The sequence below is a fragment of the Schistocerca gregaria genome, chromosome 1 (genome assembly GCF_023897955.1).
Source record: "Schistocerca gregaria isolate iqSchGreg1 chromosome 1, iqSchGreg1.2, whole genome shotgun sequence".
Taxonomy (NCBI): Eukaryota; Metazoa; Arthropoda; class Insecta; order Orthoptera; family Acrididae; genus Schistocerca; species Schistocerca gregaria.
Genome location: NC_064920.1, coordinates 793,943,136 through 794,087,314, shown reverse-complemented (window position 1 = coordinate 794,087,314; position 144,179 = coordinate 793,943,136). Strand labels below are relative to the sequence as shown.

General features: G+C 42.5%; 1 protein-coding gene across 2 annotated transcripts; it reads right to left on the bottom strand.

Moving 5' to 3' along the window:
• Nucleotides 1-42,725: 42,725 nt before the first annotated feature.
• On the bottom strand, nucleotides 42,726-104,218 carry LOC126269938 (fibulin-1-like). Of its 2 annotated transcripts, none has more exons than XM_049974030.1 (3): nucleotides 104,070-104,218; nucleotides 72,233-72,471; nucleotides 42,726-45,736 (listed from the first exon to the last, which is right to left on the bottom strand). In XM_049974030.1, exons 1-3 carry the CDS (start codon nucleotides 104,158-104,160, stop codon nucleotides 44,801-44,803), a joined length of 1,266 nt encoding a protein of 421 aa, XP_049829987.1. In that variant the 5' UTR covers nucleotides 104,161-104,218; the 3' UTR covers nucleotides 42,726-44,800. The 2 variants fall into 2 exon arrangements, with proteins under 2 accessions (XP_049829987.1, XP_049829988.1); XM_049974031.1 differs by having other exon boundaries at nucleotides 72,257-72,471; nucleotides 104,070-104,213.
• Nucleotides 104,219-144,179: the final 39,961 nt, after the last annotated feature.

The following is a 144,179-nucleotide window of genomic DNA, read 5'->3' as shown; positions in this document are numbered from 1 at the left end:
GTTAACACGTAGAAAATTCAAGTGAACCCACAGAGAAACCAAGTCATCATCTGTTGTCGCAACACTCAATATTTGCATCGTTCAAATTTCCATTTCTCCCTCTACAACCAACACATCGCTCTGACTAACACACTGAAGCATTTAGGACTAACCCAAGTTACAAAATTCACATAGAATGCATACCTACTTACCATTCAACAAAAAACGAGAAACCGACTAAAACCACTAGCAGACTGCGCCCGATGTCTACATCCTTCTACCATTATCCTCACCCACTAATACCTCGTACACCCCGTTCTCATCTACTTCAAAGCTGTCTGGGTCTCTGTCTCGCCTAAATTCTACACTTGAAATCCTTCAAAAACATCCATCCCGCCTCGTTTTCTCCATTCGCCTACCTTCTGCAAGTAGCATCCTACACCAGCTCATTCACTTCCCACACCCTCTTCTCGTTCTAGATCACTTACGGATCCAATACATTAATTCCGTACCCCGTCTCTGTATCCAGTGTCACACCCAGTAACCACCAATCCAGGTATCCTACTGCCCCACTACATTCATATTCCATCTTCTATGTATCTTCACGTCTCATCCATCTCTGTCAACAGAGTTTCAACCAACTCCATCTACCCAACGATGAAATCATCGGTACCTAGGTACACCCTCTTTCCAAAAACTGCCACAACACTCCAGCTCACTCCATTCTTTTATTTTTCTCCCTGCTTCTCCCTCTTTCTACCTTCATCGACCTTGCTGAGTTTCAGCCACTACTTGCCATTTCACAAGCTCCATAGTCACACTCAACATTCCACCTCCATCATCACCATATTCATTTTCATGCTGTACCCCTCACCATTACACTATAGCATTCACATTATCAACAGTGATCGTACTTTCATTTAGTATGAAATCATCTATAAAGTTTTGAAAAATCATCATAATTGGGCATACATGTGTTTTTTAATAGCTCGTGTATTGTCATTTGTTGTTATGAAAACCTGCTAAATATTGTCTACCAATATTTTTCTAAAAGTCGTCATATTTGTCACCTTTTTATGTGTTTTGCAACATATTTCCAACTTGTGTCACTTTGTGGCTGAAAATGTTTTTTATGTGCTGCTATCCGACCACTTCGTGGACAATACAAATAGAAACAAAAAAAAATTGATGACTGTGCAATACATATTTACACATGGAACACCGCTCTTTTTTTTGTATGATGGACGAAGATAACTCACCCACATTTGTTGTAATTGACTACTTTTTTTAACTAAACACAAGATGCAGTGTAGTTGTATGGTTTTATGTTGTAACTTTCTTTTCGTTAAAGGCATGTTGTTATGTTTTTAGGTGCACTTGCAAAGGGCCACACCGATAACTGGTGTTGTTGTTGTTGTCTTCAGTCCTGAGACTGGTTTGATGCAGCTCTCTATGCTACTCTATCCTGTGCAAGCTGCTTCATCTCCCAGTACCTACTGCAACCTACATCCCTTTGAATCTGCTTAGTGTACTCATCTCTCGGTCTCCCTCTACGATTTTTACCCTCCACGCTGCTCTCCAACGCTAAATTTGTGATCCCTTAATGCCTCAAAACATGTCCTACCAACCGATCCCTTCTTCTAGTCAAGTTGTGCCACAAACTTCTCTTCTCCCCAATCCTATTCAATACAGGTACCTCCTCATTAGTTACGTAATCTATCCACCTTATCTTCAGTATTCTTCTGTAGCACCACATTTCGAAAGCTTCTATTCTCTTCTTGTCCAAACTAGTAATCGTCCATGTTTCACTTCCATACATGGCTACACTCCAAACAAATACTTTCAGAAACGACTTCCTGATACATAAATCTATATTCGATGTTAACAAATTTCTCTTCTTCAGAAACGCTTTCCTTGCCATAACTGGTAGTGTTGCATAAATTACACTTTTAAAATACAACTCGCTAGACACATCTCTCCCCTCAAACTTTTCGAGGCTGTGGTGCCCACATAGAAGGAAAATAAAATTCTGTTAAATCTGGAAAACATAAAAGAGTGAAGATATTACCTGCTTTCGCCGGAAATTTATTTTAAAATAACTAGGACATTTGCATTGTAGATACGAAACTGACTTCAACTGTTTCATCAAAGCTGAAGAACCATGTGTACGGAAACATTCTAAAAGTAAACTGTGGCTCATGCGCAATCCTAAGCCCAACACAAATCACAAAACAGCGCAAATTCTGCCCACCTTCACAACACAACAGATCACACAAAACAACAAATAAAATTGTTCTTCCGCTACAAAAAAAGTAAAAATAAATTAGAATGACTTCTTAGCTCTGAATATTTTTTTATTTCTTTGTCTCGTAGTGTGCTCGTACTGCTGTTAGATAAAATAGCTGACACCCAACAACAAAAAACAGTACTTTGGGTTAGGCGCACAACGAAAAAAATGAGTAACTTAAGACTCTTCATTTGCATATAAAGTGGTACATGTCGCTAACAATAACGGTTGTCATCTTATTAAACAATACGTGTTAGATAAATTTCGTTACATTATATCTGAGATATTTTTCTCTGAAAATTGGAGTTCCGTCGCTCCCTATATGTTTATATGGTAGTTACATCTAGTGGTAGAATCATGGAATGACTATGATGCCCTCAAGCCGCCATCAGAGCCAGCAACACAGATTGCTATTCTTCTGGCAAACAAAAATTTCGTAGTGGAGGGAAAGGGTGAAAACAAATGGGTAATTACTTTTTTTGGCAGGCACTGAACACATCGTGAAAGGTCATAAGAAGGGAAGAAAGATGGTACTGTGTATCACCAGCACTCGAAAAATAAATATTAAATTTTTGTACATAGCTGGAGCAGCAACCATGGGATGAAATCTTCTTACATATATAGTAAACATCCAGTCAGTTGCAAAATAGAAGGTTTATTAAAACCTCTTTACCATGGTGTCGACGTTTATAAAAGCTTCTCTTCGGAAGAAAATACTGAGAATTTGATTACATACTGTGGCATTCAAAAGCGATTCCTGAATGAGAAACGTATTGTGTGATCTTTCCTTATATACAAAATGTAGATGGCACTGCTCTTACCTATTCCCCCGGTTGCGCTGAAATGCAAACCATTTGCGTATGGAATTTGACGTTTGTTTCTTGCTGCCTTCCTGGCACTCAAAGTATCGAATTACAGCTAAGACTATTAACAATTTCTGTGAAGTACAGCACTTTTGTTCATTTATAATATTGGAGTAATGTGTTAGCGTCATCCACAAAAGGGCGGGGCGTGTGACCGAACGGTTCTAGGCGCTTAAGTCTGGCACCGCGGGACCGCTTCGGTCGCAGGTTCGAATCCTGCCTCGGGCATGGCTGTGTGTGATGTCCTTTGGTTAGTTAGGTTTGAGTAGTTCTAAGTTCTAGGGGGCTTATGACCTCAGATGTTAAGTCCCATAGTGCTCAGAGCCATCTGAACCATTTTTTAACCATCCACAAAAGGCGTTAGTTATCTACGCAAAATTTGAGTTGGCCAACTAATAGTTTCAATAAAGGTAAACGATTTATCAGGGGCAGGACAAATCTCAAATTGACCGCTGATGCTTCAGTGACATTGAAGAAATGTAGAACTACTTAGACATTATTTTCACTTCGTCTATTGAGTGGAAGCGCCAGTTAACTGGAAGAAAATGCTGACAACTAAGGGGAACAGCCCAGTGGTATCTGCTTACAATTTTAGAAGTAAATTTTGAGCGTCGGTCGTGTCTCACAAAAATATCTAGAGACATGAAGTGGGACGTCCACATAAAATGTGTAGCAGGCAAAGAGAAATGGAAGACTTAGACTTTTTGTAGGGCCCTAATAAAGTTTGCTACATCTATAAAGCCATCCGTACGGTGTTGCCAATTACAAAATACGAAGGACGTCAGAGAATGAATAAATTCAGAGATGCACTGTTAGAATTTATAGGATCAATACAGCCAAATACAAGTGTGTAACAGAATTGCTGAAGTGACTTGAAAGAAATTCTACGTTGTTGACTGGAAAAAATTCTAAATTTGTGGTAAGGTCTTATGGGACCAAACTGCTGAAGTCATCGGTCCCTAAATGTACACACTACTTAATCTAACTGAAACTAACTTACGCTATGGACAACACACACACCCATGCCCGAGTGAGGATTCGAACCTGCGACGGGGAGACCCACACGGACCGTGACAAGGCGCCCAAGACCGCGTGGCTACCCCGCGCGGTCATTGTTGACCCAAAACGGTAGTGAGTAAATTATGAGAAGCTGACTGCCTAACAGTTCTGGATCGTTTATGTCGCTGCAATAAAATAGAGATATAAGTGCGAGGGGACGACGATGACGTCATCGTTGGTAACATATTTCTGTCGCAAAATAGGATACATATGACCTGGCGGCGATTACCCAGGATAAGGTTATCACAAGAGGCAAATCTGAGCTTCGAGTCGCATCTTGGACTGTTAGATTCTTTTACCAGGTACATAATGTACATATTTTCTGTTTAGTTTCATGTCGTAAGTTCTACCACGCATCGCTCTTTTACATTAGGATTTCATTTCCTATAAACTTTTTCTTATACACAAGAGAGGTCTACTCCTAGTCTTCCATCGACTCTCCCTCCCCATCATCCCCATCATCCAGCAAACCCATACTACTGCCATAGCGTTTCTAAATGTCAGCCCATAAAAAATGAAGCCTTCGCATTCAGGGTTGTTCTGCATTAGCAGCAAAATCAAAAGGCGGTCTTTCACAGCTGCACAGCATCGCTGCTACGAGAAATTATTTAGCGAAAAATAGTCATTCCTTATCAGCGGATAACCAACGAATGCAATTCTAAAGAAGACAACGGAAATCCTCTTCTTGTCTCAAGTAAAATTCCAACTAATCAATTTGTATAGCACCTGGCGTACGGTTTTTGGAAATAAAATACTGGTACGCTAACGTTACGCTCGCTAAGCATTCCACGTAGGTATACAGAATCCTTTGGATATTTCCAACGCTACACACAATATGAAACCTCATAAATGTCGTCCAACCGTGAGTTCTATACGTTAGCATCGAGTTACAACACCTTTCACACTAAACCTCATAGAAGACCGGCAGCTACACGTAAACAAGAGAGCATATGCGGGAACAAAAGCGTCGCAAAAAAATAGTAATTCGCTTCAGAGGAACTTAGCGAGACCCTTTATTGCAAGCAGGAAATTTTTTTATTGGTGTTCCCAGTGTCATAACACGAGAGGAAAATTGTGAGGGGAATCTCTTTCGGTTTGAGGCAATATTTTTTTCCTGTTTCTTACGCTTCTCCGTGAATAACATCACTGGTTCTTTTATTTGCTTCTATTTCGTTTTGCATGCAGTTATACCAGTTTCGATCAGGTAAAAAGAAGCGACTCTGGCACGTGTATCTGCGGAAAGGCAAGCAACGGACCATCCAACTGTAAATTTTTGCTTCGGTCTTTGTCAAAAGAATTGTTTTAAACCTGTACCGCCAATTCTCCTTTACCTATGGCTTGCACCATAAGCTATTTCCAAGAACGGGAGAACGCTACTCTCAATGATAACGTCACTGAGTTGCTCTGAGTTCGAAAAAGTAGGGCAAATATACTGGCGTACTAAATCTGTGAGTAAGAGTGTAACGTGTACTTGCCTTTCTCATCTGGTATAGAATTATCATGAAAGGCAGTAGTCTTGTTTGCATCCATCTATTCGATGAAGTAATAATTTTGTGAAAATTAGGAAAAGTCTTTCGGCACTAGTTATCATTTATACTTCACAGCTACATGAAGTGTACTTTATAATTTTCAGAAAGACGATTTGACACAATTACGCCCATAATGCAAACAAAAACTCATATTTAAAGTATTGTGTTTTCCTTTTCTTTTTATTTCATTTAAAAAAGGATGAGACCATTAGAAAAATTTCTCGTTTCTGTGGGCAGCTGCATCTTTATCCATTTCTAATATTTTGGTAACATGTCAGTGTCAGGGGAAAATCCAGAAAAGATGCTAGTTATGCAACGCTGGAATTTGTTTGGGCATTTCACTGAGATCAGGCACAGTCCTCAACTGAATATTTCCACATAAAGAAACAAAGGTCGGAAGTGGTAGGAAACGAAATATCACGAACGCCAGCTCTTGATTGAGCAATACTTGCGTCTCAGGTGTTTGCAAAAACGTTTTTGTTTCATAACAAACAAATGGTCTCCACAATGACGTCTTATAATGAGAAGAAATAACACGCAATTGCCTGCTAGCTGTCTAAGGAGGCATTTCTCATTGTAGGACATACAAGAAGGATCTCGAAGAGACAGTAGAAAATTTTATGCGCATGTTTAATGCAATAAAAATCTGAATGTTGACAAACGACCATTAATTACTCGTGTCATACGATACTCTGACATTATTATCCCAAATATTTCAGACACCTTCAATAAATTTTCTTCTCCGCTGAGCTTTATGACACACATTACCACGTTTTTGTTTTGATGTTACTTTATCAGAGCCTCGTCTAGATAACTGCTCGATTTGCGTAGCCGAACTGACAGTAAAAGAAGAAACGTTGAAGTTTTTGGCTTCAAGTAAATTGGAAACTTTCCAGTGATTCATTGTACTATGTAGCCTATAACTTTTGAAAGCTAAATCAAAATTTAGTACATACCGCTGTTGCACCGTGCATGCATACCAGTACTGCAGAAAAGAGCGCTGCGTCGAGTTCCATTGCACACTTCTCGTACTGAATACAAATTAAACTTTTAAGCATTTTCCTAAGTTGGCAATGAAATGAAGACCGTCAGTGTAATGCAACTATCGTATTTGGACAGACAGCGAATTATCGACCAGAAATAGACGTCCTGCATTTCACATTTTGCAGTACTAATTAACCGCAGCTCAGTTCAAAATGGTGTTACTCTCATACTCCGATATACAAGTTAACATGTAGCAGCATATATTCGATTCAGATATTAGTGTTAGCAGGGAATATTTATTTCTACCTTGAACTGCCGTTTGTAACAAAAATTTCATGTATTTTTCTCCGGTTTTCAAAAATATGTCTGTCCGGTCAATCAAACAAAGAATTCTAATGCCTCTATGCAGTGGATTTACTATCTCTGATCTTGTGAAATAGAGTTGTTATGTGAAGTGTAAAAATTATAAATTAGTTCACTTCTGCGCAAAATGAGGTTAACTGTCACGAAAACAGAAATATAGCGCTGATAGTGGCTGTTTGTATCCGATTCCTTAAGTAACATTCCGAGGAGGAGTATGAGATTTCAATAAATCAGACTAGAAGGAATGACATTCCGTAATTCTTACCAAGAACAGTGTCAAAAGGAAAAACAAACTGTCTGGATCTGTATGATGTTAGATAGTTATTCGATGTTATGAAATTTATTCGGAATTGCGGGGAATGTTAACTGATAGGGTGTACGTGAAGTTGGTAAAATATGAAACCTTAGAGTTTTCTTCTATAGACTGTTTTCAGTTTAGAGATATATGAATATCGTTAATTATCATACAGTGGACAACGTATGATAATGATTTTTTCAGTGGTATGTTAATACAGTGTCAGAGGGAGGTACAGAGACTAGTCAGGACGTTATTTCGTACTCTGTGACAACAGTGTATGAATACACACACTTTATTTGAAAGGTACATAGGAGTGAAAATTATGTATAGATAAGATTGCTAACAATGACATCAAAGTTTGTGAATCTCCAAGATAGCGGAACTATTATTTTACCTAGGAAGCAATATCATAAAAAAAAGAAACAAGAAATACTTTTTAAATCGACTCCTTTAAAAATAGACCTTTCCTGTTGTGGAGTATTTTCGTGGGTCTGCATCTCTATATCTGGAGCACAGTGTTAAACTATGGTGGAATGTGTATCACGGTAACTGAAGAAAAAGAATATGGAAGAAGTTGAAAAGTGTTGCATATAAGGCGATAAGGAGTACGGTATAGATAGATTATTAAAGTGAAGGTTTCCGACTGGATACTGCTTTAATATGCCTGTAATTTAATACAAAGAACTGAATGCGATTCAAAACCGAGACGTATTTCTACGTCCCTACAGAGTAAAACAGGAAACTGAGATATTTCTAGTTTGTAGCAATATTTTTGCATGGTGAGGAAATTCAACTAATTTTTACACTGTATCCAGCTCCACAATCCGATCACAGAACGCCGTTCGAATAGATGCAATTTGCGCAGGTTGTGGTGAACACAGTCCTCTGGCCGTTTTGCAATTGCTCAACGGGGAATTCCAACAACGTAATTACTAAATTGTAGAAGTGTATTCTGCTGAACTTTTAAAAGTGATACTGTTTTCATAAGCCATTTACATATTGCATTAAACAGAAAAATAAGTTATCCAGATCCAGTAAAAGCGTGTTTATTTTACATCAGATTACGTGAGTGCAGAACCACGAAAATTCTCCATGAATTCATTATCACAAATGTAATTGTTGTTGTTGTCATCTTCAGTCAGACGGCTGGTTTGATTCTATAGTGAAGATACATCAGCACCAAATAAAAGGTGCGGCAAGGCAACTTGCTGACGTGAAAGATCAATAAAACACATTATTCGTATTTATCACTGTAATTATCTTTTTGTGTTTAAACATAATGGAAAATTTAAAATTACATTTTTTGAAAACTACTTCAGACAGATTTTCTGAAGATCTGATGTTCTCTTTGAGTCACTCGAGCTTATCGATGGGTGTTGCATGGTGTATTTTCTCCTTCAAGAGTACAATAGTCATTGGATGATGTGTGTAAGTAATGGATGTTACAAGTAATGTTACGAGTGTCAGAGGGTGAACTGTGAGGACTATGGTGCGGTTCAGTCTTACACCTGAAGGCGTCAGTGAAACAGCGGTATCTGTAATAACATTTTACTAGCGTGACTGCTATAACGAATGCAGTCCCCTCCGGCTCTCGGGAAACAGACAGGGCTGCTCACACAGGCGTCGCCGTGGAGTGCCAGGCACAGTACCCCGGCAGCTTTTGTATCTTGTGGCGGGTCAGGCGCACTGTACGACAGCGAGACGCTGTGCTGCACAGTGATGCACACCCAGGTGGCCCGCTGATGCGCCCCTGTGGATATGATGTGCCTCAGACCTGAACATACACCATCTTCCGGATGGTGGTTGTCGTGATGGCGGAAGCCCATGGCTCTGTCACCACACTTCGTGTACAGCCAGAAAAGCAGTACGCTTTCAGCGTGTAAGGTGGCACTCAGGTGTCCACACAGCCAGCGGAAGGTGGCAGCTTTCAATCAGTCGGTTTGGCCCTTCACCAAAGAAAGACCCAGCATGTTCGGGTCTTCTATCAGTCACGGCTGTGACCCGTCGGTAGTGGTAACATGGAGTGATGAACCACAGCCGGTAGGTTTTTGAGCGGAACATCACGGTTCTCCAGTAGAGTTAACCTGTAACTAGCGAGACTATCATTCCATGCAGGTCGGTGATGGAGGCAGAATGACCAGCAGTTGAGGACGAGATGTCTGAAACAAGACTATTGAAAGCCAGATATCACATCATTGTACCACGTTAGCAGGCTATTTACCCTCGTTTAGATGTGTCTCAGGTACAGACGGTCTCCCCTTCCTGTACCAGAACACCTTGGAATGGTGGAGCTCCTACATTGCATGTTGTAAGTCCGTACTGGGTACCGTCATACTGCACTATACGACTCTCTCCTTGGTATTTTAGTTCTTCTCGCTGCCGGGTAATGAGTTTGCCCTGCTTTTGCAGTACTGGCACGCTTTACGTGCTCTGAATTATGAATATGACGCGTGGTCTCAGTCGGACTTGGTTCTTTTGCCTTCTTTGTCGAGCAATAGCTTCGAAAATTCAGTAAGGCACACAGGAACAAGGTTTCTACGTAACAAGTATAGACAATGGATTGTAGATACATTTTACGGGACATCGTCCACCTAGATCGGGCGTCGAGGGGGAACGTGTCCCACAAAACACGGACTGTAGTTCGCGGTGAGAGTGACGGGGCTCCATCTTGACGAAACCCCTGTTCCCCAACCACAATTTTTTCAAGGTCCTGCAAAAGGAATGCTCTAAATCATGCCGATCATCACTCGGAATGCATTTGCTGCACTCGTGTTTTCTCCAAAGATGTAGGAACCAATACTTCCTATATTCGACAGTGCACACGTAAGTTTTGTTTGTTTCGAATGAAGGGTCTTTCATGAATTTCTCTGAGATTCCTAGCACTCCAGTGGCACATTCAATATCCATTCACGCACTCACACGGAGGAAAGTGTGCCTTGTTACAAAAGAAGATCAGCAGGTTATGAGGCAACTTTCCACGCAACACTTCCCAAGAATTTTGCCTAATGTTAAAATCACGTTCACTAAGTTCTTGCACTATAGTCAGGCAGCTGACAAAGAAACATCCCGACCCAATGTTTCGAATGAGAGCGTCCAGACTCTCGGCTTGCCGTGCCACAATTCACTGCTTCCTGCTCAAATCAGCAAGTTTCGTTGTCGCACTAGTGAAACAGCCATGAAGTAAATATTCTTGTATTTTTCACACTGTTGACGAACTTCATACGTTACGACTCTTCTGTCTGCGCTTGAATAAAACTTTGAGGTTACTGCCCACGAGGAATCGCGCTTTCGTTATAAACAGGACGCATGATGGACCCTTTGGGAATTATCTCAACAGAATTCATTGATATTGACGAAATAATCCAACTGAACGGACCCCCCATTGAGTCCGTAAGATACGTGCCTTAATAAAAGTCAACCCTTACGACTGTATACAGTTTCCTAAGTACCGTTAACAACACGTGTGAGAGACAAAAGAATTCATTTGAATGGAAATGCTCGTATACGTGTAACAATACATTTAATGTCAGTTTGCATGAATCCAAGTTCAAGATAAATAAAACTTGTAATTTATTAGGTATGGATTCTGTCACAGGTGCAAATAAGAATATTATTATTGACTAGTCTGGAACATTTTCGTTCATTCTCAAACTATTGACTTTATTAGAAGTTACAATGTTTTCTTCAAAACATGAAGTGCAATATTTTCAAATATGTTAAGTGTACAGATTACCACAGTGTAATAAATCTTTTACCAAATACTTGCATTTGTAATGTTTCACTGTACATAATACATTTGTTTCTACATCAAATCAATGTAACAAATGTTACTCGACTGTATTAGTATTGTCTTGAAGTATTATATTGATCTGATGCAAAAAAAATGTATTACATACAGTGAAACATTGCTAATGCTAATGTGTAATATAAGATTTATTGCGATGTTGTAAGCTGTGAAAACAAAACGTTTGAAAATATTGTACTTTGTGTTCTGTTATTAACGTTGTAACTTATCATTGACAATGAACGAAAATGTTCGGGTCTATTCACTGATGGATATCTCAATTAATAAATTACAAATATATTGAGTTGTTCATCCTGACACCAACCCAGTGTTAAGTTTAAGTAAATAACTGGAACTGTTTCACATTAGACGAGAGGTGAGATATTAGTTGCATAAATAACATGTTTTATCTAATGATGTAGATCAGCGAGCTCTGTCAATGGCAGTAAATGCTGTCCCAAGTTTCGCATATGACATTTATAAGCCGGCAAGTGATTGTCATGTATAAATGACCTATTTAGCCCTAAATTTGTTGTTAGGTACTGTCAAACTTGAATAAGCGATGGGTTTGTTGGTCACATGCATTCCAATTTTCGTCCCTGAAGCATGATCAGTGGCTTAATCTTATAATATACTGTCAACGGTTCTCTGTGGTTATTTCACAGTATATTTCACACATTGATTAAATTTATTGGTTTTGAAACATTTCATTAACCAATGAGTAAGTTTCAATCGATATTCACAATTTTTCTGTGATTCTTGTAATTACATTGTTTTCATTACCATACTGAAGGAACAGAGTATTTCTGGTACGTGTTTGTATTTCTCTTCAAACGAGTATCTGATGAAGCTGTTTGAATGTCTAAATAACCAGTAACACAGACGTGTAGAATTTTTAGTAAGGTGTGTTTTTAAGGTAGCCTGATAAAATACAAGTTCCCATCAACCGAAGTTTCCATCCATAGGGATAATAAAATGGCTTCTAAGACACCAAATCGATGGCAGTAAGACTCGCAAATCGTAAGACGGAAAAAAATAAGGGGCTTTTACTTACAGGGTGAAGCTGTTTCATATCTGACCACTGAGGTTTCCTGAGCGTCTGCTTGAGTGACCAGGTTTTTAATACTGCATCCACAATACGGAATTTTACTCAGAACTGCATCTCGTTTCTTGTCTTGATAAACCCACCTGTTTTGTGGTTGGAGAACTACAACTTTACTAGTCCAGATGCATAAATTTCAACCACGTCTCTCTTTGGTAATTTCTTTAACCAGCACACTATTAATTTTGGTGTCTTCTGAAGTAAAATATCTAACGTTAGCACTTAATGCCTTTTACACAGACTTCCAAGAGCTATTTAATGGATGATAATTCTGAATCTGAAAGAGAAAAGACTCCTACTTCATTTGCTTTTTTTTCTTCCATGTATACGGTCTTGTTTTTATGACTGATTTGTAATCTCTCCAGCAGACTTTGTAAAACATTTCTCCTCACCTCTAATGGTATCTTGTGTTTCATAAATAAATCTGACTGTGGCTGCAACAATCATTTCCCTTAGCAAACCAATTTTTCTAGCATCCACCTAGTGTTGTATAGACCTACTTCTTAGTTAGCATGTAGGTATCCCCCCTACATAAATGCCACTACTGTTCTTTCCTCCTAACTTTACAACAGTAATATATATGAAGACTATTTTCTGTGCAAATGTTGCAATATTTTCCAGGCTTGCAAAAGAATATCTTAATAGCCAGTTTCTAACACATGCGTTCATTAAAATACAATTCACAGCTTGCGGTTAGAGGTTTCAGAGGCCTGTTTGGTATTTACTGAAAACATGGTTGGTATATTTGCTACCCTAGCAAACTACAGGCGATATTTGCAGCCTTCAGATGGGTGGTATTCAGCTTGGTGTATTCGTTCAAATTCAAGTGCTCTCACAAATTAAAGGTAAGGCAATCGCATTACATCGCTGTGTCTTTTTTTACAAAGAAAATCCTTATTCTTCAATATATGATATGATATATGAACAACCCACCACCTTAAACAATTAGTGGGTCCTAATTGATACAATGCAATTATTATTACTGCAGCTTATTCTACAAACGTTAGTTCTTTTACTCACACTATGGGCACTACTGTTATGTCTTAAGTTCTATGTTAGCCTATTACTGCTTATGCTAATCTACTTTACCTGCAGCGTTACAGGTATGCCAGCATTTGTATAAACCTACGTTGTTGACCGTGTTCATTGAGATAATCCCGGTGGTTGATTGCTGCAGTACTATACTAGTGCTGCTGTCCTAGCTTATCCTACATCTAACCTAATATTTAATCTAGTGTCAAATCCGGTGAGTGAATCGGTAAGAAAGGCGCACCCTCCCCCTAATGCCAGATGTGGCGAATTCCAGCCGTGAAGCGGTTGGCCAAGTCCACGCCTCGGCCGATGGGGACAAGTGCACTGAGCCAGGTCGGTATCAATGTGAGATCTTAATTGTTGTTCCTTAGGAATTCCTTCATAACTTTGTGTGAAATTTTGTTTCCCATTTTATTCACGATTGAGAAGTGGTCCTCATGCCTGAGCGGGTGATACGTGTCATGGTTGGGTAACTGTTGATGTAATTGTGCAGCTACGTCGTCGAAGAGGTGGCACTCATACAGAACATGTTCTGGGGTGCCTGGTGCTGCCCCATAGCCACACGCTGGTGTAGCCCGTTTCCCGAACCGGCATAGGTATGCCAGGTAGGGTCCATGTCCCGTAAGAAAGTGCAGCAGTCCTCTTGAAGGCTTAAAATGTTTTAATTGCAATCGCTCCCTGATGCTGGGCAGTAATTCGTGTGTTCTACAACCGGTTTCTTCATTGTCGCACTGTTCTTACCAAAGCTCATCCCCCCTACGTCTGATTTCTAGTTTTTTCCTCACGTGAATCCTCATTAGTTCGATTACTTTGTCCCTGTTTCCCTTTTTGACCCAGTACCACGCCGCTTGTTCTCTAATCTTTATACCGAGCGGACAGAGCCCCATTTGTACTGTTAGCGCTCCCCCCGGAGTTGTTCTGTATGCCCCTACTGATCTCAGGAGCATATTTCGCTGCACTCTCCTTACAGCCATGGCAGGCATGACCCTCGTGAGCCTGTGGAACCAGACTCCTGACCCGTATCCTACAATTGATGTCAAGATACTGTTGTGGTATAGTTTTATTAGTTCTGGTGGCAGGTGGAATCATTTATGTCCGATCGCTATCAGATTGCTGAGTGTTTCTCAAGATCTTTCTATTACTGTGTAAATGTGTATAATTCCACCTCTGATAGACGACTACTCCCAAGTATAGTGCCTCATGGCGTCGAAGAACTGGTGAACTGTCTATTCTTACAGTCGGATTTCTAGCTAGTTGTCCCTTCAGTAGTAAGTATGTGGACTTGCTTGGTGAGATCTACATTTTGGCTGTGTGGCATCATGTACTAAAGATTGATATGACCCTCTCAATTTTTGGTTCTAGTCTTCTCGGCTACAACCACCAACCAGCAGGAGGAGATCGTCTGTGTAGGCTATGCCCTCTAGCACATCATCGCTGTTCTGCAGGTTGTTAAAGAGGGGTTCCATGTTAATACCCCAGAAGAGTGGCCCTTGGACAGATCCCTGTGGACATCCCTTGGTAATCTTTTTACTTATTCTCTCGCTAGAGGACGATAGCCAGACCTCCCTATTCTCATAATAGCTCCTAAGACACCCATATAGCGAGCCTGGGCACTCCCTCTCTCGCAAGCGGGAGAAGAGCGATGGCCACCACATGTTGTCAAAGGCGCCACTGATATCCACCATGATGCTTGCCACGTATTTGTGTGGGGTTGAGGCACAGGCCTCCGCAGCCAGAGCGATGGCGTCAGACGCCGATCTCCCGGATCGGAAACCGAACTGTCTGTCACTCATCCCACACAGTACTTGGTGTGCTGCCAGTCTGTCTGCTAGCAACCTCTCAGAAAGTTTCCCCAGTATGTCTAATAAACAGATGAGCCTGTAAGATTAGGCTTTTTTATGATCTTTGTCTGGGCCCTTCTTAATTATCACTATGGTAGCCTTTTTCCACATTTGGAGGAATTTCCCGAGCCTCAAGCACTCGTTGTATAGCTTTGTGAGAGGTGCCACCAGCTAGGGGGGGCAGAATTTGTACAACCTCTGCAGTGATGCTGTCTGGGCGAGGAGCATTGCCCATTTTAATGGCATTTATCTGAGCAGCTACTTCTTATATGGAGAAGGGATATACCATATTGTTATTCCTGTATTCCTCTTGATCTTGTCTCATGATCTGTTGTTGTGCCTCAGAGTCATCATTCTCGCTATCTTCAGGCAGCAGGACCTGGAGGAGGACCTCAGCAGTTTCCTGCCAGGTTTTCGTCATCCTGTATTGATCCCCGACGGTAGACAACACTTTGGGTGACCTGATCTTCTCCGATACTAACTTCTACGGGATGTCCCATGGGTCTGTAGCTAGTTGAGTTTCCACGTACTTCTCCCAGCTTACTGCCCTAAGCTTCTGTTGGAATTGCTCCTCCGTCACTCTGCATCTTTGCGACCACCGTTGCTTTTCCTCCCACACGACACTCCGCTGATAGTACCTCCTCGACCTCCTTACAGACTGGTGCATCTGTCCTAGTTCGGTTGACCTTGGTGACGGAGAGGCTGCTACGGCTCTCCTTGTGGTTGGTACGGCAGCTTTCCCCGCCCTAACAACTGCATTCACCAGTTCCTTAGCGTATCCTTCTACATTCTCGCCACCTTCTGATAATGTCAGTATTTCAAACTCCCTCAACAGGCGGTCCCAGTCAGCCCTAATGTAGTTTAACTGTGTCTCCCATCCCATGTCCCAGCGGCACTCCTCGTCTCCCAATGACAATGTGATAACATTGTGATTATTGGTTGTTACTTGATCCCAGACCATCCAATTTGTCACTCTGATGACGAGACTGGGCGTGACCGGAGTAACATCGATGTTCGTGCCTTCGCCCCCACGCCTTGCAAAGGTGGGGGGTTCCTTGTTTGTTGGCGACTATTAGCTCTAACGCAACGATGGTCTCCTCGGCTTTTTCTCCCCGATCATCACGGGTGCCGCTGTACCATAGCAGGGACTTCGCATTTATGTCTGCTGTGATGAAGCATCTGTAAAGTTTGGAAGGTAGGAGACGACATACTGCAGAAGTAAAGCTGTGAGGGCGGGACTGAGTCGTGCTTCGGTAGCTCAGGTGGTAGAGTGCTTGCCTGCGAAAGGCAAAGGTTCCGAGTTCGAGTCTCGGTCGGGCACACAGTTTTAATCTGCCAGGAAGTTTAATATATACAAAGGTTTGTCACTAATAAAACGTTTATAGCCAAAAAGTACGTTGCGTTCATTTCCATGTCATGTATGTAGCGCCCAAAGATGATTGTCACGTCATCAAAATCGCAATATACAATAAAATTCACAGTAGAAAATGTGTTTACATTAGGATGACATGATCAATGAATTGCTGAACCATCTTAGCCGATGTTTAAGGTACCACTTTGTGGACGATACACTCAAAATAATTTTCTTTTTATTTTAGTACGAAAGTGATTTTCGAAATTTTTCCACTGTGTTATAACAGAAACTGTCTTTGTTTTGTGCTGTGGAAGGAAACTTTACAGGTACTGAGTGTTATTCTACTTCCTTTATTTCAAAATCGAACAGTGAGCTACCACACATATACCAGTAAGATAACAGAAAATGTAGATAGCCTTTTTTTTCTATTCATCTGAAAGGATGAATATTTATCACCTTCTGTTATTCGTGCGCCATGTGTATGAAACAATGCGTTTAGAGCTGTTAATGTTTTTCCCTATAATAGCAAAAAATAATAACACAACATTTCTACCACTCTGTTTTTTGTTACAGGTTTCAACTATAGTGACAAACTGTACTGTTCATAAACTATTGTTGTGTCTTTTCCCGTCTATGACACGAACTTTTCCATTCTAGAAGACGAAAAATAATATCGAATTGTTTGTATTATTACAATTACTATGAAAGCACATCTTCAGACTGTATTCTTTTTTCATTCGCGTTTGCATAATACGTGTAACGACTGAGTCAATAAAACTCGAATTACACTATTCGGCAGAGGGCAGTAGTTAACATCTTCGTATTTAAACGATTCATAGCCACAATTCACTTGATTAGGTCTTCGATGACTGTCAGTGCTAATGTAAAATATTTCAGTTCATAGATATAAGCTTCTGAATGTGCGGAAACTGATGCACTCGATGCAGAGACAAATTTTCTTTGGCGTTCTCCTTCTCTGAATTCACGTTTGTTTCCACGGTAGTATGTGGCCATGGCCACCATGATGGACACTAGTGAGGTACGGGGGACTGTGTTGTTCCCATTCCATGTGGCGGTCCCCACTGTATAAACAGACCGCAGTCGTCCGCAGATGTTTACGCCGGCAGAAATACGACCCCTCCTGCGGCAGTTTATCACTGGAGGCTCCTTCCACGCCAGTGAGCAACACAAAGACACTGGCCGCCAGGTTCTCTGACAGTCCAGAGTTTACCTACGTCCAGCTCTGTTCACGATCATTTTGCAAATAGTAACAGGGAAACACTAATGAAAAATGTGCTTAATCATTTCCAAAATATTTCCAAATCGGATAATTAGGAGAGATTATATCAACATTCACAAGAAATAAATCCTGACACAGCAGAGTCTTGCACATCATAACCAGTACAACATGTAGAAATTTTTTCAAGATTTTAATGCCAGCTTTATAGATGTAATAAGTGGTGGTATATACACCCATAAAATTAGGATGGTGCATAAGTTAGTGTAGATGATATCAACATTAATGGAAAATAAATCCTGGCAAAACACAGAGTCACTCGTAATAAGCAGTATGATGTAGAGAATTTTTTTAATGTTTTAATGCCAACTTTTATGTTTTGCTTGTTGGTAGTGCGGTTCCTATGGTTTATTCATTATTTTTTATTTGTAGTTCACTGTTGCTATATGAGTTTACGTATTGTTATTTTTTCATTTGGAACTGCGGATGCTAGAAAATAGACTGCCAAGTGAAGAAATCGTAACATCTGCGACGTATTCTTCTGTCTGAGTGCGCCGGCCGGTGTGGACGAGCGGTTCTAGGCGCTTCAGTCTGGAACCGCGCGACCGCTACCGTCGCAGGTTCGACCCCTACCTCGGGCATGGATGTGTGTGATGCCCTTAGGTTAGTTAGGTTTAAGTAGTTCTAAGTTGTAGGGGACTGATGACCTGAGATGTTAAGTCCCATAGTGCTCAGAGCCACTTGAACCATTTGAGTGCAGTAGAAGTAGAAGAATGACAGCAGCGGAGACAGCCAGAAACATTTGCGCTGGATACGAGGATAATGTCATTGGACAAAGTACGACAAGAAAAAAGTTTTCTCGTTTCAACGCAGATAGTCTCGGCATTAATGACTCTACGTTCAGGAAGACTTTCGTGGATTCATGAAGATCTTTTAAAAGCATTAATCCACAGCGATTCATGTCAGTGCAGCCGAGAACTGGCAGATGTGAAGGACTGTGATCATTCCACCATCGTGAGACATTTGTATGGAACGGGGAACGTTCAAATCTGGTGGATGTGTACCGCATGCACTAAGCCTAAGTAACAAAAATCAGCTGTTGGCCATAAGTGAATCTGTGCTTCTTCGCCATGGAGTTACGTGTCGACAATGGTGACGATAAATGGTGTCTTGTGCCGACATAAGGAAAAGAAAGGAATGGTTGAGCCCAAACTAAGCAGCAACTCCTCGTACAAAGACCTGCGCGCATCCGTAAGTGATAATGTCACACATATGGTGAGAGACAACGTCCGGTGTATTACGAACAGTTTGCCTGATATGAAACCATCGCTGCTGACATTTCTGTCAAAAATTGAGACGTCTTGCAGACGCAATCCAAGAACAACTGCCAGAAACACCCTAAGAAAAGATGTTACTCAACGAAAACTATCGCTCGCATTCTGCTAGACTGACAAAAAAACTATGCAGGAGTTGCTTGGCAACACTCGCAGAATCGAAAAGTTATCCAGCGTTTACAGGCTATTGTAAATTGTAAAAGAGAATTTACGCTATGTGATAAAAAGTATCCAGAGATCCCCAAAAACGTAAGTTTTTCATACTAGGTGCACCGAGCGGGTTAGCCGTGCGCTCTAGGGCGCCTTGCCACTGTTCGCGTGGTTACCCAAGTCGGAGGTTCGAGTCCTCCCTCGGGCATTGGTGTGTGTGTGTTGTCCTTGGCGTAAGTTAGTTTCACTTAGATTAAGTAGTGTGTAAGCCTAGGTGCCGATGACCTGAGCAGTTTGGTCCCACAGGAACTCACCACAAATTTCCAAATTTCTATATTAGGTGCATTGTGCTGCAACCTACTGCCAGGTACCCCATATCAGCGACCTCAGTAATCATTAGACTTCCTGAGAGAGCAGAATGGGGCGCTCTGCAACACTTCGAACTTGGTCAGATGATTGGGTGTCACCTGGGTCATACGTCTGTACGCCAGATTTCCACACTCCTAAACATCCCTAAATCCACTGTTCCCGGTATTACAATTAAGTGGAAACGCGAAGGAACACGTAGGTACAACACAAAAGCGTACACGCCGACCTCGCCTGTTGCCTGACAGAGACCGCCGACAGTTGAACAGGATCTTAATGTGTAATAGGCAGATTTCTATCCAGAACAAACACAGGAATACGAAACTGCATCAGGATCCATTGTAAGTACTATGACAGTTAAATGGTTCAAATGGCTCTGAGCACTATGGGACTTAACATCATCTGAGGTCATCAGTCCCCTAGAACTTAGAACTACTTAAACCTAACTAACCTAAGGACATCACACACATCCATGCCCGAGGTAGGATTCGAACCTGCGACCGTAATGTTCGCGCGTTGCCAGACTGTAGCGCCTAGAACCGCTTGCTCGGCCACCTCGGCCAGCACTATGACAGTTAGACGGGAGGTGAGGAAACGTGGATTTCATGGTCGAGCGGCTGCTCATAAGCCACATCACACCGGTAAATGCCAAACAACGCCTTGCTTGGTGTAAGGAGTTTAAACCTTTGACGACTGAACAGTGGAAAACATTGTGTGGAGTGCCGAATCACGCTACACAATGTGACGATCCGATGGCAGAGTGTGGGTATGGCGAATGCCCTGTAAACGTTTTCTGCCAGCGTGTGTAGTGCCAACACTGAAATTCGGAGGCGGTGGTATTATGGTGTGATCGCGTTTTTCATGGAGGGGGCTTGCACCATTTGTTGTTTTGCGTGCCACTGTCACAGCACAGACCCACATTGATGTTTTAAGCACCTTCTTGGTTCCCACCGTTGAGAGCAATTAGGGGATAGCGATTGCATCTTAAATATGACCGAGTTCCTATTCATAATGCACAGCCTGTAGCAGAGTGGTTACACGACAGTAACATTCCTCCAAAGGACGGGCCTGATCTAACCCTATAGAACACCTGTAGGATGTTTTGGAACGCCGAATTCGTGCCAGGCTTCACCGACCGACGTTGATACTTCTCGTCAGTGCAACACTCCGTGAAGAATGAGCTGCCATTTCCCAAGAAACCTTCCAGCACCTGATTAAACTTATGCCTCAGGGAGTGGAAGCTGTCATTAAGGCCAAGGGTGAGCCAGCCCAAACTGAATTACAGCATTACCCATGGAGGGCGCCATGAACTTGTAAATCATTTTCAGCCAGGTGTCTGGGTACTTTTGATTACATAGTATTCAGCTGATGACTAAAGTATCTGCTATGTTTATTATTGTAAACTCTACGTACTTATGCACCAACCTAATATATTAATTTAATATTATTTCTTTCGGTAATCAGCTTCTCTTAGTGAGAAACATGCTTGTATAGTTAGCTTCTCTTTAAGTGAGAATATCTTTGACATCAGTTCGGAGAACTATCCAATGGTCAATTTTCTGAAGCTATTTGATTCTGCTTTAGAGAGCTCATTATGTTGCCATCGACTCTGCTCTGCACTTGGTAAATATAGACTATTAAAATTAAGTTTGGGTTAAATGGTTCTTTTGTTGAAGCTTGTTGCAACAACATCACAACCAATATTCTGCGGTCTAGAGTGTTTATTTATCTTGTAAAACACTTCCCGACAAGCAAGGTCACCATTAGCCTAACGATAGCCTTCACAAACGTTAAGAAAGGTACATATTCCACTGGAAAGAAATCACGTATGAATAATACTGGTTTAATAATCACATTGTAAAAAGCTATTTGAGAATGGAATCTTAATGTATCACACCGCATTAAAACTACTAACTTTTTCGAAGTATACCACCTCCTCGTGTGATTTATGATGAGTGTATTTGCAATTGTGGATTTAAATTTATATCAGAACTTAAAGTTTTATTTCCCTAATGTTGTTGTTGTTGTTGTTGTGGTCTTCAGTCCTGAGACTGGTTTGATGCAGCTCTCCATGCTACCCTATCCTGTGCAAGTTTCTTCATCTCCCAGTACATACTGCAACTTACATCCTTCTGAATCTGCTTAGTGTATTCATCTCTTGGTGTCCTTCTACGATTTTTACCCTCCACGCTGCCATCCAATACTAAATTTGTGATCCCTTGATGCCTCAGAACATGTCCTACCAACCGGTCCCTTCTTCTCGTCAAGTTGTGCCACAAACTCCTCTTCTCCCCAATTCTATTCAATACCTCCTCATTAGTTATGTGATCTACCCATCTAATCTTCAGAATTCTTCTGTAGCACCACATTTCGAAAGCTTCTGTTCTCTTCCTGTTTAAACTATTTATTGTCCATGTTTCACTTCCATACATGGCTACTCTCCATACAAATACTTTCAGAAACGACTTCCTGACACTTAAATCTATACTCGATGTTAACAAATTTCTCTTCTTCAGAAACGCTTTCCTTGTCATTGCCAGTCTACATTTTACATCTTCTCTACTTCAACCACCATCAGTTATTTCCCTAATATGTTATAACAAATACATAAATCGCTGATTTGTACAAATATAGTTATCCGTAACTGCGGAGAATATATGCATGGCAATAATTAGCAGAGAATTTATGTTTGAGATTATCAAAAATTAATTAACCATTGACACATATTAATTAATAATTATTCAGACATATCGTCTTAAGTTTAATTGTTGACTACATAAACAGAGTAGGTTCGGAGAATGCATGAATGAAATACGAATACACCACACTTACGTTAGATTTCTTTAACCCCATAGTTTAGTGACACAGAAAAAAAACCCGAATATGATACTCTTATAATACTTAACAGTTTAAAACTCTGTTGTTGTAAAAAGAGTGTTCATTCTATATATGATGTCAGAGTCATTAGTTAAATAGGAAAAAAAAATGGTACATTGGCAGACTGGCAGTCTTGCGCGTCAGTGCACTTAGTAAGTAGGCTGTTTAGGTTTTCTTATTGGTAACGCCACGTAGCGCTCTGTATGAAAATCACTGGCTGTGCTGTGTGCAGTCTGTGGCTGGGTGGCATTGTTGTAATACTCGCCATTGTAGTGTTGGGCGGCTGGATGTTAACAGCGCGTAGCGTTGCGCAGTTGGAGGTGAGCCGCCAGCAGTGTTGGACGTGGGGAGAGAGATGGCGGAGTTTTGAAATTTGTAAGAATTTATGTCATGAACTGCTATATATATATATTATGACTATTAAGGTAAATACATTGTTTGTTCTCTATTAAAATCTTTCATTTGCTAACTGTGCCTATCAGTAGTTAGTGACTTCCGTAGTTTGAATCTTTTATTTAGCTGGCAGTAGTGGTGCTCGCTGTATTGCAGTAGTTCGAGTAACGAAGATTTTTGGTGAGGTAAGTGATTTGTGAAAGGTATAGGTTAATGTTAGTCATGGCCATTCCTTTGTAGGGATTTTTGAAAGTCAGATTGCGTTGCGCTAAAAATATTGTGTGTCAGTTTAAGCACAGTAATGCACAATTTTTCAAAGGGGACGTTTCAACTTCATTACTAGACAGGTGGCAGTGGAGTTGGTATGGTGACACGCGGCTCTCCAAGAAGCAGTCGTTTTGTGAGTAAGAGCCAGTCACTTCCTGCATGCTGTCTTCTCGCCAACCAGAAGCGTTCTAGACACAATTTCACCAGCTGCTTATGATTAATCGCTTTATTTACGTTCTTGATCCAAGGACTAAAAAAATAGATGCCAAGGCTATATTAGAAAAACGTGTGACACTTGTTACAAGTATGCAAGAAGGGTAAGATATTTGATCGGTGCTAACGATAAAAAACTCGAAAACCAATCTCTAAGCAGCATTTGAACTTTTAACGAAACATGAAGCTAATTTAGGTAACAGACTTCATATGAAAGTTGAGACCACTCCACGCGCTAAAGAGAAGACAAATTAAAGCAGTCAGAGGCACAGCGTAATAAATTTGAACTCTGCCAAAATTTATAACTCAGTGTTTCCTGGGATCCAAATCGTTTTCCTTAACGAGTGCCTTGGAGTAGATATACCAATAAACAGGAAATGCCACATAACAGTTCCGACAGATTATATAAAATTATGCCTCAGTTTCAATTTCAGTTGTAAAACTACCGTAGGTTACCGTAAAGTATCGCAAGTAAGACCAAATTAAGGTAGTTTTCCTGGCAGCCTTATTCAGTTAATATAGCAACTGCGTTATCTATGTTAGGTGTGTTGTATACTTATCGGCAGATTACCTCATTTCGATTGCTTTGTTACATGTGATCAGTGTCTTACGAGACTCCCCTAGAAACCAGAAGCGGCGAATAATCTCGTAACTGATTGAGGATATATAAATGGCTACATAACATACGGCACATTTTAATTCTATACAGTTATCCTCCTGTCAGTTGCTTAAAAAGGAACAGTATTTATAGCAAGTCTTAATGTTAAATTCAGATTTATTCCAAAATTGTTGGCTTTAACGTGCCACAGAGTGATATTGTACTAAAAATAAACGAAAAAGAATAAAGATTTAAGATATAGCGTTCCAAAAACGCAATTACTTCTAAAAGACGTAAAATCAAGAACAAACGCAAAACAAAAATTTATTAGACACTGCTTCAGTATTTCATTGAGTTTACATAAAATACGATTCTGTTATTCTTAAATAACATTCACTGTTATGAATAACAACAGGAAACTCTTGCCTTTGATCAGGATCTAGAACGTTCTAGTGAGTACAAAATGACAAAAATAATTGTATATATTTCATACATTTGTACATAAGAACTGTACTTGCATCAACAGCAACTGATTTGATTACATAAAATCGCACAAAAACTAGTCTTTATCGGTTACAAAATGCAATATATTTCTTGAAAGAATATGAAACACTCAATGGACTAACACTGAAACATTGGCGGTTCTAATTGTATGCAAAACAAACAAATCAACAAATAAAAAAGAAAGAGAAGTCGTCATTCCCTACAGTTTACTGCGTCATTCATATAGTGTGACAAAACTACTGAACCGTGTTTTGGCAGAGTGCACCTCTGGTTTCTTTTGGACAAGAAAAAAATCATTTCTCTTCAGCGTAATTAATCGGTTAAGCTCGATTTTTAACTTTTGTATTTCGTTTCGCGTAATTCGTTCCTCGTACTTATTTTTTACTTCTTTTCTTTTCTGTCACCAAATTCAATATCACATGTGTTATCCAACAATTTCTATTGGATCTTGTCACTTAGATTAATTAATACTCTGCTGCCATCAATATTTCATCATCCAGAACAATCCTCTTTTCTTCTACTGTGTTCCTTTGCCCCGTTTCATTCAATTCGTGTGTACAAGGAAGTGTAGGGATAAAATAATGAAGGAAAGCGAAGTTTGACCAGGTAGACCTGAAGTACTGGCGGAAATGGGCCGTCGAGTATTGCGGATGGTCGTCGTAAAACATCTCATGAAATTAGGGGGCGGAATCACTCGTGAGTTCGAAGTGCAACCAGCAGTCCAGGTAGCATGTAGGAGGTGCAACGAATGAGGAGCAATTGTCGAGCAGCTTCCTATAAGCCACACATCTCTGCAGACACTGTTAAATGACGCTGGAGGAGGTATTAATGGAGACACCACTGGTCAGAGGATGACCGGAAACCAATGATTTCGAGTGATGAGTCATGCTATAATCTGTGACAGTCTGATGGAAGGGTTTGTCGTTGTCTTATATTTGGACAACGTTACCTGCGATCATGTCAGTGGCAACAGTGAAGTGCAGAGGAAGTGGTGTTTTTCGTGGATAGGGTGTGGTCCCACTTTGCGATTAAGAAAACTTTCAATACAGAAGGATGTGAATATATCTTACAGCTTTGTGTACTGCGTACTTAGCGTAATGGTCCAGAGACCGTCTGATCACGATAAGTTCCGTGTCATGAAGCAGCACCTGCGAGGCAATCGTTTGTAGACAAACATTCCTGAAGCAGAATGCCCTGCCCGCAGGCTGAAACTGAAGCCATTGAAACACCTTCGGGACGAGTCAGTATGTCGACTTCAGACTCCAAGAGTCCGACCTAGCCCCTTGTCAGGTTTCCGCTCTTGAGGAAGAATGCAATGCCGTTCCCATACAGACATTCGGACAACGCACAGAGAATGCCCCAATCGGAGTTGAAGCCCATAAAGTTCTGGAGAGGACACACTCCATATTGATGTTGACTAACATGTGTCGGGATAATTTTGATTAGACAATGTACGTAAATATGGCTTCAGGACAGTCCTGATTCTACAGTAATCATGAGTAATACTAACGAAATGTAGTTCACATTTTCATGAAACTATATACACATCACTCGTCGCTAGCCGTTACTCAGTAGTATGGAGCCTTGACGAGGGTTGGCTAGAGACTGACAATTCTCAATTTTTCACAAACACAACTTTTATTGATGTATTGTGTTGTATGTATTGTATGTTAACCGGGAACCTATAAACGACAGATAGGCTCCGTCCCCGCCGCAGTCGCAGTGGTCCGCAACCCCACGACGACTACCGCAGTCCACTCCACCCCTCCGCCGCCCCACACCGAACCCAGTGTTATTGTGCGGTTCGTCCCCCGGTGGACCCTCCAGGGAACGTCTCACACCAGACGAGTGAAACCCCTATATTTGCGGGGTAGAGTAATGGTGGTGTACTTGGAGAACTTCTTTGTGCAGCAATCGCCGACATAGTGTAACTGAGGAGGAATAAGTGGAACCAGCCCGCATTCGCCGAGGCAGATGGAAAACCGCCTAAAACCCATCCACATACTGGCCGGTTCACCAGACCTCGACAGAAATCCGCCGGGCGGATTCGTGCCGGGACCAGGAGCGCCTTCCCGCCCGGAGAGCGTGCGTTAGACCGCGGGATTTTATTGATGTAAGTTCACAAGGATGATGACTGGACAACAAACCCAAGGTAACAATAACGACGCCAGTAAAAGTCTACTAATCGAGGCAAACAAAAGTTCACTTGTAATTTTCCACAAAGCTTCGTGGCAACACACTAGTAACAGTCCAATACAGAACCGAAGACGTAATCTTCAACGGTCGCAGTACACGAGGTCGGCATCCTGCGTGAACTGAACTTCAGGGGTGGTTCTAGCCCCTAAATACCTGTCTCTAGCCAATCAGGTTTTGGCGTAGTGATACTTTCTGCAGACCTTGGCTCGAACTCCCCCTGCAGAAAGTAGTGCTCGTAATGTCTGTTTCCGTTGTTTGTATGTAAATAGCCAGTGTTTACCATGGTGCTTTTGGTACGCCTCGGGTATAGACAACCTCGTGCTCTGTGGTGTAATATGGGTTGCCAGCCCTCAGGGGTTACCTTGGCTCCGGTATAACAGTAAGTATAAGAGACAGTGACGCTAAAACGGAGAGCTCCGTGAACTGTCGTAGGTGTTTAGTCCACACGAAACAACAGTCATAGAAAATAGCTTATTTAGACCTTACCATGCATAGTAACTTCTGACGAAACAACTACGTTAGACGACCAGTCGGAAACAGATACCAGTCTGAAATTAACTGCAAATATGTTTGCCAAACATAACATATTCGGTTACGTAACTCTCGCCTGGTCCGTTCTTGATATTTGTCCCTTAGCCTTAAATACTACCAAACAGGATTAACTGAAGGAGCAGAGAAGGTTCAAAGACTAGTTACTGTATCTAGGCTGCAACAAAAGTACTTTCTCCAAGTGGAAACCTGAGGTATACATTTGTGAATGTTCAACCTTTTCAACATGCACCAGTACTGCCAACTGTTGGGCATCATCATGAAAATATCAGCAAGTCTGTGTAGCAGTGACCAAGAGCTCGTGACCGCCAAAATCCACAGATGTGATAGGTTCGCTATATTCCATAGTGTAATTGATTATTGTTACTTTGCATCGAAATTATTGAATGGTCATTTTACTATTTATAACAACAGAGAATATTTCGTTATTTGTTATTTTAGTCAACAAAATGAAGCCAAGTGTACAAAGTATGTTTTGGAAACGTGTACATTTTTTGGTATAAATCTTGCATTTAAAATAGTTTTAAAAAATCACCTGAGAGCATTACCACGTAAAAAACTGTCATTCCTCCAGAAAAAAATTATTATCTGAAAGGGTTAAGCAAAGCACAACAGTCATGATTAGGAATTGAGGCGAATATTACAGTGAGCACCACATGCCGCGCTGAAGTGTTGAGAGTGTACTGAGTACGATCGTGGATAGGATGGGAAGACTGTAGATGTAGAAGAACACTGTAACAGATCCACACTATGACCAGTTCCGCTACGAGAGAAAACTACAGCAACTAACAAAAAAATACAAGAACGCTGAGTCAGATAATGGTGCCTTTAATACTCTGGACTTAAGGGGTGACAGTTGTTAAACTACATGAAGAAAAACGTAAATTAGTTACGAACTACGGTGTTCACACACTTTTTTCAACATTTAAACGTCACTAGGTATATTCGGATTTAGTTTATGATATGTCCGATATGCCTGCCATCATTGGCGACTTATTCTGCACGACCCGCCGAAGTGTCGAAACATGGACGCTGTCGATGACCTCCTGCATGGCTGTCTTCAGCTCAGCAATGGTTTTGGGGTTATTGCTATACATCTTGTTAATAGCACAGCCCCACGAAAAGGAGTCGCATGTGTTCATATATGGAGAATATGGTGGCCAATCGAGGCACATGCCAGTGGCCTCTGGGTAACCCAGAGACAGGATGTGCTCCTCCAGGACATCTAACACTCTCCTACTTCTGCGTGGTCGAGGGCCCCCTGGCATGAACCAAATCTGGTCGAATTTAGGGTCAATGGGCAATGCAGATGAAATCATCTTGCAAAACCTTCACGTACCGTTCGATAGTCATCAAGCCATCAAGGAATATCGCACCGATTATTCCGTGACTGGACATTGCACACCACACAGTCACCCGTTGAGTGTGAAGAGACTTCTAGACCTCAAAACGCGGATTTTCCGTCCCCCAAATGCGCCAGTTTTGCTTATTGACGATCCCATCCAACCATAGCTGCTAAACCATTCCACACATGAGCACACGAATTCCCATCATGCCCCGCGGCCAACCGTGTAATTAGAACGTCCTGATGCAAAGCGTTCAGTAGTTATGACGATTTTATTTCATATAGCCCAATAATTGTCAGCCTGTATGTTATGATGGATCGAAATTCGGAATCCACACCCAATCATGCAGACCCTGGTATTCACGTTTTACATGAATCATTATAAATGCAATAGAAAGAAATTTGTATGAACGGATCGTGACTCATTTCCTTTTACAGCCTCCTTGCTCTGGTTTGTTGGGTCTAGGCTAAGCCTGTTTCCGTTTCACTACATTATTCTCGATCTGACGTCCGCTCTTCTCCCCATATATTTATAATAAAGGGCTTCCTTTGGGAGCCTAGCCCCCGAAACACTTCTTTTAATTGTTCGGCGCACCTTTCCTGTTCTAGATTTCACACGGTGCCTTTATGTAGATGTCTGAAGTTGGTAACATCAGAGCTAAAGTTCTCTTGTTGTTTAGTAGAAGGCAGATGGTAAGTTAAAATATCTGTTGTAACCCATTACATATCTGGGGAATGTCAGTTCTGATGTTTCCAGTTGCCGACGATATGTCTTCCTTGGGCTCTTCACAAGGAGACAGAGACTGCATTACCCTATGAAATATAATTTATGTCTCTTTTTACACTTTCCGTTTGAGGATTCTAACAACTGCCAACAAATATTTCGTTAGCAGTTTCTTTTATTTTTTTTAAGCGCTACTGCTCTCCGTAGTTATGTTGCAGGCCATGTACTGGAAATGAGGCACTTCCATAGTTAGCCAGCGACACATTTCTGTAACCTCTCTGGATTGTTTCTTGTAGGACCTATTACGTTGGTTGGACCTATTAGGTTAGTTGTTGAAATCCTAAATTTATATACAAAGCTTAAGGGACGTAGATTATATAGTGGTTTTTGCTGTTTTTCTTCACGTTCTTGAAAAAATGCTTGAACCCCGTCAAAGCGTAAGATCTTCAGATACTGTTGATTCCCTATTTTGATTTCGAAAGCAGCACTGTCGTCTAAGAAAATGGTTCAAATGGCTCTGAGCACTATGGGACTTAACATCTGAGGTCATAAGTCCCCTAGAACGTAGAACTACTTAACCATAACTAACCTAAGGACATCACACACACCCGTGCCCGAGGCAGGATTCGAAACTGCGACAGTAGTGGTCGCGCGGTTCCAGACTGAAGCGCCGAGAACCGCTCAATCACAGTGGCCGGCCCACTGTCGTATTTCCATGTTCTTGTCAAGGAATCTATGTAAATATTAAACGGCAGTGGAGACATTCTGCACCTTGTTTCACTACTTAGTTTATATTTTGGTCTGACATTAGCGCTCTAAGGTGTCTATGAGGGTTCCAATATCGGTATAAAGACTCCGAATCACATGAACGATTTTCCTTGAACAACCACTTTTCACATTAACTCCCATAACTTCTGCCTGTCATCACGATCAAACGGTCTTTCGAAATCCATGAATGTAGGATGCGATGTCAGATTTCATCCCCTTATTGTCTTAACCACGTTTCTTGTTGTAAAAATATTACGAACATAGAGACGCCCTTATCGAGAACTACTTGTTCTTCAGTCAAAATATCTTCAGAGATATTTCAGACACTTTCATTTATGATCTTCCCTTAGACGTTGTAAGCTAAGTTAAAAATACTAATTACTTCTGTAATTGTTAAAAATGCTTCTTTTCCCGATTTTGATTGAGCTAATGTAATAAAGGTTCAATGCGGCACCACATTGATAATATACCTATATGATGGATGGCTCTTAGTTTCACGGTAAAAAACTGATGATTTCGAGTGAACAGAAGCTATAAAAAGATCATGTACGGAAGACCGATGATGAATTTGGCAGTAATCTATGCTACTATAGAGAATTATAGCGCGTGTGCATTTTCACCAAAATAATTGATTCTCACCTAGAAAATTAATGTGGACATATGACGTAAATACTGAGCACATGCTTGAGATGATGCAGGTAAGTGCTCCAGATCAAAGTTTCCGGTATTGAGACCACATATTCAAAAAACAATTAGGATCCCAAAGAATGAATGAAACAGATTTCGGCTGAATAGAGTTGCATACTGATTCCTGTTCCTACCCGCGGAAAAACGTACAACAGTAATTTCCTATCCATTCAGCCTGTTACCTTCCGTTCACAGTAGCAGAACGATGTGCTATTGTCAAAGCTCATTTGTATTCTGGAAAGGGGAAACCCCACCAGGTCTCTTTTAGCCAAATGGCTCGCGCTTTAAAATCATTTCTATATTGGGGGCGTTGATCAATCAATAGGAAAGCTGAGAAGCATCTGAAATTAGTTAGACTGAGCCATATTTTCTTATCACTTCAACGTTACTCGATAACGAGATATGGCTACAGTACCCACTGACGCTGGAAAACTTATCATAACTAAACATAACAAGTACGGCAGTTCAGTAGAGCCATTCGGGTCGTCATTATCCTGAAACAAAGAGGGTTGCGGTTAATTGTAGAAAATTTAATACGTCATTAACTGTAGGGCAGTTATAAGAGTCGAGGGACATGAAAGGGAAACAGTGGTTGGGAAGGGAGTGAGACAGATTTCTGGTCTTTACCCCATGTTATTCAATCTTTATATTGAGCAAGCAGTGAAGGAAACAAAAGAAAAATTCGGAGTAGGAATTAAAATCCATGGAGGAGTAATAAAAACTTTGAGGTTTGCCGATGACATTGTAGTTCTGTCAGAGACAGCAGAGGACTTAGAAGAGCAGCTGAACGGAATGGATAGTGTCTTGAAAGGAGAATATGAGATGAACATCAACAAAAGCAAAACGAGGATAATGGAATGTAGTCGAATTAAGTCGGGTAATGCTGAGGGAATTAGATTAGTAAATGAGACTCTTAAAGTAGTAAAGGAATTTTTGCTATTTGGTGAGCGAAATAACTGATGATGGTCGACGTAGATATAAAAATGTAGACTGGCAATGGCAAGGAAAGCGTTTCTGAAGAAGAGAAATTTGCTAACATCGAATATAGATTTAAGTGTCAGGAAGTCATTTCTGAAAGTATCTGTATGGAGTGTAGACATTTATGGAAGTGAAACATGTACAGCAAATAGTTTAGACAGGAAGAGAACAGAAGCTTTCGAAATGTGGTGCTACAGAAGAATGCTGAAGATTAGATGGGTAGACCACATAACTAATGAGGAGGTATTGAATAGCATTGGGGAGAAGAGGAGTTTGTGGCACAACTTGACGAGAAGAAGGGACCGGTTGGTAGGACATGTTCTGAGGCATCAAGGGAACACAAATTTAGCATTGGATGGCAGCGTGGAGGGTAAAAATCGTAGAGGGAGACCAAGAGATGAATACACTAAGCAGATTCAAAAGGATGTAGGTTGCAGTAGGTACTGGGAGATGAAGAAGCTTGCACAGGATAGAGTAGGATGGAGAGCTGCATCAAACCAGTATCAGGGCTGAAGACCACAAAAACAACAATTGTAATGTTCGTCGTCAAAACTTACTAGGCTTATTTGCTGTTTCCTGATATCTTTAATGACAATGGTGATACAATGCCTTGAGCAGCACTGTAGTGCATTTATTTCCAGGAGCTCAGTCCGAGGAAATATTCTTTGATATACGTATTTCTTATAGCACTTTGAATAGGCGGTCAAACGGTTCTGGTAACAGGACACATCTCATACCGTGAGATCTAGTATCCAACAGCGCTTTAATGTCTTGTTCCAGTTTATTTTCGAATTGTCTTTCGTTTTTGCCAAGGTACAGCTACCTTGAAACGTCAAAGCAGTCACATTAATACTATCAATCTTGTATACTGTAGCTGTTTACAAAGTACCACACTAGTAAGTAAAGTCGAGATGAATGAATGGCTTAGGGACATAAGGGAAACAGCCTCAATTCGACCTAAGTTACAGTGCATGCGCCGCGCGAGATTTTGGTGGAAACTACCCTTGATTATCAAAAACCTGTCGTTATTGCATTTAAAAAATGTGAAGTTTACCTCGAAACATTTTAAAATGTAACTTATAAAATTAACAATTAAATAGCTGTATTTGTTCGGCCTTTTTTACTAGACTCGAGTCTACTTGTAATCGCCGGCCGCGGTGGTCTAGCGGTTCAGGCGCTCAGTCCGGAACCGCGCGACTGCTACGGTCGCAGGTTCGAATCCTGCCTCGGGCATGGGTGTGTGTGATGTCCTTAGGTTAGTTAGGTTTAATTATTTCTAAGTTCTAGGGGACTGATGACCACAGATGTTAAGTCCCATAGTGCTCAGAGCCATTTTAGTTTTAATCTTTAAGCTTAGATCGAATTGTAAACATAACTAGTTTTTCATAAAAATTATAAAATCTCTTTTTCTTTAAATTCCCTTACTGGAAAGTATAAGTTCATAATGTTAACGAAATAGCCCTCTAAACCGTTGGCGTAAGAGAGCGGGAGGATATTTGAAACCTCCAGGGCCGTGCATGAGCTGTAGCTTAGGTGCTACTGTAGGCCAGTTTGAATTTCTTTTGGTACCTTGATAGACCACACATATCTATAGCAAATTTTTCACTCAACGTCTCCTACGCTACTGTGGTACGTTGTAAGTAGTTGCATTTACACGCCATATGTCTTTGTTTTTGTTGTTCTTTCTGTATATCAATGTACTGTATCATGAATAGAATCAGATTTGACTACTTCACGGTTAAATTATCATTTACCTTTGATTTATTATTGTTTTCTGTTAATCCCTTTACAACGACAAGTAAAAAGATACTTACCTATTTCTTTCAAAAAAAGAGAATTATGGATCTAAATTTATCACTGTAAAATAGCAAAAAAATTAGCAACCTAGGGCCGGAAACTTCCACAGCGGTCGTCAGCCGTTTTTGTGTGTGTGTGTGTGTGTGTGAGAGAGAGAGAGAGAGAGAGAGAGAGAGAGAGAGACAGACAGAGAGAGAGAGACAGACAGAGAGTGTGGAAAGATGGACGAGCAGAGGAGGGAAAGACCATAATATTCGTTCCAGTGCGTGGGTTTGTCACTTAGAACATGTATGTCTTATGTTAACTAATATGTGAGAAACCTCGGGGAATGGACAGAGGACTTAAAAAGAAGCAAAACATTCGTGTATATAGATTTGGTATTTTTTTCTTAATTGGAGACACCTTTTTGTTGTTAAATGCTTGCATCGTTTCTGTCTTTTTGTTTTTATATTTCAAGGTGCATCAGCAGGTTCTTTTTCTTTTCTTTTCAACTGTTGTATTCTGATGGATAAATGAAATACTCAGAATAGCTTTCATTAGCTCTAACACAAGCTGCTACTCGACATATCACGGATTTTCATACCTCCTCCCATATTCCAGGTGTCTGCTCCATCTGCTGAAAACCTTCTTGAACACGCTGGCGGAGAACGTCAACATCAGCAGTAGGTTTTGTATACAGTACGTTCTTTCAGTGTCCCCCAAAATAAACTGTCAATGAGCTGAGATCAGTAGAATGAGCAGTCCAAGATGAGGCTGCCCCATGACCTGTCCATTTATTTGTGAAACGCTGATATAAATTCGTTCTTGCTTGTAGAACACAATGAGGTGGTGTCCTGTCGTACATAAACCACTTATTCTGGCGTAAGTGTAGTGGAACACCTTTCAGCAAAACATTTAAATATTTATTTAAAAATTCACTTTATGATGCTCTAGTATGTGTTCCATGGTAAACAAAAGGTCCAATAATTTTGTCAGCATTTATGTCAACCCATACATTAACGCGAAATTGTTGTTATGGACTGTTTTCACAACTGTAGAAAGATTCTCATCCATCCATATATGAATGTTATGAAAATTAGTTAATTCAGTATCATCATAAAGGGATGAAATGCTGGATGGTAGCTTAGCATGTAAGAGGATTTAAAAGTAAGACTGTAGTATTGTGTGTGATACATGGAAGTAACTCTTACTGGGGTAAACAGATTAAAGATGAATTCTTGGGAAGTTTCCACTTTACCCACTGACTAGTGGGGCCACTTTTCCCGATCGGAAGCCATGTCGGCGTCAATGGTTCAGAATAAAACTATCAAAACGAAAGTTAAAATGTGTTGTTTAAACACTAATACTGAAAGAAAGTATTACTCTATGTTTAAGTGAGGCAACAAGAATAATATAAATCCCAGAATGAGGTCGTCACTCTGCAGAGGAGTGTGCTCTGATATGAAACTTCCTGGCCGATTAAAACGGTGTGCAGGACCGAGACTCGAACTCGGGACCTTTGCCTATTGCTGGAAAATGCTCTACCAACTGAGCTACACAAGCACGACTCACGCCCCGTCCTCACAGCTTTACTTCTGCCAGTATCTCGTATCCTACATTCCAAACTTTAAAGAAACTCTCCTGCGAACCTTGCAGAACTAGCACTCCTGAAAGCAAGGATATTGCTTAGCCACAGCCTGGAGGATGTTTCCAGAATGAGATTTTCACTCTGCAGCGGAGTATGCGGAGGTTCGCAGGAGAGCTGTAAAGTTTGGAAGGTAGGAGACGAGGTAATAGCAGAAGTAAAGCAATGAGGACGAGACGTGAGTCGTGCTTGGGTAGCACAGTTGGTAGAGCACTTGCCCGCGAAAGGCAAAGATCCCGAGTTCGAGTCTCGGTCCTATACACACTTTTAATCGCCCAGGAGGTTTCATAATATAGATTGTTTACATCAGACGACCGAAAATTATTAAATCTTTTATTGAAAAACAACGGAACAAGATTCTTCTATGCTCACTGACAACAATGACTGTGTATGTTACAACTAGTTTGACCACTTCTCGGCAGGCAGCAGCACTGTTCTGGGCAAAAAATATGCAGTGGCCACTTTCCCATCCTGGCCACTTTATCCCACTTTTCCCTATGTGCATAACAGCGATGAATGTTTCCTGTTTCCTCAGTATAATCTCGTTCCTCACTTTTTGATTAGACATGGTCGTATTAGAGTATGATCTCCGCAGAGGGAGGTCAAAAGCAGGTAGACGGATGAAATGGAAACTGAGGAAGTATAAAAAAGTTGTCAGGAAAGAAGGTTATGGAGGACCCTTGTTAAAGGAAGCCATTCGTGAATAATTATCTCGACATGCAGCGTTTTATATCGTATGTATATCGCTTTTATCTAGTAGGGGAGAGTCCACCTAGGAACACATGAAGTTTCCTGATCGATGTTTCAGTCGAGTGAGCAGTTTTAGTATCACATGAACGAATAAGGAATAGAGACCAACATAAGTAGTTTGCGGCATTTTCTATTATTTTGTTTTTGTGGGACATGAGGCTGTGTGTGTGGAGCATTTGTAAACATATTGAACACTCTTCAGTGCTGTATGCTGTATTAAAACTATTTGGAAGATTTTAGGTGTGTTTTTAGGCCTAAATATAAGTTGTGGATAGTTAACCTTACTTCTATGGTCGTGTTCCATCTTGTACCTTGGAACAGAAGGTAGTTTGTCATGTTTGCAAAAGCCTCGAGTTTCTTTAATCTTTTAACTGTTTTAACTGCCTTGAAAATTTGCATTAGTTTCCAAAACTTTCTATTTCAAAATGTATTATATTTGTACATTTTTTGATATTAATCCTACTTAATTTTGATGTCACTGATTGTTGATGTGTTGTAAAATAATAATGTAAAAAATATTAATTACAGTATTGAAAACGTTTTCTGTTGCCAAGCTTTTCAATATCAAAACAATGTCGTACCTAGGAATATTTTTTCACGCTTAGAAAAACCTTACTTTTCCAGATTGATTCTTGTAATTTCAAAAGAAGACTGCATCACGTAAAAAGTGTATTCCATCATTTTAAAATGGAATAGCAAAACGTATTTAACTTCTTTTACAGGGCTGACTGGAGGTGAAAATCTGAAAAGTGTTCCAAGTTACAACTCTCTTTTCTAATATAATAATTGAAGTAATTCTACAAACTTCACATGTATATAACCGAGATACTTAAATACAAGTACTATGGTAATTTGACTTAACACTGTAATGTCACGTAAAGCAAACCCTCTAGGGACGTGACCTCTGAGCTGCTTACGAATTAGACCAGTAATGTTCTATTGCGACAAATTGTGAGGATGCTTTTAAAATCACTAAAGAGTTTAATGTAGGAAACAGTCCAAATTACGTTTTATTAAGCGTTGTAATATCCACGCCTACATTTTACTCAGAATAATTTTCACGGCAGAATTGTGTGTGGAATTTGATCGAACGTTATCGTGTTATCAGTCAAAAGGACTTCATCGACACTAATAAATAATAATAAATAATCATTATTTGTGTAATAATTTAATTTTCTGTGTCAGTAATATCTCAGACAATGTTCACGGAAAATAGACAATGCAAATCATCTTTGTTATCTGTGAAAATTGTAGATCAAAGACACTTCTTCTTCGAAACATTGAACTGACTGTACCCGACTGATGTAACACTGAGGTCTGTAAGAAACTGTAATGGGTTGTTAGTTAACATTTGCAAAATAGCGTTACTTTGGATGTGAAATGATTTTTATTTATTTCAAAGTCTAATCCGTAGTAATTCTCATCCTATATAATGTTAATTTTTCCGTTCAGCTACTAAGGAGCGCAGTCATTAGCGTTAGTGGTTTACAGCGAAGTTTATTAGTAAATGGTAGAAAAGTAATAAGCAATTTTCACTGAGAATATGTTCAAACGTTAATACATAATGAGGCTAAAGCAAAATGATTTAATATGTATTATTTGTTTGTGGTAAAATAGGATCTGAAGTGACAGTGGATAAGTGATTGTTTCAGCTCAGCCGCCATCTTAGTAAAATATTGCAGCAGCAGTTTTGAATAGAAATTTTAACAGACACAAATGTTGTTGATTATGAATAACTACTATAATAATTGTGGATTAGTGGCCCAGAACCTACTTTGGAAAGACAGATTCAACTTAGATTGATTCTTTACAGTGCAGATGGCACGTTACGTTGTATAAATTCTTATCTGCTGATGTATGAAACCTGATTATTTCGCACTACTTGCATGGAATATTTTAACAGGAAAAATACGTCAGTGTTGTGTGCGTGTAGTATTCTGGGACCAACTATTCATTTTGCTAAAGAGAAGTGCTTCCACCTCATATAACAGAAGTATTAAATTTGATAAACGATCTGCAACAAAATGCAGAGAAGATGGCTACACAAATCTCAGGTGGAGATTTCTTTAGCAAAGTGGCGATTATTAACCGGGAAGAGCAATGTTGAGATCAAACGACTTGTTACGTTGATAATAGGTAACTGGTTTCATTGGTGATCTTGCTAAAATAGCACAACACATAATCAAGCCACGAATACCCCAGCACGCCACAGCGTTATGCTTGATTTCGACGGAATTAGGTCATCCGCTAATGAGTATTTATTGAATGTAATGCACGACTGATCGAAATAATATTGAAAGCTTTAAACGGCGATCTATACTTACGTGGCACGTTCATTCTCAGTAGTTATAAACAGAGGCTGTTTGGAATCTGTAAATGTCTGTTCCACAAAACTAATCAATGGAATACATCTATGACAAACAGTATCAGCTTCATTAGGTAGCAGGACTTGTCTTTCCTTTTAAAATAACCTTGTGACTTTGTTATATGACTTAATCACCAGTTTTGCTACTGTGTGCTACGAGTTGCGGATAATTTAGGGCATAGCGCATCCTTATTCCCTAACTGCTACAGCCCCTATTTCTGTGTGATATTTATTGCTGCATCACAGAGAGTATTTCCTCAGGAATACTACGGTTGTATTTGGTCAATCGACGCTTCACTCTCCTGTCTTGGATTAATCACACCAATAAAAATAGAAGTTTTTGAGATTAATCAAGACAAAACCGTGTCAAACCCAAACTGGCAGATGGACAAAACTCACACGTATATGCTCCATAGATCGCACTGAAGTTCATGAATAAGTGTTATCTCCAGAAATGTCAAAAGTTAATGCCCAATGATCCATCATCATTTGTGCGTACTTCACTGAGTACAAACACCATGTGAAATGATAGGATTGATAAGATTACAGATTTAATCTCACTAAGGTGGTTCACCAGCAAAAAGAGTTTCCAACGAAAACCAAAGACCCATGTCACATTCCCTGTGTAACGTGTAGTTCGGATACTAGTTTTTGTTATAACAACAAAACGCTACTGTGCCTTTACGCTACGAAGTACAAACAGAGCCATACACATACCATGTTTGAGATGGGAGGCATCGTGTAATAAACCTAAAACAATAATTTATACACGAATCGTAAACATACAGGGCATTAAACAGAAAATATCGTGCCGAGAAACAGCTCAGACGTATTTCATACGATGTACCGTTTTTCAGTGTCACTTAAAAGTCAGGAAGTACTTTGGTTTCACATACAGGAGCACACGGCATATTACACCATCGAAACACCCACACAACATGTATGCGATAAATGCAACTTTCTTAATTCGGTAGTTTGGTATGTTAGAAGAAACAGTCGACGTGCACGTAGTTTCCTGTGGTATGAATTCCGCCGTCTCTCTTGTGCGACAAGTGCCGGACATAGGGGCAGATGTCGCTGTTAACTCGTGGACAGCAGTCAGTACTCCTGTCCAATTCCCTAGATTCTCCTGCTCGGCGGATTTGCTCTTTTACGAACTCAAATAACATTAAAATTGCAAAGAATTAGTTTCACATCAAAACAAGCTACTAGTTGTTAATTTTATCTGATGATTATATTTTCTTAAAAACCATTAATACAGTTCTTGAATCTATACAAAGTTGCTCCATATGTTGATCAATAAATTGTTAATTTATTACTGTTTCCCTTTTTCCAATTTTATTGTATCAAAACTGTGACGCGATGTTTGACTCCACCATTCACCTCTTTCTGCCGTGTGCCACTCTTTTCATCTACATTATCTGCTGCAGGCAATATACACACAATAATAGACTTTACTTACTATACACTGTGTCTAGCTATATATATGTTCCCGGTACATTCCTTCGAGTGTCAGTTTAACAATTCTTGGGTACTTCATCACATTTGTGTGTCTAAGTTGTCTGTTCTTTGAGACACCCCTTTTGAAATACCTCAGGTTCCATCAACTTTCGTATAATATTAGTTACTTAAGAAACTTATTATATTTCGTTAAAGATACCCTCTCTTGCCAGTTCCAGTGTTCCACTTACGAATTTAACCTCAAACACATTTATTTGTGATCTTAATGCCACCTTCAACTTCAGAAATTCGACTACTAGAAACGTATACTTTATCTGTATAATAATGTCTCACAGATAATATTGTTGAAGATAGTTTTCTTCGTCAGTTACAGAGTACAACTAATAACTGTACCTCCGAAAACTACTGATTAACAACGTTAAAGACAAGCTTCTGAAATTCGACCTCTAGAAGGTATTCTGCCCATTGTTTAATCCTGATAGGGCATATCATTTTACATGTTACAAACGAAAGTAGTCTTGTAACTGACGCCATCCCTTGATTCTGTTACAGCAGACTTTGGGCCTATTTTTATGCTTTTATTATTGTTACTACTATTCAACTTATCTTTCAATATACTGAGAGTTATCGTTTTTTACTCAAGAACCGGCCAAAACATCATTTGTATTATGATATTATAATGAAACAGTATTATTGTTCTTGTACATAGTGTGTTATTGAGATCTAACATACTTATTTCGTGAAATGTGTAAGTTTTAATTACGTTGATAAATACACAGTTAAATTATTGTTGTAGGCGTAAAATGCAAAAACCAACAATTTACAGTGTTTGAGCACATTATTCACTTAAAATTCTTCATTGTTTCAAAAGGTAGCAAAATATGCGTATGAAAGAAGGAAGCCATTAGGCTTGTAGGTCCCACTTTTTGCTCTTATCGTTACCGTTCTGGAACCCTTTTTCTACAAGAGAGACTACGATGTAGGCATTCGCGAGAGGCAGTTTTGAGATAGGAATAACGGGTGGCCTTGTCGCATTCCGTTTTGGTGACACAGTTCACACGGAATAAAACTTGGCCGCAGGTAGTCTGAGCAAGGCACTAATAATTGCACACCAGTCAGCGAACAGTCGCGTTTCATAGTGTGTTGCGCAAAATTTCACTCTTTCTGCTAACGTTTGCACAAAATATTGAAGGAAGACATTTATTAATATTTCTGTATGAAAAGGTTGCCTCTGGTAATTATTAGCCATGACTTCTATTGTCAGTTTGTAACGGTTACGTAGTTTTGCTTCAAGTACGTTCAGTCTGTTCAGCCTTGGTGGTGCCATTGTCCTAATGTTTTAAGCAGACACATGAAGAATTTTCAGAAAGGATTTTTGCCACTACATTGTCAACTGCTCTACAATTAATGAGCCAAGCTACAATTTCTTTTTATTGTCATTACTGTAAAATAGAGCCAGATAATTCCAATCGTTCTGTGATCAAGTGTTTTGTTCCATATATTGTCATTTTTAACTACAGAGTATTGCTTTTTGATTTCAGAGTCTACATCAATGTTCTTAAATCTTAGTTTCAAATGTAACGGCGATAGTTGTAATGGCAGATGCAGTTGCTGAAGAGTTTCTATACGTTAGAAGTCGTAATGTTACGTAGTTTTGATGGGTCGATTTGCTACATCATTTGAGTAAATCTGATTAGCATAAATAGAACTTCAAATTAAATGACAAGTATTACCTTTAACTGAATTGTGGAAAATCTGAAAATTCAGAAAGAGAGTCAATAAATATCTTGTCACTTCAGTTCTGGTTCTCAACTGTAAGTTTTAACTTTATTAAATATAGCTTGAATAACTGTTCCAAACTGAACACACTTAACGTTCAAAATTCGTTACTTCAGAATGTGGCGACCGTATCTAGTGAACAGAAGCATTAAATTTCAGGAGAAATTTCTACGAGTGAGGTAGTCAAAGCTCCTGTCTCAGTTGTGAACCGAAATAAAGATGAGTAGCTAAGTTTGTCGAATACTATGTTGCTAAATGCTATGCCCCAATCGTTTGTCAACTAAACTATTCAAAAGAAATTCGGTAGCCAAACTAACACGCGGTCAAGATTAGTTACAGAGTACAGTGGTTGTTGAGTTAAGTGTTCAAAGCGCAAATTTTGTAGTTATGTGGGCTCGCATTTACGGTTTTAGATGATACTACAGACAGACGATGTCGTAGCAAGGTCATGCTGCTTCACAGACGCGATTTTACTCTCGAAAAAACCAACGTAAGTGGGACACTACATCTGAGAATGGGAAAGTAGGCTAAAGACTTGTTATAATATCTAATATACATGCCCAAGTTTCAAAAAAAGATAAGGAATTCAGCTATGTGTCGAAAATCCAATCTGTAGTTTATTACAGTTCTAGATTTCAGCTATTGAATAGAAATCCTCAGCGCTTTTAAATTGAGTCATATAGACTCGTCATGCTTGGGCAATACATGTTATTATACGACTTAAAGACGTACGAATTCTGAGGCAGTTGTTTACAAAGCAGTACAAGCAGCCATAGCTTAGAGCTTAAGGTTCGTGCACAAGTTGTTTCTCTGAGAACCTCCAATATCTGTTGAGCTGTTGTAATATGTGTTTCACTCTTTCAGACGTTAACAACACATACCTGCATTAATCCTCTTTGTAAATAATCCATCATTAGTTGCCACATTTCGTCATTACATATATAAGTACTTACAGGTTCATACATAAATTCGCATTATAAATTCAGGTATAAACGTAAGAATGTTTTTGCTGTTGATCTGCGGAGGGTTTTTTAAAAACAGCTTTCTTGTTATTTCCAAACAATGATACGTTGGTTGTATTATCTATTAAGCAGTATAACATTTCAGAAATTGTGTAGCTCATTAACTTGTCATTTAGTTTGTAATTAATTTGTAAGTACATATACAGAAAATATCTGAAATTAAATGTTTTCTTAATTATAAAAGAAACCAGAGGAAAAGCACCAGACCTCATCAAAATAAAATAAAAATGGATTTACTTTCTTTTAAAATACTTTATTTATGTTTCAAGTACTTGTATACACCATCACTTCATTACATTTGAAGTCTAGCACAGGTGAGAGAGGATTACAAATAAGAGCTGAATAAAATGGTAAGTTCATTACGTCAGCCAGAAAAATTTCTTAATCCACACAAATATTATCTATAATGGGCGTCTCTGAGTGGTAAGGGTAGTTGTGAGTTTGATGATGTAACACCTGCCAGAAGAAATAATTGTGGTTGGTGACAAACGGAAGTGACACTAGAAAAGTGACATCATACTGATATGGGGCGACTAGATAGTTCCCTGGAAGGATATCTTTCTCATTTCTGAAGATGTCCTGAAAACATTACTTCAAAGCTAATCAAGTTTCATATATTTTTATGAAGACTGCACGTATCCACCCTTAAAATACTTCATACGTTTTTTAGCAACTGTTTATCTCAGTCGAATTAGCTCCTCAAAATTCCACTCAAGTCATATCTGCAATACACATTAAAGCTGAATATACATCGTATTTTTTCCATTTCTTCTAATCTTTCAGATTAAATGAATTTTGGTAAAAAATTAATGCTCCACCTACAGAATGAACTTTAACAACTGCATTAAGAGAGACGTCGAGTTTCGTGTGTCGTAGCTCGTTTACGAAAACAATATAAGGACTTGTAAGTGCATATTCATGTTCCTGATAATTTAATAAGTTACAAAATCATGTTTTCATCACCGACCTGTTACTTTCTGATAGATTACTACAAATTACGTGAATTAAGCTTCGATAGCTTAGTGAAAAAAAAAACGGACAAAGCCCGTTCGCAAAAGGCTTCAGTTTAACTAGTCGACGTCGAGGTCGTTAGAGGCAGAACACTGGAGAGTAAGAAAATTTCCCTGAACTTAAACAATTATTCTAGCACTCATCATGATAAACTTTAATCTTTGTGGTCCAGATAGAAATTTGAAATGAACAACAACTGCTGAATACAATTCAATTTCTTTGCCACATCGTTTAGTATCATTCAGTGGAATTAAATCATCGACAACATATTTCACTTAACGTCAGTCCACGACTCTTCAAGAAAGTGACCAGAAACGCACGTTCCATCAATCTCTGAGAGTGGACTACCAGAGGAGATTAAATAGTTTTGAAGGCCAAATGACGTAGTGAATAACGCAAGAGAAGCAGGCTCTTACTTTCCCTGGTATTTCAGCGAACCCTATTATAACAAATCTGCAAAGGTGGTAGACGATGCCTGGATCCATGATAAAAATGACTTGAATTTACTTGGGACTGCCAAATTTGGGATGTTGCTGATTGACAAGGACAGCATTCTACGACATCTCATATTAATCTCTGTGACAATTTCTGTAGCAAAACATTTTGTGAGCTATGATCTGGGAAATTTTTGCGTGTAATTTTCTGATCCATACGAAAATACTTCACAGATTTGGCCAAGAAACCATCCTAAAAGATTACTAGTGAAGCCTGACAATGTCAGGGAGGCGACGGCGGTCTTAATGTGGTTTATTAAATAATTTGATTTTTACGTAAAAACAAGTTTCATTGCCTAGGCCGCAATTTTTCTGCTACAATTAAAGTACGATAACTAGTTTTGGTTGCTGTCTGCAACGTGAAAAGCATTGGAAATTGGAAAGATTCGTTAGCTGTGTTCATGCAATAACCTGCATTCATAAACACCAAGAGAATAGTAGTACATAGTTTAAAAACAACCTGGCTTGCTCACGGTGATGTTTTTAAGCTACGTACTGTTATTGCCTTGGTATTTACGAATTAATGTGATGCTTGTTTTTCACGTGTGGAACGATCTGAAGATGGTTGCAGAAATAACAAAGAACCGACTAGCTATTTCTGTGTCTCTAATTAACTTTACAACGACGAGGTGTCAAACCTTAACCATCCTTCTTTCCCAAATTCCCTCGATCTTTTCCCTGCCTAACCCCCTCCATATTCACATTCTCTTCACGAATTCTCCGCAACGCATCCATCGAAAGGGGTGGGAAGTATAGTACCGCGTTACATCATCTCCAGCTCATTTTATATTAAAAATATTAACTGGCCGACACACGGAAGGTGCCTCTACGGCAGCCTACTGCCCCTGTGACTTGGGTCTAGTGCCAGGAGGGGGAACGTCCACGTTGCGGACGTCTATGCACGTGGCGATGTTGCGCCTATCGATGACGAAGCCCTCCGGACAGCCGCACATGAAGCCGTTCGCGACGTTGACGCACAGGTGCGTGCACGGCGCGTACCTCCTGCCGTTCTTGTCACGCGCGCACTCGTCGTGGTCGTCGCACGACTTCTGGTCGTCCATGAGGAAGTAGCCCTTCCTGCACTTGCATTTGTAGCTACCGATCGTGTTCACGCACTTGTGAGAGCACTCAGACATGTTTCGCCGACATTCGTCGATATCTTCGCACGACTTCTTATCCGGCATCAGAGAGAAGCCTTCTTGGCATCTGCAGCTAAAGCTGCCATCTGTGTTCTCACATTCCTGGGCGCATCCAGACATGTTTCGGCCACACTCGTCTATATCCTGGCATGACTTCTGATCGTCCTGTAGGAAATAGCCCGGTCTGCATTTGCAGCTGTAACTGCCAATTGTGTTTTCACACTCGTGAGCGCACCCTGAAATATTTTCACTGCATTCGTCTATGTCTAACCACATGTCCCTATAAACGTCAAAATAAAACCCTTTCAGATATCCGCCCCCACATGTGCTAGATTCGTTGAAGGAAGTATTATTACCTATCGACTCAATTACACCACTACGACTTGTACCATTTCTCCATATAGAAGAGACAACCTCTTCAATACTCTTACAAGTTATATCTGAATAACAATTTACCGGCTTCGAAAGCATTGCTAAACAGTTCTGGATTTGATCCTTCATAGCAAACTGAAAACTCATTCCAGATACACAAACTCTCGGATCCGCCCACATCTGATGTTGTTTGGATCTTGTATCTTCTTGGAATTGTTTAATATTTTCAATGTTGACAGCTGCTTGGTCACCATACAGCACCTGCAAAAGGGAACCTTCATTTAGACACATAGCATACATACTGAGTCGCTGCATAAAAAATGGTTCAAATGGCTTTGAGCACTGTGGGACTTAATTTCTGATCATCAGTCCCCTAGAAATAAGAACTACTTAAGCCTAACTAACCTAAGGACATCACACACATCAATGCCCGTGGCAGGATTCGAACCTGCGACCGTAGGGGTAGCGCGGTTCCAGACTGTAGCGCCTAGAGCCGCTCGGCCACTCCAGCCGGCAGTTGCTGCATAAATTGGTAGCATTTTTCCATAACGTTAATAAAAGTAGCAGATACATGTAACAGATACTTTAGTCATCAATTATATTCTTCTTCACTGTTAGCAATAGTCTGTCAACGTTGTAATAATTTTTCGATTCCGCGACTGTAGAAATTACGATGTTTTGAAGCGAACAACTCGTCGAGCCATGTTCGGAGCGCATTTTCATCTTAGAAGGAAGTTCCTTGAGGTTGAATAAATAGAGAGCGGACAAGGTAAACATCTGAGGGCACATGATCATATGAATTAGGTGAGTGCGGAATGTTGGCAACCCAACTACTGTGCAATGTTGCTTGTCAGTCTAACACAGCGCCGGTGTGTCTCATCGAGAAGTAGCATCGCTCCACATAGTCTTGCTGGTCGTTGTTCTTGACCTACGTCTGTGAGACGCCTCAGTTATTGACATAAAATGTCAGGAATTATGGTTACACCTCGGGGAAGCAATTCGTAATACACCACACCGTCACTGGTCCACCAGGTGCGTGCACTATCTCTAGTGGATTTGCACAGGTCTTTGTACGGAGAACTATTACTTTGTCTGGCTTCAAGTACTCCTTTCTTCTGCTTACTTCTCGTCACCAGTAACAATAGAGAATAGAAATGACCAATGTTGTTCACGAGCAATCAGAGATGCGCACGGGGCCACCAGCTGATTTTGGTGATTTTGGCTCAGAACATGCGGTACGTACACACTCAGTTTTTGAACCTTTCCCACGTTATCAAACGTCGTGCGGTGGTGAGATGATCGAAGTCCATCACATCTGCCAGTTCTCGAATACGTTGACATATTGTGGATTAATGCGTTTAAGCGATCTTCATCAAACCTCAGGGCCTTCCTGCACGTGGAGCATCACTGACGTCAAAACGGTCTCACTTGAAACGAGGAAATCATTTTCTTGCCGTGCTCGGTCCAATGTCACTATCATCATATATGGCGCAAATCTTCCTGGCTCCCGCCGATTGAACTCAGACAGGAGAATAAGTTAGAAATTTTCCGATTTCCCCATTGGGCACTACATTTTCTAGCGTCCACATCTCCACTAACTCCAAGTGACAAATGATAATACGTAAAACCAGATAGAGTGAACAACAAATAAAAAAATGACAATTTATAAAACTTATACATCTACTTAGTAATTACGCTGTTACAGAAATCAGCGGTTGTAGTTTCACTAATGTTATCAACGGTTAATTTGATTCCTATCCATCCATTTTTCTTTAATCTGCAGCAAAGTAGTTTCAGTTTGATGTCAAACTTCCTGACATGGTTGTTCATTGCTACAGTTGCATAATTTACCATATGACTTTTGTCATTCGTTAATTGGAGTACGCAGTTGATACTTGCAGCCTGAAGTTTCTTGATTTACAGAAAAAGTTCGATATTAGCAAGCCAGTAACAACCATTGAGCTTCTGTAATCTTCTTTAAACCAAAATCACGATAGTCCGTCAGCCTATGAAGCAGCAGTTGTGATGAATTGTGACCAGTTAACTGTTGCTTGATGTTATCATTTCACAGGAAAACTGGGTTTCGTATAGTGTGAGTGACGAATTATAAGATATTTTTTGTAGCTATAAGAGATAATTTACATAATTAATGTGAGGCTTTTCTGTCATAGAGAGGAAAGGTACCGTATTTTGCTCTATACTCACCAACCACAAACACGGCAGCTGCACAGGAGATACCTCTTCAAAAATATAACATAGCAATGTTGCGATGTGAACCAGTCTGGCGAGGTGGGGAAACAATTGACACAGCAGTACTTAATCGGAAGATGGTGGAAGCCTTTCCACACCGGTGGCCACCGAATGTATAGTAAGTGTAGAAAAAACATGGTAAAACCCTAGCAAGCGCATCTCAGAAGTGTAGAAGTACCTTTCCATTTTACACTAAAATCACTTCTGTTAGTATCCTAACTCTGTCACTACAGAGTTGTGACTCACCATCTAGAATGCTGTCCATGGACCGTAGTTCGGCTCTGATTAGGGCAGCCTGCCCTGAAACCACAGTAACTGGAGCCACCACAACATCGGGCCAGCACTTTCTCTGCAAAGCAGCAGACCGGCCATCAACACGGGGAAGTAGGTCACTGCCATTAAGTCATCTGCCAGTCACGTGCTGGACAGTGCAGAGTGTGAGAGACGTGTGACAGCACACGTGGTCTCATCTAGATGAGACCACCTCAATCGACACTGACAGAAGCAGTTGTTTCACGAACCACTGTCTGCTGACACAGGAAGCCACTGGATGCCTCAGCCACAGTGATCAATGGGGAGAGCTGAAATAAAGCTATTTTGAATTTTAGGCTGGTTGACTGGCGCTGAACCGTGTCCCCCTGCACTCTAAATCCACCAGCTATTACAGCTGATATCAGAGAACTGGCGTCGCCTTTTCAGTGCAATGTCTGAACATACGGTAAGTCAAGAAATCTAATAATTGTTGTCAAAATATCTTAAAAAACGTAACTCCGCCCCAACAGGCCATGAAGGATAAACGGTACCGACCGGCCGCCCTGTCGTCCTCAGTTCACATGCGTCACCGGATGCGGATGTGGAGTGCATGTGGTCAGCACACCGCTCTCCCACCCGTATGTCAGTTTACGAGCCTGGAGCCGCTAACTCTCAATCAAGTAGCTCCTCAGTTTACCTCACAAGAGGCCGCGTGCACCCCGCTTGCCAACAGCGCTCGGCAGACCGGATGGTCACCCAACTAAGTTCTATCATTGCTCGACAGCGCTTCAATTCTGTACTCTGACGGGATGCTATCGGCTATTACGCGTCATATATACACAGTGTAATTTGGAAGATAATTCGGCACCGTCTACAGAGTCAGTGTCAGTAAATGTTTCATTAGTAGGCATTACAGGCATATGGATAGACAGTTCTGAGAATCAAAATGGCTCATAATTAGATATAAGTTAACGTATTTTCTTTTGTTAGTCTTGTGATTGTTGATGTTTGAAAATGAGTATCGAGAAGAGCAAGGTTTTGAGAGAGTCAGAGACACAAAGAGTATCACAACCAGAGTCAGTGCGTATATTGTCAAAAAAGGTAGCATAATTAGCAGCTGTTAACAGGCAGTTACGTCGCCTAGTAGAAGCACAGTCACTACAGCGATATATACATTTCTCAGCCACAAGTATAGTTGCTCCTTTCTCTGGTACGATAACAGCGGATGTGCTACTGTTTGTAGACATTTTTAGAAACTAGGCAGAGATGGAAGGATGGTCTGATAAGGAATTTTCAAAGGTAGCAAAATTAAGATTCACTGGGAAAGCAAAAGCTTATATGAGTAAGAAATATCTCGAGTGGTCTAGAACATTTGAAGAATTTAAAAAGGTGTTAGTTCAAAGGTACACAAATCAGAACAGCGCCAGATATTCTGAGGAACAGTTGGACATGGTATGAAAGGGATGTGGCAGACTTCTATCGTGAATGAAGTAATTTTACAGGAGAGTGATCAGAAGGCGCTTGAAACATTTTAAAGTTGGTCGCCTTCGGAAATGTCTGGGAGACTACAAACAGGATTCCGAATGATTTGTACACAGCTGCTAGAGCGACAGTAGAATGAGAGGAAATTGATCTGTCAACCAGGTTGCGAGTTATACGGACTGTGTTTTCGGCTAGACGTTACAGACGTGTATAGTTGGGGCATGTGCAAAAGCAACATAGCCAGCCAAAGGACAGTGGGAGTAGAGGCAGAGGTCAACATAATACAGAATAATGATAATGGTAGTATGGGGATGAAGCAAGCGTTAAATGCCAAAGCAAACCTGAGGTCCAACTACAGGTATTCACAGTAAAATTAGATGCTACGAAGTTGTATGCAGAGGTGGATTGTGCAGTCAGAGGAATAGTGAGGAAGAAGAACTGCACGAGACTGTCGGGCACAGGAGCACATTTGTCAGTTACCTGTGAAAATCGGGTGTTGTCGAACTTAAAAAACTGAGCCCATCACAATATACGAGTAAATTGCGTAGAATGGGGAATAGCAACTTCACATCGTTGGAATCGGTGGACATAGATTTTTAACTGGTTACAGGTCAGTTCAGACGATATGTAGAGATTATGCCACATGAGAGAGACGGCTATGACTTGATTCCGTTGTGGGATATCTTGCATCAGCATTGTGGCAAAATCAACCTCAGGCGACAATGGTGGAGCTTGACAGCAAAATTCTTCAGCTGGGCGAAACTGCTGCCAGTGTAGTTATGTCACAAGGAGCCTATCAAAATGACACAACGTTTAAGCTGGGAACATTCACACTAAGAGTCGATTCACACAGATGGGTACCTAAGGGTACCGGTAATTCGCTTTGGGTTAATCTTAAGTCGACTTTACTAGTAGGGGTGATGTGTGTGTGGAAGTAAATATAGTATTGGATCAGGCAGATGTCTTAGTGAAAAAAAGCACTGTATGCCAACAAGAGGTAAATGGTTGATAATTGGTACCTGTGTTTGTGGATAATTACATCACCGAGGATTTATGGTTAATGAAGGAATTGTTCGTCACTAACATGAATATCTGGGAGAATGAGGAATGGGTTACGTGGGGTGTCATCTATGGACAGTTGCCATTGAAACTTCATTACAAGGAAAATTGCAGCGCCTAAACGGGAGTGATAAGCAACATTGGAATTTAAAAAGGTGTTAGTTTTTTTCCAAAAATACCATTGCCAGCAATGCATATTATGCAGCACCAAATATCAATGGGAATAAGTCACCGGTTTACCACAAGCCACACAAAACACTTGCAGCCAATTCTGGAGCAACTCTTCTATCAGCAGCTGAAAAGGATGGGATTATTGAGGAATGTAATAGCCCATTGGGGACCAGAATTTTCGTCGCGTCCATTATAATACAGGTTTCGCTGAGACTATCGACACTTGCATACTAAGACTATAATGGATAACTACCCTTTGCCAGTCATTATAGAAACTGTAGACAATTAGACCACTGCAAGTATTTTTCGACAATAGACTTAAGAAATGGCTCTATAGGACTGACGAAAGGCAACAATTTCTTCACCATGGCAACATTATCAATTGATAAAGATATATACAGGACTGAAAAACGCACCTGCAACGTTTCAGAGGTTGTTTGATGGAGTTATCAGAAAGCTGAAGCTATGTCAATGCATGATGTATCTTGATGATATAATCGTCTTTGCGAGTGATACAGAGTAGCACATACAGCGCCTAAGGGAAGTATTCCTGTGATTGAAGGCGTCAATTTTCAGAACTGAGCAGTATAATTTTGTATTAGAAGAGGTGGCATACCTTGGTCACTCAAGTAGTAGGGATGGATCTTGGACAGACTCAAGGTTAGTTGAAGCCTTGTATGAATATTCTATACTTGAATTGGTGAGTCACAAAAGGATTTGTGGATATTACTGGACTGCTGACACAATTTCTGAAGAAAGTTTCAAAATTTGTTTTGTCAGGCGATTGTCAGAGTACTTTTGAGAAACCGAAAGAAGCTCTAACGTTAAGTCACATCTTAGTGTTTCCAAATTTCAATAAGTAATTCATTCTGTCATATAATGTGTCCAGCTATGTTCTTGTTATGTGTTATCCTAAGAAGTTGAGGGCACAGACTATCCAGTGGCCTATGCATCAAGTTAAAGAACTTAGGAGGGAAGAATTACTCCATAACTGAAAAGTAAATATTGAGCTTTATTTATGGAATCACCTACTTCAAGTGTTATCTCTAACGGAAAAATTTTCAAGTGATAGCAGATAAAGTAGCATTTGAATGGCTGATAGTGTTGAAGGATTCATCTAGTAGGTTGACACAGTGGGCTGTATGATTGGTCAGTTTTATTTTTAGGTTATAGACGAACCTGGAAAAAAAACATAGAAATGCAGATGGATTAAGTAGGAAAGTAGTGGCGTTACAAATAGGTGGTAATGAGCTTAAGGAATGGCAGACAGCACAGAAGATGGATAGTGAATTTGATTTTGAGGTCATTCAAAAACCTAGTAAAAATATGGGAACACAGATGGATTGATTAGGAAAGTAGAGACAACACAATGCGTTTAACGAATTGAAGATAGCACAGAAGATGACAAATGTAAGCAATTGTAGTTTTGCGAACCGGATGGTTCGCCGTGCAAAGAAAACATGCTGTAACCGTGAGAGTTGGTGCCATAAAAACTGAGAGACAGAGTATCAAGGGAGAGACATGACCATGTGTTAGCAAATCATGGCATTGTAGGTCTACACAAACGGAGATTAATGGAGAGGTACAGATGGAGGTATATAAAGGTGGATGTAGACCAAAATGTACAGAATTGCATACTGTGTGCACTGAGAGCTAATATGTGTCGCACAAAAGAGCAGTTGCCGAGATTGCCTGAAGCATTAGCCCCACTGCAATTGCTTAGGATTGATGTCTTAGGTCGTCCCAACTAAACACCTGCAGAGAGTAGATATGTGCTCACGATTGAAGATCATTTTCCTAGATGCATGGAAATTGTTACAATGATCGATCACCAGGCACCGACATTGACGCAAGCGCGAGTAATCAATTGGATACTGAAGCTCAGAGTACCTGAGATGATAGCAGTGAATGTGGGAACCAACTTTTTGTTAGATTTCCTCAATGAATCTTGCAAGGTATTGTAGATGACAGAATCGGAAACGAGACCTCTATATCCTGAAGCTAATGGATGACCGGAAAGAACTAAAAAATTTAGGGGAGATGCTAGAACACTATGTGGATGTACACCATACCAACTGGGAAGCTATTTAAGATATGTGGTCTCACTGTACAATTCGAAACAGCACACGAACACAATATTGCCATTCTATCAGCTAGTATATATGTAGAGGATCGAAAGATGAGAGTGATTTACTTAAAGGTAGGAGTTTTGCCGTAATTAAGTTAGTTAACATGTGGAGAATATTGGGAGCCTGGAATCGTATGTATGATAAATTCGGTTGTGCAGTTCAGTGTTACGATACCGTGGCGTAGAGCCGAGTTCAGCGACAAGAAGGAGAACGCTGTGACAAGACCTGGTTGCCGCACAGAAGAAGACGTGACAAGAAGAAGCTCGCCGTACGCCAGGGTGTCGACATCGAGGACGGTAATCATGTCAGTTGCACCAGCCGTGCAGCGGAAGAATATTTCACTGACCGACTGGGAAAAAATAACAGCAGACATCAGCGGCAGAGAGCCGTATTTAAGGACCGGCAGCCAGCTCGTTAACATCGTCCTTCGTGAGGTGTTGGAGTGTCACACGCCTGTGTCACCGCCGTCACCAGTTCGGTGTCGTGGCTACCATCGCATTCACTGTCGTAATGCGGGTCGTCGTCTGGAAGGCGACGCCGCCGCCGTAACTACCGCCGGACACCATCAACAGGCACCGCTTGCCATGGGAGTCATCGCTTGGGATGCTTTTTGGTAACACACTGTCGCCATTGTCCTGGGACGCTGCCGACACAAATGTCGTGACCGGGGCGGGAGCCAGGGACCTTGACCCGCAGACGCCATACAGCCGCTGCTAGCGACGTCCGCTGAGACATGGCATTGACCTGTCCCTCTGCCACGCCCCCCAGCCGCCACCACAACAGAGGCACGTGGCGCGTGGCGCGTGGTTCCAACTGACGCAGTAAGTCAGTGCAAGACCGGAGCGCCGCTGTCGAGGCAGCAGATTCGAGTTACGACAGTGAAGTTCCAGACACAGGAGTAGGCGCACGTGTGAAAATCCGCCGGCCATCTTCGTCTTCGCCAAGAATATTACGAGTGGAAGCAAACCTCTCTCAGAGGGTCCACAACCAATGTATTGCGTTTGATCAATAAATGTTGTTATTCTGTCATCAGGGGCCACACGTGGACACACCCTCACCGTTCTCTTCCTCGGTCCAGCACAGACTCCAAGTTCTAATCCGGTGACGGGCAGTGAAGTCCCGTTTACAGTCGTATCAGATTTGGTCGTCTCCACTCGAGCAGGAATGGTTGGATTGTTTTGGGGGAGTCATCGGTCTCATCTGATTAGGGAAGGACGCGAAGGAAGTCGGCCGTGCCCTTTCTAAGGAACCATCCTGGCATTTGCCTGAAGCGATTTAGGAAAGTCACGGAAAACCTAAATCAGGATGGCCGGACGGGGGCGGGGTGTCCATTGTACCACACTCCCAATAAGAGTTGACGCATGTGTGAAAACTGTGGCAGATATTTTTCTGACCGGCTATATGGGGGATAAATTCTGTAAAATGTTGAATACCAGTTCTCAGGCATCGGTTCCAACAACTGAGTTAAGGTTAAGTGCACCACGCTGGACGTTACGTGGCGTAGGTGGAGGACGTGTAAATTCACTCGACGCTGGAGTGGTCAAGTTCCGAGTGGGGGAGGTTAACTTCCAAATGGATGCAGAAGTTCTTCCCGTGGTTATCGGTTGGTACGACGTGTTTCTCGGACTTTATTTCCTGGTTGCACATCCCACCGTAATTGATATGGAATGGCCTTCGGTAGAACTGGATGGAGCTTTGTTTCACCTAGGCTCTGCGGTCCGAATACTAAATAACTGCGTACAGGGTCCGTTAAAAGTCAGTTCGCAGGATCGCTTATCGAAAGATACAGTAAATGATTGATGTTGGTACGGACCTGCCAGTGAACTCGTTGCGTATCGTTGAACCTTTCGCTGGTAACGAAGTATTAAATGCAGTTAGTCGTTTTATACAACGTAGCGTGTCCTCCATTCCGGAGGTAGAGGGCACGAGGGTAGTGCCTGTCAGTATTGATAATTTTGGACCCTAGAAAATAAAGTTGTCGCAGGGTACGCAATTTGTGAATTTAGAAGTGCTAGAAAAGGAAGACCCAGACCGTGATTTTACAGCAAACTACACAATGCAGGGAGTGAGTGTCTGTCGACTGGTCAGCGCTAAGAAGTAAGGCAGCACACCAGTAAGCACGGGATACAGTATTTGTGGAAAAAACTGTCGAGTGAGTACGTGGAAGTATTTAATGCGTCGTCACTACTCGCAACACCGCTCGCTCAGCACCAAGTTCCTACTGAAAGTGAAGCACCCATCTGCAAACTATCGTATCAAGTTCCAAGACATTTACAGCCGATTGTGGAAGATTTTATGGATCAACATCTTAGACATGGCCAGTTTAGGACAGTGGTCTGGTCCCATTGTAATTGTAAGCAAAATATCACCAGGTTATGAAAAGCATATCGTTTCTATTGTGACTACCGATTCCTCAACCAGAAAACTGTGTCAAATGCATATCCTATGCCTAATATAATAGAGACATTGGAAGACTTAGATCAGTGTCGGTAGTTAACAACAATGGCTTTGCTTAATGATTAGCAGCGGTTGAAAGTAACACGAAAGTACCGACCTAAAACTGGTTTCTCAAAGCCGACTGGGCATTTCTAGTTTCGCCACATGCCTTTTGGACTTAGAAACACGCCGGCAACTTTTCAGTATTTGTTACGTAGAGTGTTACTCGGATTAAAATCAAAGCAGTGCGTGGTATACCTGGATGAAATTATTCTGTATTCAAAGAATATATTACTGACCATCGGATCGGGAGCTGTCTGTTCGTCTGGGCACAGCACGGTTAACGTTGAGTTTAGAAAAAGTCATTTTGTATTGCAACAAGTTTGGTATTTTGATCACTTTATCAGGAAGAACGGCATTTTTACAGACCTAAAGCTAGTTGACACCGTTCAAAATTTGGAACACACGGATTTTTACCGTAGGTATCTTCCGAAATTTGAAGAAAGTGGAAATTGCTACTCGAAGGAGTGAATTGTCATACGACAGCTTAGTGTGAGGCGGCGTCCCAGAAGTTAAAAGAGCTGTTCACATGCAGCCTCATCTTAGTCTATCCAGATTTTGAAAAACCGTTTAGTCTTTCTTGTGATTGGAGTGATTTTGCGCTAGGAGTTACTGTGACTCAGGAAGTAGATTGATAGGAGCACCCCATTGCGTACGGTTCACGGATGCTCAATAATGCTGAACGAAGGAGAAGGAAATGCTTGCATTTATTTTTGGAATTTGGTACTTTTGTTATTACCTCTATGGTAGACGATTTAAAGTGGTGACTGATCACGCAGCGCTTAAGTGGCTCTTAGGACTTAGAGATCCAACGGGTAGATGGCGAGATGGGCCTTGCCGTTAAACGAGTTCGATTAAGAGGTAGTACATCGGCCTGAAGGTCGCACACTAACACGGCTGGTTCAGCCGCGAAGTACGCGCTATGAAGTGCGCAGGCATTGACGAAAGTTAATGGAGGGCAGCACAAAGTGCTGACCCGAACTGTCAGTGATTTGCTAAACCGCAGCGGTTCTGCATGGAGAACGGAGTATCGTATCGCACAACGCGAAATGGGCCTGGTTAATAGTACCAAAGAACTTAGGTGACGAAGTGTTGCGGCAAGTATGAAATTTGGGTCGAAGAGCAACGGAGGGAAGGGTATTGGTGGATGACGTGTAGGCATGACGTGGACTGATACGTGAAAAACTGTGTGCCATGTCCTCAAAGAGCAGAGCTAAACAACCAGAAAATTAAACTACAGAAGATACCGGAAGCCGATAAGCCCTTGCAAATGGTAAGACTGCACTGGACATCCTACGACTCCTAGCACAAACACCTGCAGGGAATCGTTACGTATTAAACATTGTTGACCACTTTTCTAGGTACGTTTCCATGATAACTTTATCAGACCAGCAAGCCACATCCATGGCTGAGGCACTAGTCGGCCAGAGTATACTATAATCACGTATCAGGGCGCAAATTGTATGTCGGATTTATGCAGCAGCTGTTCAGACTGTTTTAGCATTTAAAAATGCTCTGCACCCTCAAGCTAATGGTCACACAGAATGAGTCCACAGGACAATTGCGAAAATGTCGGGTTTTACATAACTACCCACCATAATAACTGGAACGTACTATTGGTCTACGTCGTAGCTGCATACAACTCGAAAGTTCACCAGAGCACAACGTTATTACTGTATGAAGCTCTTTGTAGGAGAAAGATACAGTCCCCCTTTGAATTTTGCAAAGCCCCGCCGCAAGGAGACATCTCGCCAGTGAAGGATCTGCTAAGACAGTGAAACTTATGGATATGAAGGCCATAGGGAAACAGGAAAGGGTACATGATGCGAAAGCAGTGTTGGCTCTGAGCACTATGGCCATCAGTCCCCTAGAACTTAGAACTACTTAAACCTAACTAACCTAAGGACATCACACAACACCCAGTCATCACGAGGCAGAGAAAATCCCTGACCCCACCGGGAATCGAACCCGGGTGCGGGAAGCGAGAACGCTACCGCACGACCACGAGCTGCGGACGAAAGCAGTGTTACCTAAGTACTATGAGGATCAGTGGGTTATGTTAACGAATCCTTATGTGCCGAAGGCGAAAACGAAGAGGTTTGTGTCACGGTATAACGGCCCTTACCAATGAATAGAGATGACGCCGCAAGTTAACGTTAAACTGTAGCTCCCCACCCACCCTTCGTCAATCCATGTAAGCCGAATTTAGCCGTTTATGGGACTTTTCGTTAATTTGCCTCGTGTGTCCACAGTTTTTGTAGGAGAGGGGAGAGGAATGGCGGACGAGGAGGAGAAAAACGAAAAAACGAAAACGAAAGAAGCAGGACAATATGGAGAATCATAAGTATATGCTAAGGCCTAGAGCAGGGATGCAGGACTAACATTAGTATTTTCTTTCCACTTACTATGGTAAAGGGAACCGTAGCCATCAGTATGATCCAGTCCTTAATTTATGAATCTTACCTATCTTCCTCGCTTTTGTTCCCCCAAACATCTTTGGTTTCATAACGACGTCATTGATCTCTGGATCAGATGATTTCCATCCAAAATGGTCGTATTACCATGGAATATATTTTAGATCAAGTGAAAAGCTGCAGAAATAAGCAGCAGCAGCAACTGATCGTCATTGGTTCATCATCATCAGCTGCTTGTGTATTTATTGTGATGATCGGAGTAATGTATTTCTTTCGATTGTTCAGTTTCTCCCGGCGTATTTGTTGATCGAAGAGTCCACAGGTGTACTGCCGGTTCGTAGTGTCCAACGGGCACAATATTTCGGCGATCAGACACGTCGTCATAGTCATGTGCGCTGAAGAACTGAACTCCTGAGGGCGGGCGGCCTCCGTATATCCCGTCCCCCCACGAGCCGTTCCCTCCGCGGTTCACGCCCGCGGGCGCGCTCCAGCAGTCGCGGGGACACAGGGATCGGCGTTTGTGGCACCGTCGGTGCAGTTGCTACGTCCGCCCAGCTCGCCAGATCGTTTTCGGTGCTGAGTGTCATCTTAATTATACACAGTGCTGGTTCCCATGCCTTGCTAAGATTATAACTGCAGTCTCGGTTGATGAGTTCGTCACTGGTGCGAATTTCGATGGCCTCTCTGACAACGCTGTCCCAGTATTCAGAAGCCTGGCCCAAGATCTTGGTACGCTCATAATCCATCTCCTGTGTTTCAGACAAAGAGTGCTCTGCGACCGCCGACTTGCCAGGATACTTCAGTCATGTGTGCCTTTGATGTTTTCGGCAACGATCTTCGATGGTGAGCACTGACTGTCCATTGTAAGTCTTACCACACTGTCAGAGAATCTGTTATACGCTGGCGTTCCGCAAGCCGAGATCATCTTTCACACTTCCCAATAACGATTGTATTTTATTGGACCGGCAAAAGATAGTTTTAACTTGGTGTTTCTTGAATATGCGTCCAATTTTCCCCTATAGTGCGCCAGTGTACGGAATAAATGCAAAGGCTACTTTTTCCTCCGTGACTTTTTCCAAAGATTCTACTTTAGTGGTTGGGCGGAGAGTGCTTTTAGTCTGCCATTTCGAGTACCCGTTCTTTTGGAATACGGTTCTGAGGAGTTCCAGCGGCTGGTGAAGACTCTCTGCGTTTGAGATGCTTCGCGCCCTGTGTACCAGTGTTTATAGAACCCCATTTCTTTGAGAAGGTTGGTGACAGCTGTCTGCATGCACATACAGACCAGTGCTCGTTTTCGTCCTGTACACAGCGTGACCCAACATTCCACCAGCCCTTCTCTTGACCATGACGTCCAGGAAAGGTAATCGTCCTTCTTTTCGGCCTCCATTGTGAACTGGATGTTGAGATGTATGGATTGCAGATGGGAAAGAAGTCCAGGCGCTTGTCCCTACCATTGGGCCAGATGACGAACGTGTCATCCACACAACGGAAAAAATGTAGATTTCCATTTGGATGACACCAAGGCTTCCTTCTCGAAGTACTCAATATAGAAATTCGCAAGCACAGGCGAGAGTGGGCTACCCATCGCGACTCCTTTCGTTTGATCATATTATTCTCCATTAAACAGAAAATACGAGGAGGTCAGGACATGATTAAAAAGCTCGGTGGTCTTCTCGTCAAATTTCTGCCCAATAAGCTCGACTGACTCTTGTAGAGGTATCCTGGTCAGTAATAGAAGAAATTTCACTGACCTACTGGGGAAAAATAACAACAGACATTAGCGGCAGTGAGCCGTATTTAAGGACCGGCAGCCAGCTCGTCAGCATCGTCTGTTGTGACGTGTCGGAGAGACACAGAGCCTGTGTCACTTAGCACCGTCACCAGCTTGGAGTTGTCACTGCCATCGCAGTCACCGTAATGGTCACCTCCGTAATGCAGGTCGTCGCCTAGGGGGCACCAGAGTGACGTCGCCGCCATAAATATCGTCGGCTGCCTTCAACAGGACGCTGGCCGCATGAACGCCTTGACCAGGGCAGGAGCCGAGGACCCTGGCCCGCCAACGCCAAACAGCTGCCGCTAGGGATATCTGCTGGGCATTGACCTGTCCCACTGCCACACCCCCCAGCCGCCAGCACAACAGAGGCCCCTGGCGCGCGGCTCTTGTTGCTGCCGTACGTCGTTGCATGGTCGGGGCGCCGCTGTCGAGGCAGCAGATTCGATTTACGCCGGAATAGCTCCAGACGCAGCAGCGGCCACACGTGTGAACGTCCGCCGATCACCTCCGTCGCCGAAAGGATATTTTAACAGAGAGTTGATCAATAAATGTCGTTATTCCGTCATCGGAAGCTATCCGTGGACTCACCTTCACTATCCTCTTCCTCAAGATCACCAGAGAACCAACCGGCAATAAAGTCCTGTGCCTTCTAACACTTCCTGTTTACTTATGGTCGTAGGATACCATCGCCTTTAGAAACGTTAATAACCAAGAATGGTAAGACAGGGGAATCTGTTAAGGAGTTCGCCAGAGTGATAAGGGAAATATGTAGCATGGTGTGCATCTGATACACGAGCGCTAGAAAAGCAAGAATAAGCAGTGTATCATATAGCAAGAATGAAGCAATACAAGTGGCCAATGGATAATGTTACCGACTTCGTATTGTCCAAAGAGGAAGAAGAAATGATCACATCAATTTGTGGAAACTACGTCACCAGTTAATGTGAGGATCCTGTTGCTGAGTGCACCGTGGGACTATTGAAACCGTTTTGTGGGAGTCTAGAAGTTATTCCAGGAATTACACTGTTGCAACGGAAAAAAACATGAGAAAGAGAAGGTGTGGTGGAACGAGCAAGAATTCTTGTATGTATCGATAAGAGGAAGTCCGTACTCTGTAACACTGAGGACGTCAGAGTAGATTTATCGTTTTTTTTTTTCCTTCTGTGTAAATACACCATAAGGTAAAGTGTAGATGAGATGAACTGCTGCTGAGTACCAGACAACTTTTATGGGGAGAAAACGATAGGGTACATCAGGAGAAAAGATTAAAGATTTGTGGACCATAGCAGTGCTACTTGCCATCGTCAGTATAAAAGCATTGCAGAACCAGCAGGTAGAAGGTGGAGTGATATTCTTAAAGCAAAAAGATATGGTGATCACCAGCCACCACTAGGTGATACAGGTTGTGTTTAATGCATGGGAAATGAGGAACGAAGTGAGCTGACTAGAGGAAGCATTTAACAGTTTCTGGCAGGATATGGAGCATCACGGAGTACTTAAAGGAGTTACGAGGGAATGTATGAGGATACATTGGACTTATGAGAAATTGATGGACGAGATATATTCTGGGGATTACATATAGAAAAGGTTTTATCGACGCAAACTGTGGAACTGTTGACGACGAGGACATAAGGGGGCTGAAAGACCCAGTGGAAGTAGTAAAGCGTTGGGTAAAAGGAACCAGGAAGCAAGTGAAAGGCACACCACGCAGGTCACAAATTTGCGAGTTATCAGGCCAGCTGATTGGGGCAGTAATGTATTGTACCAAAACGGTGAAAGAGTCGGTGAACTGGAACATTGAGACATAACAAGTCGACGTAGAAATAATGGATAACGAAGTGATTACAGATCTTTTAGAAAAGTTTGTCGAAAGGCTACAGTGCGGTATCGTAATTGCGGGGAGCTATGCAACAGGCTGTGCCAAACCTGGGGTAAACCTGTTTAGAGGTCAAAAGCTGGAGCAGCCAAAGGGAATGTCCGAAAAGGCCTACCAACTTAATTAAATTGTGTCCTGGAACCTAGTCATAAAAACTTGCTTTTCTGTTTTAACCTAGCAACGTGGAAGCAAGGACCGATAGACCAAATACGCACATTTCAGTTGCCTTTCCAGTAGCAGAGAACGGTGCTGCTGAGGACAAGAGCGGGCATGCGGAAATATAAGAAGTGGGGTTACAGAAGTGTTACAGCGATGAATTTACGATAGTGAGAGAGGGTCAGAACTGCTGCGCAATGAAGTTAATGCTGGGTCAGAAAAACTAAAAGGATTGCAACAGACAGGTGATAAGGCCTGATTTGTACTTCTAGAAGTGTGAGTCTCATTGGTTGCGCTCTACGTTAGACAAATTTATAATAGTAGCCAGTTGCTATGAACAGGGGGAGCAAACGGCACCAAACAGGCTAGAGCTAGATGGAAGTGTTTTGCCAGTAAACGTGATATCATGTGAGATAGTGGGACCTACTTACCGTCTATTTGCCAAAATTATGGTAATTACTCATCTGATCATTTCGCAGCCTCTGTTGTGCAAATATTTGCCACAGAAGTGCTACCAACCGCAAATTTCACTGTATTGAATCAACTTTAGGACCCGATTTAATTAAATCCATGCATAAACTCTTTAACAAGCAGGAGGGGTGAATCGGCGAATCTCCTTGGAGGCACTGATGCAGCATGTGGATCAGCACAGGGGAGAAACAATCTTGACCGATGTCATACCAGGTACTAGAGCGACACTTACTCTACTAAGCGTAGTCCTTGTTTACGTGTACAAGAAGCATAACACAAGACGAATTCAGGCCCGGGCCACCGTTAAAGTCACGGTGAACTCGATTCCAAGAGTTTAAAGAGGAGTAGCGGGAAGTATAACTGTAAGTTAATCTAAAAAGGAGCTAACGCAGCTTAGTCTACGTAGTGCATAAGGGAAGGTCAGGGTAAGAGCAATCTTGAGCAAAAAGCGGACTAGAGTCAATTGAGAAAACGTCCCGTAAATTTGTCAGCCTTGTATCCATGTGGATAATCTAGTTGAAACTGAACCAAAGGACTAAATCTTGTTGAGGAGAAGGGCAACGTAGCGCACCGACTACATTTGGTAGAAACGCGCAACGTAGGATGTGGTTTGCGGTAGCGCCAGCAGCAAGAAGGTGCGGGATATTTTTTCATTTCTTTATGCGGTCCGCCACGAATTTTTTTTGTGTGCCAGTCAACCTTTTCATCTCAGAGTAGCACTTCTAACCTGTGTAGCCAATTATTTGCCGGATGCATACCAATCTCGGTCTTCCTCTACAGCTTTAGTCTCCACAACTCCATCTAGTACCATGAAAATTATTCCCCGAATTCTTAATAGATGATCTATCAAACCGCCTGAGCCGTGCGTGGCTCGTGTCCGTGCCATCTTTTATTTAAGATCCTGTTTTTGTCCTACGGCCACCTCGTTATGTTAGTTTCAATTACTTGTGTCACTGAGTTGCTGCTTTGCCTGCCCGTGAGCGGCAGCAGCAGCGCTTTCGATATAAGCCCTGCCGTATTATCTTTGCAGGACTGCTATGACTTCCCAGTCGTCGTGTGTTGACTAGTGGTTGGAACCTGCCAGCAGTTAGTTCAGACGTGGCACGCGTCACAAGTTGAGTCGGGGTGCAGCTGCAATCAGGTCCTGACCGCCATGGCTCGCCCGACGGTTGCCGACACACATGATTGGAGTGGGGACGACTTTGGTTGGTCGTCGGTCGGTCGTCTATCCGAAAGACGTGTATTTGGCCGGCGACCGCTGATGGTTTGGCCGTGTGCGCCGACTTGTGATTTGTCCCTGTTATTGTACAGTCACTGCCTTTAGCATTGTCCAGTTCTTCGTGCAAGTGTTCGTGAAAATGTGTGTAGATGTGATTTTGAATGTTGTAGGCGTACAGGCTGTGAGCAGTCGCTCGGTTGGCGTGGAGCAGTGAGGACTTCTCGGCGGGGCGTAGTTTGGCCGGAGCACGCTGGCGGTCTCTACGCGGTGTCGGAGAGTGTGGCGCTGTTCCCATTGCTACGAGGTTAGTGGCTCACAGAACCTGGACACGAAAGTTGGTGTTCGTTGTCGGCTGTTAGGGTATTCCTGCGAGCAACAACGTGGTTTTCAAGTTGGAAAATTCTAGCCATCCTCCGTTGGAGTTTCACTGTATTTAGTTATTTGAATTGAAGTGCACCAGCGGAATCTTCTACCTTGTGGCCGATAACGTTCCGGTTATCTGCCCTGGGAGCTGACATAAATTTCAGGCAGAGTAGTTCTCTCATCGTGTTGTTGCTGTTCAGCACGGTGTGTAGTTTGACAGCTCCGTGTATGATTGCTTGTGGGTGTCAATATCTTCTACGTTGAACTCCCTCTTATGCCATGGTCCGGTGAAGTGGAAGTTATCTTGTCGGTGGATCCGCTGACTGTCGGTCGGTTGGGTTGTAGTCGGATCGTGAATGGTTCGCCCGACTACCTGTCTCACTTAAGCGAGCGTTAGTGTTTGAATTACAGGCCAAGCCTCGAACATCTAAAATGTTCAAATGGGTGTGAAATCTTATGGGACTTAACTGCTATTGTCATCAGTCCCTAAATTATCCAAAGGACAAACACACCTACCCATGCCCTAGGGAGGACTCGAACCTCCGCCGATACCAGCCGCACAGCCCATGACTGCAGCGCCCTCAGACCGCTCGGCGGCCTCGAACATCTGAGCGCCCTTGGATGCCCTATTTTTTAAATTTGTTTTTGTTGTTTGTACTTCTATTGCTTCTAGCCGATTTTTAAAAAATTAGAATTGTTTTGCTATTAAGACCTTCAGCCTAATTTAAAGTGCTGTTTCATGTAAGCCCTTTGGCTTTTTAATAATATTAATGTTCTGGAATTTTTTGTCTTGGACCTGCAGCCGATTTTGAGTTTGGCTGTTATGCTTTTAAAGCCTCCAGCCTTGTTTAAAGTACTGTTTCACGTAAGCCCTTTGGCATGTTAATAATTTTAATGTTGTTGAATTTTAACTCTAGGGCCTTCAACCGATTTTGAGTTTGAGCTGTTGTGCTTTTAAGGCCTCCAGCCTAGTTTAAAGTATTGTTTCACGTAAGCCCTTTGGCATTTTAAAACTTTTAATAATGTTGAATTTTAACTGTTGGGCCTTCAGCCGTTTTTGAGTTCTTTTGCTCTTAAGGCCTTCAGCCTAACTTAAAGAACTGTTTCACGTAAGGACTTTGGTATTCAAAAAAATTTATGTTTTGGGGTTTTAAGAGTTCGGCCTTCAGCCGATTTGAATGTAACTTGTTCACTTCAGCCTAACTAAAGAACTGTTTTAAGATAAGGCTTGCCTTTTAAATTCCTGATTATTTTTGCGTTTTAAGTTATTTGCCTTCAGCCGTTTTTAAATTAAGTGGCTTTCAGCCGGTAATTAAGGCCCAAAGATTCAAGCTGTGTGTTTAAAAATTTTTTGGCTCTCGTAATGTTTGTGATCAAATAATAAAGTTGTATGTCCGAGTGTAACTGACAGCCCTTACTTTGGCCCTTTTCCTCAATTTATGCTATCTGTCTTGTCCTGCCGGATTATCAGGGCGTTTCACCGCCCCTTCTTCTTTTGTCAGTGTTTCCGATATATTTCTTTATCCGCATATTCTGCAGCGAACTTCCTCGTTTCTTACCTTATTAGTCCACATAATTTTCAACATTCTTCTGTAGCACCAAATCTCAAATGCTTGGATTCTCCTCCACTCCGATACAGTCCATGCTTCACTGTCATACAATGCTGTGCTCCAAACGTACATTCTCAGAAATTTCTTCCTCTAAGTAAGGCCTGCGCTTGATAATTGTAGACTTCTCTTAGCCAGGAATCCCCTTAATGTCAGTGACAGTCTACCTTTTATGTCCTTTCTCCGCCCTTCATAGGTTATTCTACTGCTTATGTAGATGTATTCCCAACTTCATTCTACTTTGTGATCACCAGTGCCGATGTTAAGTTTCTCTCTATTCTCATTTCTTCCATTTCTCATTACTTTCGACTTTCAAATTACTCTCAGCCCGTATTACATACAGACTGGGCTGTTCATTCTATTAAAATATACTGTATTTCCTCCTCACTACCTCTCAGGACAGCATTGTGCCACCAGCGAATCTTATCATTGATATCCTTTCACACTGAATTTTAATTCCACTCTTCATTCTTGTTTTTTTTTTCGTTATATTACTTCTCCTATGTATAGATTAAACAGGAAGGGCAAAAGCCAACATCCTTGTCTTACACCATTTTTAATCTGAGCACTTCATTCTTCGTTTTCCAGTCGTGTTATTCCCTCTTCGTTCTTGCACTTATTGTAATATTACCCATCTTTCCCTGTAGGCTACTTTCATTTTTCTCCGAACTTTAGACAACTTGCACCATTTAACACTGTCGTACGCTTTTTCCATGTCGACAGATCCTATGACCGAGTCTTGACTTTTCTTCAGTCTTCCTTCCAGTATCAACCACAACATCAGAACTACCTCTCTGGTGCCTTCACCTTCCTTAAAGCCAAAATGGTCTTCGCTTAACATGTCTTCAATTTTCTTTTCTATTCATCTGTATATTATTCTTGTCAGAAACGTCGATGCATGAGTTGTTAAGCCGCTTGTACGATATTTCTCTCACCTGTCGGCCCTTACCATCTCCGGAATTGTTTGAATGATGTTTCTCCGAAAGCCTGATGCTATATCGCCAGTCTCACATACGACCGTGAATATTTGTTTTGCCGGGCGTTGTGGCCGAGCGGTTCTAGGGGCTTCAGTCCGAAACTGCGCTGCTGCTACGGTCGCGGGTTCGAATCCTGTCTCTGGCATGGGTGTGTGTGAGGTCCTTAGTTTAGTTAGGTTTAAGTAGGTTTAAGTCCAGGGGTTCGATGAACTCAGATCTTAAGTCCCATAGTGCTCAGAGACATTTGAAGCATTTGAATTTTTTTTTTTTTTGCCACCTACCTTGATGATTCTAAAAACCCCGATGGAATGTTATCGGTCCCTTCACCCTTATTTGATCTTAACTCATCCAAACCTCTTTTAAATTCATGCTCAAATACTGACTCTCCTGTCTCTTTCCCGTCCCTATCGCGTCATCAGACATATCCTTCCGTATATAGAGGATTACAATCTATTCTTTCCACCTGTCCGCTCTCTCCACTGCATGTAACTGTGGAATTCCCATTGCACTCTTAATGTTAATAACCTATGTTTTTGGCTTTTCTACGCGCTGAGTTAGTACTTCCGACAGTCATTTCTCTTTTGGTTTCTTCACATTTTTTCGTGTAGCCATTTCGTCTTAGCTTCCATGCACATTCTATTTATTTCATTCCTTAGTGTCTTCTTTACCCCTGAATATCCCTGAACATTTTTGTACTTCCTTCTTTCATCGATCAGCTGAAGTTTTCTTCTGCTGTCAGAGTTTCTTCGCTGTGCGGAACCACGCGACTGCTACGGTCGCAGGTTCGAATCCTGCCTTGGGCATGGATGTGTGTGATGTCCTTAGGTTAGTTAGGTTTAAGTAGTTCTAAGTCTAGGGGACTGATGACCTAAGATGTTAAGTCCCATAGTGCTCAGAGCCATTTGAACCATTTTTTATCTTTTGGAGACACATTATGTGTCTTTAATGCAGTGGTTCCTTGCACTTGCGCATCCTCATGCATTGATCATTGCTAAATCTGCTACTTCTAGGGGACATTTCCCGTACTCGTGGCAACAGAGCGCCCTGAAACTCTGTTCTCTCTTCCACGCATTTGGACAAAGTCATTGGCACAAAGAGTGTGACTTCTTACGCCAGTAGTCCTCTGTCGTCAATGCTGATGATTTTTATAGAAAACGTCAGCACTGGGGACGTTACAACTTGGGACGTATTGATTATTAGTAAAACGCTACCCTAGACCACGGGTGCAGGTGTTAAACCTTACAAAATATAACACAGTCGTCACAACATTGTGACGCGGGCTGGCTTAACAAGGTGTGGAAAAAATGAAAATAGGTAGCAATAACTAAGCGGAAGAGGGTGGAAACCTTTCCATATAGGCGACCCCTGAAATGTTTAGTACACATGCCGCAAAGTATAGCAAAGCCCTAGTAGATGCATATAAATATCTAGCCAATTTACACTTAAGTCACTTCTGTTAGCATCAGAAAGCCATCACCATGTGACCGTGACGCCTGGGCGCCCTCTGGAGTGCTGTTCGTGGACCACAGTCCGACTCTGCATTAGGGGGGTCCGCCCTGAAACCACGGGACTTGGAACATCACCACATCGCGCCACCACCATCTCTGGAAAGGAGCTTCGTGGCCTCCAGCGTGAGGCAGTGGGTCAATGTGATTAAGTCACCTGCCTGACGCCTGCTGACAGTGCAGCGTGTGTGAGCCGTGGCACAAGACACATGACCACAGCCAGCAAAGACCACCTGGACCCTGAGTCACTGCTGACACAAGCGGATGCGTCACGAGCCACTGCCCATCTGATGATGCACTCTGCCGCATACACAGGAAGGCACTGGATGCCTAAGCCATGCTTCCTTTATTGAGTCACAGTGGGAAGCTGTAACACAGCAGTTTGGATTTTCAGGCTGTTTGATTGGTGCAGTGTCCCGCTGCATTCCATATCTACCAGACATTACACAATGTTCCAGTTGACTCGGACTCGGTCCCTTTCCTGTGTTATGGAATCACCAGTAAACGATGCATGGCAACTCGAGATCTCGACTCAGCTTCCAGTAGTATAAGAATTTTTTGGAACATTGTCCTTAGGAGAATCGAGATCGCTGAAATTATATTAAAATTATTTAAAAGAAAAGCCTTCTAGATGTAAGTTCTATGTATTTCGTTTGGTGACTTGTTACTGTCTTTTGTAACAGGGATTCGCAGACTTTTCCCGTCATGTCCCCTTTCTGAAATATAAATTTTTTTGACGCTCTGTCCCTCATTTTGTCATCCTTCCTCAGCACTTCTCATACTTGGCCCAGAAATGACACATGATATATCGTTTTACTTCTGTCGAATTACTGCAACTATCAGATACAACAACATTATTAATAACAGTTATAGCGTCATTCGAGCACATCAGAGGTTAAATTATCACACATTTGTATTATTCAAAGATGGTTCAACATGAAAATTATAACTAGTTTATAAATAACCATGGCTGCGAATGTAATTATTGGAATTCAGCAAAAATGTATATTCCGCTACACAGCTTTTTAAATTAGTTCACAGATTCATTACTTAGTTAAAATTCAACTGTTTCCACCTGCAATGGTTTTAATTAATTTATAAAATTTTAATATTTGAAAGATGATAGGGTTCAAATGATGACAGAACAATATTCAGTATTTAAATGCCACATTAAAAACTGTTATATTCAAAGTGATCATCCAAACAGGAAGTAAACAAAAGTGAAAATACACACGATTGAAACTTTTTTTTTTTTTTTTTTTTTTTTTTTTTTTTTTTTTTTTTTGCACATGTAGCGTGTTGTTTGTTGTTTGCGAACGAATTTATGAATAAAGCAGATTCATTCCTGACTGGATCTTGAAACAGCAATTCGCAGATTTTCTTCCATCTGCAATCGAAATTGATGTTTCGTTTTGATTAATGCCATTGCAGAAAATGTTGACTCACGCCAGCAATGTCCTTCTTGTTAAACTGGGATATTCATTCCAAGTCTGCACCAAAGATTTTTCAAAAGACTTAGATTTCAATGCATTTCAAAGTGCTCTATCACCAGACAGTTCTACAGCGCCTCTTATTCCACTATTGACAAGTGGTCTGCGATGACCTCATCGAAGGGATTGTAGATCCAGTCATACTTAGATGAAGGTTCTGAAATTTATTCTTGAATTGTTGGCAAAGGTTTTCGAACTGTACTACACTAATTCTATTAATTTTATCTGTAGCCAATTCAGTTTCCTTCACGAAAGAATTCAGACAAGAAAACAATTCGCAGTTATCCATCTTCATCTGTCCAAGTTTTCTCTTCTTGAAGTGATACGTAACCAATTTCTAAAACTTCAGCTAAGTAGCACAATACATGGAGCCGCAAGTGTAGGACTGCTGTTCAGTTTGAAAAGACGAAGCTCATTCCCCACCTCCACAACGCTGCAATCCATTCTTGTCATTTGTTTTATCTGTTTCGAAGTATCTTATTCGCAGGAATACCACTTCCATATGAATGTATTATGTACATCACGTACACTAGTATTTTTTTTTTCATCTACGTTTTCGCATTTCTTTTTCAGTTTTATAGTCCACCGGAGATTGGAAATGAAGCCCGTTTTCAGCGAGAAAGCTTACATTAAAGGTACAACTTCATTCCATTATAGTGTTATTTTTGCTTCTTCCTTCTTTTGCAACTGAAATCATTCGCCCAACATCTTACACAATCAATACGATATCGATAGTTACAAATTATACGAGTTCTATTATAGCGTCATTGAGACACCTGGTATTGAAGAAATTAAGTTACCACAGCTTCCTGGCTCAACATTTTTATGTAGGTGTTACAATAGTAAAGGCTGTAGCTCATTTATTTTTACGTTTTGTAGCAGTTTCGTCAGAAAATTCATTTCGAAGGTACTATTTTATCCTTATTGTAATAACTAATTTATTTTTACGTTTGATATTGTTCCATCTCCAAACCCTAAACAGTTCTGCGGTTCTTGTTTCATTGTTAATCAAATTTTGTTTCTTATGAGGTTTTCTGTCCCTTAAATTGAACATAGAGTAGTGAATCTATTTTGATTGGTCTACTAAAGGATGACTAATTTAGTAGCAGGAAGGTGATACTTCCGAGAACATTTAATTCAACACAGATAATGGTACCACAATTTCCTGGTGTGATTTACGCCATTATGTTCTCCTGAATGAGAAGTTTTTAAAGAAGTCAGTGCCTAATTCACATCCTACAGGTAGTGAAATTAGTTCACTCGTTCGTGAATACTATGAAATTAGCTCTTATAAAACTGATATAACTGTAGCATGAAACATATTCGTACTGTACAAAATCAATTAGACGTTATATTTCCATTTAGCTACACTCACGGAAATATACGAGAGGTGGCAAAAGCCTAATACCGTGTCGGACCTCCTTTTGTCCAGCGTAGTGCAGTATCTCGATGTGGTAAGGACTCAAGAAGTCGTTGGAAGTCCCACGCAGAAATATTGAGCCATACTGCCTCTACAGCCGTACCCGCCAGGGTAGGCGAGAGCGCTAACGCGCTGCTTCCTGGACTCGGGTAAGCACGCCGGCCCTGGATCGAATCCGCCCGGCGATTAACGACGACCAGCCTGGATGTGGTTTTTAGGCGGTTTTCCACATCCTCCTAGATGAATACCGGGCTGGTCCCTCCGTTCCTCCTCAGTTACACGACTCGCAGACATTTGTAACACATTCACGCTATTTCAAAATTTACACTTGACGCGGACAGCTGGGGTACACTATTTCCGTCCCGGGAGGTACAGGGTGGGGGGCAGGAAGGGCATCCAGCCACCTCTTATAATTAACCGTGCCAAATCCGTACTTAACCCTGCCGACCCCGTCCACAATGCGGGATACAGGCGGTACCGAAAGAAAGAAACTGCCTCTACAGACGTCCATAATTACGAGCGTGTTGCCAGTGCAGGTTTTTGTGCACGAACTGAAGTCTCGATTACCCCATAAATATTTGATGGAATTAATGTCGAACGATCTGGGTGGCCACATCATTCTCTCTAATTATCCCGAATGTTGTTCAAACCAATCACTAACAACTGTGGCCCGGTGACATGGTGCACTGTCACCCATACAAAATCCATCGTTGTTTGGTAACACGAAGAGCGTGAATGTCTGCAGATGGTCTCCAAGTAGCCGAACATAGCCATTTCTAGTCAATGAGTGATTCATTTGGTCGAGAGGAACCAGTCCATTCCACATAAACACAGCCCACACCATTATGAAGTCGCCACCAACTTGCACAGTGCCTAGTTGAAAGCTTTGCTCCATGTTTTCGTGGGTTTGCACCACACTTGAACCGGCCCACATTTGACTGGGACACTGTTTTCCAATAGCCTAGGCTCCGACTGATATGGTCACGAGCAGAGCAGAGGTACTGCACACGATGTCGTGCTGTTAGCAAAGGCATCGGTCGTTTGTTGCCATAGCCAATTAACACATGATTTCGATTCACATTGATTTCTGCTGTTATTCCTGGCATTGTCGTTTGTCTGTCAGTACTGACAACTCTACGCAAACGCCACTGCTCTCCATAGTTAAATGAAGGCTATCAGCCTCTGCGTTGACTGTGGTCAGAGGTAATGCCTGAAATTTGGTACTCTCGGCGAACTCTTGACACTGTCGATGTCGGAATCTTGACTTCCCTAACGGTTTCCGAAATGGAATTTCCCATACGTGTAGTTCCAACTATTGTTCCAAGCTCGAAGTCTGTTAATTCGCGTCGTGCGCCCATAATCATGTCGGAAACCTTTCACGTGATTCACCTGAGTCAAATGACAGCTCCGTCAGTGCACTTTATACTTTGTGTACACTACACGACCATCATCTGCATATGAGTATATCTCTATCGTACGCCTTTTGTCAGGCCAGTGTATATTAGAGAACAAAATACGAAAGATTTTAAAATAAGAGGATAGTACATGCATTCTCCTACAGAAAAAACTGTGAAACTCTCGGTATCTCCAATATTTATATACATTCAACATAAACCTGCAACATATTCATCCAGTAGGCTGGTCACCTGAGAAAACTGATGAGGACATACTTCTTCCCTTGGAGCACCTGAAGAGGCTAGCAGGCAGTCCCTTCTTTTCGGTCCATAAACGCTGTGGCACTCGTACTGCATCGTGTTCTGGCCCTTCCACGGTTTCCGATCTGTATTTATTCCTGGAGGACCCAGCAAACCATCCATCCTCTGTTGCTCGTATGCGTCACATAGCTCCGATGGGGCGAAACAATTATCTCTCCACCAGTTACTGCCTGAAACCCATCAGTTTGTAAATAGTACCATTTTAAGAAATTACTCTTGATATACTTACATATATTAAAATAAAGTTGTAAAAATGGCTGGAAAACATTCAGTTACTAAAGTGATTGGCGTCTACAGGTGATGCTAATCAGACGAGTTTTCGTGCAGTACGTTCTGTTATTGCGTCCACATACCTCTGTTCGGAAATAACGAACACGTTTCCATAAGTGTATTGATTTATAACTACACTGTAAATCAACACAATTGATGCAAGTAGATGGAATAAAAACCGACATCCACATACTAACAAGGGGAAAGCCTCAGACACGGCCAACCGATTCGGCTCAAATTTGGCAGGTCGCTTGCGTACAACCTAAAACGAAGGAATCTAACATATTTTGTGTCAACACCCCCGCGTTTTGAGAAAAGGTTATGACGAGCAATCGACTCAAAATTGGCAGGATCGATAGATAATTGTAAATAGAGCATTTTTCATCATCATTTCTCACAGTCTGCTTTCGGATGCGGTGGGGCGAGGACGTCCGCTGCGCCCCGCCGTGCGCGACCGTGAGCGCTTGCTTGTGTTTACCTTCTCGCGGCGCGAGTTCTATTAGTTCCAAGTTCAGTGCGACTATGGCACACACATGGCGCCACGATACGATCAAAATTACTTTCCAACCAGATCACGCGCGTCCTGGAGCCTATGAAATAGAACAGTTCATACGCGACGATCTACGTTTAGATCCGGCGACTGTCGTCGGAATACATTTTTCTATAACGGCGAGCGTGGTTTACGTTAAAATGACCAGTGCAGAGGTCTGCGCGACAGTGGTGTCTAAATACTCGAACTCTCTCAGATTCAAACATTCTGACGGGCATATCGGTGCAGTGACGGTGGATCATGCAGGCATCGGCCTAAGGACTGTGAGGGTTTTTGAGCTCCCCTTCGAGGTCCCAGAGGAAGTTGTCAAGGACGCCTTCCGACCATATGGCAATGTTATCAGCCACGTTGCAGAAAAGTGGCAAACTTTTTCGACGTATAAGGTCTACAATGGTGTGCGCCAAATTAAACTTGAGCTCAAGAAACATGTGCCGTCCTATTTGAACATCGGTGGCTGTCGTGCAATCATCATGTACGACGGTCAGCCGCGTACCTGTTCCGGATGTGGGCAAGAAGGCCATGTTCGATCGAGCTGCTTACAACGTCGAATTGCGCAGATACCAGTGGGAGCCTCCGTTTCCCCGACAGGGACGACAATCCTGCCCCTCACGTACGCTCAGACGACTATGCGCACCATAGTTGAGGACGAAACGGGCGATCAGCCACACCCATCGACGCCAGAAGTACCAAGGGAGGAAGAGGAAGAACCCCCGATTCCAACCCATATGTCGATCCCTCCACAGCAACAACAGCAGCAACTGTCCCACGGACTCAAGACGCAACGTAACATTCAGAACGCGATGGACATGGACTCGAACATTGTCCCAACCGCGGCTTTCCTAGCGGAAGGTGATACGACTCTGGATTGCCTCCCACATTCGGATACGGATGTCCACGTTCGAAAGCAACGTTCACCTCGACGACGGAAGCGACGTCGACGGACCCCTTCTGACGATTGCCTCCTACACACGGCCGGTCAAGAAGGTGACATCTCATCAGACTGCATGGATGCTGCGCCTGCTGAGGATCTAATTGGTGTAGTCGGTTCACTTTCCCATACCACGAGTGCCAAGTTACTTCTTGCACCACAGATGCAGCAGGTCGCGTCGATGGATGGCGATGCGTCTACCTCTACCAAAGACGACGTACGTGAGGGAGATTTAGGTGCCGATCAGCTACACAGCATGGCGTTGCAGCCACTGTGGTCGGACGATGTTGAAGAACTTCCTGAAGAAGGCACGGGTGACAGGGGAGGGGGTGGCATTGGGGATGCCACTCCTAGCATGAAAGACTCTTAATTTGTAACTGGTTTGGCGGGGCCGGCGTCTCTCGCGGTTAGCTTTGATTGCTACTGCGTCTACCCTAGGTGAAGAGGCTAGGCAGCACACCTTTCGCCTTGCCACAATCAATATCAACGCGATAAGGGCACCACACAAACTGACAATGCTACAACGCATGCTTGATGCGGCGGACGTCGACGTGGCCCTCTTACAGGAAGTATGTGTCGCTAGTTTCCCTGACTTCTACGGATATGCCAACCACATCTCCCACGCCTCTTCTACCGATTGTGGTGTAGCTGTTCTGCTACGAGACGGTCTGACGGCTACTTACCGAGTGCAAGAGCCATGGCGGTAACTGTCAACGGTGTACGACTCATTAATGTATATGCCCCGTCAGGATCAGGGAGTCGGAGAGATCGGGCCCGCTTTTTTTCGGAAGATATTACGCGTCTATTTATGGGCCGCCTAGACGATATGGTGATCGGAGGAGATTTTAACTGTACATTATTTCCGGCTGATCAGCAGCCACATTACGTCCCGTGTGCGGAGTTGGAAATGCTAGTGCGTGACCTCCACCTGATTGACACGTGGCGTCACATCCATGGCCCAGCTCCTGGATACACCCATTATACAAGTCATTCATCAAGTCGGTTAGACAGGATTTACGTCAGAAGCACACTTTCGATGGCGACGAGAGGAGCAGAGCTCTGGCCCACTGCATTCACCGACCACACAGCCTATATTTGCACCATTGCCCTCCAACCTGCACGTGTGTGGCGCAGTAGGCCCCCCTGGAAACTGAACGTCGCCCATCTGGACGAGAGGGCATGTAAAGGTGCTATCGAAGAGTCGTGGAACGCGTCCTTACAGCGTCGTGGTCGTTACCGATCGACCCTCAGTTGGTGGATTGAATGTGCGAAGCCTGCTCTTAGGCGCACCTTCATGGCTTACGGCCGGGAAGCGGCGGCATGGAGGAGGAGCACGGAAAACTTTTATTACACCATCCTGCGGGAATGTCTTGCTATTGAGCCCTCACCTGACCGGCAGATCATAGTCAATCGCGCGAAAGCGCAACTCATCTCCTTAGCACGCCATCATTTACAAGGCGCTGTTATACGGTCGCGTGCTCCAGACACGATACAGTCAGAACGGCCATCTATGCACCACGTGCTCCTAGAACGCAGGAGGCGCCGTAGGGCACTGGTAACCGACATGATAACGGACGACGGACGACACGTGGCAGAACAAGCAGATATAGCAGAAGCCTTCTATGGGCATTACGCTCAACTTTATTCAGCAGTGCTCCCTGATATGGCGAAGGTAGACACCGTTACAGCACATGTCCACGGTACAGTTCCAGCAGACATGGTACCGACTTTACTGGGAGAAGTGACAGAAGAGGAAGTGCTCGACGCCATTGGTAAAGGTACTCCCCATAAATCACCAGGAATCGATGGATTACCATTAGAGTTCTATCGAGTATTTAAACAACTGTTGGTACCATGTTGGGTTGCAATTTGTCAGGAATTGATGTCCCCGGTTATACCGTTGCCTGCATCGTTCTTGAAATGACTGATTGTTCCCATCCATAAGCCGAAGGGACGGAATTATGTCCGCGATTATCGCCCCTTAACGTTATTGAACAGCGACTTCAAGATCTTTTCGAGGCTGCTATCAGGACGTCTTCGGGGCACACTATTTCACGTCCTGTCCAGCGATCAGATGTCCTTAGGAAGACCCAACAACATCAGAACTGCGTTATGTCGTTACAGAGATCTCATCTCCCTTGCACGGTTGAGACGTTTGCCGGCAGCCCTGGCGTCTATCGACTTTAGCCATGCTTTTGACCGTGTGGGCCACACTTTCCTCACGGCCGTTCTACGGCGCATGGAATTTCCCGACCCCTTTATCACAGTGTTGACACGCCTTCTGCATGGGGCTACTTCTCGAGTTCTTGTTAATGGAAGACTGACGGCACCCATGCCGATCCGCCGATCAGTACGACAGGGATGTCCATTATCAACGTTGTTATTTGCATTGACCTTAGAACCTTTGTTGTGTGGTCTCCGAGACAGGCTCACTGGGATACAGTTCGGCGGCTCCATCTATCGATGCACCGCATATGCGGATGATTTGATGATCGTCATACGAGGAGCTGACGATATGGCCGCGGCGTTGGACTGGATTGCGACCTACGTTACAGCTTCTGGTAGCCAAATCAACGTTGACAAGTCTGTCGCCTTGAGTATCGGGATTGGGCTACCGCAGGAACACATTGCTCCCTTACGCTTCAGTGATACTGTCCGCTTCTTGGGCTTAGAGTTCATGAACGACATGCGACGCGCGACGACGCTCAATTATCGACGCCTTCTTCACCAAATTAGGGCCGGAATTGCAAATCAGCGCTTGCGAGCCCTGAACATTGTTCAGCGGGCGTATTATGCCAATGTATACCTTGCATCTCGCTTACCGCATGTCGCCCAAACGCTACCCATTCCGAAACCCTTGGGTCGTAGCATTATGGCAGCGCTGGGATACTTCGTCACCGCTGGTATGTTACTGAAGATCAGATACGTATCTCTTACCCTCCCCAAGGGAAAAGGTGGTCTCGGCCTAGTCAACGTCCATGATAGGGCCATTGCCCTCTATGTTAGTTCACATTTATGTCTGCTGCGCCGTTGTCCTACGAGCCTAACGAGTCTGCTTCTGACGGCGCTACGACCTGCTTCACTAAGAGCGCCAGTGCCACTACAGGACATCCCAGCACCCCTCTTTTATATAGGACGTATCTATTTAGAACAAAGTTATTGCAGTGTAGCGCTCACGACACCACAAATGGCCACGACTCGACGCCTATATCACGACATGCTGCAACGCCGCCCCCTAAATGTGGTCGAACTAAAATATCCTGACGTACGGTGGTGCGTGGTGTGGAAGACTGTAGACGATTCCATGCTTGATTCCGACGTTGTTTCCCAATGGTACGTAGTAGTTAATGGGAAACTGGTGACTCAAGAACGTCTCTACAATATCCACATGGCAGAATCTCCCAATTGTGTGGGTTGTAACACAGTAGATTCTGACGAGCACCGCATCAGCTGTGGAGAGGCGGAACCGGTTTGGCACCTAGTGCGGCAGATTCTGGCTTATCTCTTGCGAGTTAGGCCGGAGCATATATCTGCACGCACGTTATTATTTCCGGATGAGACATTTTACCCCAAGACTCGAAGCAACTCCGTCACCTGGATACGTGGACATGCAGTCCATTACCTCTGTCGTGACGGACACAAGAATTTCCTTGACTTCTGGCTCTATTTGCAAGAAAGACATCTTGCTATTTCCGGGCATACCAGATATCGACAATGCTTTGCAAACTACCTATGGAGTGCCTTTCACAGCCCGCCGCGCAGCTGGAATGTTCCAGGCAGCGGCAGATGAGGTCAGAACGACCTGCAAACGAGCATATATTGAACAATTTTTATCAGTGGGCGCAGTCGCTGGGAAGCCTAACTACGACGTGGTAGCTTTCTTTTCATGTTATTTACGTTTAATATCTTCGATGGAGTCTTCATTCTGGTTTAGGTTTTCCAGGCTTGATTAATTATGACTGTTCGCACATTGATACCTATATAAATAAAAAAAAAGATTAAAAAAAAGTGGGCTGGAGACCTGCGTTTCCAATCCAAATAAATACACGAGAACAAACTAAGAACAAAATGGACAACAAATAAAATATAACAAAGTATTATACCCTTTTTCCTTTCTCCTTTTATTATTATTTTTTTATAAAAAGTTCAGAGGAGTATTTAATTTTTGTTGCGTTGGCGAAACCTGAAGTGGTGGCGAACGGCCGTCCTAGTTAGCTTTAGGATGAAAGTGGCGGTGGCACTAGCTTTGTTTTTGTTTTTAGGCTAGATAGGTTTCTGGGGGTAGTATGGGTGATAGGGGCCAACGCCTGAAGTGGAAGAGGTAATTTTCTTTCTTTATTTATAAAAAAAAAATAGGGTAAAAAAAATTTAAAAAAAGAGTGAGAGGTCCTTGGTTCAAGTCTTCCCTAAAATGAAAAGTTTTATTGTTTAATTTAAAAAAAGGTGAAAAAAATTTTTTAAAAAAGAAAAAAAAGATAGTGCAACTGCCAAGGTAACTGGTTGCGAATCTGAAAACCCGGGTTCGAATCTCGAAGAAACCTAGCGGACGTTATTCTTTTCGTTTGTTTTTTCCATATGTCGAATGGAAAGGGATAGTAGGGTTAATAAGGTAAGTAAATCAATAAGGAATTAAATAATAAGGTAGACAAATAAATTTCTCAAACCTCTTGGGATAGTAAACAACTAAAATGTCACTCCAGGTCACCTTACAATGGCTCTTCCAGTCACTGTTACCTGTCCTCACTTTTCTTCGAATAACTATATGGATTGTACTTGTCATATAAACATTCGAAACAAATATACAAACGGCACCAAGAACATTTAATGAATGCAATCTTTCGACAGCTACACTATTGCTTCCGAAGAGTCGGCGGAAAATAAACTTGGTTTACATTTAAAAATATGTCCTTACGGGAATTAATTTTGATGCGTACCACGCTTTCTATATTATTGCCTGAAAAATCGGTGCTGAAAGTTGGTTATGAGTTATGCTGTGAATAGTTATTGCATCCGTGCGGTTGTGCAATGCCTGCTGGGTTTTCAGAAGCACACTACAATTCTGAATCCTGGAAATAATGTTTTTAACCTGGCGATAGAAATAAACATCACACGGCTGGCACACAGGTGCGCAGTTTGGCGGTATTACTTTCACTGTGCACGTCGGCTGACCCTCGCCATCTATAAACATTGTGTCATATATTGTAGTATTAATTTGTCCACTCCAGCAATCCAATATTAGACAAAACTTATCAGAAACGTATTGTTTTAAAACATTCTCAAGAAATGTTCTATAAATCGCATTCGTCAGTTTCTTGTATTTGGAGCAGGTAATGTAAACACTTTTCAAAGAGTCGGTTAAACGATTTACCACTGCTATAATCCGAGGACTAAATGTAACATTCGTTTCTTGTAAACACAGGAAAACGTTAGGGAACACTTTTCCAGAGGCTGTGATGGCATATTGCGCAGTGTACGAATATGTTAATTCGTTTTTCTCCCTTATGCGATAACGTGCGTCGAATGTTAACCCGGTACTCGCATCTTGTTTGATGGGTGTTGATCACGTAATCACGATTAAAACCGATCATAAGTGCCGCCGTTTTACGTGATGAAAAGAGCCGCCACTTTCTGTATATCTTCTGTATTTTGAACCTTCTTATGAGAGACGTATTTAGTGACATGCCGTTGACGAATTTTATACTCCGATTTGAAATTTACTGCCCAAGATAATGATGCAGCAAACGTAAAATACTTGTTGGCCGTGTACTGAAGCGCTGCACCTGCAGCCCACTCCTGAAGTATTTTCGTTGTTACATTCTCGTTACGACAACGAGATTCGACAAATCGGTCGTATTTCCACTTGTTTATGGCCTAGTATTTATCGTATCTTGTCCCTCCTTTAACTATATCACTTTCCTACACATTCAAGTCCTTCTTCCTTTTCAGTTCTGTTGTTGCTCCATTCTTTTGCTGTGTTTGTAAGTTCCAATTTTGATGATTCCCGGCCAGCGCAACCGCCTTTACTTTCACTTCAGGGGGTATAGCGCCGTAGGTCAACCGGTTCGTAATACTCATTGGGAACAGAGGAAGCACATATTCCCAGTGACGTGGAGATTTCCAACTTGTTACGACCATTTTGCGATTCACTAGTCAGGATATCTTCCTGTGAATCACCTTCTGCTTCGTCTTCATGGTATAGTACCTTCAGTATCAACAAAAGTCATTTCGTTTCATCAGCTCCAAAAATCGCTCGACGATAGCCACTCCTATCAATCTGGAACGCCGAGAAACAGAACTGCCTGCTTCCGGCAGTGCACTGATAATGCACCTATCTTGCAACACTTTTAAAAATCAAAACACAGCGTTGGTAATTTCCCGCTTGCCATCGTCTGTGACAGGCTCCCAACTATATATTACAGCGGTAGTCCATTATTCAGATTATGCACCTGAAAGATATGACACAACAAACAATAACCAGCTACTACGGCATAAACAGACGAGCTAATTACTACATACAGTACTCGTCATATGTTACTTAGGAAGAACACTGTATTCATTCACAAAACGTATTTCATTCGGCGCATTAACGATGGACAAATCACTACATGTATCCTCGAAGTTCACGGCAGCCTAATGACGAAAAACAACTCTTTCTGATTGGCTTCTATAAGGCTCGTGCTGGACGCCTTCACTCTTCCACGTTCACAACTATGATATGACGAAGGGGCAACTGGGACAACATAACTCTCCCCCGTGCATTCTGTCCCGTGCCTCGCTGTAAACAAGCGTCGCGTTGTTGGCGATCCGTGATCCCTTGTTTGGAATTCGCAGCACTCTTACTCGGAGTTGTTTTCATGTGACAGGGCTTAAAAGTTTAATACTTTACTAACTCACGGCGTTTGGGGAATTAGTTTGCCTACCTTGTTATTATCATTCCTTCTTGATTTACTTATCTTATTAACCCTCCTATCACTATCAATAGAGATGTGGAAAAATACAGACGAAAAGAATAACATCCGCTAGGTTTCTTCGAGATTTGAACCCGGGTTTTCCGATTCCCAGCCAATTACCTTGCCCATTGCGCTACCCGTGCTGACAGCGAAAGCGTTTACCATGTGAGTACGGAAACGGCAGTTGTAAAAGTTTCTTTCCTCGATTTCTGGAAAAGTTTGCGTTTGCGGATCCCATACCTGATTATGAAAAAGGCTCTATTTACAATTATCTATCGATCCCTCCAATTTTGAGTCGATTCCTCGTCGTAACATTTAAGGGTGATTTTTTCAAAATTTCGGGGGTGTTGAACCAAAATATCTTAGACTTCTTCGGTTTAGGTTGTACACAAGTGACCTGCCAAATTTGAGCCGAATCGGTTGGCCGTGTCTGAGGCCTTCCCCTTGTAAGATGTTACCAGTCAAAGCACTATAAGCTACAAGTAACGAAACTGTTTGGTGCAAAAGTTGTGTAACGTTTGCGAAGACTGCAACCAAGAAACTTCCACTCGACATAAATTAAGTTTATACCACATATTAGCTGTATAACAGCACAAAATTATTCAGATTAGAAATGTGTATACTACCTCAGACTCGTTCAATTCAAAGTGATGTGTAAAGTATAAATGCTCGAGTTAGAGATTGCAAAATTCGGGAAGTACCTTAATATTTTTTCTAGGAACCCTTCTTCCACATAAATTGCGTACAAAAATACAAAGCATGAACAATGACTTCATTGTAAATTAATAGCCGACTAACCATAACTTAGACATGTTCAGTAGGCAACAATTGAGGCGAATCTATAGGCCAGAGAGGTAATTCCCATACTGACACATGAATGGATAACATAATGAGAAGCTTCCTCATGTTAGTTACGGAAGTACATCCATTCCCGCAGCCATGTTCCTCAAAATGGAACCTTACAGATTAAAAATCAACAGCTTTTATTCAGTAGAAGAATAAGCACAGCTGAGAGGATAAGGAAATAAAAATGATGGAATAAGTAGTATTTACGGTCCTTATAGGAGACCTAACAACCATGTTCTATCGTTATGCAAGCAACAAAGGAAATATTGTTGCCAAAGAATCCTCATACGTTCCGTGCCATACACGACGGCGAATTCTCCTGATGCAGTTTGACATGCAGAGTTGCTTGAATGAACGCTAATATCTAGCGCTCCCTGGCCTACATACCGCTCATCGGTTTCCCTGTGTTACAGATGACATCACATGTTGCCTCCAACGGCGATGCAAATCGTTACACTTAAAATTTTTCTTCAATGTTACTTAAACAAGTCAAACTACCAGTTTGCGCTAGGGTCTAACACGTATTCAGTCATCAATGTAGGGTAGGCATTCTTCTGAAAACACTAAATTTTGCTACTTAGAACTTCAGTGATGGCGTTCAAATACCCAGTGCAGTCTGAAGTATCAGTGGTTCCTAGGTAATACAAATTGATGTAATGACATTGTCCAACACGCAGCTGAAGCTGAGAACCGTCGATACAAACGGCTCTATACAAGCCACTGTGCTCTAGCGCCTAGCCGACAAAGTAAGCCGAGATATTCTTTCTTTTTTGGAGCCATGCAAACAAAGTTACTTTCATCCAGTGCTTCGGTCACATTGTATGGTTCAGCAGACGCTGGTCGCTGCGTGTAGCGTTGTTCCATTTACGCTTTCACACACGCATTATTGTCGTATATGAATACTATGTTGGAATAATGACGCTGTAGGACCATGGGAGAGGATGTCGAGAATAATGATTAAGAGGTTGATTAACTTCTGTGGGATTCAGCATCATACTGTTACGGATGATCAGCTCCAGACAAAGCAATTCATTAATATAAATGGGCACATCCCTCAACAAACCCAAAATGTATTGTAGGGTTATGGAATAGTGCAAAGACGGAGAGGGATTAAGGTACAAGATGTAAGAAAAAATGAGGAACAGATTGTAACTTCGATCGTTGCATAATTACTTCAAAAACTGATTTCCCAATCAAACCCAAGATAAAACAAAAGGAAAAGGAGGAGAATGTTGGAAGTGCAACTATACAGAATTCAAAATATATTATACATCTAACACAAGCAGAATATGTGAGAAGTTCGTCAACTAAGATTTACATCCACGCCCGAGGCAGGATTCGAACCTGCGACCGTAACAGCAGACCGGTTCCGGACTGAAGAGCCTAGAATTGCTTTTTTTCGGCCACAACGGCCGGCCATTGGAGGATGACTGGTGTGGCTGTGAACTATATAATTTTCTGGAACATTCGATTAAGGAAGCAGCAAAGGAAGCTTTAGGAATGGAAAGGGCAAGAACTGAATGGACAACCACGGAATTGTTTGAGGTAGTTGAGGAAATGAAGAAACCAAATTAAATATCGTTTAGTTCTGGGAGTGAAGGAAATGGGAATGGACACAAGCCATATAAAAAGAGGGCTAAAATATTCACAACAAAGTTTAAGGAAGAGGCATGGGAAAGCCTATGGGGAAAAAAGAACATTCGTTTAGATACAGGAGTTAGTGGAGGCATGGAGCATGATGAAGATGATAATGTTTAGCAGTACCGCACCCACAAAACATTCTAGATGTACTGGACAGTTGAAAAATCACTGTGAAGAAATTGTGGTAGAAATATGAAGAGACAAGATGAAAAAATCTTCAAGCAGCATGTTTGGTAATGTAGAACCTATATTAGAGGAAGAAGTAAAATAGGTACTGAAAAAGGTAAAACACGGGTAGGCAGGTAGACTAGGAGGAGTTGTGAGAAGAATTTTGGAAATATGATCCCCCTCAAATGGTGAGAATTGTATATAAACCATTAACTCAGATTGGGAAGGGGGAAGGGGAGAAGGAGAAGAAGAAAGGCAAAGTGCTTGCTAGTTGAAGAAAAAGATGGAGGGAAAGATGCGAGAAGGCCAGGTAGGTTTTAGGATTGAACGATCTTTTATGGATCATAATTTTAGACTTTGACTAATAAGTGAGACGGATTTAGAAAAAGCGTATAAATCTGTACGCATTAACACTATGGGAAGCGGCAGAGTATATAGGTGTAGAAGCACAGCAAATACCCCTTATTTGGAGAATATACTACCAATGATACACAGTACTTAAAGGAGGGAGAAAGCTGACCATATATATATATATATATATATATATATATATATATATATATATATATTCCTGGAAATTGAAATAAGAACACCGTGAATTCATTGTCCCAGGAAGGGGAAACTTTATTGACACATTCCTGGGGTCAGATACATCACATGATCACACTGACAGAACCACAGGCACATAGACACAGGCAACAGAGCATGCACAATGTCGGCACTAGTACAGTGTATATCCACCTTTCGCAGCAATGCAGGCTGCTATTCTCCCATGGAGACGATCGTAGAGATGCTTGATGTAGTCCTGTGGAAAGGCTTACCATGCCATTTCCACCTGGCGCCTCAGTTGGACCAGCGTTCGTGCTGGACGTGCAGACCACGTGAGACGACGCTTCATCCAGTCCCATACATGCTCAATGGGGGACAGATCCGGAGATCTTGCTGGCCAGGGTAGTTGACTTACACCTTATAGAGCACGTCGGGTGGCACGGGATACATGCGGACGTGCATTGTCCTGTTGGAACAGCAAGTTCCCTTGCCGGTCTAGGAATGGTAGAACGATAGGTTCGATGACGGTTTGGATGTACCGTGCACTATTCAGTGTCCCCTCGACGATCACCAGAGGTGTACGGCCAGTGTAGGAGATCGCTTCCCACACCATGATGCCGGGTGTTGGCCCTGTGTGCCACGGTCGTATGCAGTCCTGATTGTGGCGCTCACCTGCACGGCGCCAAACACGTATACGACCATCATTGGCACCAAGGCAGAAGCGACTCTCATCGCTGAAGACGACACGTCTCCATTCGTCCCTCCATTCACGCCTGTCGCGACACCACTGGAGGCGGGCTGCACGATGTTGGGGCGTGAGCGGAAGACGGCCTAACGGTGTGCGGGACCGTAGCCCAGCTTCATGGAGACGGTTGCGAATGGTCCTTGCCGATACCCCAGAAGCAACAGTGTCCCTAATTTGCTGGGAAGTGGCGGTGCGGTCCCCTACGGCACTGCGTAGGATCCTACGGTATTGGCGTGCATCCGTGCGTCGCTGCGGTCCGGTCCCAGGTCGACGGGCACGTGCACCTTCCGCCGACCACTGGCGACTACATCGATGTACTGTGGAGACCTCACGCCCCACGTGTTGAGCAATTCGGCGGTACGTCCACCCGGCCTCCCGCATGCCCACTATACGCCCTCGCTCAAAGTCCGTCAACTGCACATACGGTTCACGTCCACGCTGTCGCGGCATGCTACCAGTGTTAAAGACTGCGATGGAGCTCCGTATGCCACGGCAAACTGGCTGACACTGACGGCATCGGTGCACAAATGGTGCGCAGCTAGCGCCATTCGACGGCCAACACCGCGGTTCCTGGTGTGTCCGCTGTGCCGTGCGTGTGATCATTGCTTGTACAGCCCTCTCGCAGTGTCCGGAGCAAGTATGGTGGATCTGACACACCGGTGTCAATGTGTTCTTTTTTCCATTTCCAGGAGTGTATATATATGGTGAGGCACTAACTATTGCCACCTAGAATAACTACAAAAATATGATAGTAACTGAGGAGTTTGTGGGACAAAAGTTGCGTGGGGCAACGGGGGCCACAATATGACGTTGGTTTCTTGTTGCTAGGTGGGGTCGTGTCAGAGATATGAAGGTCAACTTTGGTTTTTTAAAGAGGATGCTATAGTTTGGTACTTATTTTCTGACAGCGGCTATCGAGACGAAACCAGTGACGTGTAACCGTGACGTCTTTCACGGTCAACGAAGTTAAAAAGGTGGCATGAATGTCGATATACAGAAGTGATGACCATTGGTATCAATGCAGTGCTGGAATCTTCTTATCATGGATTGAGTGGTATTCCTTATCACTTCGCCACTTATCGAAGCACATGTTCTGACAATTCTCTCTCGTGTACTGTGCATGTAGTAAATATTCGCCGAATATGGAGTATCCATCTAACGTGCCATTGTCATGTAAACACCATTTGACGGTTTCTCGATACTACACCAATAGGAAACGTAAGACTAGTATCGTCGAATCAAGCGGATGTGAATGATGTATTCCTTCGTAGAACAAGTCGTTATGCTTCTCATTTACGGAGAATGCCAACGAAATTCAGTGAGAGCTAAAGACTTATACGCTGAAAGATACTCACCCTACACGTCGTACATTTAAATATATGTGTGATAAATTGAGAACAAGTGGATCTTTAACGCATCGGAAACATAACCGAAAAAGGAAAGTCACTAACGAGGACTCGGAAATTGGTACTATTGCCACTGTGGTTCGAGATCCATGTGTCAGTTCGCGTCAAATCACGAGGGAATATGGCATGAGCCAGAGTAGTGTTGTTCGTGTTCTGCATCGTCATACATATCATCCTCATAATATCAGTTGCTACCAAGAGTTAACTGGTACAGATTGTATGCATAGCATTGAATTCAGCTGATGGGCTCAACTTCAGATTCAGAGCGATGACGCATTTATTAATTTGATTTTATTTACTGGCGAGGCTGCATTCACGAACGATGGAAATGTTAATTTGCATAACATGCGTTATTGGTCAACTGAAAATCCAAGTTGGTTGCGGCAAGTTGCACACCAAAAACCGTGGTCGGTGAATGTATGGAGTGGGATTCTGGAGGACAGAATTATACGCCCCTATTTCATTGAAGGAAATCTTAATGGTAGGAAGTACACCACTTTGCTGCTAGGAACATTAGGTCTGTTATTGGAAGAAATACCTGTAGGAACAATAAACAGAATGTAATATCAACACGATGGGTGTCCGGCCCATTTTTGGCTGATGGCTAGAAATGAGTCGCAGAGACAACTCCCAAATAGTTGGATTGGACGCGGAGGAGATGTGTCGTGCCCGGCTCGTTCACCAGACTTGGTGCCTTTGGATTTTTTCTTGTGGGGATTCGTAAAAGACATTGTTTATAAAGACGTTCCAACTACACGTGAAGATATGCGAGAGAGAATTGTCAGAGCATGTACTTCGATAAGTGACAGTGTGATAAGGAATACCACTAAATCCATGACAAGGAGATTGCAGCACTGCATTGATACTAATGGTCATCACTTCAAGCATCTTCTGTAAATGGACGTTAATGCCACCTTTGTGACCTTCGTTGACCTTCAAAGACCTTACTGTTACACATCATTAGATTCGTCTCTATAGCTGCTGTCAGAAGAGAAGCTACAGACGATAGCATCCCATTTAAAAAAAAAAAACAAAGTTGACCTTCATACCTCTGAAGCGAGCCCACCTAGCAACAAAAAACCAACGTCATATTATGGCCTCCGTTGTCCCTTGCAACTTTTGTCCCACAAACTTTTCAGCTCCTATCGTACTTTCGGAGTTATTCATGGTGACAATATTTAGTGACTCACCCTGTATATGCAGTATATACTGGAGCGGTGGAATCTATCTTGCGGATATACGAGAATTCCTTTCTCAGCAATGGAACCATCTGTCATTATTTTCCGATGATCCAGTATTGGTAGTATAAAGTAGGTAGGATGTCAAGTTCATGATACAGAAGTTAAATGAAGCATTTAAACGAGGCTTGCTTAGATTAAATATAAGGAGTACAGAATACCTAGTAGTGGGAGAAGATGGAAGGCTATCGGACTGTCGCAAGGAACTGTTAAAGCAGTATAGCAGTTTAAACAAGATCTATTGACTACACCTCTGGAAGCTTTGAAGGAGATGTGGAAAGCAGAATCCATCTAGAAAGAGGAGCAATTACGATGCTAAATAGAGTTCTGTGGAGTTGAATGATATCAAAAGAATCAAAGGAGAGGATTCTACAAACAGTAGTCGAGTGAATACTAATATACAATACAGTAGGATTAACCCTGGGGGAGCGGCAAAGAAGTATAGTACAAGCAGTAGAGATGGCTGGAATAAAGAGGGGAGTCAGGCTAACTAGAACAGAGGGGAGAAGAAATGAGGAAATAGGGAGATAATGGATGTGGAACACAGAGTAAATGCAGTGAATTGAGAATAATGCTCTTCAATGGTATGGACACGTATGGCGAAGGAAGCAAGGACGACGGTGCCGGGAATGAAGAAGCGCGGACGGCCGGGAATAACATGGAGAGAGGGAATAATTGAAATGATGAGGGACATATGACTGAAAGTGGAAGACTGCAATGACAATGAATGCTGGCGAATGGGAATACAAGAAAACTGCTGAAGAGTGGAGTAACCCTTCAAAGCAAAAGTAAGTGTCCAGAATGAGATTTTCACTCTGCAGCGGAGTGTGCGCTGATATGAAATTTCCTGGCAGATTAAAACTGTGTGCCCGACCGAGACTCGAACTCGGGACCTTTGCCTTTCGCGGGCAAGTGCTCTACCAACTGAGCTACCGAAGCACGACTCACGCCCGGTACTCACAGCTTTACTTCTGCCAGTATCCGTCTCCTACCTTGCCCGCGAAAGGCAAAGGTCCCGAGTTCGAGTCTCGGTCGGGCACACAGTTTTAATCTGCCAGGAAGTTTCATATCAGCGCACACTCCGCTGCAGAGTGAAAATCTCATTCTGGAAACATCCCCAAGGCTGTGGCTAAGCCATGTCTTCGCAATATCCTTTCTTTCAGGAGTGCTAGTTCTGCAAGGTTCGCAGAAGAGCTTCTGTAAAGTTTGGAAGGTAGGAGACGGATACTGGCAGAAGTAAAGCTGCGAGTACCGGGCGTGAGTCGTGCTTCGGTAGCTCAGTTGGTAGAGCACTTGCCCGCGAAAGGCAAAGGTCCCGAGTTCGAGTCTCGGTCAGGCACACAGTTTTAATCTGCCAGGAAGTTTCAAAAGTAAGTGTGTTGCAAATGTGAGAACGCTTTCCCAAGGAAACAATTATTTCACCGCGTATTCACACACTTATACTACGTAGTGGAACCAGCACTTATTTTCCGTTTCCACTTATTTTGCTGTTCCTCACTCATCTTTTCAATCACACAAGATCAAAAGAGAGTTGTTGAGCCCACAGACAATCCAGGCGTCTGAAATATAAATCATTTTTGGTACAGTGTTCTACATATCTTCAACGTCTGAATTTATTCTGATCGTTCTTCCTGTGAGATGCTATTTCCACTGTAGTATCAAATGGAAACAGCACTAATCCATTGTGACGCGACATGTGAGTCTTGGTTGCGGTATAAATTGTTGTCACGTGATGCCTTAGAATTACCTTGCTCCAGAATACGAAATCAAAAAACAACACACATGACTAGAAGCATAGAAAAGTCGTTAGTACTTCTTAATTTGTTCTACATATGGTCTACATTGTGTACATGCACGATACCTTGTTCTGAAAGGTAAGATGAAACTATACACGACACTCAGCGGTTTCATGTATGGTTCGATCCTTTCAAAGCAAAACTGATGTTGCAGCTGGAAATGTGTAACCTGAAAGGCCTTACGCACGAGAACTGTGTAGCCTTAGTTATTCTCTAACGTTGAAAATAATATTAACAATGATGTTGGTGATAATAGTAATGAACAGCCATTACCTTCTTTAATATTCATTATAAATAGCTATGCATGAGAAAGAGTGTAGAAGCTCTTCTGTTTTTGCAGAAATGTATTTACAGGTGCAAAATAATGCAGTTAAATTAAATGAGAATGATAAGTAAAAATATCTGTTCTTTAAAACTCTTTTACTTCCTAGACCAGATTCGGAGTATCCAATAGCACGCTTACAGGAAAACAATGACGTACATCAACATTTTATTACAAAATTATTTTTCCTTGCTATACATGTTACCGTTTAAAACTGGGCAACACGTACTCAAGCAAAGTAATCTGCCAACCATCCGAAGGTTACATTTAGAATCACCGTGATTTGGCCCAACAAACGAATAATGAGGAGGACATATCATTCAATGAAGACATCGAATATCTGGGAGTCGGATTTGTTTTCCATATCCATTGTCTAGGATATTGCCACGGGAAAAATCCTAAGATTGCAGCAGAATCAAATCTTCGAAAGTAGTATGTGCAGTTTTACACACATCCTTCCAACCACAAATACATTGAGCTGACAAAAGTCATGGGATAGTGATATGCACACATGCAGGTGACGGTAGTATATGGACTCAGGTGATTCGTTTGAGAAGGTCTCCGACGTGATTACAACCGCACGACAGGAATTAACAGACTTAGAACTCGGAATAGCAGTTGGAGTTAGAGACATGGGCCATTCCATTTCAGTTGTAGTTAGGGAATCCAGTATTCCGTGATACACAGTGTTAAGAGAGTGCCGAGAATGCTAAATTTCAGCCACTATCTCTCATTACAGTCAGCGCAATGGTCGACGGCCTTTATTTAACGACCGAGAACAGCGGCGTTTGCTTACAGCTGTCAGTATTAACACAGTAGCAACATTGCTTGAAATAACCGCAGAAATCGATGTGAGACGTACGACAAATGCATTCGATAGAACAGTCCGCCGATATGTGGTATTAATGGGTTATGGTAGCAGATGACCGACGCGAGTGCCTTTGCTAACAGCACGACATCACCCGCAGCGCCTCTCCTGGGCTCGTGACCATATGGTCTGTATGCCAAACGACTGGAGAATCCTCACCTGGTAAGATGAGACCCGATTTCAGTTGGTAAGAGTCGATGATACGATTGGGGTGTGGCTCAGACCACACAAAGCCATGGCCCGAAGTTGTCAACAAGGCACTGTGCAAGCTGCCAGCTGGTCCATAATGGTATTTGCTGTGTTTACACGAAATGGACAAGGCCCTCTGGCCCAGCTGAACGCGTCACTGACTGAAAATGGTTATGGTCGGCTACGTGGAGAATATTTGCAACCATTCGTGGACGTCCCAAACACCGACGGAATTTTTATGGATGACATTGAGCTATGTCACTGGGCCACAATTGTTCACGATTGGTTTGAAGAACATTCTGGACAGTTCTACCGAATGATTTGGCCCTCCAGTTCACCCAACATTACGGTCTAAGGCACTGTAGTCATAGACTGTGCGGCTGGTCCCAGCAGAGGTTCGAGTCCTCCCTCGGGCATGGGTGTGTGTGTTTGTCATTAGGACAATATAGGTGAAGTAGTGTTTAAGCTTGGAGACTGATGATCTTAGTAGTTCAGTCCCACAAGATTTAACACACATTTCAACACATTGTTTTTACCCAGCATTAATCCCGCTGAACGTTTATCGACATAATCGAAAAGTCAGTTCGTGAACAAAATCCTGCACTGGAAGCGCTTTAGCTATTACGGACGGCTGTTGAGCCAGCATGGCTCAGTATTTCTGTAAGGGTCTTCCAACGACTTGAGGAGCCCATACCACGTCAAGTTACTGCACTACGCCCGTTAAAAGGAGGTTCGACAAGATATTAGGAGGTATCCCATGGCTTTTGTCACCTCAGCTTATATAGAGATTGATGTTGTTACTAGGATAACGGATGAACAACAGTGTCATCACCACCGGATCTTATTTAATACACAGTGACTGTATGAACATTTGTCAAAATATGATAAAAGTAATAAAATAGGTAATAATTCATAAATGAGACGAGTAAAAAGTACATAAAAAGGTGAATAATATGTGCGAAGTAGAAGCACTCTTCTATAACGTGGTGTTGAAATTCTCGTACGTCAGAAGCATTCTACAGTGGCGGATCCCAATTCCCAGTAAGGAAATCATGCTTTAGTCTCAATCACATAGCTACGTTAACAGAACATCAGTCTGCTCCAGTGGGTGGAAGGAGCAACTCCTTCGCTTAGTCTCTACTAGTTATGGTCCTCTACTAGTCACTTATTCCCCAAATGACGCACTGCCCTTTGCGTCAACAGCGACACCAAAATAGTAGACCGAAGTGCCATTCTAACATAAAATGTGTAGTGCAGACCACATTGGCTGCTAAACTAGCCGTTCGTCCCCCAAGTAGCTCAGCTGCCTTCTACACAGTGGAGAATCCGCCACACACCGTTGGGTGGCTTGCAGAGTATAAATGTAGATGTAGATGTAACAGATGTAGCGACCTTATATTGGGTCCACACCACAAGTTCATGCTTCGGATATACGGTCAGTTTCTTCGTAGCATGTGGTCAACTCACGAAAGCTCGTATAGCTACCCACATGAAAAGAAATATCAGTTCCTTACGAACATGCACGTATCAGTATAAGTGCCACATAATGAGGCTGCCTATAGATGGACACTGGTGGCTGACCAGAGAGGTCATAGGTCTGCGTATAAGACTTGTTCTATAAGCATCTATAGTCAGATAGCATGAACGCACACGTGTAAATATCAATTATATTAAGTAACTAATACATTAACTAGTCTCAAATTTTATCGATACGTCGTGACGATGATTCATGTACACGTGTAAAGTTCTCTACCTTTAGAGGCTGTTTCTACATTCATCTTACTGCTAGGAAATTTACAGAAAGCTTGGTAGCTAATTGTATGAATAGCAACCAATTTCTAGAGGTATTCAGTCGCTGTGTTCCCTCAACCCGTCTTAGAATTTCGTGATTAGAATTTAGAAACACCATGTTTATAATTAGCGGTGTCCTACTTTCCCATATTGACGACACACAATACGTTTTGATGCCATTGTACTGAAAGAACTAATAGTTTTCGTCAACTCTATCCATAAGGTACTTCCTTCACTGAGGGCATAGAAGCGTTACTGCCTCTGTAGCTGGCGATAAATTCACATTATTCTTCAATTCATCATAATTTCCTAAATTCACCATAATTTCGTAAAATATCTTAGTATTTCTGTTTACGTTTTAGAAGAAGCATGCACGAATGATACCCGAATTACATCAGTGCTTACTGCCAGTGCAATGATGTTCAGTAATAGTTCATCAGCAAAGAAAGTCATCCAAGAAGGAATATCAGGGAAGCTAGAAACTAATTATTCTTGAAAACGCGTTTTTTCATCTATAGTAAAATATTAAGTGTATCCGTGCAAATCAGCGGTTATTTCTTTACGAGTTCTAGATATTACTTTCAGAGACATTAGCTACAAGCTTACAAACTAACTGTCACGCAATGCTTTTATGTAAATTCTTTCAAATTCTATAATTTCTTTGTGCAATACTGAAGTGTTCTTGTTTGTCTGTCCCAAGTGAATCATCACAAGCATTTATTTATGTGCGCTTATGTAATCGGGAGCATATTAACAAATTCAAAACCAGATGGTGATGCATCACCATGTTATGTGAAATATTATCCTTTTATAAAAGGCACAGAAATAATAAATTCAAAAGCTATTCGAAATGATGGTTTCAAAAAAGAAGGGAGGTAGACTGAAGTTCACTTCAACGAGAAAGTCATTAGCGAGGGAGCACAAGTTCGGATTTGGATAGCATAGATACTTAAGTCGACAGAAAGTATTTGACTCAAGAAACCTAGGGAAACAAAGAGACCAAAATTTGGTCGTCACGAATGAGACGAGTGTACTTTGCCACGGTGCTCCACGCTCAGATACTGTTTTCATGTACATTTCGAAAATTACATACACAACTGACCTGCAAATTATAAGTGACTACTTGTTGCAAATGTTATCGAAGAAAATATAACATTTTCATTACTTAATGTATTGGCCTGAAAATTCCATATCTGTTATCATGTCTTATTCGGATGGCAATTTGGATTTAAGAGACGGTTCAGCTATCTTCAGAGAACAAATGATATTGTAGTAGGGCAATAAATAAATTAATTTCGCGACTTGCTCCGCGATGTTTCGAAAATGTTTAATGTTACCCTGTGAAAAATAGCACCTTACAATATTGTTTCTTGGCCTTTAGAACGGCCTGATACGAAAACTGTCACATACCAGAGTATGACGACAACTAACTCATTTAAACTAATATTCTGCTCGTAACAGACTACGCCGACGATCCTGATTCAAACTATCTGTTTTTCTTTTCTTGTGAAGCCTCAGTCACACTTACTAGTCGTATGAATTATACCTCTGTTCCAAATTACGCGTTATGGTATGATAATTCTTGTCTATGCTTTTGCATTCAGTTACACAAAACCTAAGCGCAACATCATTCACCTGTTTTTGTCACAAAATACTATAAATTCTTAGCAAGTCTAAGGTTATACAATGGTTATGTTTCTGTGTGTGCGTGTGTGTGTGTGTGTGTGTGTGTGTGTGTGCGCGCGCGCGCGAGCGCGCGCGCGTGATTTCGCGGGTGCGCACGGGCGTATGTACTTGTATGCGTGTGTGGGGAGTGGGGGTTATCCATATTTTCAGTATAGTATCTTTAAATATCGTATTTTAGAAAACATTTCTAAGTTCCGAACGTTTCATAACATCAACCCTACCTAACTATTGAAATTCTGAGTGAGCACTTTCCTGGAAGAGTCGAAAAACGTATTACTTCCTCCCACATACACCACACAAAGTGACCAAGACGAGAAAATCCGAGAAATTAAAACTAAAACTGTGAATTTACTGTGAATCCTTATGCCTACACCCGATATGCGAGTGGAACGTTGAACTGGATACAGTTAGTCGTACTAGAAGTACCCTCCGCCACACACCGTTAGGTGCGCAGATGTAGGTAGATGAATAATTCGCAGTCGAAACTGATATTTTCTGTCGCTAGTTGTGTACGTGCTATGATACAACGAAAGACAATGCACTAATAGGACGTGTCATTGCAGCATATATTACCGGAGCATCACGTTCTTACAGTTTTAACTAATAAAAATTTCCACACGGAACTCGCAAATGGAAGCGTTTCCGTTAAAAATGTAACAAATATTTTTTAACATAATCCCAAGGTAAAAAATACTTGTTTCTTTGTGCTATCTAAAGCCAAATTCATCTCTTAGAAGTTAGCGTTGGTGGCACGTACTTGAATGAATTTGTGTTCCGCGAAACAGCGAGAAATAGCCGTACCGAGAACTGTGAGCTTATTGAAGCACAAGACCGAGAAGCTCTCCGTCCATCCTTTGCCCGTTACAATGGAAGTTAGGAGTACTTATATTCTGCGCTGGCTATTGTATAGTCCCAGAGGAAAAGCGTCATGGCCATGATCCGTAAGACTAGAACAACCACCATTGTCTCAGTTATTTCCAAGTACCTGAAGGCGGTACCTCAACAAGTGCACAATTGCGGTAGCCTGGAATAAATACAGGCACGCTCTTTATCCGTATTCTCGTAAGTAATTCGAAACAGTTTTTTGACACAACACCAACTTTTGAACTTCTGCTGGAGTGAGATGTTAATAACATTTATCGCATGATGGTTATATTCGATGTACCGATGTGTCGTTTTTGATCCTCAGTTGTAATTCAGTAGAGTCAAATGAAAGCCAGTCAATTCACCGAAAAGCGTTTTTAAGGTCACTAAGTGCCGCTGACGTTTCGTTTATAGCATGGCAAGTTCGGTGCAGGTAATGTAAACGATTCATACTATGGTGGAGTTAAGATATTGGAAGCACTGAAGAGTTGTAGTAGGCTGTCCGGGAAAGTGGGCATGATCACATGGAATTAGACGCCAGACTCCTCTCCAAATGTTGCTGATCCACAGGCTTCCTGTTTCCGAAAAACATTTTACCGATGTGGCCTCCAGTGATTCCGATTGTAGATCTTCTACTTTCAAGGAGTCCTTCGACCTTGCCAGCTGCGGTGACCGAGCGGTTCTAGGAACTTCAATCCGGAACCGCACTATTTCTGTTGTCGCAGGTTCGAATCCTGCCTCCGGCATGGATGTGTGTGATGTTCTTCGGTTGGTTGGGTTGAAGTAGTTCTAAGTCTAGGAGACTGATTACCTCAGATGTTAAGTCCCATAGTGCTTGGAGCCATTTGAACCTTCGACCTTTTGCTATGTGATGATTTCAGGTATTCGCATGGAATGGTGTTTCTTTGTACAGCATAACCAGGGCATGGTTATCGTTCTACAGCTGCTTAGATGTTGTAATTGTGTTTAGTGTTGTTATGGCTGTCAGACACCGAAAAGTTGAATGACACACTTTTCTGTAGTATTGAGTGGTACTTAAGATAGGTAAATAAATTAGTGAAATCAATGTAAAGTGAAGTAGAAATTAGAAAATAAATGAAAAACTTAGTTTAGTTTAGAAGAGTTACACACCGGCATACAGCTGGCAGAGAAGCAGTGGCAACGGCCGGTGCTAGCAAGTCAGCACGTTCAGGACAAGCCATCTCCCTCCGCACTTAAGCGGAAGCTGTCGATTCAGTCGTCAGGGCATCGCCCGACTGGCTCACGTGTTCCTCAATTGTCACATGTGATCAAAGGCCCTCGCCTACATTCCAAGAGCCAATGACCGACATTAATAAGATTCTTCAAGAAGCTTTTCAATGTGACAGAAGAGGTAATGTCAGTGAAGTCGTTCACCTCCAGGGAACTGAAGTAACAAGCAGCAGCCTTGCCACCAGAAAACCGAAGTTAGAAGGTATTTGCAGACTGATTTTTACGTACCCGAGAGACTCATGAGGACGGGAAGGAGATGGCCTCACATCAGCAGGCACCTGTGAGCTGGTGATGAAGATCTGATAGCTGAAGGCTGGCAAGCTGGAGTCCGTTGCTCGAGTCCGGGACACTGGTCTTCCCCCGCCGCGCCACTCCACTGGCCGACGCACAACACTGACACACGCGGCCGCATAGAGAAGAGAAGCACTGGGACGCCACATCCAAGGTATCACCATCCGATTCACGACTTCGTTCTCAATCATTAAACGGGCTACCTTATGCGCGTCTCCAGTCAACTAGGCGAAACAGCGACACGAGATACACACCGCCAGGTGTTATCAGACGACGACGCTCACGCAGCAGAAGGCTTCACAAACGACACAGCTGCCACTCTCCCAGCCAGAACTATCCAGTAAGGAAAGCATTGTACAAATCTCTCAATAAGAGTTATCTTATGGAAAAATGCTGTTTCATTCTACCTCATACCCAAGCCAAGGAAGAATCCCCCCCCCCCCCCCTGCCCACATGTTGTTAAGAGAGAAAAAGTAATTTATTTAATGTTTATCACCCTGACATAATGCTTTAGAATCAAATGCCCTTTGCAGTAATGCTCATCCTGACAATTGACTAGCATCAAAAGAGGTTAGCCAGTTACATTAGCACCTCTATTGCGATTAAACTCCGAGGTATCTGACGTCATTCCGTGTCGTGCGCAGCATTCTGTCCATTGCTGTTGATCCTGGCAACATCTACGAGAACTTCATTTGAGTACATGGACTTCAGCGTAAACACCTGGAAAAGTGGCCTGTAAGTAGGTCAATTGCTGCGGGTCTTCAGGAACGTTCTTCACATCTTCCCCTGCTAACGTTGCTCTGAGATACTCCCTCTGTTCTCTGCCTGTATCTCATTTAGTACACAGCCTTTCGCACCAAAATATATCAATTACGAAAATACTGTTCCAGTTCAGAAGCCAACCCTATTTTAGTTGTTCTCCTGTGTACTCGTGTCTGTTAGGAATAGTATTGAAATGTTTTGTGATATCACTTGAGGAAAAGATTTCAGTCATAAGTCACTGGTTTTAGGACAGTGCCTTGAACTTGAATGTTTAGTGTGCCGAGTTCAACGCGCTGCTGAACGCTGAGAAACGATGCAACTTGTGCATACGGTACGTATTCTCAGCGTGGTATAGGCGATCGCAGCGTGCGCCAGCGGCAGTTGTCGGCTGTCGCACACCAAACTGTTTACAGAATGGACGGGCGTAAAGTCCTACGTTATCTCTGTTAAAAGGCACATTTGCTCCCTTGTCCATATGCTAGTCAAGTTATTCTGTCTGTAATGCACGTAAATAAGAACTTCAATATCCATGCCCATATTATAAGGCAAAAAGGAAACTACCACGTCTAGTCAATAAGGACATGGGCTTATACAAGTTCCATTACAAAAACGGCGATACAAATTTAGAAAATAGTTCTGCATATAAGATAAAAATCATTTATCATCCTCACTTATAAAAAAAATTCTATTGCTAATCTTACTTGTTAACTGTTCTTATTCAGCAGTAGAATCCTTGTTACCGATAGGATAAAACAGTTTAGCCTAGGTCGAATCAGTTTATCCTTGTTAGAATTTACATGCTTTAGGATAAACTGGTACGTCCTAGTTGGAACTAAATTTGCCTAGTCGGAACGCATGTCGCTGCCTGTACGAACAGGGAATCCCCGAATCATCTCTGGCTCGCCCCTCGCGCCTCTCAACCGCTCTTCGCTCGTACTGTTCTTTGTTCTGAACGGTATTTTGCATTGACAAGTGCGCGTGTTAACTTGCTGGTTGTCTTCAAAAGATTTTATTATAATCCTAGCATAATTATTGTGAGGTGTTTCATCATGGATGAGCCCGCGTGTAGTAAACAACCCAATCAAAAGCTAGGGAGAGAAAAGTTTCTGGAGGAAATTTTGCAAAGCGAAAACAAAGGTCTTCTATTTATAACGTGTTAACAGTAGACGAATATGCTGATTTGGTTAAACAAGTAGAAGACGCGGAAAAGTTGGAAAAAAGAACATCATTACAGAAGGAATACTGAAACGATCTGCTGTTTTGAAAATTGGTGATGTGAAAAAACTCATTACACGGTGTGAAGGGAAAGTAAAATACTTTGTTCCAGCTGATGTGACTGACACAGCTTATGTAGCTGTGGGTCGTGGTGGTCGCGATAAGATGTTAGCCGAGACATCAAAAAAATATGCCAATATTACAAGGAAATGATATGCCTCTATTTATAAACGTATGATGTTGGTCAACAAAAGGAAACAAAAAAAGAAAGAGGGCTAGTTTCAAAGCCAACTCTCCATTTGGAAATGAATAGCAGATGGCAAGTCGATTTGACTGATTTCCAAACACAACCAGACGTGAATTTAAAATTCATTCTAGTTTACCAAGACCATCTCACAAAATTTGTTCTCCTTCGTGCGTTACAATCAAAGAGGGATGAAGATGTGGCTTATCATTTAAATGACATATTCCTAACTGTAGGGGCGCTCTGCATTCATCGATCTGATAATGGCAGAGAAATTTGTCAAAAATGTTATAAGTGAACTCTCAAAGCTTTGGTCAGAACTGAAAATTGTGCGTGGAAAACCAAGGCACAGCCGAAGTCAGGGCTCTGTTGAACGTGCCAACCAAGACATGGAAAATACGATAAGCTCTTGGTTAAAGGACAACAAATCGACGAAGTGGTAGGAAGGATTAAGGTATGGCCAATTCATGAAAAATCCAGCTTACCACTCTGGCATAAAACAATCACCTTACAAAGCGTTATTCTGAATCGAACCTAGAGTAGGTTATTCCACTGCCTCGTTGCCTCAAGAAATCATAAATGACACATTTCTTGTAGTGGTCATTTTCGCAGCAGCTATATATAAATTGCAGTTGTTTCAAAGAAAATGCCTTTTGCATGCTGCACATCGAGATTTTTATTTTTATTTATGCACCCAGACGCGTTTCGCCTTTTTTTGTAAGGCATCTTCAGTGGGTGTCCTGAAATATTACATGATTTGTCCTTTTTACATTTTCTTTGAAACAACTGCAATCATAAATGATATTTAGGATGAAGATGACCTAAAGAAGGCAATCGGATGTGACAGCAATACTGAACAGTACGAAGACAGTGATACAGTGATTATGATAACATTTTGAAAATTGACACAAACGACATTCAAAATGCTAGAAAAATTGCGACAGAAAATTTAAGAAACCAAGCTAAAAGAATGAAAGCTTCCTCTGACAAATCTCATCCACCAGCTGACATTGAGGACAACCATACCATTTCCAGATATAGATAAAGGCAGAGGTGACCTTCGAAACATAATTGGAGTAATACTTCAAAAGACTGATGAGGGCCTGTACAAAGCTGGCACCAAACATAGCGTACTTCAAAAACATTATTGCATGTTTAATTTTATTAAAAATTTCCATAATTTTTTGTAATAAAATATTAGAAATATTTATTTTAACTTCTTCTTTATTTTTATAGAACTGATTTCGACGTCTGCATTGAGAAATTTTTAGATGTGGGAGGTACAGAACTTTCTGTTGGATCAGGACAAGACTCCGTATAACCCAGTTGTATGAAAAACTGTACAACAAACAAATGAAGTTGTAAGAAAAACAAAGTACTCTGTAATTCTAAGTGCCACCAAAGCAAACCTTGCAAAAATAAGTAAATAAGCAAATTGCCGATAAGTTGATTTTTGTGGATGGATATAAGTAAGTTGATCTAGTGATAGATGGGAATTTAATGATTAGCTACTAAATAACTTAAATGAATCATATTGACTATTTTATACACTCCTGGAAATTGAAATAAGAACACCGTGAATTCATTGTCCCAGGAAGGGGAAACTTTATTGACACATTCCTGGAGTCAGATACATCACATGATCACACTGACAGAACCACAGGCACATAGACACAGGCAACAGAGCATGCACAATGTCGGCACTAGTACAGTGGATATCCACCTTTCGCAGCAATGCAGGCTGCTATTCTCCCATGGAGACGATCGTAGAGATGCTGGATGTAGTCCTGTGGAACGGCTTGCCATGCCATTTCCACCTGGCGCCTCAGTTGGACCAGCGTTCGTGCTGGACGTGCAGACCGCGTGAGACGACGCTTCATCCAGTCCCAAACATGCTCAATGGGGGACAGATCCGGAGATCTTGCTGGCCAGGGTAGTTGACTTACACCTTCTAGAGCACGTTGGGTGGCACGGGATACATGCGGACGTGCATTGTCCTGTTGGAACAGCAAGTTCCCTTGCCGGTCTAGGAATGGTAGAACGATGGGTTCGATGACGGTTTGGATGTACCGTGCACTATTCAGTGTTCCCTCGACGATCACCAGAGGTGTACGGCCAGTGTAGGAGATCGCTCCCCACACCATGATGCCGGGTGTTGGCCCTGTGTGCCTCGGTCGTATGCAGTCCTGATTGTGGCGCTCACCTGCACGGCGCCAAACACGTATACGACCATCAATGGCACCAAGGCAGAAGCGACTCTCATCGCTGAAGACGACACGTCTCCATTCGTCCCTCCATTCACGCTTGTCGCGACACCATTGGAGGCGGGCTGCACGATGTTGGGGCGTGAGCGGAAGACGGCCTAACGGTGTGCGGGACCGTAGCCCAGCTTCATGGAGACGGTTGCGAATGGTCCTCGCCGATACCCCAGGAGCAACAGTGTCCCTAATTTGCTGGGAAGTGGCGGTGCGGTCCCCTACGGCACTGCGTAGTATCCTACGGTCTTGGCGTGCATCCGTGCGTCGCTGCGGTCCGGTCCCAGGTCGACGGGCACGTGCACCTTCCGCCGACCACTGGCGACAACATCGATGTACTGTGGAGACCTCACGCCCCACGTGTTGAGCAATTCGGCGGTACGTCCACCCGGCTTCCCGCATGCCCACTATACGCCCTCGCTCAAAGTCCGTCAACTGCACATACGGTTCACGTCCACGCTGTCGCGGCATGCTACCAGTGTTAAAGACTGCGATGGAGCTCCGTATGCCACGGCAAACTGGCTGACACTGACGGCGGCGGTGCACAAATGCTGCGCAGCTAGCGCCATTCGACGGCCAACACCGCGATTCCTGGCGTGACCGCTGTGCCGTGCGTGTGATCATTGCTGGTACAGCCCTCTCGCAGTGTCCGCAGCAAGTGTGGTGGGTCTGACACACCGGTGTCAATGTGTTCTTTTTTCCATTTCCAGGAGTGTATCTATTACTTTATTCAATTTACTCTGAAAAGCTTGTTGAAGATACAAATTAGGTGAAATTAGTCCTAATTAGGACATACCAGTTTATCCTAAGGCATGTAAATTGTAAAATCTAACTAGTTCATCCTAAAATCTGGTTTGGCCAGTAACATACATACAGCCGGCCGCGGTGGTCTCGCGGTTCTAAGCGAGCAGTCCGGAACCGTGCGACTGCTACGGTCGCAGGTTCGAATCCTGCCTCGGGCATGGATGTGTGTGATGACCTTAGGTTAGTTAGGTTTAAGTAGTTCTAAGTTCTAGGGGACTAATGACCACAGCAGTCGAGTCCGTAGTGCTCAGAGCCATTTGAACCATTTTTAACATACATACATATGGGCGTTCAACTGAAAGCCAATATGGCGTCTCCAGAGTCTGTACTGCAGAGAGATGGCGTGCATGTGACACAGGTGGCGTTGTTCCATCTCACTGATCGACCTTCAAACATATGTTCAATAATATGTGTGGTGCTCGATATTTCTCTGCACGTTCGGAAAGACTCCCAATCGTACTTTCTCCACGCTATGATGCCAGAAGCTCGGCACGCTGAACGCTCAACATCCGAGGACGAGGTCCTTGTGCCGGAGGCTTTACCTTTACGGAATTCCAAATGGCGCTTAAGGATCACATTTTTAATCGTCCCACTACATTCGACAGCTGCTCTACAGCTCACTTGCGTTGTCGCACGGCTTCTTTATATTTTGTCGACCAAATGAAGTCAACGGAATACCTGGAGGTGTAGGACAACACGTAGCACGCTCGCTCGCACCGAGGTGAGCAGACCCGCTGCGAACCCGCGCGACGGAATAACGACCCTTTGTCTAGCCACCGGCCAGCCCGAGTGTGCTTTCACAGTGTTTCTCTCAGTCGTTTAACTAATTACCAAACTAGTTCCCAATCTCTGCCGCATGAGGTACGATACACGATGCAAACAGATTACGCAACGTTATAACACGATGAAACACGGGACCCAAGTTCACTAAATTCAGAGATAGATGGCATACACGGCTTTCTACACTTAGGTTTAACTAACAACTATGGCAGGTGAAAATGCTTCTGGTAACAAGATTAAAACAACATAATGACTGTCAAATCATGAAAGAGACACACGACACAAAAAAGAAGAGAGAGAGAAGAAAAGAGGACAGCAGAAGGTATAAAGGGTTCGAATAGCAAATTACTGAATCCATATGATGTGAGCCAATCGTCTTGTGTCCCATGTATCTTAAAAATACGAACCATGCTTGAAAGGCTCCGAACCTTTAGAATTTTATGGAATTTCTTTTTATTCGACTGTTTTTAACAGTTTATAGGTGTAGTTATAAAAACAAATATTCACAACTTCCTGAGAAATGTCAATATGGCTTTATTTATATTTATAATGGGATAATTGCTGGTCGTCAACCTAGCTTCCGTTGTTAAAAAGAAATTTAACATAGCTAATAGCTGTACACAGACAAAGATTACGTTGGTTATAAATACTTCAGCGTAGAAAATTACACTGCAGTTCTGTTGTAAAGTTTTCATTTCAAGTATGAAGGCTATTTCATCACATTTACTGAAGATTATGCCAGATAGACCCTGGATTCATATAATACAATAAATCAACAACTGCTACAAGAACTGGCTGATGAACATAATAGACATTGCGATGTCGTCCGATCCTCTCCCCCCCCCCCCCCCTCCCACCTCCACTTCTCCTCTCCCAATCGCCCCTTAAGGAAAGACTGTTTATCGCTTTATAGTACTTGATATCTTAACAGCAGTGTCGTTGATTATTTGTAACTGATAATGCGACATCTACTGTGGTTAATGCGGAAAGCACAGGGAGCTCGACATGGTAATCTACAGAGAATAAGTAGTATTTATATTCCACAGTGAAAGGCTTGGCAGATTTTTCCATCACAGTGGGATCTATTTAATGATCATGCATTAATCAACAACTGCTTCATTGCTATATATTAATCCTGCATTTTTGATGAAAAAGGGAACTTAACAACTTCGTAATTAACGAAATTGAAACACGTGCTTCTTAACGTGCGTACAACTTACCAGTCGTGAATTTAACTTGCTAGTTTCCAAAGAGACACTGAATATTTTTCATACTATAGTAATGCATGGAAAACTGTAATTTAGCATTCAGGCACTGGTAAGAAGACATAGATATAAGTTTTTAATGCGACTCACTCACCAGTGCCAAGAGATTTCGCGTGTGACGACGGCGGGTCGAGTACGAGAAGCACAGACGCCACGGCGGCCGCGAGATAGCTCGGAGACAGCATCCTGTCGCAGCAGCGTCGCAGGTCCGGAACCGGCAGCCGCTGCGCGCGCTCTGCGTGTTGCCTACAGGCGGCCGGTAGGGGCGCGCACAACCACCCCCTCTACGGCCAGGATCGGCACCCACGCGACTGCTCAAGGCGAGGTAGCAGGCACTGTCCGCCGATGCAGAATGTGACGCCTATACCTCTACTGATAGCACCTCAAACCCAATACGTCTCGAACGCTACAGCACATTGTAAACAAAGTATCAAATATGAATGTTACGCCGCGCAGGATTAGCCGAACAGTCTGAGGCGCTGCAGTCATGGACTGTGCGGCTGGTCCCGGCGGAGGTTGGAGTCCTCCCTCGGGCATGGGTGTGTGTGTTTGTCCTTAGGATAATTTAGGTTACGTAGTGTGTAAGCGTAGGCACTGATGACCTTAGCAGTTAAGTCCCATAATATTTCTCACACATTTGAACATTTTTCTGAATGTTACGACAGAAAGATGAAATACATCACAGATGAATAGGTTTGGAGACGGCCGGCACTCCCAAATGCATTTCATTTTATAACGTTGACCACGCCATCTGTAGTCATATTTGAAATGTTGAAGTAACGTATTTTAATATCTTGTAGGTTTGTGCTGTAACAAAACCCTCACAAAGAAGAAAAATGACTTCCCCAAAATAATTAGCATCGGCTGTGGACCATACAAAGGGCAATATGACACCACTAACATGCGCCCCCTCAAATCATTGTAGCATGATTTTGGTCTTGTGACAGCAGCAGGAATCCTGCGGCAAGATGACTGTCTGGTAATACATCAAACATGAAGGCACGTAAGTGCTCCACATTCTTTACGTAGTCTGCAGCTGTTCAAGAACCTTCGACTATTAACAAAGGTCTCAATGGAAGCCTAGGTAAGTGTCCCTTATATAACGACACCTCCCTCCCTATTCCCAGAGGCCGCTCCGCATTGCATGTTTCGAGAACACATTAACCTGGATGACGGCGAATCCCGACACGATAATCGACCTGGTATAACAAGGTACATGATTCATACTACCAGTCGACACATTTTCCTTGATACATTGTGCAACATCAATGATCCCGCGTCTACTGCAATCGTAATTGGCAATGTCGTTGGGTCAACTAGTGAACACTTTACTCTGCTGCAAGCCCCATTTTCAGCAATGTGCGTGTGCTCCGGAAGACTTGTGCCTACGTCAGAATTGAACTGTGTCGTTAGATATGTTACAGATCGCCGCTTATCGTGCCTTACAAAGCAGGCAGGTCTCCGACCTCGACGTTCTGTAAAGAGACCTGGATGTCCCACACTTTCTCACTGTTCGTGGATCACCGCCCTTCAACCATTATCACACAATTTTCTAAGTCGCCCATGTATGCTATACCTGTTTGCTTTGCAGCCCTCACCCAATTTCCGTTTGCAGGCAGAAAGGAGTTTTATTCGGCTCAAGATTATGGGCTGGGGTTTCCCTAACTCTCCTAAAGGGCGCTGATGAATCCCACTCAGCTGATATTACGAGAGAATATTTTCTACATGATGGCCTATGTTATAAACACTGAGGTGGAGAAACTTCTTAGAGTAACGCCGTGAAGCAGCACATTACAGAAGTGCCATAAAAGGGCGTAGGAAGTGGCTAATGAAAATGTCTACATTCTGCTCCTGATTCAGACTATCTGCAAGGCGAAACCATTGAATAATTTAATGGAGCTGCTTAGGCGCTCGAGAAATGGCGTGAGTTGGTAGACAGCCTTTGTGTGCTTTGGAAATCATGATCCCTTTGTGACAGAGCAGCTGTTTTCGTGATGTCCGAGGAGCGCTCATTAAGCATCTTTTGTCGGAATACCAGAGCATCGCTTTCATAGGCGCTTGCGGGATGTCTACGGAGATCTGGCAGTGAACAAAAGCAACATGAGCTGTTGGGCGAGGCGTCTGTCATCATCGCAGCAAGGTCGGGTGGACCTGTCCTATGTCCCACGTGCTGGACGGCCGTACGCAGCTGCCACTCCTGTAGTTTTCGAACGTGTAGACATTATCATTAGAGGTTATCGACGGATTACAATCAAACACGTCACTGCACATCTGAACGCCTCTCCTGGTAGTGCTGACACAGTTGACCACCTGTTGGGACACTGAAATGTGTGTACCTGCTGGGTTCCTAGCTGCCTAACAGCAGACCATAAAGAGCAACGATGGACCATCTGTGCGGAGATGGTGGCGCATTACGAGCTTGGTCGTGAGAAATTTTTGTCGGACATTCTCAAAGGCCATAAACGTGGTTTGGTCACTTCAAACAGGAAACAAAACGGCGATACATTGAGTTGCGCTAAACCACTCCTCCTCCGAAGACGAAGTTCGAAGCCACACCCTCACCCGGTATAGTCACGTGGACGGTCTTTACGGACTGTGAAGAGGTTAGTCTGTTGATGGCCTCCCTCACGATGCGACGAGCAGCTCTGAAATGTATTGTGCTCCCTTCAGGAAACTGAAGAAACGACTTCAGCGTGTTCGTCGTTACAAAAATGCCAACGAATTTCTCCTTCTTCACGACAACACAAGGCCTAGTACACGTCTGCGCATGTTCAAATGAATCTGATTACTATGGGCCTTAATATCTGAGGTCATTGGTCCCCTAGAACTTAGAACTACTTAAACCTAACTAACCGAAGGACGTTACACACACCCATGCCCGAGGCAGAATTCAAACCTGCGACCGTAGCAGCAGCGCTGACTGGAACGCCTAGAACCGCTCGGCCACTACGGCCGGATCTGTGCACGTGAGAGGGGCTCCCCTCCCAAACTTCGACTGATCTTCCTCATCCACCCTACATCCGCATCTCGCACCTTCCCAATTCCATCTGTTTGACCCAATGAGAGATGGGCTCCTCTGGAAGCAGTATGTGGATGACGAGGGGCTTATTAATGCAACAAGACGTTGGCTCCGACGTCGACCTGTGGAGTAGTGCGATGCAGGCATTACAGGCCCTTCTGGTAAGTTGGCATAAGACCATCTCATTGAACGGAGATGGTGTTGAAAAATAGTGTCTTGTAGCCACAAGTGTGGGGAATAATGTGATGTATTGTAATCCTGACCGTCCCTCGTGTGTCTCATAGGTCATAACGACGTCCATTTTGATTGATTTGATAGATCATAAGAGCAGAGAAATAGTCTGTGTCCACCAATAAACGTGTCCTATTAAATCTGTGCACCAGTACGTCGCATAACTTGTCTCACTCGCCGGCTGCTGTGGCCGAGTGGTTCTAGGCGCTTTAGTCCGGAACCACGCTGCTGCTACGCTCGCAGGTTCGAACCCTACCTCGGGCATGGATGTGTGTGCTGTCCTTAGGTTAGTTAGGTTTAAGTAGTTCTAAGTGTTGCAGACTGATGACCTCAGATGTTAAGTCCCATAGTGCTCAGAGCCATCTGAACCATTTTTGTCTCGCGCGCCGCACGTTTCCACGGGTACATCCGTCCAAGCCGTTGCAGCAAATGTAATTTCGGGACCAAGGTAGCTCCGAAGCAAACACGAAAGAAAAAACTCACACTTACCATAGACGCTCACAACTGTTGCACGCGAAGAGCTTATCATCGTCGCAATTTTAAGAACGATCGTTGCCAGGCTTCATGACCTAACAATTTGCACACCTTACCATCAATAGAATGATTCTACATTCGTCTCTGCTCGACTTACACACCGTGTGTTGACTATTGCAGGTACAAACGAAAGTGGTGAGTAGAGGACAATGTATAACAACAATAATACCGGAAGACGCCCAACCGCGTGCACGCCCCAGCGGCGGTAGCAGCAGCTGTACTTGCCTGATACACAGTTATTTAGTTAGTTTGTGGTTTTTTTCAAGTGCTTCTGCGAAGGAGTGAACTATATCTGTATATTTCACTGTGTAGATTTTTGTTTTCGCGTGCATACCTTTGTGTAAGGCGGCTTCTTAGTGCAATATTCCCTCCATCAGACCGCCCCGTCACGCCACTGAGTGTAAACCTCGTGCTGGTACATAGAATATAATGTAGACCAGTGCATTCTAGTTTCCATATTTACCTCATGCAGTAGCTTTCGGGTAAGTAGAGTCTCTAGTAATAGGTAAGTGAAGTGGAGAAATTTATTTCTGTTTAAGAGTTTACCGTCTCAGGACATAGTCAGAAATCTGTAGAGCAGTTTTTAGTGTTTCTTTGTTCTCTTCGTTGTATTCTACGTGCATTCCAAACCCAGCAGCACCGTTTCATATATTATATATCTATTTTTACACACTGCGATACGGCTATGAACCGTGCTTGTTGTGAGCGGAAACAAGGAAAATTGGCTGCTGTCCGTAAACAGCTAGAAGCAGCATTGGCTACCGTCGACAAGCTTCTGACTAATGTTCAATGGAGCCCCTCTAGTAAACAGCAGGCAAGGCGGTAAAGAATGCGAGCGTGCACTCGGTACATTTGCCGAGGGGTCTCGTTCGTGATGTGGAAGAGGCCCTGCCAGCAGCTATCGGGTCCACTGTCTTTCCACCGTTGATATTCCGAAAGGCAATTTTTAAACTTCATATACTGTTTTACCGATTGTTGCAATATACATTTCCTTAATTTGCAGACTTTAACTTCGCGGCCTTCAGCCATCTTATTGCGTTTGTTCATCTCTTCCTGCCGGCTGGTGTGGCCGTGCGGTTCTAGGCGCTTCTGTCTGGAACCGCGTGACCGCTACGGTCGCAGGTTCGAATCCTGCCTCGGGCATGGATGTGTGTGATATCCTTAGGTTAGTTAGGTTTAAGTAGTTCTAAGTTCTAGGGGACTGATGACCTCAGAAGTTAAGTCCCATAGTGCTCAGAGCCATTTCAACCATTTTTTTATCTGTTTCTGTGCACCTTGTGGGTCATCAGCCCTGTTAGCAACTTAATATTGTGGGACGTAATCATCATAATATATTTGGAATTTTGAAGATTTAATGCGGCGGCCTTCAGCCGGTCCACTTGCTGATCTCGAATATGTATACGATTTATCTTATTCGTAAATTTAACTTGTGTCATGTCTTTTCAAACTTGAACGTATTCTGAAGCATCTGTTAGAAGGCCTTCATGCGAATTTAATTCTTTCAAAAGTGTATTTGTGAACAAAATGATAATAAATTAAAATTGTGAAATGAATCCGACCGCAACTCCCTTGGCCCTTTCCACAACCCCTAATTCCCTGTTAGCCCTGCGTGATTTTGCGGGCGTCTCACCTATGTTTATTAGGATTATTTGCTTGTTTCACGGTCGTCTGATCAGTCAATTGAAAACCGAACACCAGCCGCAACAGGACCGTGAAGTAGTTCCATTCAAAAGTAATCACCACAAGCGTTAAGACATTTATCCCACTGGATGACGAGACGATGAATTCCTGTTTCGTAGCAAGTGGTTGACCGCTGACTTATCCACAATCGCACCCACTTCCGCACTTCCTCGTCAGACTTAAACAGACGTCCATGCATGTCATTCTTCGGCTGCCAAATCTGTGAAAATCACACGTTGAAGCATCCGGCCTGTACGAAGGATGTCGCAGTGTTTGGTAAACAAATCACTTGAGCGTAACCTTCGTCGGACTGGCAGAATGAGAACGGGTATTATTGTGCGACAGGATGACTGTTCTGGAGATCAGTACTTCAACCTCCTTTTCAGTTTCTGTCGACCAAGTGGTGCGAACCTTCTTCTTTTGGCCGAAGGTGAACAGACAGTTGAGCAATCTTCCAACATGTTTATAGAAATCTATCATTTTTCTTGCAGAGCCAGAGACCCTCTCGATATGTTCGTAGAGCTCAGAGTTATGTCGCCTTCTGAATTCTCCATCTTCTTCTACCACGCCTAGGATCATCCTTAGGATTCTCCTCTCTCTGTCTTTCTATTTCTCCATCAGACCTCTCCGGTTCGTGGAAAGACATTCCATGTTATACAGGGTTTCTCGTCGTATGACGGTTGTGTAGTGCTTGAGTTTCAGGTTGCCTGACAGACATTTTTTGTTGTAGCTGTTCATAGTCAGTCGATAGGCTAGCTCCAGCTTGTTCACTCTCATGGACAATGACATTTTTTTCTGATAAGTTGGTTTCAGTCTATTCGCCGAGATACTTAAACTTCAGTCCTTTTGATGTTTCCCTAGTCTAGTAACATCTCTTAGCTTCTTTGATGCTGGTGAAGAACAGAGCCTCATTCATTTAATCCCACTGAGCCGTGTGCAGGTCGCGTTGATGCTGTTCATAGCTTGACATCTTGTAATGATGATAGTGGCGTCTCGTTTCCTTAGTGTGTTCACTGGCGCCGCTACGTTTGCTCGCCTTATCTGTCCGTGAGTGACAGCAGCAGCGGTTATCGATACCGCGCACTGTCGTACCATCTTTGGATCGGCTTCTAACATTTCTGGGTCGTCGTGTGTCGAGCTAGTAGAGTTGGGACGGAGCAGCAGTGGGGTTCTGACAGCCAGTACTCGCCCGCCCGCTGGCGATACACATGTACTGCCCGGTGGAAGGATGTGGTCGCGAGAGTGCACGACCATGCCAAGGGCCGGATTCAGCGAGTTTTGGTTGAATGATAGACCGTGATATTTGAGTAGTGCAACTTTCATTTGTGTGTGTGTGTGTGTGTGTGTGTGTGTGTGTGTGTGTGTGTGTGGCCGCCCTTCGAAGTGAGCTCAGGACAATAGGTTGTCAGTCGATGATTTATACTGGTATCTTTCCTGTGCCTGACTTCAGTCAGGACGACCATCGGTTGGTCGTTCGGTCGGTCGTCGCAGCAGACGACGTACATTTGTTCTTCCGACCGCTTCTGTCTTTTCTGTTTTTCCGCCGACTTATAATTTGTCCGTGTTGTTTCACAGTGACTGGTTTTAGTGTTGTGAGTTGTGGCGTAACTGTTTTCCATGATCCACGTGTATCTTGCGATTTTGAACGAGAAGTTGTTTTAATACTGTCTGCGACTGGATTTGGGGGGCGTTGCGAACGGACATCAATTCTGTTGGGGCACAGCAGCGAGCAGGTCCGTGCAGCGCTAGGGGAAGCCTGGGCCGATGGCGGCGTGCTGCCACTGCCGGATCGAGGAGGGGTAGCTGAGAGAGCGACGACTTCGTTGCACACCTAACCCTGGACGTTTAAGCTGAGTGAAGAGTTAACGGCTAATGCAACCCTGACTATTCTGAGATCTCGGCTTTGGTCCGTGGGTTGTTGCTCCCAAGCCCGCTGAGCCTGGCCGCAACGAGTGAAGTGTTTCGAGGCGGTGAAATATTGCAACCGTCGTTCTCTATTTGTTATTCATCATTGAATTTAATATTATTCTTATTAGTCAAGTGCAGCTAGCGGTAATTTCTGCCTTGTGACCGCTAACGCCCCAGTTACCTGCCCTGGAGTTTAGTATACTTTTCCGGCAGTGTACATTTCCGCACTGTGTTGATGCTGTCCGACACGGTGCGTAGTTCGACAGCCGCTTGTGTTGTACTGTGCATATTTTTTGGGAGGTCTGCCTTGGTTCTAGTGTTTCCTTCGGCCTTGGTTGTTTTCTGAAGACGTTGTGCTGTCTCTCTCTTCACCCTTGCCAAAAAGTATTCCATCGTTGCACCCGTGATCGCACGTTAGGCAGAACGATTAGTCGGTTGGTAGGCTCTTGAGCTGCCCCTAGTTTGTGTTGCCATCCTGTTACGTGAGTACAACTCTTGGCTGTCTGTCTCACCTTACCTTATGTTTGAATTAGTTTACCAGGTCTACCCTTAGAACACTTGTCCTGATTCCTTAGATTGTGATGTTTGTTTTAAGGTTATTTGTTATTTGAAGTTGTATGTGGCCTTCATCTGACCAATAATTTCACTTCTTTTATAATATGGTGAGCAAGATGTATGAGACAGGGGAAATACCCTCAGACTTCCAGAAGAATATAATAATTCCAATCCCAAAGAAAGCAGGTGTTGACAGATGTGAAAATTACAGAACTATCAGCTTAATAACTCACAGCAGCAAAATACTAATGCGAATTCTTTACAGACGAATGGAAAAACTGGAAGAAGCCGACCTCGGGGAAGATCAGTTTGGATTCTGTGGAAATGTTGGAACACGTGAGACAATACTCACCTCACGCCTTATCTTAGAAGAAAGATTAAGGAAAGGCAATCCTACATTTGAATCATTAGTAGACTTAGAGAAAGCCTTTGTCAATGTTGACTGGAATACTTTCTTTCAAATTCTAAAAGTGGCAGGGGTAAAATACAGGGAGCGAAAGGCTATTTACAATTTGTACAGAAAGCAGATGGCAATTATAAGAATCGAGGGACATGAAAGACAAGCAGCGGTTGGGAAGGGAGTAAAACAGGGTTGTAGCCTCTCCGTTGTAGCCTCTCCCCGATGTTATTCAATCTGTATATTGAGCAATCAGTAAAGGAAACAAAAGAAAATTTCGGAGTAGGTATTAAAATCCATGGAGAAGAAATAAAAATGTTGAGGTTCGCCGATGACGTTGTAATTCTGTCAGAGACAGTAAAGGACTTGGAAGTGCAGTTTAACGGAATGGACAGTGTCTTGAAAGGAGGATATAAGCTGAACATCAACAAAAGCAAAACGAGGATTATGGAATGTAGTCGAATTAAGTAGGGTGATACTGAGGGAATTAGATTATAAAATGAGGCACTTAAAGTAGTAAAGGAATTTTGCTATTTGGGGAGCAAAATAACTGATGATGGTCGAAGTAGAGAGGATATAAAATGTAGACTGGCAATAGCAAGGAAAGCGTTTCTGAAGAAGAGAAATTTGTTAACATCGAGTATAGATTTAAGTGTCAGGAAGTCGTTTCTGAAAGTATTTGTATGGAATATAGCTATGTATGGAAGTGAAACATGGACGATAAATAGTTTGGACAAGAAGAGAATAGAAGCTTTCGAAATGCGGTGCTACAGAAGATTGCTGAAGATTCGATGGGTGGATCACATAACTAATTTGGAGGTACTCAATAGAATTGGGTAGAAGAGGTGTTTGTGGCACAACCTGACAAGAAGAAGGGACCGGTTGGTAGGACATGTTCTGAGGCATTAAGGGATCACAAATTTAGCATTGGAGGGCAGCGTGGAGGGCAAAAATCGTAGAGGGAGACCAAGAGATGAATACACTAAGTAGATTCAGAAGGACGTAGGTTGCAGTAGGTACAGGGAGATGAAGAAGCTTCCACAGGAGAGGGTAGCATGGAGAGCTGCATCAAACCAGTCTCAGGACTGAAGACTACAACAATAACATAATAAGGCCTTCAACCGTGTTACATTTTGTTTTAAAACAAAGTATTTATCTTAATTTGATCTATTTGGAATTGTTCTTCTGACTTCTAATCCAGGCCTTCAGCCGTTTGTGATTTGAAGTTGTGTGTGGCCTTCAGCCGAGCAATAATTTCACTTCTTTCGTGATAAGGCCTTCAGCAGTGTTTCAGTAAGTTTTTTTTTAAGAAAACTTGTTTTAAAAGCTAGGTATTTATTTTGAAGGTGCTATTTGGAATTGTTCTTCTGACTTCTAATTCAGGCCTTCAGCCGTTTGGTGTTTGAGGTTATTGCTGGTGGCCGCCGGCCCCAAAATTGTGGAATTTTTGGTGATAAGGCCTTCAGCCGTCATACAGTCAATTGCATTTTTAAGAGATTGTTTTAAAATTTTACTTTCTTTAAATAAAGTTTATATATTTGCTATGAAACCGAGAGTAACTGATTAAGGCCCCATTCACAATCGTAGCCTTATCCTGCACCATCCTGAGATACCAGCTCTCGCCCATACCAGTACCGCCAGGATGGCCATGTGTTGGTTAGGAGGAGGCCAGTTGGGAATCTGCACTCTACCTGTTTGGGGCCTAGACACACTGGACCTATACCTTGATTTATGGTCTGGAGTGCGATTCTGTGTGACAGCAGGAGCATTCCCGCGGTTATTCCATGAACCATGACTGCACAATTTTACGTTTGTCTTTTGATTCAACGTGTTTTGCTACCATTCATGAACAGCATTTCAGGGGTGTTTTCCAACGGGATAACGTTCTCCCGCAAGTCGCTATTGTAACCAGACATGCGCTACACGGTGTCGACATGTTACCTTGGCCTGCTCGAACACCAGCTCTTCCTCCAATCGACCACGTATGTGGCACCATAGGACGACAATTTCATCGTCATCCTAAAACAGCAACACGTGTCCCTGTATTGACTAGCCAAGTGCAACAGGCGTTTAGCTGTATCGCAAAACCTGACATACGGCACCTCTACAACACAATGCTCACACATTTGCATGCCTGCATTCAACATTACACCAGTTATTAATGTACTAGTACTTCACATTTGCAACGGCTTATCTCGTGCAACATTCACATATAATAATCTACATCTACATCTACATCCATACTCCGCAAGCCACCTGACGGTGTGTGGCGGAGGGTACCCTGAGTACCTCTATCGGTTCTCCCTTCTATTCCAGTCTCGTATTGTACGTGGAAAGAAGGATTGTCGGTATGCTTCTGTGTGGGCTCTAATCTCTCTGATTTTATCCTCATGGTCTCTTCGCGAGATATACGTAGGAGGGAGCAATATACTGCTTGACTCATCGGTGAAGGTATGTTCTCGAAACTTTAACAAAAGCCCGTACCGAGCTACTGAGCGTCTCTCCTGCAGAGTCTTCCACTGGAGTTTATCTATCATCTCCGTAACGCTTTCGCAATTACTAAATGATCCTGTAACGAAGCGCGCTGCTCTCCGTTGGATCTTCTCTATCTCTTCTATCAACCCTACCTGGTGCGGATCCCACACCGCTGAGCAGTACTCAAGCATTGGACGAACAAGCGTACTGTAACCTACTTCCTTTGTTGTCGGATTGCATTTCCTTAAGATTCTTCCAATGAATCTCAGTCTGGCATCTGCTTTACCGACGATCAACTTTATATGATCATTCCATTTTAAATCACTCCTAATGAGTACTCCCAGATAATTTATGGAATTAACTACTTCCAGTTGCTGACCTGCTATTTTGTAGCTAAATGATAAGGGACCTATCTTTCTATGTATTCGCATCACATTACACTTGTCTACATTGAGATTCAATTGCCATTCCATGCACCATGCGTCAATTCGCTGCAGATCCTCCTGCATTTCAGTACAATTTTCCATTGTTGCAACCTCTCGATACACCACAGCATCATCTGCAAAAAGCCTCAGTGAACTTCCGATGTCATCCACCAGGTCATTTATGTATATTGTGAATAGCAACGGTCCTATGACACTCCCCTGCGGCACACCTGAAATCACTCTTACTTCGGAAGACATCTCTCCATTGAGAATGACATGCTGCGTTCTGTTATCTAGGAACTCCTCAATCCAATCACACAATTGATCTGATAGTCCGTATGCTCTTACTTTGTTCATTAAACGACTGTGGGGAACTGTGTCAAACGCCTTGCGGAAGTCAAGAAACACGGCATCTACCTGTGAACCCGTGTCTAAGGCCCTCTGAGTCTCGTGGACGAATAGCGAGAGCTGGGTTTCACACGACCGTCTTTTTCGAAACCCATGCTGATTCCTACAGAGCAGATTTCTAGTCTCCAGAAAAGACATTATACTCGAACATAATACGTGTTCCAAAATTCTACAACTGATCGACGTTAGAGATATAGGTCTATAGTTCTGCACATCTGTTTGACGTCCCTTCTTGAAAACGGGGATGACCTGTGCCCTTTTCCAATCCTTTGGAACGCTTCGCTCTTCTAGAGACCTACGGTACACCGCTGCAAGAAGGGGGGCAAGTTCCTTCGCGTACTCTGTGTAAAATCGAATTGGTATTCCATCAGGACCAGCGGCCTTTCCTCTTTTGAGCGATTTTAATTGTTTCTCTATCCCTCTGTCGTCTATTTCGATATCTACCATTTTGTCAACTGTGCGACAATCTAGAGAAGGAACTACAGTGCAGTCTTCCTCTGTGAAACAGCTTTGGAAGAAGACATTTTGTAATTCGGCCTTTAGTCTGTCATCCTCTGTTTCAGTACCATTTTGGTCACAGAGTGTCTGGACATTTTGTTTTGATCCACCTACCGCTTTGACATAGGACCAAAATTTCTTAGGATTTTCTGCCAAGTCAGTACATAGAACTTTACTTTCGAATTCATTGAAAGCCTCTCGCATAGCCCTCCTCACACTGCATTTCGCTTCGCGTAATTTTTGTTTGTCTGCAAGGCTTTGGCTATGTTTATGTTTGCTGTGAAGTTCCCTTTGCTTCCGCAGCAGTTTTCTAACTCGGTTGTTGTACCACGGTGGCTCTTTCCCATCTCTTACGATCCTGCTTGGCACATACTCATCTAACGCATATTGTACCATGGTTTTGAACTTTGTCCACTGATCCTCAACACTGTCTGTACTTGAGACAAAACTTTTGTGTTGAGCCACCAAGTACTCTGAAATCTGCTTTTTGTCACTTTTGCTAAACAGAAAAATCTTCCTACCTTTTTTAATATTTCTATTTACGGCTGAAATCATCGATGCAGTAACCGCTTTATGATCGCTGATTCCCTGTTCTGCATTAACTGATTCAAATAGTTCGGGTCTGTTTGTCACCAGAAGGTCTAATATGTTATCGCCACGTGTCGGTTTTCTGTTTAACTGCTCTAGGTAGTTTTCAGATAAAGCACTTAAAAATATTTCACTAGATTCTTTGTCCCTGCCACCCGTTATGAACGTCTGAGTCTCCCAGTCTATATCCGGCAAATTAAAATCTTCACCCAGAACTATAACATGGTGGGGAAATCTACTCGAAATATTTTCCAAATTATTCTTCAGGTGCTGAGCCACAACAGCTGCTGAGCCCGGGGGCCTATAGAGACATCCAATTACCATGTCTGAGCCTGCTGTAACCGTGACCTTCACCCAAATCATTTCACAATTCGAATCTCCGTCAATTTCCTTCGATACTATTGCACTTCTTATCGCTATAAACACGCCTCCCCCTTCACTGTCCAGCCTATCTCTGCGGTATACATTCCAATCCGAGTTTAGCATTTCATTACTGTTTACGTCTGGTTTCAGCCAACTTTCTGTTCCTAGTACTATATGGGCGTTGTGACCGTTTATTAATGAGAGCAGTTCTGGGACCTTTCTATAGACGCTCCTGCAGTTTACTATAAGCACATTAATATTGTTATTCCTTGTTGCATTTTGCCTACTGCCTTGCCACGTCTCAGGAGGCGTCTTGTCGGGCCTAGGGAGGGAATTCTCTAACCTAAAAAAAACCCATGTGCACTCCACACGTACTCCGCTACCCTCGTAGCCGCTTCCGGCGTGTAGTGCACGCCTGACCTATTCAGGGGGACCCTACATTTCTCCACCCGATAGCGGAGGTCGAGAAATTTGCACCCCAGCTCTCCGCAGAATCGTCTGAGCCTCTGGTTTAAGCCTTCCGCTCGGCTCCAAACCAGAGGACCGCGATCGGTTCTGGGAACGATACTACAAATAGTTAGCTCTGATTCCACCCCGCGAGCGAGGCTTTCCGCCTTCACCAACTCCGCCAGCCGCCTGTACGAACTGAGGATGACCTCTGAACCCAGACGGCAGGAGTCATTGGTGCCGACATGAGCAACAATTTGCAGTCGGGTGCACCCAGTGCTCTCTATCGCCGCCGGGAGGGCCTCCTCCACATCTCGGATGAGACCCCCCGGCAAGCAGACAGAGTGAACACTGGCCTTCTTCCCCGACCTTTCCGCTATTTCCCTAAGGGGCTCCATCACCCGCCTAACGTTGGAGCTCCCAATAACTAATAAACCCCTCCCCCCATGTGCCTGCTCGGACCTTGCTGAAGGAGCAGCCACATGTCCACTCACAGGCAGAGCGGGCGATGCCACACGATCAGCCTCCACATTGGCCCTCCGCCAGCTCCTCCTGCGTCCGTACACAGCAGCCACACATCCTATCCATCCTAAGAAGTCAATTTACTATAGAGTGTTAATAAACTTTTAAATAGACTGCTAATTCACTAAAGGCGGTTGATTATTGACTAAAGTGTGATTGCTAACCACTCCTTGTAGAAAACAAGGAAAATAGCACTTCCTGTCTCTGGACTGTATTGAAAACAAACACTAGCACTACTAGCACTATGGCTGACTAAAGGGACTCTCTGACTGTATTCAAAACAAACACGAGATCTATGGAACACTTAATAGCACTCGACTATTAAAGCTTCCTAAAAGCAAAAACACGCAGAAGAAGAAGTGACAAGTAAGAAAAATACAGTTAATACTTAAATTAAGGTAGCTCGCTGCACAGCAGACGTGAAGCAGACGGCGGTTAGGGCGACACTGACACTACTGGCACTATGGCTGACTAAAGGGACTCTCTCTGACTGTATTCAAAACAAACAAGAAATCTATGGAACACTTAATAGCACTCGACTATTAAAGCTTCCTAAAAGCAAAAACACGCAGAAGAAGAAGTGACAAGTAAGAAAAATACAGTTAATACTTAAATTAAGGTAGCTCGCTGCACAGCAGACGTGAAGCAGATGGCGGTTAGGGCGACACTGATGCAATTTAATGCAATTTAATACTCAAGTATGTTACCTAGATAAAAAATTTATGAACGAATGTCCCGTATGCTCCGTACTGCCACCTCCGAAAGTTTGTCAGTGAAGTTCTGTTTCACCGTATAGATACATTCTGGGTGTCCCTCGTAAGTGCCAAAGGCGTATTTTCTTTGATGTTAAGGCAGAAATTGGCAATTTCGTTTTTGCAACGTGTAGCTGAACTCATCTCAAAGAAATACTGCTCGTCATATGTTCCGTGCGACGCCCTGTGCCGATGGTAAGTGTCGGTTTATTTCCCGTTACAAAAGCACTCGGTCTTCAGGCCACAAGTAGCCCATCGGGACCATCATGCGGATAGGAGGGGCATGTGGTCAGCACACCCCTCTTCCGGTCGCTATGCTTATTTTTTTGACCGGAGCCGCTTCTATTCGGTCGAGTAGCTCCTCAATTGGCATCACGAGGCTGAATGCACCCCGGAAAATGGCTACAGCGCATGGCGGCCCGGACGGTCACCCATCCAAGCGCCGGCCAAGCTTGACAGCGCTTAACTTCGGTGACCTGATGGGAACCGGTGTATCCACTATCGATATGTATTGACAGCGAGTGTAAAACACAAAGACTGACCTGTAGTGCAGTAGCGAGTGAGCAGCACTGCTATATGGCGGTAGCAGTTAGCACAGGCCAGAGTACTATTGTCGCGGCATGAGTAGCCTGGCTGTTCAGCGTCTTTCACTGTCCCTCTTAATACGTGTCGATAAAATGAACATCACACTAGACTAATTTGGGACCGCTCTATCGAATGGACACGTAAAACTGCTCTTTGAAATAATTTTGTTTGTAACGGGTGAGCCAGTCTGCTATCGATATCCAATACCGAGGCCGCGTCTCCAGGCAACGCTTACGTCGGCGTCTCGCTGGGCGAAAGGGGTGTCCAGCTGAGAGGATGCAAAGCACCGTTCTCGCATCGGCTCATGAATGGTCCTGTCATCTCCAGCGAATGGAGGTGTTAGTGACTCTAGAGGGACGGCAGGGGGCTGTGCGCATGTGGAGTTGACCGCATGGTTGGCGTAATATTACTTGGACGGAAACTCGGTGGCATTATTTTTATGTTCCTAGTGCGACCCGAAAATGAAGCAGAACTTTATTTCTTGAACCTAAACCGAGCATTGGAAAGAAAGTGTTAAACTTGGTGGGCAGGCTAGTTTTCCATCGGGATTATGAGCTGTTTATCCACTGCTGAATGTGCTGTCTGAACTATCTTAAGAACAATAGGCGCAAGAATTACAGCGTGTGTCATTTGCTAATTGTCGCGATTCCACAATTTTGCTTGTGGTTTTTCGTAATACGATACCAAGGAAGTATGCAAATCACTAAACGGTTAGCTCTATAGTTTAGTACTCAAATACTTGTCAACTTCTGATTTTAATATAAGCCACTGCCTAACTTTGTTTAATACTTCGATGGTGTTTGGAAGCGTTTGTGTACAGCTTGTATACTGCGAGTGACACACTGTGTAGTCAGACTCTTCAGCTTCCTCTTCAGTATTTAGTTTTGGCTTTTAACTCTCCCTTTACAGAGTGGGAGTTTTACAGACTGAATTCCTATCAGAAAGGCAATATCATTCTTTGAAATAACTGGCTTGGCCGTTACGTTCGGAACGGTGAACGTTTGGAATATCTCAAGAGTGCCAGTTTTATTCGCACAGGGCAGTCATACTTCTGTGAATTTAATGCGAAGCATATTCTAAATATTTACTAAAATTCGAAGTTATATCGGTGAAATAGCTGTAATGGCGGCTAAGCACATATCGCCCAAGCCGATTTTTTCCGTTGATACAATAAGACTACCCGCACTTCCGCTGTAAAACCTGTGAATAATATACCAAGGGTATTAGTGGTACAAAATAAAACAACAATCCACAATATTTGAGTAATTATTCTCAACTAACGAGACTTACATTATTACATGCGTCTTAACCTTTAGTGGCTAAGAGAAGAAAAGATGAAGAAGGAAATGAGAAATGAAATATTTCAAATTTTAGATATTGATTAGAAAGGAAACTTAGTTTTGAAACCTATTCTTCCTAACTTTAAGCCTTATAACTTCATGTTTCATACACTTGAGTCTTTTCTTCCTCACAATAACACATTTCTTAGTCAGACTATCAATTTGCTCTTTGAAAAAAAAAGTACTTTTACTGTACAGTAAAAAAGAGAAAAATAGTAATATGTCATTGTGTTGCCCCCATTGATTGAAACAAGGAAGTGATGATATTTACTTGATGAAATCAAACTCAAAGTCTTTCACTAAATCCAAATATCCGGAAACGATAAATGTTTAGTACTAGTATCTTAAATAGACCAAAAGCTCAAATAAATGTTTATCTGTGGGCAGAAATTAAGTCTTTCACTATTTTTTGTAAATATATTGTAAAAGTACATATAGATAAGGGATAATACTGTTCTTAATTAGATTAGTAGAGTTGTCAGTTGGTTCAATAGCTTTCAAAATTTTCAACAGTCACGTCTTTTACACAATTATCACAAGTAATAGCTGCACACTACACTTAGTTATTTTTATTATTTATCTCGAAACACGGAAACATAAATGGCTAGGCTACAGTCATAGTCCTTCCCTTACAAAGTTTGGATGATAATTAATCGGTTGTATCACTCATGAGAATTTTAAGTGGGAGCTTCAGCTGGACAGGGCCGGTGACGTGGGCGTTGCAGACGACGCATGACGTGAGTAGGACTGCAGAGCCGATGGCGTGATGTCTCAGGACCCACCATCCCAGCCGGCAGCTGTGGCCGAGTGGTTCTAGGAGCTTCAGTTCGGAAACGCGCTGCTGCTACGGTTCAGGTTCGAATCCTGCCTCGACATGGATGTGTGTGATGTCCTTAGGTTAGTCAGGTTTAAGTGGTTCCAAGTGTAGGGGACTGATGACCTCAGACGTTAAGTCGCACAGTGCTCAGAGCCATTTGAACCTTTTTTGCTATTCAAAATTCCGTACTTTCTTTAAAATCTTAATCAGAGGCATCGTCGTAGCATACCAGGCATCATATCATTAGTTATCAACTACTACTAACTGATAAACGTCGTGTGGCCAAAATTTTTCATGAGTAGTAATGGGTCATTTTAAGTCCATGCTATATGGTTCTACAGCTTTATTTTCCTAGGAAGAGAACAGCTCATTCCCAGTGATCTTTACGACTAAAGTCTCTTTACATGTTAATTACATTACTAAAGCAAATAGTTAATGGTTAAATTACATTACAAATGCTTTTACTGCTTTCATTCCTTAACTTGTATACTAAAGACAGAAATCCCCACAAAATTTACTAGAGTGTGTTTCCTCACTAAAATTACTTCCACTATATTCAGTTCTTTAGTTTTATTATCATGAGATGAAAAGCCACTTTAATCTATAGAATACCAATATAATATTTTTATAGAAAGGCTCTGCATAATCAGGGCTTGAAAGTTCAGGAACCGGGTTTTAGGCAAGAGTACACACACTTGTTTTATTAGTCAGCAGATTTAAATTTCTACTTTTATAGACGTTCGATACAGCATCATTTATCCATGCAGATCTCTGAAAATATTAACATTTCTTCTTTAGCTAATATAGATGACATTACTCCTTCCTTTTTTCTTATTTGAGGCACCATCTGCTTTACCGAACACATATTTCACAAAACTCTTACAAACCAGTTTACTTGCCCATCAGTTAAATGTAGTGAAACTGAAATATATTTTCATTTTGAGTCATATGACGGAAACGGAATACGCACTATCGATAGTTAACAATACCATCTATCAGTTCAGTTCTTACTTTCCGTCGAATTTAAAGTAAGATGTACTGGTCTTTATTGGTTTTGTACTGCGTGCTATTGTGATAATTCCTAATCAACGATAATTTTGTAACGAACAAGAAAAGCAAAACTGATTTTCATTCGTACACCAACGGTACGGTAAGTGAAAAATTTGTACTCCCTACAGCCTAAGTACCTATCTATAGCAGTTTCATGTTATAGCTGGAGTCTTCATTTGGAGACTGGCAGAACTATGGGGTTGCAATATTTTAGTATATCACAAGGCAGCGGAGCGCTAACCATGAAGAATAACATTAAATAAAAATCATGGCATCAAACTAGATATGGATTTGCCTGTGCTGCCAAAACTTTGCGCTGGTCAGCAAGTTGTCACCCAAGCAGTGATGGCTGGATTTCTTTCCGAAAAAAAAAAAATTGCTCAAAATTATGTCACTAGTAGCACAAATGGCAAAATATCGCCCAGTGTGGGTACATGCTTGGGACGCAGTAATGAAAACCAGTTCCTATACGGAACGATTTGGAGCGGTTTGCGCAGGGTGATAGCGGTATGTGATAACAGGACATTGAATTTGTCATTCGTTTCTAGAACATCTTTTCAGCAGGCTGCTTGAATTCGTCAGAGTCGACTGCTTGTATCCCCACCCCCTCCTTTCGTCCAAAGTCTAATTACGTGCTTTTAATACTGTTAATAACAGTGCCGGAAATTCCATGATTATTAAATCTTAAAATATGCGTGCACCGTGCACAAACAAACGGCTAATAATGCATAACTATAGGGAAAACATGGAATATCATAATTCCATTTTTCGCTCTGGTGCATTTTATTGTAAAAAGAGTCTTCAACAACAACATTTTTCCAAAATTTCTACTCACAGGAGCACTTAGGCGCTGAGTTGACTTGAGGCGAATCCGTGTAGCTGGTCCGAATCTATGCGCTGACAACCTTGCAATGATTTTCTGTAGTTTCTTCCCTATTTTGCATTTAAAAAAATTCTGGGATTGGTCCCTCACTATGGGACACAGCCAATTACTTCTGAATATTCCATTCTTCCCCGACAGAATCCAATTATCTTGAAGATGCTACAAATGGTTCAAATGGCTCTAAGCACTATGGGACTTGACATCTGAGGTCATCAGTCCCATAGACAGAACTACTTAAACTTAACTAACCTAAGGATATCACACATATCCATGCCCGAGGCAGGATTCGAACCTGCGACCATAGCAGCCGCGTCGCTCCGGACTGAAGCGCCTAGAATCGTTCGACCACAGCGACCGACCCGAAGATGCAACGTCTCGGCTGTATCGTAGGTGAGTCGAACATTTCTTTGGAGCCTCACGACACTAAAAGCCTTACGATAACTAAATAATAATCCACATTTTCCTTATTCAGTCTCATGGGTTTATCTGCCAAGATATTCTGTAGCGCAAAAAATGAGCTTCCTACATGGCAAGAAGTGGCAAATGCATACTTAGATGAGAAAATTTTTGACAGTATAATTCTGAATCATTGCAGATTCCTCGAATTTTTACAGTCATAAACTGTTCTAGCTTCTCTGTCGAATAGGACACTATCAGATATGTTTATTCCAATAGGCTGTCGGTAAAAAAAAAAGGGTGTCCCAAACAATTCGCTCCAATCCGTTCCTGATCACTTCCTTGCTAAAATCCAGATTGAAAGAAAAAGAATGAGGAGCGGGCTTAGACGGTGAAGGCAGATTGGAGCATGACTGCTTTCTAGTGGCTGGCCAACATACAATACTACTAAGTCACTAGATTATATCTTTGCTTTGTGAATACCCCTAGATCATTGACGAATAAAATGGTTTGTCTTTCTTTATGGAAATTCCTTATTTTATGGATTCCCCATACACGTCTTCGGCCTGGAATCTCATTGACTGCAGTAGAATTGTCTTCAGCTATAAGTCCTACTTAGAAGTGTGCACCGATTACCAGCAAAGACGTGTCTGGAGACACCTTGAACAACAGTAGGACACCAACCTGACTCTGGCCCGCCATGCAGCCAGGCAGTCAGGAGTGATGGTACAGGGTGCCATTCCTTTTCATAACAGAACCCCTTTCGTTAGCATTTGCGGCACCGTTGCAGCACAGCGATGCGTCGACGATGTTCTACGCTGCGTTTTTTGCCCCTCACGGTAAACCATCCTGGGCGTATAATTCGGCAAGATAGTGGCCGACCACAGAGACGAGAGTTTCTACTGCTTGGTGTTTCTGCTTGCCAAACCCTATCCAGACCAGCAAGGTCCCCGGACCTCGACTCAGTTGAGAACGTTTGGAGCATTATGGGCTTTTCCCCACAACCAGCTCGGGATTTGGACGTTCTAACGCGCCAGTTGACAGAACGTACGCACCATATCCCTCAGGATGGCGTCCAGTAACTGTGACAATTAATGCCAAGTCGAATATGTGATTGCATAAGGACTATAGGTGGACCAACGCATTACCGACTTTCTGCTCAGTTTGTGAAGCTCTTTCCTTTGCATAAATCATATCGTATTTCTGAAATTATAATGACAATCCCATTTTGTTAATTCCTTCGTGGGGCGCCTTTTTTCCTCTCTCAGAGTGAATTTTTAGCTGAATTTTGTTAAGGCACTTTGTAGTTGAGCTGTTACTGACATACAAAGCTAATTAAAATATGACACATTCACATAACGATTTGAGTGACTGAACTACGTATTAAATATATTTTATCTCATTAAAATTATTTAAAATAATTACTTTTATTCACTCTTTTGCTTAGTTGGCTTTATTGTTTATCAGGTGTTGTATAATCATCTTCAAACAGTAAAGATTTCTCGTTGTAGAAAGAATGATAGAAATTTTATTTTTTCCTTACTTTTGTAGCAGTATTTACCTTGATTTAGGGGAAAGTTATTTATTCCTTACAGGATATTTAATTTTAATATTGTTTTGCGTACAGTGGAAGGCGGCTACCGATGGTCATTTGGTACAATGTATCTTTGCACAAATTTGTTTTCTTGTGGAAGGGCGATATATTGTCTCAATGTCTTACTTCAAGATCCATTTACTATTGTGAAATGTTAATTCCCCTGGTACAGTGAATCCAACCGTCACAACTCTAATTTATCTCCAAATAAACGTCATATAAACGACAAAGTGTATTGTATATCATTGTTGTTGTTGTTGTTGTAGTCTTCAGTCCTGAGACTGGTTTGATGCATCTCTCCATGCTACTCTATGCTGTGCAAGCTTCTTCATCTCCCAGTAGTTACTGCAACCTACATCCTTCTGAATCTGCTTAGTTTATTCATCTCTTGGTCCCTCTCTACGATTTTTACCCTCCACGCTGCCCTCCAATGCTAAATTTGTGATCCCTTAATGCCTCAGAACAAATGTCCTACCAACCGATCCCTTCTTCTGGTCAAGTTGTGCCACAAACTTCTCTTCTCCCCAATCCTGTTCAATAGTTCCTCATTAGTTATGTGATCTAACCATCTAATCTTCAGCATTCTTCTGTAGCACCACATTTCGAAAGCTTCTATTCTCTTCTTGTCCAAACTATTTATCGTCCATGTTTCACTTCCATACATGGCTACACCCCATACAAATACTTTCAGAAACGACTTCCTGACACTTAAATCTATACTCGATATTAACAAATTTCTCTTCTTCAGAAACGCTTCCCTTGCCATTGCCAGTCTACATTTTATATCCTACTTCGACCATCATAGTTATTTTGCTCCCCACATAGCAAAACTCCTTTACTACTTTAAGCGTCTCATTTCCTAAACTAATTCCCTGAGCATCAACCGACTTAATTCGACTACATTCCATTATCCTCGTTTTGCTTTTGTTGATGTTCATCTTATATCTTCCTTTCAAGACACTGTCCATTCCGTTCAACTGCTCTTCGAAATCCTTTACTGTCTCTGACAGAATTACAATGTCATCGGCGAACCTCAAAGTTTTTATTTCTTCTCCATGAATTTTAATACCTACTCCAAACTTTTCGTTTGTTTCCTTTACTGATTGCTCAATATACAGATTGAATAACATCGGGGACAGGCTACAACCCTGTCTCACTCCCTTCCCAACCCCTGCTTGCCTTTCATGTCCCTCGATTCTTACAATTGCCATCTGCTTTCTGTACAAATTGTAAATAGCCTTTCGCTCCCTGTATTTTACCCCTGCCATCTTTAGAATTTGAAAGAGGGTATTCCAGTCAACATTGTCAAAAGCTTTCTCTAAGTCTACTAATACTAGAAATGTAGGTTTGCCTTTACTTAATCTTTCTTCTAAGATAAGTCGTGAGGTGAGTATTGTCTCAAGTGTTCCAACATTTCTGCGGAATCCAAACTGATCTTCCCCGAGGTCGGCTTGTATCAGTTTTTCCATTCGTCTGTAAGGAATTCGCATTAGTACTTTGCAGCTGTGACTTATTAAGCTGATAGTTCTGTAATTTTCACATCTGTCAACACCTGCTTTCTTTGGGATTGGAATTATTATATTCTTCTTGAAGTCTGAGGGTATTTCGTGTGTCTCATACATCTTGCTCACCAGATGGTAGAGTTTTGTCAAGACTGGCTCTCCCAAGGCCGTCAGTAGTTCTAATGGAATGTTGTTTACTCCCGGTGCCTTGTTTCGACTCAGGTCTTCAAGTGCTCTGTCAAACTCTTCACGCAGTATCATATCTCCCATTTCATCTTCATCTACATCCTCTTCCATTTCCAGAATATTGTCTTCAAGTACATCGCCCTTGTATAGACCCTCTATATACTCGTTCCACCTTTCTGCTTTCCCTTCTTTGCTTAGAACTGGGTTTCCATCTGAGCTCTTGATATTCATACAAGTGTTCTCTTTTCTCCAAAGGTCTCTTTAACTTTCCTGTAGGCAGTATCTATCTTACCCCTAGTGAGATAAGCCTCTACATTCTTACATTTGTCCTCTAGCCAGCTCTGCTTAGCCATTTTGAACTACCTACTCTCGAACTCCAGTCACCCATGACTATTAAATTATCGTCATCCTACACTACCTGAATAATTTATTTTATCTCATCATACATTTCATCAATTTCTTCATCATCTGCAGAGCCATTTGGCATATAAACTTGAACTACAGTAGTAGGCATGGGCTTCGTGTCTATCTTGGCCACAATAATGCGTTCACTATGCTGTTTGTAGTAGCTTACCCGCACTCCTATTTTTTTTTGTTCATTATTAAACCTACTCCTGCATTACCCCTATTTGATTTTGTATTTATAACCCTGTATTCACCAGACCAAAAGTCTTGTTCCTCCTGCCACCGAACTTCACTAATTCCCACTATATCTAACTTTAACCTATACATTTCCCTTTTTAAATTTTCTAACCTACCTGCCCGATTAAGGGATCTGACATTCCACGGTCCGATCCGTAGAATCCTGATAACGACGTCCTCTTGAGTAGTCCCCGCCCGGAGACCCGAATGGGGGACTATTTTACCTCCGGAATATTTTACCCAAGAGGACGCCATCATCATTTAACCATACAGTAAAGCTGCATGCTCTCGGGAAAAATTACGGCTGTAGTTTCCCCTTGCTTTCAGCCGTTTGCAGTACCAGCACAGCAAGGCCGTTTTGGTTAGTGTTACAAGGCCAGATCAGTCAATAATCCAGACTGTTGCCCCTGCAACTTCTGAAAAGGCTGCTGCCCCTCTTCAGGAACCACACGTTTGTCTGGCCTCTCAACAGATACCCCTCCGTTGTGGTTGCACCTACGGTACGTCCATCTGTATCGTTGAGGCACGCAAGCCTCCCCACCAACGGCAAGGTCCATGGTTCATGGGGGTAGGATTGTATATCATACAGGAGTTTATTAGCGACAAAGATTATATTTTAATTCTTTTGGTAATAGAGTGAGGTTATCAAACTGCCAAACAAAACGAAATAGGGTATTTCTCAATTATTTTATTGCCAAGTAAAGAAATATAGAAATATTTAACCGTACATCGGGGTATTTCTCATATACATACGTGAAATAAGGAAATTTGTTTTCAAAATAAATGAAAAAGATAAGTATTTTTTAGGTCCTCTTTATGAAACAGTTTCCTGCTTTTGCAAAATTCTGTCTACGTCCTTCCTTGCATACTCCTGACAAAAGTACATCTAACTAACTGTGTTGGCTGTGTCAGTTCACTACTGTTCCCTTTTATAAACTTCCCCTAAATTACGGTGGTTGTAATACCCGTCTTTACTCCCCACAAGAACTGCATACCTACTGAGTAATAACAATTAGCCAAGAACGTATCGCAGTTACTTAGAAAACAGCGTTAATATTCATAAAGTAAAAACAAAACCAAAGTGTCTCAGCGATAAAATAGAACGCTATTTATTCCACAGCAGTAAGCCAATAGCTGTTCGCTTTTATTTTATCTTATTTCCGTCATAGTTTGAATGTATTCAGTGGCGCCTAACTGAGCAAATAAAAAAGTCTAGCTCCTGAACCTGTTGTTTGTTTCCAACCCCACTTCTTATTGCTTTCGTATACCTGTGGAGATCCACTACCTCTTCTCATTTTTCTGCACATTTATGATGATGCTCTATTAATCGGCCATTTACCTTTCAAAATGCACAGTAAATCTTTTTGGGACATGGGTTCATCCCGCATGCGAATTCTATTCAGATACTTCTCAAAGCACTTTTTTAAAGTTCCTTGTCCTTCGTGGAACATGGTTTCATCCCATATGCGAGCTTTGTTCAGATACTTCTCAAAGCACTTTCTGAAACTTCCTTGTTTGATATTATTTGGTTATGAGTTGAAATGTTCTTTACGCAATATCTCCTGAACGCATTTAGACTCGTGTTTTGACAAAAAAGATTTTTCAAACGTTTCACATGTGTGTCAAAATGCTGCAGTGCGGTTGCCCAAAGGTTGGCTTCACTCTGGACACAACCCGTCATAAATTGTATCTTCGGTGGTCAGACCATGATTTGAGTATCTTTAAAATATTTAATAAAAATAACATTATGTACTTTTTTGTTTTCCAGTATGAACATCTGATGCTGCCTGTGTTTTAGGAGACTCTCTTTCAGTAAAACAGAAGAGAGAGTAGGCTGTGCACCACGCTCCTACTTGTATGGTTTAGTGGCACCTGATTATTAAAATGTATTTAGTCAACATAGATATTTTCATTGAACACTGGACTATGACAAACAACACAAGGCTCAGCTACATGAGCTGCCTGGGTTGTGCCATTCCTAAGCTGAATCTTTATCGCATTTAATTTCTTTTCTATGTTAGCCATCTGATCATTAAGGTGAGTTTGAACATTATCTTGTCATTTATGTAAGTCCTGTGCAGAAGTGTTTTGTGTGAGTCCTAGTTCATCTTTAGCAGCTTATATTGAACTGCTTTGTTCAGAACATACTTCTGTAATACTTTGATGTACTGCCTTCTTTATTCTGTTTCTAATCTTTCTATAAGTTGATCGTCCTTTTCCTTCAAAAATTCGTCTATTTCCTTTTCGTATTCAATAGAGAGATCTTCTGCTTCGGTTACTATCTGTTGAATGTTGTATTTCAGAATATCTTGCTCTAGATGCGAAGTAATAAGTCAACCTCCAATGGCGTTTTCTAAGTCCGAAATTTCGTTAATTATGATTTCAAGACTGGTTCACAACTCTTCATTGACGTGATCGCTAACCTCGGTTTTTAGTTCCTCAGTTTGATTCCTGACCTAGTCAGTTCTTTGCGTAACTTGATTTCATAAACTACCTTGTTGTTGATTTACAGAAGTAAAGTCTTTATCCATATTTTCCTACCTTTGATTCATAGTGGCTAACAACGTTATTCATAGTATTTAATTTTTGTAATACTAGTATAATGGGATCTAATGCCACATTAAAAGGTTCAGCAATAGTTTTGTTTGTAGCCATCGACGTAAGTTCACTCGTCATAGCTGTCATATTATTTACATTTGCTTTGGTGTATTCGCCCTCTGGTACCTGAGTCGGATCCAGTGTCTCCATTCGAAGCAGCCATGGTACTGAATTTCTTTCTGGTTATTGCCATACTAACACGCATTAGTTTGTCGAATCTATTACTGACCGTAATCTAGTGAATATACAAACAGCTCACACAAGATAATTGCATATAGCGCATCCACACAGATAATAAACGCTCTACTGGAAACAATAGGAGTGACTACTCTAAGCTGAGCTCACTTCACATGTACATCCGCCATCTTGTCGCCTTTCTACAATAATTACGCAATAATTACAAATTTTTTAAATGATTAACATTTCAAGCTATAAGCGTCAAATAATTTGGTTTTACTGCTACATAAACCACGTCTATGATTTACTTTCAATGAGTGATATATTGCCTCACCTTGGGTTGTAGCCATTAACGATAATATACTCGTAAGAATTTACGAATTTTAACGAGTTTTGAACGAATCTGTTCATTTATACATGAGGCATTCCGTCTTTAAGACAACGGCCTTGTTGCAGTGGTCACGCCGGTTCCTGCCATATCACCAAAGTTAAGAGCTGTCGGACTTCGCTAGCACTTGGACGGGGGCCGTTGAGGTCTGCCGAGCGCTGCTGGCAAGTGGGGTGCATTTGTGAGACTAATTGAGGAGCTACTTGATTGATAAGTAGCAGCTTCAGTCACGAAAACTGCCCACGGTCGGGAGAGCGGCGTTCTGACCACATACCTCTCCATGTCCGCAACCAGTGACGCCTTCGGCCGACGATGACACGGCGGTCGGAAGGTACCGTTACGGCTTCTGATATTGGTTCGAATGGAAAGAGAGTATTGAGTATTTAGAAAAACATAAATTAGTTGTTTCACACTGCATATCCATATTGACAGATTATGTGAAAAAGAACCATATAGCTATGAAAGAGACATATTTAGAAATAAAATTACATGTACACAGTATTAATAATCTATTTTAACGATCCTACTAGTGGTCACCAGTTAACTCTCTCTTTAGAGAAGGTGAGTTAACGAAAGGTCTACAGAATGAATTCCTATGAGGCACAAGAGTCCACTCTTTAGAAATAACTGACATTGCTTCTTATTTTTTCGATCGTAGCTTTGGGATATCTTAAGTGCGTCAATTTGTGTAATTTCTATAGGTCGTGGTTACCTCGGTGAGATGTCCGCAATGGCAGATAAGCAGATATCGCCTAAACCGGTTACTTCCATTCATGCAGAAAGACTCTCCCGCACTTTCACTGCACAACCTGTCAGTAACATCCCAAATGTATTAGTGATACAAAATAAAAGTACATGATGCAAAGTTTAAACAAAAAAAGGTGCGATGAGAGATACTTTGAAACTATAGTGTGTGTGACTTCAAACCATAAACCGCAAAAAACTAACTATTATTATAAGACACTTCTCCCACCCCCTCCCCAAGAACCATGGACATTACCATCGGTGGGATGACTTGCTAGCCTCACCGATGCAAATAGCTGTACCGTAGGTGCAATCACAATTGGTGGGGGGGGAGGGGGGTGTATCTGTTGAAAGGTCAGATAAATGTGCGGTTCCTGAAAAGGGACAGCAGCATTTTCAGTAGTTGCAGGGGCAACAGTCTTAATAACTAACTGATCTGGCCTTGTAACATCAACCAAAACGGCCTTGCTGTGTTGGTACTGCGAACGGCTGAAAGCAAGGGGAAAGTATAGCAGTAATTTCCTTGAGGGCATTCAGCTCTGCAGTATGGTTAAATGATGGCGTCCTCTTGGGTAAAACATTCCGGACGTAAAACAGTCTCCGGGTGGGGGCTACTCAGGTGGATGTAGTCATCAGGAAAAATAAAATTTGCATTCTACGGGTTGAAGCGTGGAATGTTACATCCCTCAATCGGGCAGGTAGCTTAGAAAATTTAAAAATGGAAAATGGACAGGTTGAAGTTAGGTATAGTGGGAATTTGCGAAATTCTTTGGCAGGATGAACAGGATTTCTGGTCAGATGAACACAGGGCTATAACTACAAATTCAAATAGGTTAATGCAGGAGTACGATTAATAAAGAATTAGGAAATTAGGAATTCAGTTAAGCTACTATGAACAGCATAGCGTACGCCTTATTGTAGCCAAGATAGACACAAAGCCCCCTCCCACCACAGTAGTATAAGTTTATAAGCCAACTAGTTCCGCAGCTAATGAAGAGATTATGATCTCATAAAAGAAGGTTGTATACGTGGAAGAGTCCTGGAAACACTGGGAGCTTTCAGATTGATTTTGTAACGGCTATACAGAGATTTAAATTGTGAGACATTTCTGGGGTAGATGTGGACATTGACCACAATTTGTTGGTTATGAGTTCTAGACTGAAACGGAAGGAATTGGAGAAAGGCACAAAATTGAGGATATAGGACCTGGATAAGTTGGAAGAACCAGAGGTTGTTGAGAGTTTCAGAATGAGCATTAGGCAGCAGCTGGCTTGAACAGGGGAAAGAAAACAGTATAACAGGAATGACTGGCTTTACGAACTGAAACAGTGAAGGCAGCAGATGATCAAACAGTTAAAAAGACAAGGCCTAGAAGAAATCTGTGTATAACACAAAAGATATTCAATTTAACTGATGAAAGAAGATAATTTAAAAAATGCTGTAAATGAAGCAGACGAAACGGAATACAAGCGTCTAAAACATGAGACTGACACCAAGGACACCAAGTGAAAAATGCCTCAGTCGGATTGACTAGAGGACAAATATAAGGATTTAGAAGCACATACCACTAGGTAAAAGAAGATATCACCTACTGGAAAATTAAAGACGCGTTTGGGGATGGAAAACCATTCCTAACCAAAGAACGAAAAGCAGAAAGGTGGAAGGAGTCTATAGAAAGTCTGTGCAACAGAGATTAACTTGAAGGCAATATTATAGAAAGGGAAGTACGCTCCTGGAAATAGAAAAAAGAACACATTGACACCGGTGTGTCAGACCCACCATACTTGCTCCGGACATTGCGAGAGGGCTGTACAAGCAATGATCACACGCACGGCACAGCGGACACACCAGGAACTGCGGTGTTGGCCGTCGAATGGCGCTAGCTGCGCAGCATTTGTGCACCGCTGCCGTCAGTGTCAGCCAGTTTGCCGTGGCATACGGAGCTCCATCGCAGTCTTTAACACTGGTAGCATGCCGCGACAGCGTGGACGTGAACAGTATGTGCAGTAGACGGACTTTGAGCGAGGGCGTATAGTGGGCATGCGGGAGGCCGGGTGGACGTACCGCCGAATTGCTCAACACGTGGGGCGTGAGGTCTCCACAGTACATCGATGTTGTCGCCAGTGGTCGGCGGAAGGTGCACGTGCCCCTCGACCTGGGACCGGACCGCAGCGACGCACGAATGCACGCCAAGACCGTAGGATCCTACGCAGTGCCGTAGGGGACCGCACCGCCACTTCCCAGCAAATTAGGGAAACTGTTGCTCCTGGGGTATCGGCGAGGACCATTCGCAACCGTCTCCATGAAGCTGGGCTTCGGTCCCGCACACCGTTAGGCCGTCTTCCGCTCACGCCCCAACATCGTGCAGCCCGCCTCCAGTGGTGTCGCCACAGGCGTGAATGGAGGGACGAATGGAGACGTGTCGTCTTCAGCGATGAGAGTCGCTTCTGCCTTGGTGCCAATGATGGTCGTATGCGTGTTTGGCACCTTGCAGGTGAGCGCCACAATCAGGACTGCATACGACCGAGGCACACAGGGCCAACACCCGGCATCATGGTGTGGGGACCGATCTCCTACACTGGCCGTACACCTCTGGTGATCGTCGAGGGGACACTGAATAGTGCACGGTGCATCCAAACCGTCATCGAACCCATCGTTCTACCATTCCTAGACCGGCAAGGGAACTTGCTGTTCCAACAGGACAATGCACGTCCGCATGTATCCCGCGTCACCCAACGTGCTGTAGAAGGTGTAAGTCAACTACCCTGGCCAGCAAGATCTCCGGATCTGTCCCCCATTGAGCATGTTTGGGACTGGATGAAGCGTCGTCTCACGCGGTGTGCACGTCCAGCACGAACGCTGGTCCAACTGAGGCGCCAGGTGGAAATGGCATGGCAAGCCGTTCCACAGGACTACATCCAGCATCTCTACGATCGTCTCCATGGGAGAATAGCAGCCTGCATTGCTGCGAAAGGTGGATATACACTGTACTAGTGCCGACATTGTGCATGCCGTAGGGGACCGCACCGCCACTTCCCAGCAAATTAGGGAAACTGTTGCTCCTGGGGTATCGGCGAGGACCATTCGCAACCGTCTCCATGAAGCTGGGCTTCGGTCCCGCACACCGTTAGGCCGTCTTCCGCTCACGCCCCAACATCGTGCAGCCCGCCTCCAGTGGTGTCGCCACAGGCGTGAATGGAGGGACGAATGGAGACGTGTCGTCTTCAGCGATGAGAGTCGCTTCTGCCTTGGTGCCAATGATGGTCGTATGCGTGTTTGGCACCTTGCAGGTGAGCGCCACAATCAGGACTGCATACGACCGAGGCACACAGGGCCAACACCCGGCATCATGGTGTGGGGACCGATCTCCTACACTGGCCGTACACCTCTGGTGATCGTCGAGGGGACACTGAATAGTGCACGGTGCATCCAAACCGTCATCGAACCCATCGTTCTACCATTCCTAGACCGGCAAGGGAACTTGCTGTTCCAACAGGACAATGCACGTCCGCATGTATCCCGCGTCACCCAACGTGCTGTAGAAGGTGTAAGTCAACTACCCTGGCCAGCAAGATCTCCGGATCTGTCCCCCATTGAGCATGTTTGGGACTGGATGAAGCGTCGTCTCACGCGGTGTGCACGTCCAGCACGAACGCTGGTCCAACTGAGGCGCCAGGTGGAAATGGCATGGCAAGCCGTTCCACAGGACTACATCCAGCATCTCTACGATCGTCTCCATGGGAGAATAGCAGCCTGCATTGCTGCGAAAGGTGGATATACACTGTACTAGTGCCGACATTGTGCATGCTCTGTTGCCTGTGTCTATGTGCCTGTGGTTCTGTCAGTGTGATCATGCGATGTATCTGACCCCAGGAATGTGTCAATAAAGTTTCCCCTTCCTGGGACAATGAATTCACGGTGTTCTTATTTCAATTTCCAGGAGTGTAGATGTAGATGAAGAGGAGATGGGAGTTATGATACTGCGGGAAGAATTTGACAGAGCTCTGAAAGATCTGAGTCGAACCAAGCCCTGGGGGTGTACGACATTCTTCCGGTGTGCAAGATGTATGAGACTGGCGAAGTACACTCAAACATCAAGAAGAAAGTAGTAATTCCAATGCCAAAGAAAGCATATATGTATATATAAGACATGGTTGCAAAATACTAACACGGGCGGTTATAATGTTATGTGGGTTCAAAGAATTACAGTTTTCAAAATTTGTTCCAAGACATTCTTTTTTACTTTAGCTTCACACATGTGAAGATTTCAACAAAAACTCTTTCTTGATTGCCAAGTTATTGAGGAATTTACGTGTTGGTACGTGTGTAAAATTCGAAATTCCATGCCCATTTCATCAGCTAGTTTTCTGTCAGTTTTACTTTCACATGTACTTCTCATACTTCTGTGTCACAGAAAGGTACTGCAGGAGCGATCTCATTCTTGTTAGGCATAGTTTAGGCATTCAATTCTTCGCCTTAGAACTATCTGTTTCTTGAATTTTGCTGTATTATTGAGTGTTTTAGTTAGACTCCTGAGTTGATTATTTTCGATGTAGAAATTGGAAAACTGAAAGCACCTTACAAAGGAAAAATTACGCTTTCCAGGAAACAGACATAGTAATTTATGGGTGGATGCTAATAGTCCTTACCTCACACCAAGTTCTGTAATAAAATAAAAGTGAAAATTTATGTCAATTCCACGAAATCTACAGCAAGTAGTGCGTTTATGATCTGCAATATATATTTAACTGCTAAGTAAATAAAAAGGTATGGGGATGGATACACTCACGATGCTAATGAGTTATTCCGTTGCAAAATTTGGAACATATATCCAAAGACTTCTTTTTTCCCAGAGGAATAGTGAAGATAAGGGCTTTTGTTGATGTGATTATATTTAGTGATGGAATGAATGACAGATTATAACTTAATGAACGACTTAAATTACCTGTGTGCCAATTATGATAAAATGTTTAAAGAATAAATACACGCAGAGAAGAAACTCTTCAAAGAAAACGGCAGATTGATCTACAAAGGAGGATAGGAAAGCACTAAAAGAGGCTGACACTAATATATAAAGGAAGGAAAGAATAAAAGCCAGTAGTACGTATTCATCTGGACAGTTCTGGTTCCCAGAAGTTATCCTGAAGCACTGTAAAGCATATTTCAAACTCTGGAGATGATTTTCTCGTTAACATGTTTACAAAATGTGTTCCCCGTAACTTTTTGTCTAATTCATGAATCATCTGGAATTTTTTAAAGAATGTTGTGCTTGTGATGGCTTACAACACACATTAGGGTTTCTACAGAAGAATGAATACCTTTAAGGTCATAAATTTTAATGGGTGTAAAAATGGTACAAAAAGTGCTTCAGAAACAAAATTTATTATCAAACAATTTCCACAAGTAGGAACTTGATGATTCTAACAAGAATTGTATCTATGTATTATAGCTATAAAATTCAATACAAGTAAATGCAAAATAAATGTGAGTTGTTGTGTTATCAAGGAATCATGGAAATCATCATTTTTTCATTGTTAAATTTTAACTGTTTATTAAGACACATCCAACTGTCTGTCTTTCTTGTTGCATGCATGCATATTTCTTCACACAATTAATTGAATGGTGTTATCCCTCATGTTTGAGGAACAAAAAAATTAGAATGCACACTGCACATACAGAGTGATAACTATCTACCCCCTTAACGAATAACTTATGGGACAGTTGCTGTATGGTATTTAACACTTTTCTGAAGTTTTTCTACTGAGGAATAAGAAAAAAAGAAAATTATTGATGTAAGATGGTTGAATTATGAAGTGCAGTCACACTATAAAAATGTCACTCCTGTAAGCGAACTGCGTGTGACTGAACCAAATGGATGGTATCCCATTTTACCATAATTAGTGGTTTTTGTATCTAACGGCAGAATACTGGGCATTCTTCTTATGCACTCCACAAATACTGAGACTGCGTAACGCATTTGTATTAAATATTTGGGCCCTGTGAATGTGCATTAGCAATCGCTTACCACAGAACATCTGTACGACGTAATATTCTACTAGGCAGCTCGCGTTTTAACTGACACTACCCACATGCATTTCTGCCAAGCCGGTGACTGCTAAAAGTATTGACTATTTTTGCAAGCTCCAGCGTGCTAGGACGAATACTGTGTCTGCCGCTGCGTAACCCGGCACCTATGCCACTATACAGGTATTATATGAACGCAACAGAAGAAATAATTGTTTAACACAATACCGCCAAGCAATGTTATTTCAGATTTGTAAGGAAACAAAAAGAACCTGTGTCTCTAATACAGCTATTATCTACCCGCCTTAAGTTTTAATTACCTAGCGAGGAAATCGAGATGCGGTTCTATTACATCTTGAAGCTTACGGATAATATATTTCTTTTCTTAAGCTAAGATTTATAACTATTGTGTTTATCCAGCACATACGAGGAAGAAGACAATGTACTACTGCAATCTGGTGCACCGAATATTATATTAGAATGTCCACACGTCACCTGTGTCACGTACGACCAGCCATAAAAAGAGGTCAAATTGGCCAAAATGCAAGCCTAAAGGAAATAAGAGAATGAACGGCCTGACGTTAAGGCAACACATCTCGTTTTGAGTAACTGCGTGGCTGCCTTTAACATTACAATGTGTTCGAGAAACAGAAATCAACTTTTGCTTCTGGCCAAAGAATCGATGCGTGGTCTGCAATCATTCCAAAGTATGCCCATTGCCCTTCTTTTACATCCTCGCACTGTAAAGCAAAACCCACAGCAAAAATTTTCATTTATCGACAACATTATTCACCCTGTCACACGCTGTCGACGTCATGATCACCTCCTCTGTCAAAACTGCCAGCTGAGCGACCCACTCTAGTGCGACCTCCAGAAGGATAGCAAAATGTCGTTCAGTAACTCTTTTTTAATGGAATCTTAGGATAACCGGCGTCCTGTATAGCACCATAATATCACACAGCCGGCCTACTCCTTACTGAATGCATTTAGGGAAACGCTGCGTCCCTTGCCATGCCATTTCCACCTGGCGCCTCAGTTGGACCAGCGTTCGTGCTGGACATGCACACCGCGTGAGACGACGCGTCTTCCAGTCCCAAACATGCTCAATGGGGGACAGATCCGGAGATCTTGCTGGCCAGGGTAGTTGACTTACACCTTATAGAGCACGTCGGGTGGCACGGGATACATGCGGACGTGCATTGTCCTGTTGGAGCAGCAAGTTCCCTTGCCGGTCTAGGAATGGTAGAACGATAGGTTCGATGACGGTTTGGATGTACCGTGCACTATTCAGTGTCCCCTCGACGATCACCAGAGGTGTACGGCCAGTGTAGGAGATCGCTCCCCGCACCATGATGCCGGGTGTTGGCCCTGTGTGCCTCGGTCGTATGCAGTCCTGATTGTGGCGCTCACCTGCACGGCGCCAAACACGCATACGACCATCATTAGCTCCAAGGCAGAAGCGACTCTCATCGCTGAAGACGACACGTCTCCATTCGACCCTCCATTCACGCCTGTCGCGACACCACTGGAGGCGGGCTGCACGATGTTGGGCCGTGAGCGGAAGACGGCCTAACGGTGTGCGGGACCGTAGCCCAGCTTCATGGAGACGGTTGCGAATGGTCCTCGCCGATACCCCAGGAGGAACAGTGTCCCTAATTTGCTGGGAAGTGGCGGTGCGGTCCCCTACGGCACTGCGTAGGATCCTACGGTCTTGGTGTGCATCCGTGCGTCGTTCCGGTCCGGTCCCAGGTCGACGGGGACGTGCACCTCCGCCGACCACTGGCGACAACATCGATGTACTGTGGAGACCTCACGCCCCACGTGTTGAGCAATTCGGCGGTACTTCCACCCGGCCTCCCGCATGCCCACTATACGCCCTCGCTCAAAGTCCGTCAACTGCACATACGGTTCACGTCCACGCTGTCGCGGCATGCTACCAGTGTTAAAGACTGCAATGGAGCTCCCTATGCCAAGGCAAACTGGATGACACTGACGGCGGCGGTGCACAAATGCTGCGCAGCTAGCGCCATTCGACGGCCAACACCGCGGTTCCTGGTGTGTCCGCTGTGCCGTGCGTGTGATCATTGCTTGTGCAGCCCTCTCGCAGTGTCCGGAGCAAGTATGGTGGGTCTGACACACCGGTGTCAATGTGTTCTTTTTTCCATTTCCAGGAGTGTATACGTTATAGATTTAACAAACTTTAACCATTCCAAAAATTACTTAAGCGGCAGAATCATATTTATGGCAAGAATAAGTTTCGTAAAAATTGTTGTTTTAACAGTGAAGGAAGGTATCAGTATTTCAGAATAGTTTTTGAATACTAATCTCTTTTTAATAATTCAGTAAATGCAGTATCTTCCATCGTCTCCTAACGAACTTCAGTTTTTGATTATGGGAATGGCGCACTGCACTGAGTGGAACACAGTTGCACAAAACTAAAACTGAAGTTTAATGTTCTTGGCATAACCGTGTGTCCTTGCATTGCACTGCGGAATGATTTTCTTCTGCGTAACTAGTTTTCTGCTGCACTGTAATTTTCATATTAATCATTTTCGAAGAGTACGGAGTTTAAGCTGCCACAGATGAGTCATAAAAATTTATTAGTGACAATTTAACATCCGTTAGGATACAAAGCATTTCAGAATTAATATCAGTTTCAGTTTAGGCAAAGTTCAGTTCAGAGGTTATTTCTTGCGCAGGAAGTGTCCTTCTTACAGTGCAGTATTACATTTGCGTGTGTATTTTCTAACGTTTCAAATTTTCTTCAGCCAGTTTTTGCAAGTAAATTTACAGGACACTTTACAGAGGCTTTCTGGTTATTCATTCTTTCAAAATTCGTTCTATTATTTGATGTAGAATTTTTATTCTGTTAGTTTTGTGTGTCTAAACTGCAAGTCACTTATTGTGCTGTCACGCACTGTACCACTGTTCACTGCACTACACAATACAGTTATTGCACAGGACCGTTCCTTTAATTTACAGTTTTGGTTTTCTAAGTAACTCGGTTGAATTTAGAGGCAACAGTTGTAGAGTTATTCAGTCTCAGATAGTTTGGCGACTTATTTTACCAGACAGGTAACACAACACACACACACACACACACACACACACACACACACACACAAACACACACACATTAGAAGCTTAAGATGGGACACCATTTCAGTTTAGTAGAGTTTTTTAGTTCACAAATTTGACCGTATTTAATTTTAATTCAAAAAAGGTACAATGTAAACACTGGTTTGTCGTTCCCACAGTAAAATTCGCTTTCATTATATTTTCTTGTGATAATTATACCCCACATAATCCAACCTGGTAAGTGGCTCAGGCTGAAGAACATACACTGTATTTTACGCATAACACACCACGAAAATCCATAACGTGTTATGTAGGAGACAATAATTATAGATTACGTTGAACATGACAGGTAATCACGGGTATTTTTTGTGAATGCATATTGACACTAGCGAAGTGTGATGGAACGCTAGCACATTTACACGTACCATGTTATCTGTTGTAGCGTTACACCACTAAGCCGTCACATCAAAAAGTGACGTCACGAGAAAGTGGCCAGCTTGTTACGTCTTAATAGGTAATGCGTAAGGGCTGCTCGACACATTGGCTCCTTTAGGCACATCTTCGTCAGCAAGTCTCTAGAGATGTGTAACTATTTTTTCATTCCTATCGTTCATCAAAGACGGGTATCATCAGGAGTGCCCCAGAGAAATGTGGTAGGATCGCTATTATTCTCTATATACATAAATGATTTGGTAGACAGCTACAAAGCGATATGAAATGGAACAACCAAATGAGGATCGTGGTAGGAAAGGCGAATGGTCGACTTCGGTTTATTGGCAGAATTTTGGGAAAATATGGTTCATCCGTAAAGGAGGCCGCATAAAGGACTTTAGTGCGACCTATTATTGAGTACTGTTCAAGTGCTTGGGATTATTTACAGGGCAGATTAAAGGAAGACATCGAAACGATTCAGTGGTGGCATGCTAGATTTGTTAGTGATAGGTTCGAACAACACTAACACCACGCAGGTGCTACGGACATGCCTCGGAAACACAAATACGAATTCCTCAGAGGAAGCCGATATTCTTTTTGAGGAACACTACAAAATTTAGAGAATCAACATTTGAAGCTGACAGAAGAATGATTCTACTGCCCCCAACGTATATTGCGCGTAAGGAACACAAAGATAAGATACAAGAAATTAGGACTCATACGGAGGCACACAGACAGTGGTTCTTCCCTCGCTGTATTTGCGAGTGGAACAGCAAAGAAAATGAGTAGTAGTCGGTCGAGGTACCTTCCGCCACGCGCCGGACGGTGGACTGCGGATTATCTGTACAGGTGTAAGTGTAAATGTAAGTCTTACTGTCATGGAAACAATGACTCTGGCTAGATTTTGTCCTCTTTCGTAATACCAGCAAAGAAAACCGTTAGTAACATAGTGCTTTTGCCTGCCATAGTATGCGAAAATAGCCATACACTGACGCACTGGTCATAAACGTCGTAATCAAGACCCTTTACTGCGTTAAGGGACAGAATAAAAATCTGTTTATAAAGCTCCATTCCCATCTGGATCTCCTTGAAAAAGGATGGTTACATCGCTTCTAAATTGGTAGACTATGTGTTGTGCACCCAGTACTATGCATAGAAATAGCACTTCACAAACCACTGGGGCCTACCAGTTTATGCTGTAATAGAATCGTATAGCTGGGTACAGAATGGATCATGTCTCTGACCTTCACTGCACTCTGTGACAATCACTTCGATGTAGTGATAATTCATGAATAATTTATGGTCTTATTACTGCTTGGTGTTTAAGCATCTTCTACTGCTCGTGTACTGGGGTACTATGCACTAAGCACGGTTAATGGGTTACCTATTCTACAAAAGAAAACTGGAAATGGAGGACATCAGGCTCAGGGAATCAAGATAATTTACTGGTTAAGGAATGCACGAAAAAATTTGTCTGTATAGCTTCCAACATGTCTGTATCTGCTTCAAAAGTATGGTTATATTTAATCTAAGTACGGTAGAATAGATGTTGTACACCTAGCAAGATAACAAACACTTTCAGAGTTTAAAATCTATGCATTAACAGCTTTTAACGGTAATTCGTTTGCAAAGATTGTTAATCTGAGGCTCTATACCGCCGTACGACACTGGAAGCCGAAGTATTCCACAGCATCCTGCTGCACATTCCAAATGGGGCCACTTTTTATACAATAAAATGCCAAACTGTGAGGTGTTTAAAAATGGTCTTCAGGTTGTCTACTGGGGCAATAAACCCCTAAGCACGACTATAATGTCATGTACACTTGAAACATAATTGTAAATGAAAGAGACGAAAATCAAGAAACTAAAATACTAGAGCATATGGCGAAAAAAACTAACAAACAGGAAGATCATAAACTGTAACTGAAAAAGAAGCTATTGTAAACATGCAAGTTAGGATTACATATTATTCTGAACACAAGGTACTGAGAAATCTGCTACAAATGGGAATATAAGATAGTACCACTTACTGTAAAAGTGCAGCACTTTTTCAAAACGCATTACGTCCACTGGTGGACAAAACTGTCTTTGGCATGTAATCACGTATTTTCTGAGCCGGTCTCTACACACTACTGCAACCAAATCCGTCAAAACACGTTCTAGCGGCTTCAAAAAGAGTTTAGAAAAGTATCAAATGCTACAAATGTCCTTTTGTCTTCGTGTATGATTGAATAAAACTCCATTAATTTACTTTATTTTGTTTTATTTAGCAACTTTGGCTACAATATAAACCAACAGACAATTACTTCTTTTTTTTTCAGTCTCACTGTTAGAAATATAAGTGTAAAAACTTAGTTCTGTTAACATGAAGAGTGTAACACAGAATGGACGCTCACCCTTCATTTATACACTTTCCTCCTTTCCAGTACTAGAACACTCCCGTTTACACACTGACAGAGTTCTCGGCCGAATAAAAGAGAAAGTTTATAAAGAAGTGCATGAAACAATTACATTCGGGAAAGATTACGTAATAGTTAATTACAATGAACTGTGTAAAAATTTGAAGCCTGTGAATTCGATCTCTGAACTGAAACGGATTCTTCTGAACAGAAATATCGTTGGCGAAAGGGTAATTGATGTGAAAATCAAAACCCAACTCAACATCTTTCCCGGTGATCCTTCGAAGTATTTATTGATACTGGACAGACGTGGAAACATCTTTAGTGAAGTGGCAAAGAGCTCCAAAGTGTCATCTCTGAATAGGATTAAACAGGAAAAGAAAGACGATGTAGACAAATAGTAAGTATATTTCTAAAATAATGGAGATAAAATGAAGTACATAAGTTTTTTACCGAGGATATCAGTCTTCCATGTAACGAACTGATTGCCTATGTCACTGTTTGTGATTTTATAGAAGAGGGATCTTAGAAAAATAATATGAACATTATCATTGTAAAAGTACCGCA

Excerpts from the sequence above, each read along its gene's own strand:
- LOC126269938 (XM_049974030.1), bottom strand. The coding sequence starts at position 104,160 with ATGCTGTCTCCGAGCTATCTCGCGGCCGCCGTGGCGTCTGTGCTTCTC. Across the intron at positions 72,472-104,069 it reads CGCGAAATCTCTTGGCACTG|GCAGTAACTGGTGGAGAGAT; the intron begins GTGAGTGAGTCG and ends GATGGGTTTCAG. Across the intron at positions 45,737-72,232 it reads GTCCTCATCAGTTTTCTCAG|GTGCTGTATGGTGACCAAGC; the intron begins GTGACCAGCCTA and ends TCCCTTTTGCAG.